This window comes from Varanus komodoensis, unplaced genomic scaffold (genome assembly GCF_004798865.1).
Source record: "Varanus komodoensis strain SLA01 unplaced genomic scaffold, ASM479886v1 scaffold11, whole genome shotgun sequence".
In the NCBI taxonomy this organism is placed as follows: Eukaryota; Metazoa; Chordata; class Lepidosauria; order Squamata; family Varanidae; genus Varanus; species Varanus komodoensis.
The window spans coordinates 17,236,408-17,380,586 of NW_025335317.1; the positions used below are offsets into that span (position 1 = coordinate 17,236,408).

At 41.7% G+C, this 144,179-nt stretch overlaps 5 protein-coding genes and 1 long non-coding RNA gene across 15 annotated transcripts in view; 4 read left to right on the plus strand and 2 right to left on the minus strand.

Annotated features, from left to right (window-relative positions):
* The first annotated feature begins 13,672 nt into the window (after window positions 1–13,672).
* COL13A1 (collagen type XIII alpha 1 chain) lies at window positions 13,673–63,045 on the plus strand. The gene is made up of 18 exons (XM_044420071.1): window positions 13,673–13,747; window positions 14,070–14,156; window positions 15,770–15,814; window positions 16,761–16,829; window positions 20,259–20,282; window positions 21,295–21,348; window positions 25,050–25,094; window positions 28,467–28,556; window positions 29,304–29,348; window positions 31,852–31,893; window positions 33,374–33,400; window positions 34,378–34,458; window positions 46,135–46,188; window positions 49,744–49,797; window positions 50,654–50,689; window positions 54,746–54,832; window positions 60,592–60,630; window positions 62,602–63,045. Exons 1-18 carry the CDS (start codon window positions 13,673–13,675, stop codon window positions 62,602–62,604), a joined length of 957 nt encoding a protein of 318 aa, XP_044276006.1. The 3' UTR covers window positions 62,605–63,045.
* Window positions 63,046–76,751: 13,706 nt separating this feature from the next.
* LOC123018414 (core histone macro-H2A.2) lies at window positions 76,752–96,477 on the plus strand. 5 transcript variants are annotated; one of them, XM_044420485.1, is made up of 9 exons: window positions 76,752–76,950; window positions 80,848–81,085; window positions 83,062–83,168; window positions 86,917–87,114; window positions 88,478–88,588; window positions 91,855–91,954; window positions 92,706–92,795; window positions 94,551–94,725; window positions 95,757–96,477. In XM_044420485.1, the coding sequence occupies exons 2-9, from the start codon at window positions 80,914–80,916 to the stop codon at window positions 95,920–95,922; spliced, it is 1,119 nt and encodes a 372-aa protein (XP_044276420.1). In that variant the 5' UTR covers window positions 76,752–76,950; window positions 80,848–80,913; the 3' UTR covers window positions 95,923–96,477. The 5 variants fall into 5 exon arrangements, with proteins under 5 accessions (XP_044276420.1, XP_044276418.1, XP_044276419.1 ...); XM_044420483.1 differs by having other exon boundaries at window positions 76,752–76,943; XM_044420484.1 differs by having other exon boundaries at window positions 76,752–76,887.
* A 1,432-nt stretch (window positions 96,478–97,909) lies between these two features.
* On the plus strand, window positions 97,910–99,285 carry LOC123018415. Its single transcript, XR_006413776.1, has 2 exons — window positions 97,910–98,038; window positions 99,064–99,285. It is a non-coding gene; the product is annotated as an uncharacterized LOC123018415 (long non-coding RNA).
* AIFM2 (apoptosis inducing factor mitochondria associated 2) lies at window positions 98,239–109,165 on the minus strand. 3 transcript variants are annotated; one of them, XM_044420479.1, is made up of 9 exons: window positions 108,871–109,165; window positions 108,232–108,424; window positions 104,538–104,653; window positions 104,336–104,455; window positions 102,632–102,724; window positions 101,792–101,900; window positions 100,086–100,238; window positions 99,274–99,474; window positions 98,239–98,677 (listed from the first exon to the last, which is right to left on the minus strand). In XM_044420479.1, the coding sequence occupies exons 2-9, from the start codon at window positions 108,404–108,406 to the stop codon at window positions 98,523–98,525; spliced, it is 1,122 nt and encodes a 373-aa protein (XP_044276414.1). In that variant the 5' UTR covers window positions 108,407–108,424; window positions 108,871–109,165; the 3' UTR covers window positions 98,239–98,522. The 3 variants fall into 3 exon arrangements, with proteins under 3 accessions (XP_044276414.1, XP_044276415.1, XP_044276416.1); XM_044420480.1 differs by lacking the exon at window positions 108,871–109,165 and adding an exon at window positions 108,723–108,741; XM_044420481.1 differs by lacking the exon at window positions 108,871–109,165 and having other exon boundaries at window positions 107,907–108,368.
* A 21,150-nt stretch (window positions 109,166–130,315) lies between these two features.
* Window positions 130,316–144,179, plus strand: part of LOC123018417 (prosaposin) — a 131,641-nt gene continuing 117,777 nt past the window's right edge. For both annotated transcript variants that reach the window (XM_044420492.1, XM_044420493.1), the window contains exon 1: window positions 130,316–130,577. The gene's annotated coding sequence lies outside the window, so the exon portion shown is untranslated. The remainder of the gene's footprint in view (window positions 130,578–144,179) is intronic.
* CHST3 (carbohydrate sulfotransferase 3) overlaps window positions 140,991–144,179 on the minus strand; it is a 46,269-nt gene continuing 43,080 nt past the window's right edge. For all 3 annotated transcript variants that reach the window (XM_044420496.1, XM_044420497.1, XM_044420494.1), the window contains one exon: window positions 140,991–143,333. In XM_044420496.1, the coding sequence (XP_044276431.1) occupies window positions 142,085–143,333 (1,249 nt within the window). In that variant the 3' untranslated portion in view covers window positions 140,991–142,084. The remainder of the gene's footprint in view (window positions 143,334–144,179) is intronic.

Below are 144,179 nucleotides of genomic sequence, written 5' to 3' on the forward strand. Positions count from 1 at the left end.
GTGGCATCCAGCTGGTGTAGTGGCAGGTAACCCGTCATGAGTTCTTGACTGAAGAGGTTCAAACTCCTATTGTCTACCTCATTATTGGAGTCAGATTAGAGGTTCCACCCTCCTACCCTATGGTTGCTTTGCCTCTTTCAGAACTTTTGGGGTAGTGTTGACTTTTGTCAATGCTTTTGACAGGCCAGGGAACTGATGTTCATTAGATGAGCCCCTGTGTACATCCTCGTTGAAAAGAAGCAAAAAGCTGCAGAAAAACAATAGCTTGAATTACCTGTCTCAGTCATGGCATACTGGTGGAGTAAGCAAGAGCCCAATAATGTCTATTCAACTAGCAGGGCTGTTTTGGGAAACTTGCTTCGTATTTTGAACTTTGTAGCTTTAGAATACTGGGAGAGAACCATTTTTCCTTATTCACTCATAACAACCAGTAAGATGTCATATTTGCTTAGTAGGGATGTGGGGGCAGCTTGTTCTTTCATTGCCAAGTTCAATTGAATTTACTAATTTTGAGCACAATCCACTTCTATTTGGTTTTAATATTTTGTTAGTGGAAGGGTGAATGTGGCCTGTGTAACCTGACTATTTTACATCACCTGGAATAATTTACACACATACGTTCTTGGTTTAATTAAATGAAGTGGAAACTAAAATTGCAGATGAGCGGTAAGGAAATGTAAGGTGGATGGAAAGAAAATTATTTCTGTCTTCAGGGACTGCCTGTTTCCTTGAATTGTATAAGTTTCTTCAGTTCACACTTTTCCCAAGCCAAAATCACACTCATACATACTACCTTGTGCCAGATCCTATTTTGAATTAATTCATAGGTGCTTAATCACTGGCAGAGCAAGATCACTGGCAGAGGAAGCCAAGTGGAAGAGAAGGGTAAGATTAGCAGAGCAGAAACTGCAGGCAAGAGGACGCCGCTCAGTGCTTCTCTGCCGTTTAGTTTCTGCCTGCAGCCCACCAGCTGAGTGTCCCCCAGGCAGAGTCCTGGATGGAATTGTGGTAGCTAGAGGGTGGAAAGGACTGCCAGGGATTCGGAGCAGGAAGCAGAAAGATGAAGTGCCAGCCGTTGCAGATGTCCACCACCATAGGCTGCTGAAGGGCAGAGTCATGCTACACCTTGCTGTGGGCTTCTGTCGCTGTCCCAAAGGGCAGTGCAGCTGCTCCGTGGCCAGAGGCAGGCAGCAAGGGCTGGTGGTGGCAGGAGGCGCCTTCCAAAGACCTTTTGGTATAAATTAGTTGCATCTATCTTCACCCAAAGACAACAGTTACTAAGGTGAAGATAGGCAATAATGGGCAAATAGTAGCCGTATTATATGGCCTATTTTAATGTCTTTTAACCACACTCACGTAGATGTTGCTCCTATTTTTCATGCCTTGTTCCATGCAGAGGAACAAAAGGCACCACATATTTATCAAGAGGAGCGAGGGACCGTTCGACAAGAGTTTCACACTCCAGAGGACAGCCAGCCTATTAAACTCTTATAGCTTCGTAATCCAAGGTTTTCCAGTTGGCCGGTGATCAGGAGGCAGCGTCAAATGTCGTGGATAAGAAAAATGAAAGCTCTGTAAAACTTGCAGTCTAAAGAGATTACCTGCAGGAGACTCTCACGGTGGGCAAAACTGAACTGCTGTATTGTCAGTGTGTTTTAGGAGCTTTGTACTAAGGTCCTGGACTGCCCTCTGGTGGTGCATTGGAAGAAGTCTGGTTTGCACAAACATTTTAAATGTCGAAATGCTAGAACTCCTTGTCTCGTTTTCATGCTTGCATCCATGTGCATCAACAATGGTCACTCTTTTCTGGTGGTTTTTTACATTTGTTGCATACACATTTGCCTTCTTTTGGCATGGTGCGTAGCCTGTGGCCATTTCTGCTAAGAAACGTTTCCCGTCACATCCTGTACCCTCCCTGGCTTTTGCCTTATTGCACTCATTACCACTGAATCCCAACAAACCCCATTCCTTTCATGGATGACGAATGAATCCTATAGTGGCAATGATGATGCCACAGTCATGGATTAACAAAATCATTTGGGCTGCCACAGCTGGTCGACCTTACAGAGAAGACAAAGATGATCAAAGATATTGCTGAGAAGCAGCCAGTGGGATGAACAGGGTACCAAAGGGTATTGAACTGAATGTGTCTTTATAAATAAAGAGTGAGGATTGTTTATTTGAGAACTGTTAATTTTCCTGTGTCACATATGTCAATTTCAGGACGAATCTTGAAAGCAGAAAATATTTGACATGACCAATTCCAAATCCATGTGTTCTGGCTAGTTTTCCTCAAAATTAACCCCCTCCCCAGCCTTGCAAAATAAGCATTTAGTTGTCACAAGAAACCAACCTGCCAATAGCGAGCTCACTGATACATCTGAAAGCAATTAGGTTTTGCTCTTGGGAAACCACTGTGGTAAATATTGAAACATTATTCATGTACAATGAATCAAATTATCTGTGTTCCCCACACCCTAAAGTGCAATTGTCTTCAGATGTCATAAATGCACCCCCATGATGCCCTGTGATTACCAAGTAGGTAGCTAACATAAGCCAGCTGAGTAACATCCAAAAAAAACCAAGAATTGATCCTAACCTTTATGGAACATTAGCACATGGCTGTGCACCACACAAACACCTCATCTTGTCCATGGCACCAAATGTTTAGCTACTGGCATAGCCAGTCTCCTGTCTGATTCCAATATTGATTTGAGTCATTTCGGAGAAGGATGCCCTATCCAAAAGGTGGAGAAAGTCATGTTGCCATCATGATGACTTTATCATGCCAGATGTTTACCAGTAGCATCAAGGTTTACGAATTAAGCTATAAGAAAATTTTCTCTTAAGAATACGCCCAGGGAGGGCTGCATTCTACAGAACTTCTTCAAATCTTATTTTCTCCTGTTTCAAGGATCTTCTATCAAGGTCATAGGAGGGGATTTACCTTAGCCCCCTCTTCCTTCTTCATCTTCTTTATTTTGTTTTCCTCTTCCAGGGGGAGAGGGGCATGCCAGGGCTACCAGGAAAACAAGGAGTCCAGGTATTCTGCAAGGAATGGAGTCTGACTTATCCAGCCACGCATATCCATACCTCTCAACTGTCGCTCTCTGAGTTCAGAGATGTTACCAGATTAGTGTCTCTTACGATTTTCTTTCACATTCTATGTATTTCCTGCTTTTAACATACAAAATCCAGTGCAGCAAAGGAAGAAGAACCAGGAAGAAAAATGTTTTGTTGAACAAGTGGCATGCCTGTTCCTGAATTGTTTTCCCACTGTGGGAAGAAAATTTGTGTCCTTAATAGTTGTGTATCCTTGGCATTACTGTACAACATGTGAAAGCTATCCATGCTTCACTTGTTGGGTAAATTAGAGAGAATCTATTTGACCAAGGATTGGCCTGAGATCAAGGTCCAAAGTGTTCCCCAACAGCAAGCAAATGTAGTGATGCACACTGCCTGATTGTCTCTGCTCCATTCCTCTTACAGGCAGAAAGCAGCAAAAACAACCAGAGCAGAAAAGCTGAGCATTATGTTGGTACCCAGACCATGGCTTGTTCCCTTACCTGGGCCCACATGCCAACTTCAAACCCTAGCTTCAAGCTGCAGTTTGTGAGAGAAGAGATGAGGAAGGAATCCGGGTTTGGACATAATACTAGGCTTTTCCAAACTGGGATGTTTCTGGTCACTTTGATCACTCCCACCTGCAGGAGAAGCCAAGCAGGAGCAGCTGGGCAGTGTAGGTGAGCTTGTTTCTGATACATCAGAATGTTCCGCATTCTGGCTTAGCATTTTATGGGGCTGTGGCTGTCTCAGAAATTAAGAGGTATTGCACTGAAGTGCATGCTTATATTTAAATTCATGGCTTTGCTTAACATTAAATTCACGCACATCTTGTGCACTTGCAGATGTGATCATTTTGGGACAAAATAAACACTGTTCAATGACTCAATTAAATTTATGCAGACGATAAAGGACAGGCATGCCATCTCTTCAATGAAATCTACCCTCCAATATATAATTTTCTGCATACAATCCTCTTCATGTCTCTAGCTAGTAGTTACTAAACATTACTCACATCGGATGCATTTCTGAATGTTCTTTCACCTGTTATTACATAGAATCCCTGATTTCCATCTTCTGTCCCTTGTGTTTTTTAGCTTTGTCCCTGATTTCTGTTTCAGAAAGTTGAGAGGTATGATCCTTCTCCCTCTTCTTCCATCCTCCTCTGCTTCACACCTCTCCTTGTTTGAAGTTGTTTGCAAGCCCTTCTTGGTTATGATCTGATTTGTATCTCCCATCAGTCTCTCTGTTGCTCATCAATTGCACTAAATTCTCAAAACACCTGGTATTCCATTTCTAACAACAAATTGTTCTATCTGTTCTCACTTCTTTCCCTAGGACCCTTTGCAAGCAGATATTCTCACTGAAGAGTCTAACAGATACTAAATTAGTTACTAACATGTAGACTATGCAGCTCTTTTGCCTATTTATGCACAGAGACACCCACCAACATTATACAACCAATAGGCACACGTCACAAGATTCATTTGGATATCACATGTTTTGCCTAAGAAATTGTTCCCACTTGGTGTATTTCTCAGAGGCTTTCTGTGTCTTTCACTGCACTGGGCAGATGGTACATTCTGCATGATGGGTGGTTCTATTAAACGTGTTCCCTACCAGCATCACCAACACTTATTAACAAAGAGTGGCCAAATAGGACTGCCTAGAATGGGCATGATGGTTACTGCGGAGGTGCTGGTGAAAATGGTCTCTCCGTGATGACTTGCCCACCACCCTGCTGCGGCATAGCTTTCTAGTAGACCCAGCCTTCATGATCTCAGTCTCCATAGCCTCCGTCTGGTCATTGAACGGGATGTGTGGAGACTTGCAACATGATGGCTCCAAGACAGGCAACGTGTGCTTGCCAGACATTGCCTGAGTTTGCATAGGACATTAAAGCAGGGTTAAGATTATGAGGACAAGTTGCAGTAAGTCTGAAGCTCATCCTTTTCCCTTCTCTTCTGGTGCAGCTATGAGAAGGAGTTGGGAAGCTTTCCACAGATGCAACTTGTTGTGACATCCAGATGGGGATAAACTGTGGTTAGTCTAAAGCAAGACAAATCATGGTTTATGAGACAGGCTTCTTTAAGAAACCACAGTGAGACCAACCATAGTTCAGCATTTGGATGTAATGGTAAATGAATGTTGATGAAAAATAGTGGCAGAGGCTTCTGTTATCCACAAAGTCACATTGGAGGCAAGCAGTGAAAAGGGTGCATATATTTCTGCAATAGCTAAACCATTTTGGGGTACTGTGCAAACCCAGCCATTGCAGTATCCTTGTGGCAATCATAGCACGTGCTTCAGCCCTCACAAAGAACCTCCAACAGATAATTCATATGAACAGCTGGAGTGGAGAAGTCACTGAAGTCACATGTATGGAATACACCACCGTGTCATTTAGCTAGCCATCTCCTGGGAAATTTATGAAATGAATGCTTTTTTTTTTTAAAGCAAAACAGGAGACATAGTTTGCCCGAATTTACTTTAAGTGTACAGCTATAAAGGAAAGTGATATGCAATTGGCAGAACTATGAAGGCAAAACCTTAGAAGATACTTTTGAGAGTTTCTTCTACTTTATTCAGATGTAACAGCCAAAACATTCTCAGTTGAGTCAGCATCAGCTGCTTTTCTCTCAGTTGTATGAAAATGCCTCAGAGGGGGTGGGGGGGGGAGATGCAGAGGAAAGACTATGAAAAGGAGAATAAAGATTCACATTTCCATGGGAAAAAAATTCCCCTGATTTTTCACATGTTACTGTACTGTGCAGATAAGCCAAAGAACCTACATATTTGAGGGAATGTTTTTCTGCTATGCAAACCTCGTGACAAGTCCCATTGTTGTCCAGCATTCTGGCTTCATTTCAATCCTTATTCCATTTTTGCTCTTAATTCCCCACTACTAATCTTTGTATTTTTCTCCAGTTGTAAAATAATGCTGAATATATATAATTATGAACTATGCAATCTTGATACCATAAACTCTTCTATAAAGTTGATGGCGGGGGGGAGGTGAAAAAAAGTATGATTTTGAAGTTTCTTAAATTTCTGTGAAATGCAGTTGGCAGATAACATGATCATGTAAATCGATACTGAAGCATATTAGCATAAATTATCTTAAACCCAGAAAAAAAGAATATATTGATAAGAAAATGGGAAGGAAAAGGACAACAACTGGCAGAATGAGCATTTAAACATTTTTGTCAGACACAAGGCTTTGCAGCACTTCTAGCTGTCAAGAATTTCTTTCCACATTCGTCTGCTGAGGAGCTCCTGTACTGGTACAGACAGAAGTCGAGAGTGTTTTGGGCCATTTCGGTTCATACAGTGCCCCAGCCAACTCTGCTTGGCTTTGCAATTAGCCCTCAAGCCCTGAGAATGTGCCCCACAGCTCACTCATTACGCCCCCTGCTGGAGGGGATCGGGTAATGGAAGGCAAACTGTGTTTCAGGGATGCTTGTTCGCCATTACTGGTCTTCTCACCAAGGAACACCTTAAGGCCAAACTAGATGTGACAGTAGCAGTCCTGTTCAGTAGGAATGGAGTCCAATTTTTAGAGCAAACAAGGCCCATGGTGGAGAGTGAGGAATTCTCATATCTGATTCTTTACTGGGGAAAACCTTTGCCATGTTCCCAGCTTGCTCTAAGAATCAAACAACCTAGTCTGCGTGCTATGCATGGTCAATGCAGAATCTGCGGCCATGATATCTCACTTAGACCTGCTACATTTCCAAATCTGCTGGCTTCCATTTTATATTGTCCTATGTGCTGTTTGGCAAGAGAATATATTTTTTCTGTGAAATTTTCTCTCTGTTAATAAGCATTTATTTTCTCTTCAGTCAAAGTATTCCTATCTTTCCTTTCTCTCTGCCAGGGAGTTCCTGGAATTGCAGTGGCAGGGATGAAGGTTAGTTTTTGACTCAAGTGCTACATCTCAGAGTGGGGAGAAGAGGTTACAGTTATAATGGGAGACAGAAACAGAAATATGTTTCTTATTTATTGAAAGCATTTTTACTCCACTATTCAGTTGGGGAAAAGGTTCTCAGAAGGATTCAGAGATTTGAAGTAACAAATAGAGAAACAGAATAAAAAATCAAGACAGTCCCTGTCTTCATTCAAAAAGACAAAAACAGGATGGGGATGGAAGAGGGAACAATGCCAAAAGCTGCAGAGTCTGCATAATGGCAAGCTAAGATGGAAACTGCGAGAGCCAAAGGCAGCTAATATCTCAGCAGAGCTGATAAGAATGGCTGTGCTTCGCCACGCTCCCTCTGCTGTGCTCAGCAGTGTTCCCAATCAAGTACTAAAATAATAGCCACCAATGGTCTTTGGAGCCATGCTGCGCACTATGCAGAGGCAGACTCTGTGGAGACTTGCAGCTAATCGTGATACCCTGATGAATGTCCTCATGAGGGTGCAGTAAAAATGTCCCAACTCAGGTCTGGTGTCCTCCAGAGGCCTTGGACCTCAACTGCAGTCGTTCCCTTCCATATTGCTCCAGTTGGTCACACTGGCCGGGAATGCTAAAGGTTGCATCCAATGCTGTTGGAGGGCACCGGCCTGTTCTGGTCAAATATAACCAGCAGAAAAATAATATGTAATGGGAAGAGGTGCTTGGCTATATTAGAGATAGATGAAGATACTGACAGGAGAGATTAGGCACGTTTCTTTCTTAAAACTTTCTGCGATAGCCTTCTCCAACCTAGATGGGTTGGATTGCAGCTTCTGATAGCTATGCTAAATTGGGATAATGGGCACTTCAGTCCAACCCATCTAGAGGGCACAAGGATGGTACATGAAGGCTGCTCCATGTACCATCTTGTTGGGGTTTTTTTTAGTATAAGCAAGACACACTCAAGGGTCAAGTATGGGTTGAGCTTCAAACTGTGAATTGTTGTTAATATATGGTTTATTGTGCTGCCAAGAGCAGCTGAGATAACAAATGATGGTGAACAACCTGCAGTTCAAAATAAAAACAACAAATCATGGGTTCTCTTCATGGGTTGTTCATGGTTAACAAGCTAGACAGGGTTCATGTTTCTACAACAGCCCATAGTTCAGTGACAACTCACACTCAATGCACACCCAATCCTTGATTCTATGTTCCTTCACAGAAAAGTTCATAACATTTAACAACTGTACAAACGTAAGGGGAAAGATATAATGTGCATCCACAAATGGCAGATTCCAATTACTTTGTTCATATAGTTGTTGCTGTTTTCTTTAATAGCAATCAAAAGCATCACTGGCAAGCCAACCAACAAATGTTACAATGTGGTATCATGATGCACAATCCCATATGATATACCTGAGTTAAAGAGACATTATAACCCTGTTATCGGCAGAGGGACAGGCTAAGAGTGCAAACATTGTCCTGTTCCACTTAACTTCTTTGTTCTATCTTAGTAAGAGATACGGGAAGTGGTGGGAAAACGCAGGCAGGTTGCAAATGGATGATAATGTCTGGACACCCTCTGTAAAATTCTGTGTCTAAGGCAGAGCAACAAAAGCCCAACTTGGAAGCATCCCATTTTTTTTTTAAGAATGATCATGGTGTCACTTATGGACCAGCTGTCTGCATTATTCAACTAGTATTAGATACTACTGACAAAATGGCTGTCCTTATGGCAGGTGGAGGTACAAGTGGTCTGCTACCTATGCTCTGTTCACAGAGACTGCTTCTCTCAGCCTCAGTCCAGGGGCAGGGACCGGTCAACCAGTGCCATTGCCATTACGTGCATCACAGTGTTTCATTTACTTATACGGGTCCTCACCGCTACTTCTGGTCCTGGGGACCCTTCCTATTACGAATCAGTTCTGTTCCTGTCGGCATCACACCTGCTCTCTTTCTTTAGCCATGACTAAAGAATCAGCAGGTGAGGAAAGAATTTGTACATCTTTCCACCCACAGATTCCCCCTAATAAATGTCCCAACCCACACTAGACTAGCATTACCAGGGAAATGTGGGAACCCCATGTTTTCCTCACCAGCCCCAGCCTAAAATCTGAATATTAAGTATGCTTGCCCATCTGTTCTTCTCTTTCTGAGCTTATTCTTTGCTGACCTTGAGGATGGTTGGTCCAATCCAAGCTGGATAGAATTTTGGCCTTAGTGAATTTCACACCAATCTCAGCTGTGTGATACCCATTCATATTTAAATTTAAGCAGATCTAAATGCAACTTTAAATAAAGCTGCTGAAACAGTGCTTTGTAGGCATGAAGCCTTCTTCAAGGAATGGTGAACCACTAGATGCAAGAGAAGCACACACCCCTCTTTCCTTCTCTCAACTTATTTTTCCATCTTTTCCTAATGCAGGGTGAGCCAGGGATTCCAGGAGCAAAGGTATTTACACCTCGGGAAACTGCTTTGTCTGTGTTTTAGTTTCAGTATATTAAGGAGATCTGATGGGATGATCCTACATGAATAACTTGTCGGTAAAGATGCTGAATTTTAGTGCCATATATTTTCCTTTCTTTTTCTTTTCCTTCGTTGTTTTCCCCTTTTTCATTGGTTATGCTCTGCTTGCTCCACAGAGAGAGGGAAAAAAGAGAGCTTGCACAGCTAATTATTTTCTTCATTATATCCTTGCTTGTAGTCCAGACTTTGTTTGCCTCCACACTTAATGCCTTCAGCACTGCTAGGGTATTGCATTTCCCCGGTTAGCTGAACAACAGAATTAAAATAGTGGCTCCATAGAAGTTGTAATGTAGTGCTATATTCCACTAAAATCTGGCACTAACTAAAATCCACTAATTTCATTAAAAAATCTGGCAGTGCTGATCACCATGAGTAAAGGCCTACTATTGTGCTGGGCTGAGGCCATATAACAAAGACATAATCTGGATTTTCCAGAAAAACCAAGTGAATGAAGGTTCCTTCCACTGGAAATACCTTGAATGGAAACAACCATAATTGGATTTAAAAACAATGCAAATCCCACATGGCTTTGTTCACTGGCTTAGAACTTGAATGCAAGGTAATAGTTACACTGAAGGTTGAGCAGGCCATCCTTTGAGTGAGTCAAAAAATGAGTTGAAGTGATTCAGATTGCTACGTTGCTTGTGCTGTGATGATTGCCCTAAGACTTCATTCTTAGGAAGAATTACTGTAGAATGGTGTAGAAGAGACTGATTTTTGAAGCAGTATGCCCCCAGTTCAAATGTTGCCTTGGTAGATGGCCTTGAACAAGCTACTAGTTTCCCTTCCAGGCCATTAGCAGGAGAATAACCTAACCAACAGGGTTGTTCAACTTACTGAAATAATCACTGTGAAAATTGTTATGATCAGCTCCACAGGAATACTGCTAATATTGTTGTGATTATGGTTATTAGTAGTCGTAGTAATAGTAGTATTAATACAACTACAGTTGGCACTCCACATTCGCGGTGATTAGGGGCACACAATCCCTGCAAAAGTGGAAAAACCGCAAATATATTTAGGCCTCCCTCAGACCTTAACTCTTGGCCACACATGTACTGGTCCAATTACCTCTTTTGCCATTTGAATAACCATTCGCTTACAAGACTGGCTATGGTGGTGACCAGAAAGGGGAGCATTCCCCATGCAGCTGTCTGTGGAGTAGCAGGCAGTGGGCCCAGAGAAGGAAATCCCATTGAATTACTGATGGCAGACTCATGAATAGTCAAATCCACGAAAGTTGAACCTGTGAAAGTCGACCGTTGATGGTATTGTGTGTCAAGTGTTGCTGCTTCTGTCGATATTGCCAGTGCAATATTGTGGCCAAGGTGCTGATGGAGACTTGGGTCCAAATTTCCAGCCTAATGAACCGTTTATGTTGTCCTCTTCAGACTGCAATGATTTTGGTTAGCCCCAGTTTAAAGCACTCAAGTCCCTCCATTTTCATTTCTTGTACAGGATCTATCCATGGCTCTGCTCTCTTCTCTTCTCTTCTCTTCTCTTCTCTTCTCTTCTCTTCTCTTCTCTTCTCTGTCCTGACCTCTGCAAATGAATTGCTCATTCAGCACCATCCGTAGCAATTAAGAAACATGTACTCGCAGTGTTGTTAAAGCTGGGACTCTGATGAGACATCACTTTAAGACATAATCAGTGGTAGACCCATTCAGCTTAATCAGGATGCTAACCATAATTAACTGCTATCTACTTTGCCTCGTGTCCTCTGGTTTTTGCATCTTACAGATGAAATGCCTGCTGTTGGGAGAGGGAGCTGGGATTTTCCACATTGGGATTCTGTTTCACATTTGGACTATGCGATGCTTGGCAGCGGCCAGTCCTGGTGTAACAAGCTATCCTGTCTCTTTTTTCTTACCAAACAAAAGGGAGAACATGGAGTTGCAGGGAAGATGGGGCCCCCAGGCTTGCCAGGGAAAAGGGGGCAGAGGGTAGGACATTGTAAAATGTTTGGGTTTGGTTTGCTGATCTGTGTTGCCCTTTCTAACAACCCCTTCCTTGACTGAAGTGCTTCGAATTTCATTTCTATGCTCGAGGAAGATTGTTTTTATCCCATTACTCACCTGAGTGCTGCATGTGGCCAAAACTTAACCAGAAGACCAGGCCAAAAATGTACTTTTTGGAAGGCATGAAATAAATGATGCTTGAGCTACATGATTTCAGCAATGAAGTCACCATGCCACTATTCGGAATATAAAAATATCACCAACCTTCTGAAACTGGGTCTTCACTCTGAATACCAAACAGGATGGGCAGGGTTTTTTGAGACTAAATCTTTAAGGTAGACTTTCCTGTAACTGGTGCTAGTTTACATGAGGGCTGGTTAACTCAAAGAAACTTAAATCATCTATTTAAATCATGATTTGAATCACAAAGAAAAATGGCCAGTTTAAATCAACTTTACTGTTTAGAAATTCTCGAGCATCCATGCATTCCAGCTTGTTCTAACGGCGTGAGCTGGAACTGCATTCCCCCAGTCGACTGTGTTGCAGTTCACAGTCTGTGATGCTATCACTGGAGGCCCAAAGCAACACCCATATCACCCTGTTTTCCATCATCCAGCGTGCCAACTGGAATCTCTGGCCACAGTGGCTCATGTCCTGTTAATACCTAGACTGAATTGCTGAAATGCACCATATGTAAGGTTGCTCTGGGAGCCCTAGAAACGTTGGTTAGTATAAAACACTGCCAGGGCAGTAACAGAGGCTGGCTATAGGGGCCTCATCTTCCCAGTTCTTAAACGAACTACACTTTGGTAGCTGGACATTTTCAAACTACCCTCCCCTGAGACGCTCGCCACTCTGATGTTGCTTTGATTCCAGGCAAGGAATAAAACTGAAACATTCTCTGGCACTTCAGCATGTTGAACAGTTGATTTTAACTGCTGTTTTCGCTTCCATCTAGTTTGTTGGATTAATGCTACTGTTCTTCTGTTTTATATTGATTTATTGTTGCTTTTTTAAAAAAAATTTGTTCTTCTAACTCTGTGCTACCCTGAGAGTATAGGCTGAAGATGGATCATAACATTTCTTACATAGATAACTAAATACTGATTTGTAGCTAATGCAGCATCTGCATAACTTTTGGGCATTTAGAAGACAGGTCTTTTGTACCATAGAATTATATCTTCATATAGGTACACCTGCAAAGATACTTATTTAGGTTGTAACAAGTGTCCCACATTTTCCAGAAGCAAGGAAAGATAGTTGCTGGTCAAAATAATGCATGAAGTTAAAAGTAAATAGATGGTTGGTTGGTTGGTAAAATCATAAATATCAATAAATTCAGACAGGGATAGCCCAAAATATTTTGCTTCCTGTGGATTAGTTAGTACATCACCCATTCAGACAACCAGTACCCCAAGCTGGCCAGGTTATTTTGGTACCTGAAGTAGGAAATCCCAGGAGTGCTTCTCCTTGCATTTAAAATGCAATAATAATAAGTACTTAGCAAAGCTTTCCCTGCCCTGCTGCATTCCAGATATGGACTACATCTCCAAACAACTGAAGCCAGCATGCTGGAGGTGATGGGTGCTATAGTCCAGCAAATCTGAATGGTGCCAGGTTAGGGAAGGCTGACCTAATGATTTACTGTCTTTTCTTGACACCCGAATCCAGCTGCCTAATACAGCCACCTAACTTTGCCTTATGGAAGATCAGTCTTGGTTTTCAGAATTTCACAACATTGGAGCATTAAGGTAGTTTTGCATAAAACAGGAATAAAAGATCATCCATATGGGTGTGGCAGCCAATAACTTGTGATGGCTAGAGTATTGGACTAGTTCTAGTCCCCATTTGACCATGAAGCTCACTGGGTGACTTTGGTCCAGTTACTCCCTCTTGGCCTCACCTACCTTGCAAGGTTGTTGTTGTGAGGACAAAATGGAATGGAGGAGGAAAAACAGGAAAGAAGAAGGAAAAGGGCAGAATGGAAACGCAATGTAACAATAACCTACAGGATGGCATCACCTCATGACCCTATAATGACTTGCTGCTCATCCCTGGCCCATAGTCATCATCCCTGGGTTGCACCAGGTTGAAAGTCTCTCTGTTCGTTAGACAGAGAAGCAGCAAGCAAAAAGAAGTAAGCAGGGGGCAGTTATTACACTGGGCATGCAGACAGCTTCAGCCAGCCCTGCTATGAAGGAAACACATCACTGCAGCCAGTATCTAACCATGTCTGTATTCCATCCGCAGGGGGAGAAAGGAAAACCTGGTGAACCAGGACCACCTGGAAAGCTGGGAGAAAAGGTTTGTTTTTTATCTACCTGGGTCATTGTTAGCGCAGAACCATGGATGTGGCCCTCTTGTACCAGGAAGCAGAAAGCCCTATTATTTATTTATTGCTTATTTAAAAAAATAATTATAGCCCACCTTTCAGGGCAGAAGCCTTCCTAGGATGGCTTTCAACATTGTTTCTAAATAAAAACAAGAAACAAAAATAAGCAGCAAACATTATCAATAAAACATGGATAACATCCTATAGCATAACTGTAGTGACAGAGCAGAACATTACAGAAAACTACAAAGCATATTAACCAAGTAACTGTAGTTCATCCTTTGGTGTATCTAGGGAGAAAAAGGCGATTCTGGCAATGCACTTGGAGGAGGCAAAGGGGAGCCTGGATCACCAGGATTACCTGGGCCTCCAGGACCAAAGGTGGGTAAATGTTGATATACATAGAGCCCTAATAAAGAATATGCATTTCTGTGCATTTGTGATTGCCCAGCATGTTTGTTTCATGTAAATAACATCCTCTGCTAGAGGATATTTACTTACTGTCTCAACCAGCAAATAGCAAGCAGGGAATAAAACCCACTCTTGAGTTTCTTTAAGGTGATCAGAATTTTCTATCTGCATGTAGAAAAGTGGATAAGAATGCTTTGCATACCAGATCTCTTCTTCCATAAGGAAACACACATCTATAGATCCAGCTCATTAATAATTTTAATGTAATTTAATAAAACATTTCTAACCCATCCTTTACAGCAGGGTCTCAGGACAGCTTATAGGCATGAGACACACTATGTCTATAAAAATATAAATTCATCACTTATCTTGGAGCAGGTAACTTGCAGTTCATGCTTCTATAGTTTTATTAAGGAATGTGCTCCTACAGGAAAGTTATACAGAGTCAGTCATTTGATGCAAGTCGAAATTCATTAAGGCTTTTTTTAAAAAAAGAAAAGACCCTATTGCTTAGTGGTTAGAGAATCAGAAGTCTCACAGACCCTTTTTTCTACCAGTTAAAAGCTATAATGCAAGATTAACTGTGTACTGTAGCATAAATTAAGCCCTCCCTCTGAAAAGTTTTTTTTTTTTTGCCACTTCTAGACTCAATAATGTAGAGCACAGAGATATTTTCAGCATGCTGAAAAGTTGCAAATCTCATGAGCAAAGCATGCACCTTCTCTACATGGCTTAGCACACTGTTTGCATCCAATGAATATTGTTGTCATGACAGAAGTATTGCTGTGATCAAAGCTAATATGGATTTTATTGCTACCAATATTTTACTATTCCTACTAATCCCATTAGTGATTGAGTTGTGTGGCCCAGAGAAACCAACGAACCTTTGGGTGTTTGATGTCTGCTTGAATTATATTATCTCTTCTTGAACTATTCACCACAGTGTGGATGACAGCAAGGGCCTAATTGCCTTCTGTTGGCCCCCCTGAAAATATATTTTTGTCTGGAAAAGTGCAAAGAAGTAAAATGCTTTTCATGGTCATTAAGGTGACAGGGTACAAATGGGTTTAGACTCTTTGCCATTAAGAACTGTGTAGACCAGAGAATTGTGGCAGCCTTGCAGTTTGACATGCAAGGGTGGGAAAGCCAAAATTCTCTTGCATGCAGCTCTTGGAGGCAAAGGAGTCCTGTTCTCCTCTGCTTCTGAACACCTCATCCTCACGATGAAAGGCATCCCACTGCTCACCTTGTGGTGGCACTGCTCTCTGCTTTCTCGTTGCTGAAACTGCAGTCTGACATGGAGATTTCAAATGGGTGCAGCAGAAGCACCTTGCATGGACCTTGCTTTGTCATAGATTCTTTCGGGGGGTTTGGACATTGTTGAATACTCTGAGCAATGTGTGCAGTTCAGCCTATGCAACCCATGGCAGATGCTTAAAAGGGAAAGCTGACTGGATGCATATTGTACATTCCATGCGAGAAACACAGATTCATGTGAATCCTCCATCAGCAGGAGGGTGTGAGGCCCTGTGGATGAAATAAGACAGTAATGCTTCCCTAACTCAGTGGTCTTCGTATTACAGGGAGAACCTGGAGCCCCTGGGGAGCAGGGGCCACTTGGCCCAAGGGTGAGTACTGCACTACTGTCCAATCTCCTCGCTCCCATAAAAGAGGAGGGACTTGCGCTTTTCCACTTCCCCAAGCCCTTAGAATCTGTGGAAATGGTGGTAAAGTGAGAGGATGTGCAGGTGAGCCAGGTCAAAACAAAAACCCTCGAGGATCTCACTTCAAAAGAGGTAACCCAGTGGTCACATCATTTTGGTGAGCAAAAAGCTGCTGCACCTTTGGTTTCCCTTGACAGCTCACTTTCGGCAGTGCAAAATACAAAAGTGAAACATAAAGCTCTTGGCAGCCTATTTGGGTCAAGGCCCATGAGGGACACCTGCTGCAGTTTGATAGCAGATACTCTCTGAACACTCCCAGGTGAAGCATGCCATTTCATACCTTTGAAAATGCAGAAGTGTGCAGTTATGAAAGTTTGACCAAAGAAACGGCCAATTTTTAAATTGTTATTATTTTAAAATTTAAAAATCGTGTGCATTTGCAATTATCATTTTGTGTGAGCCAGTGGCAACTCCTCCATTGTGACACCTGGTCGCTTTGAAGGGGCAGTCACTAGCAGTCAAATTAGAGATCATTCTTCTGGATCTCTGGAAAAAAAAAGCAATAAAATGGGAGAAAGAGGCAAAAAGCCATAATAATTCCACTGAATAATGTCTTGGGATTCCTGCAGAAGGACCAAGGGGCAAACAATGCATTGTGATCCAAGCATCTGTCCAGCACCCTGCAGGGTGGGGTCTTGTGATGTGAAAATGCATCCTGTATGTGCAAGCACTGATTTGTTATTAATTTTAATTAGAATTAGAAACAAGAATCTGAATATTACCCCAACAAAATTTTTAAATCCTGAAGTTTAACAGCTTTGTATTAGAATCAATATTGCTCTGGATGCTTCTATCTAATTTAGATGGAAATTCCAGTTTTTAATGACATGCATGACTGATTTTTGTACAGGGTCCCAAGGGTGAGCAAGGGAAGAATGAAATGGTAGATTACAATGGCAATATCAATGAAGCTTTACAGGTAAGATGGCATATACAAGATAGGCACCATGTGCAATGAAGATATTTCCGTGACCTTTTTGCTTATGGTTTCCTGCTGATACTCTATGGAGAATTACTGGCTGGTTTATGCTAATTGTGCTGGAGCGAATGATCAACATGCACGGTTATTTCTATTACTGCATGCATAGATATGGAGAATTAGGTGTCCTTCCTATGTGTAAAAATCACTGCTGCAATCAGTCACATTGAGGAATGGGAGAATGAACAAAGCTCGAATCATTGAGGTTCTCCAAGTTCTGTCCATCTCATTTCCTTTCCCAGTTGTGAGCTGCATTGTTGTCTGACTGGGAAAAGCATGTGAGTGGCTTTGTTGTCTGGGAAAAGCATGCATCTAGGTGGCCGCTTTTAAAAGCATGTTCCTAAATGTATCGTTTCCTTTTATTGAATGTGCATTGTTCCAAAGTGTACAGTTTTTGAACTAATACCACAACAAAATGTGCTTATATTTGCATGGGGGGGGGGAGTGGGTGAAGTTCTCACAGACATGCCATTTGGCCACAAAAGTACCTCTGAGAAGTACTTTCACAAGAAGTGCTTCTCCTGAGGATCATAGAAGCCAGGCAGGCTCATGTGGGAGAATGTGGTCTTTCAGGAAGGCTAATCCCAAGTTGTAAAGGGCTTTGCAGGTCATAACCTGCACTTTGGATTGTGCCTGGAAGCAGGGAAACAGGCCAGTAGCAGGCAAAGCTCCCTGTAACGCTGGCTTTGGTCAATTGTCTGGCCACTGCATTCTGGACAAGCTGAAGTTTCCAAACCATTTTCAAAAACAGCCCCACATTACAGTAGTCCAGATGGGATGTAACTCAGGCATAGGTGCTCGTGGCTAGATCAGGCATCTTTGAAATAAGGCCAAACATGGACTTCAAGCAGAAAATAACATTTAAATCAGCATTAGCCCATATCAGAAAGAGTTCCAGAGATTTCACAGGTGGGACCTTATCCCTCTCAGATTGTACCCTATTAAGGATGGAAACCTCCTCCTTTTGGCAGATGTTTGGGAGCCTCTGAGATTGGAGGTTTATGAACATCCAGTACAAGGTGTGGCAGCAGCACTTGCCTCCACTGTGCCTCTCAGCATGCATTTTATCTCGACAGCCATCTAGATGCAGGACCAGCAAGAGGGGAGGGAAGGAGTCTCGGTCACCAGGTGGAATTGGCGCATTTCCATGGCCCTCATTTTCCTGACCCTCAGCATGTCCCCACTTCCTCCTCTGAGGCCCAGTTTCAACTGTGGGGGCAGCTGGTATGGTTCTTTCCATGCTGGCTGCAAGGGCGCAGGGCAAGGACTTAGATTCTGAAAAAGCCACACAATGGGAAAGCCTTGGATTGCACCCTAATACAATGAAGGGTGTTGATGAGGCCATAAAGCAAACGACTTGATTAACAATGTGGGTTGGAAATGTGAACTGACAGAGGAATTCTGAAAGCCGATGCATGCTGAAAGGTCCACAGTTCACAGAGTGAAATATATCCTAGAATCACAAACTAGCATTTCTATATAATTTTGGATGGAACAAAAAACAGGAGTTGTTACTATAACAAAGATCTATTGTTACGGATTCACAGCCATACAAAATGGTGTTACATAAAAACTGAAGGTGTGCAGAGGCTGCAACCTAGTTCCAGTAGTGAGTAATAAGCCTTCACTAGAGGTCCCAGGAGTGGTGTGCATCTCCAACCTTATTAACAGGCATATCCTGGCAATTTAGGAGTTCCAAATGGCATTTCAATGCAATCCTACTTTCCAGTGGATCTCCTGATAAGGAAGGACATTTCCCTTTTCAGTTCTTTTAAACATGTTTCAGTTTTACTTGTCCAAAAACTCTAAGACATTTCAGGTTATGTGAACATTGTCCAACAGTAATTAAGAGAATGCAGAAAGATTATGTCCACTCAACTTCCAACATATCCCTCAGTTCTTAAACTTCTGCATACTAGCATCACTTTGATGTCCTATACTAGCAGGCTGCTGATTAGAACAAAGAGAACCTTAGTTCAGATAATATACAGGTGGTTGTATGTAATTGATATTACTCTGCTCTTTGAGCCAGAGGAGGTAGGTAATTTTTTGTGCTCCCTGGTGCAACACATGGACACATACACATGCTATTCCAAAGAGTCTGCCTGAAAGAGATTTTGGAGGAGCATAGGAGGCTACAGGAGGAGCAGAATCATGGAAAATCGCCTCCTTCCTTGGCTCCACTGCGTGAAGCCTCCACTGAATCAAAAGAGCATTCCATCCCTGGAGTGACACCCATGGGATACAATTCAGTATCTTTTTCTTTTTCAAATGCCGTATAGCCTCTGCCAGCAGATCACTCTCTGCAGAACTTCTAGACCCATAGCGTAATAAGAGCCTCTCCTGTTCAAATTAATACTGCAGATGTTTCAGGTTAGTTTATGGGGGTTACCTAGCGACAACAGATGTTAATAGACACATTAAGCAGGAGGAGTTAGTGTGATGAGAACTGCTTGGAACATAACTCCCTGCATTGAATTATTCTCCCTAACAAAAACTTAATGTTAGGGAAAAAAAGTCAAAACATCTTGGCCTTCCTGTCTACTTAATAAATTCCAATTTGTAGTTATTATTGAGCTATCCCTTTCTGAACATCATTTGCATGGAAGCTCGAGTTATTTCTGTGAGCCAGCTATCTTGCTATGCAAATAGATGGATGAATTTGATGCAACCTGATGGCTGATGGTGGTTTAGTGTACACCAGTCAGCAATTAGGCTGGCTCAAGCCAAATTGAAATGTACCCTGAGTTATATCAAATTGCAAGGCCTGAGTCTGGAGAGTGTTTAAGAAACATTGTTTAGCAATTGCCTCCAGATTTGCCTGGGGAAAGACAGACTTGGATGTCAAGGTGCTTGGAGCAAGACGTTCTGAACACTTGCTGTTATGCACTTATCATGTTTTAATGACCTGTGTAATGGCTTTTATAGTGGTTTTGATGGATTTTAGGGCTTCATATTTTATGGTGTTATGATTCTATTAACTGGTTGTGCACCACCTTGATGGCTCTTTAACAACAACAACCAGTATGTAAATGTTAATAGTAAATAGTAATAGCGTCTCAATCTGTATATTTAAAAAAAATTGGTAGGCAGGCAGGCAGAAAATTATAAAATGTTATAAATGATAATCCTGCATGGCTTGCTTTTCCAAAGAAGATATTCGCTATAGAAGTTACTTTGACATTCTAGCAAGGAAATAAAGGCTAATATTTCGCTGATTTTGATTATTTACGTAAGCATTGTGTTTTGTTTGAAAGAAAAGAGGGCCTCTAACAGACTCTTCTCTTCTCTTCTCTTCTCTTCTCTTCTCTTCTCTCCTCTCCTCTCCTCTCCTCTCCTCTCCTCTCCTCTCCTCTCCTCTTCTTCCAGGAGATACGAACTTTGGCCCTTATGGTGAGTCACCTGTTCCCCTCTATGTATTTAGCAATCATCAAATCAGTTATACAGACGGGGCAGGATCAGTAAGACCATCAGGCTTTGCAGGGGGTTTTTTGACTGCATGTCACACTAAGCTAAAGAAGCCAAAAATCATACACTAGAAATCACCCTTTTACATTTCAGTGGGCTAAAATACAGATATGTAACATCTCAAGTTCTGTGCTAGATAGTAGACATACACATAATAATCTGTAACTTCTTTCAAGGAATTCCTATGGCCATTGGCCACTCAGTGTCCTTCCTTTCAGCATGTTCCCCTGAGAGAACTTTATCAGTAGAAAATCATCTCATTTCAGTATTAGGCTGAAAGAAATAATAATATTGAGTGGGTATTTCTTTGATTTCACTCTTTTTTTCCTTGAAGGAAATCAAAGTGATATATGTGTTTCCAGTCTACATTTTATTCACATAACGGTCCTGTGAAGTAGGTTAGAACGAGAAAGAATGGCTGGCCCTTCATAGCAGAATAGGGATTTGAACACAGAGCTTCCTGGCCTAAGTCTATTGTATTTCTGCCTTACCCAGGATGGTGCCATCACTCCCTGCTGGGCTTGGAATGAGAGAGCTGCAGTTCAGTACATCTGGAGGATACCAGGTGTTTTGAGGAAGGCTGATCCAGGCACCATTCTGGCCTTCTGTTATTATTTTTCAGAATATAGTTGGCACTTAACTTGGACTGTCTAGTAACGAATTGTGGTGCCTCTCCTTACTTGACACAGAGCAGTTTGAAAGAAATCCGGAAAGCAGGAAAACTTTAAAATAAAGCCACTAAATTGCTTATCAGATTCCTTGTATGTGTGCTCCATATTTTTCACATCTGTCCTGTCTTTGAATGTTGCAACAGAAGATGATGACAAGAAGCACTCCTTACCTATTCCATAGAAAAGACATTGGATCTTTATTTATTTATTTTAGGGCAAAGGTTGTTTTCATATTATTTTAACTATGATTTTTTTTCTTTCCTCAGGGACCTCCTGGACTACCAGGTGTTGTAGGACCACCAGGGCCACCTGGACAGAAGGTAACAGTCAAGCATGGTGATTTAGAAACATCAGCATGGGCATAAGCCATCAAAATGAAAGCACTTTCACCCATTGATTGAAATCCAAACCATCTAGGAATATGTTCAGGAATATTTTTAAAGAACAGCCTACTTAAAACTAAGACTAATACATGACTATTGTAGAGTTATAGGCCCTGTATATTTTGTTTGCTCCATAATGAACATTTACTTATTCACTCACTCATTCCTAAGCTTAATATAATAAACTCCTAAAGCAGTTCACATATAAATAGTGAAATCACACTTAAACTACACTATTAAATGCAAATGTAGTAACAATTCAAGACGGCAGCAGAAGAAGCAGTAAGTCAGAGCAGCATATGACTAATTTCACTGAATCAGAAGTCAGAAAAAACCTGGATGAGCATGAGTGTTTTCAGGAAGCATTTGAAACATAGCACATTTTAGCTCTTGAACTTCATGGGGTCTTGCAGGGGGTATGCACCGTCACTGGGAAGGCCTGCCACTGAGCTATATTACATGGCAACCAAAAATCTGTCGGTCATGGAATAAACTCCTTTACAGGTCTTAAGATCTGTCGTGTGTAAACAGAGGGAAAGGTAGCCTGCCAAATACCCTTGTCACAAATTGTTCAGGGCTTTGTACGACAATAACATATCCTTGAACACGGCTCAGTATCTCATAGGCTGCCAGTGCAGATCTTTTAATGCAGATTTTCTTTGAAAATAAGTGCAGTCCCCCACCACAAACTCAAAGAGGCCTCAAAGGGCAAGAAGAATGTGGTAGGCCATATAGATGCAAGGTTCTTTTCTACATCCTCAGGTTTCAAAGGCTGAAACTCATACCCTAAAACAGGATAGTATAATGTCAACCAGTAACAACAATTGCACTGAACACCTCAGTGAGCACTGCATAATTAGCAGCACTCAAGTCACCATGAAAGGGCAATATTCTCCTCACATTGTCTTGCAAACTCATAGCAGTGGGCCTCCTGGGTCTCAGTACTGGGAACACAGGATTAGTTGAAAGCAACCCCTGTAGTTCTTGGAAAAGCTCAGCCAGATGGCTGCTCGACAATGTAATGGAAACAAGAAACTAAGCCTTCTTTGCCACTTTTTGCCACTATCCAGTAGCTTCAGTTATGAGCCCTTATGCATGCTTGATCATCTTCATGATGAGGCCGGTGCCTCCTATGCTCTAGCCATCTTCTGACCTGTTGTGTTGTCCAGAGCTCAGTGAGCCTTCTCAGCTCCCCAGTGCTGGAGGCCTGTTGTACCTCACCATTCCTTAGCACAGCAAATGCCTTGGGAGAGCCACCAGCTCTGGCTATTGAAAAGTCCCTGATTTCCTAAGTCTCCAGTGATGGACTGTCTTAGTGGGCCCCACCCCTTCAGGGACAGACTGGCATGAGCCCAAATTTCAGTAGGAAGGGCTCTGACAGATTGATTTCCACTGCCACCCCTATCCAAAGCACCCCCTCACAGAAACACAAAGGTCTTTTAACATTAAAAATGACTTGTGCATATAGAAAGTAAATAGATATCTACATGGCTACTGTTGCAAACTTTTCTTTCTATTCCTTAAAGCTCACATTTTAAAATTTCATAAAAATAAAGCCTGGTTTCATATATAATAATTTCTGCCTTGTCCACTGTTCTTCCTTTTGTTGGTTCCTGTTCACTCCTGTTCTTCCAGATAAACCTTTTTCTCAGCCCCAGAAGCTAAACTATGCAAGAAGTGTCAGCTCTCTATGTATCCCACTTCCATCCCTACCCTCATTTCCTGAAGGCAGGGAATGCTGCCCTTGTGCCTTCTTTGATTAGGTGTTACATATTTTGTTATTGGAAAAAATTCCATAAGCAGCAAATTAATACTATTAGAAGATGGTACTGATGGTCCCTCCATTCTTTCTTAGACAGCTGCATTCTAAAGGCCTTTGTTTGTGCATGTTATACTTTTTAATCACGGGTTGCTCCACATGAAATATTTACTGTAGGCACAGGGAAAGATGGCAATTGTACCTTATCATAACATTAAGGGTGCAGCCCTGTCAATTGCATCCTACATGATCAGAACCCCCACACTTGGAGGCTTCCACTTATTCAGTGCAGGGCAGGGGCAGTAGATGTGACCTCGGGCTCTCTTTCCTCCTGCCCTACAGAGTTTTCTAGATGGGCTTTTCAATCCATCTAATGAGGGCCCTTTGGAGGGGGAAGGAAGAAAGCTCAGAATAATTCATATTCTGATCTCTCTGCTGTCCTCCTCCCCTTACCCACCAGAACTCCCTCTTTCTTCCTCCTCCTCTGAGGTTGCTTTCCGTGCCAGCTGTGGGGGAGGGGAAGTGGGTAGGATCCCCAGCACTCCTCTCGGGTCAGGATGCTGTCTCCTACCTTGGAGGAGAGAATCCAAGCCATCCTATGGTCCCTAGAATCCAGTCCAGGCACTGTTGGATTTCTCTCTATCTTAGGAAAATGACTTCAAAACATTACATATGCACAAGCCTACACCCAAGGTGCGTTTAAAGTAATGGTTTGATATCTGAAGGTTGCAGCATCATGAGCAACTGCTTCATCCACATGAAGGAAACATACCACAAAACTTAAGTGTTGAACTTTAATTACCCCTTTTGGATATATACTGTTAGCATGTGGTAGACACTAAAACACAGCTGGAGAAATGGGCTACATTTCCTCCCTCTTATTCTTTCCTGGAGAAGTTAAGTCCAAAATTTAAATAATCGGGAGTCCAGCAGCACCATTATCATGATGCAGATAAATTTGCCAGATTGCTACCTAGAGATTTCACATAGTAGCAAGAGAGAAGTCAGCCTCTATAGTCTTGGTCTTGGACTAACAATCCACCTGTTCTGTCTGCCACATACTGTAACAAGCAGACTCCAGGTATGTCACAGAACAGATGACAGAATGAGCAAGTGCGATCATGGCTGCTTCATCTCTTTCTCTGCCAGGCAATTAATAAGGTAGATTTGCAGATTGCAGCCTGCCAAACATACATGTAAATTAGCTAATAAGAACAACAGGCACTATCCAGTGTGGTCATTCTGCATACATGAGGACCTCTGTTGGCCTCTAGCCGGTAACAAATGCTGATACCACAGGTGCCCCTAGAAAGAACCTACATATGCTGTGGGAGTTACAGTGCAGGTCACTATGTTCATGCACAACTATGTTCAATTGCACAACTGGAGTGGTAGTACTGGACAATGCCTACTGTGATGTTACATGAAGAATTGTTAAAAGAACTACTAGACGAAGCAATACGTGGAAATGCTTTTCATTGGTTCCTATGTATAAAAATCACTGCTAGCATTACTTACAGCTGTTTATTAACCATTTAAGCACTTAGCTGACATATGATACCAATCTCTTCTTTAACCCACCAAGCTTCAAGGTCATCCCTTCTCAGGTGCATCTCTATCAATAGAACAGTCTTCCCCCAACCTGGTGCCCTCCAGATGCTTCAGACTACAGCATTCCTGACCACTGATCATGCTAACCAGAACTAATAGAAACGGAAATCTAATGCATCTGGAAGGCCTCTAGTTGGGGTTGGCTGCAATAGAGCATCCCTTCTGTCTCCCACATTTTGCCAGTCCTCAAGCTTTGTATACAAATAGGTGAAATAGCCCATTTCATGTTTCCCCCCCTCTCTATTTTCCATTGGTTTTTGCTTCTTAGGGTGAAGTTGGCCTCCCCGGTCCTCCTGGACATGATGGAGAAAGGGTAAGAGCTGAGGAATGACAGATATATAGAGTATATTATATATCTCTGGATAGTCCATAGGGAATAAAAAATGATGATTCACAGTTTTATATTATTGAAGAAGTGATTCTCTGCTGTGTGAAACTGTAGTTACAATTGAAAGGGCTTGATGAGATTCTTGATAGAAAGTGTTTTCACAAAACAAGTTTGCTTTCAACAGCTCTGTTTTGCAAAGTGCTTTGTCCTCTTTGCTTGATTTTGGCAGCTGTTGCGTATGTGCCTATTATTAGTCCTTATGATATCAGGACTTTCAGTGTAGTGTTTTACTGAACCTGAGAAGAACTTACCGACTTGCTAAACTGTCACAGAGCAAAAATCCTGCTTTATCTGCATTTCTCACACTTCCCTGTCTTTACAAGTCAGCTTACACAAATGTTCTGAACACAAGGTGATTTTTGCCTGCAGAAATCATACATACTTTTATTCAGAAGTAAGGCTTGGAAGACCTCTCTGTTTAAGCTTGCTTTCATCAAGGCAGGACTGAGACAGAAGACGCTAAGGGCTTTGTAGTGCAATCCTATCTATTTCTACTCAGAAGTAAGCGCCATTGAATTTATTTATTTATTTATTTAAAACATTTCTATGCCGCCCCCATCGCAACAAAGCCTCTGGGCGGCTCACAAATGGGAGATACTCCCAGGTAAGTGGGTTAAAGTGTGCAGCCTTCAGGCACATTGTTTAGAGAAAATTGGGTCCCATTTCTTTCACCCAGTCCAACCAGCACAAGTTTTCTGTGGCTAAACCTGCAAAGGATTGTGTCTGACAATAGTCCCGATAAAAACATTTTAAAATAAGGAAATACAGTCCTTTGCCCTCCAACCACAGATGCGTATACGTTGGAAGCATAAATTTTATTTGTTAGAAGGATGGCATAGATGTGTTTCACTTTTTTCCATTTTCAGTTTCAGAGTTGGCGTGCCCATCCCACCCTTCCCAAGCGTCATGGCCACTGGCCATGCCTTTGTTTTCTTTGATCAGTGCATACATAAACACGGACAATATGAATCGTCATGCACATACACACAACTCCGACCACATTCTTTTTTAATTCAGTGTTGCTGTTGTTATTCCCCACAACTGTCTGCTTCAATTTATTGTTTATAGTACATAGCAGGGGCAGGCAACACATTAAACCTCTACAAATTTTTGATTGCAATGCCTATAATCCACAACTATTGGCCATGGGGGTTGAAGATGATGGGAGTTACAGTTAAAATTTTTGGAGAGCATCAGGCTGCTGACTTTTGATTTAATGCATGTTGTTTTAAAATTAACCAATGCTGTTGTTAGCTGCTTAAAAGATCATTTTATGCAGAGGGTTCGGCATTACACAATAAAACGGTATAACATTTGTGTATACATGCACAGAGACAAAAGCCACTACTCTCCATCTTCCCATGGTCACTTCCTTTCTTGCCCACTTTCTGCTGTCCTTCTGTTTAGCAGGAGAGTGCAGCATTTCTACACTTCCCACCTTGCCTTTACCCAGCAAGGACTGCTTCCCAGTGTTAGAATAACTTATTTTCAGGAGTTTGCATCAGTTTCTTTGCTACAGTGCAAAATTCAAAGTCAAGGAAAATCCAGCATTTCACTGACCGCCAGAGGAATTCCAAGCACAAGCCTATGCGAGTTTGAACAGAAAAAAGTCCTGCAGTCCTAGCATTCCACAGCCCATGCAATGGGAATTTTAAGTCCTTTCCCAGTCTCAAACATGGAGAGTATTGAAGTTGGATAATATCCAGAGAAATAAGACACTGCCTGGAAAGTATATTTCGCTGAAATGAATGGTTCCATCTTCAAAATATGTGACTGGGGTTGAGATACTAAGTGCTTAGCACTGCGCTCGTGTCTCAGGGTGCTTCCAGATGAGATCAAGCACCTGCCTGGCCTCATTCACAGGATTTTATGGAGGATTCATACATGCTCCTATTCCATTGACAGCCCTCCCATGTTGTCTTACCATTTCTACTCCTTTTTTCTAACCACAGATAATCCATTAAGGAGGAAAAGACAGAATAGGTGCACAGTGTGTTTTGATTGCCAGTGCTAGGAGCCCTCCACCATCTGAAAGCACCCTTATTGGCTATAATGTGATTTAACTACACCTACCTTTCTCTGTATTGTTTTCACTGATACTAGTAAGGCTACTCCAGAATCTATGGCATCGAGACTTCTGATTTTATCGTAGAAACGAAGGCAGTCCCTTGGACACTGTAAACTGGTCTAGAAAAACGATGTTCGGAATAACTTTTGTAGGGGCCGCGAGGCAAACCAGGAGAGATGGGGCCTCCCGGTCCCAACGGGCCTCCTGGAAATGATGGACATTCAGGGATGAAGGGAGAATTGGCTCCATGGGAACTGCAGGAGCAAAAGGAGAAAAGGGGGAGACTGGACAGGCTGGTTCACCAGTGAGTAAACACAGCATTTGTGGTACCTGTGAACTATCTGTTTGCAAGCCAGTTTCAGAATCACGGTGAATGATAAGGACATTCCCCCTCTTCCCCTTTAGGCTACAAATCTATCTAGACATCTGACCTGCACTGGTCATTTCCAAGTTGGCAACCTTGCTTATGGCTTAAATGAGGCATCCTGTTTTTTTCTGAAGAAAAAGATGGAAAATCCATAATGCGCTATAAGAAATTCTATCTTAGCTGCCGTCCTCAGGTCGCCGTGTTTCACTGTATGAGGCATATAACACAGTGCTTTATGGAGACTTCTGTTTTCTTTGCAAGATTAGTGCAGTCTTCACACAGCATCCCCCCCCCCCCCGCCAAGGGGAGGAGTTCCTCCTGCTTTCATGTTCCTATATGTTCCACTACACAATGCAAGGTCGTCCCATGACTTAAACTGCAAAAACAGAGCCAGTTTCTGTAGCAAATAATGGTGCCATCTAGGAAAATTCCAGATGGTCTTCATTCTACAAAATCCATGAGCATGGCTGGGAAACCTGGGAGAGGCACTAAAGGATGATGATGTCATGCAAAGGGCCTACAAACGTCTGTGAGAGGTGGCTCATGAGTGCATAATAAATGCCTAGTGTAGAGAAGCCATTAGAATCACAGCCATTCCCTTTTTATATGTCTCAAGGTTGCTAATAATGTTATCAGTGACAATATTGTCTTCTGAAGAAAAGGCATTAACTTTCCTAGACAGGTGGACAAAGCTCAGTTCCTGAAATAAACCCCAGTGCTTCAGCCTTAAGCAAGACACGTGCAGGCCTCCACTGTGTCCTTTACAATGGCAAGTCTGATTCGATCTGATAAAGCAAGCCATTAACCCATTGTTCTCACTGTGTGGTTTTAAATTTAAAAATAAATATTTCTTCCTGTGTAGGGTCTTGATGGCCTAACTGGAGAAAAAGGTGATCAAGGGATGCCAGGACCTCCAGGCCTCATAGGTCCAATTGGACTTCCAGGTTTCACAGTAAGCAATTAAAAAAAACCCCACCCATCAGCACAGAGCTGGTCAACCACAGCAAAACGCTGCATCCTGTTGTCTTGTCTTGAGCTTTTTCGTGGCCGAATTCTGTACACACTTACCTGGGAATAAGTCCTACTCAGTGCAGCTTTCCTCTGAGTAGAGATGGACAGGACTGCACTGTTAATGAGCCTGCTGCAGAGGTGGGGCTTGAACCGGGAGCTGCCAGTTGTACCACTTTGCCACTGCCATGCTGCACAACCTCAGTGCTGCTCCCTTGATTTACAGGAAGGGTGTCAATGCTATCACCCTTTGAGATCTCAATTATGTTTAGGCTAAGAATACAAAAAATGACTTGAGGTGAACAACAAATTGGATGTGTTTCTGTAAGCTTTTGCCTGGGATAAAGTGGGATCCGATCAGCTGTGAGCACTGGAGATGCACAATTTGGGGTGGAGGGGATTCTATAGAGTTCAGCTATTGTGACTGCTTTCTGTATGCTGTTTACAGATATTTTGCATTATCCAAATGTGGTCGGATGCTGATCAGCTATTCTGACAAAACCAAGACAGCAGGCATTGCTAATTTAGGCAGTGGTTTTTGGTTTGGAGGAGTGGGGAGTCCAAGCATGACTGCAATTCTGCTTATTCCTTAATGTATGTCTTCATCTGAACTTTCAGCCCCCTGCTGTCAAGATGTGAAAAATTCCTTGTGGTAGTGCTGGGGTTTGTATTGTGTTTGTTGCATTTGCAGGGAGAAAAGGGAGAACCTGGGAAAAAAGGAGACGCTGGGGACTCAGTAAGTTACCATTCTGCAATTTATCCTTTTGAAAACCGCAGGCAAGGGTGGGGAGGGAAATACTTTGTCACAGGCATAGCTGTAAGCATCCCTCGGGTTCTTCATGGGTTGTGAACATCAAACTGCTTACTCCTCCTGAAGCAAGCTAGTCGTGATTGCAGCAGACTTGTGTGTTTAGACCAAGAGCTGCCCCACTACATGGAAAGAGCAGGATCATGCCTACGTGTTCATTATCGAAACTATGCTGTGGCGGTGAGGGTGGCGAAGAAGAAATTCTTCTCCACTTCCATTGCCTCCTCACAGTGCCATCCAGCAGAGCTCTTTTGAGTGGTACATGGGCGCTAATACTCCAGCCCTAATCAAGATCCTGTACCACCATCGATGGCCCACTGTGATGACTTTGCCCAGCACTTTAAGGAGAAAATCGCTCAGATTCGTCACGAGCTGGACTCCACAAGTGATTCAGATCCTTTAGGGAGATGCCAGTGACTCCGTCTGGTCAGGTATTAATGGATCAATTTCAGTTACTGTGGCCCAATGATGTGGACAAGGTGCTTGGACAAGTACGTCCTACCACCTGCTTACTTGACGCTTGCCCTTCGTGGCTGCTGACCAAAGCCAAACACGGGATTGGTTCCTGGATCCTGGAGGTTATTAACGCCTCTCTGAGGGAGGGCCGGGCGCCTGCTCCTTTAAAGGAGGCGGTAGTCTGGCCAGTCCGAAAGAAGGCATCTCTGGATCCAGAGATGGCCACCAATTATACACCGGTGGTCAACATCCTGTTTTTGGGCAAGGTGTTGAAACGGGTGGTGGCAGGACAACTCCAAGCACTCTTGGATGAAACTGATTATCTGGACCCATTTCAGTCTGACTTCAGACCCGGGTATGGTACTGAATCAGCCTTGGTCGCCCTGTATGATGACCTGTGCAGGGAGGGAGACAGGGGAAGTGCGTTCCTGTTGGTTCTCCTGGACATCTCAGTGGCTTTCGATACCATCGACCACAGTATCCTCCTGGATAGGCTGGGGGGACTGGGAGTAGGAGGCACTGCTTGGCAGTGGTTCTTCTCCTACCTTGACGACCGATTCCAGAAGGTGGTGCTGGGGGACTTTACCTCTACGCCATGGCAGCTATGCCATGGAGTACTGCAGGGGTCTATTTTGTCCCCCTTGCTATTCAACATCTACATGAAACCAACTGGGAGAGGCCATCAGGAGGTTTGGGCTGTGGAGTCATCAGTATGCTGATGACACCCAACTCTACCTCTCTTTTTCAACTAAGCCAGGTGAGGCAGTGGCTGTACTGAACCGGTGCCTGGCCGAGGTGATGGGCTGGATGAGGGCCAATAAACTGAAGCTGAGTCCAGATAAGATGGAGGTTTTGTTGGTGGGTGATTTGAGCTCCTGGGTAGGTGACTTGGGCCTTGCCCTGGATGGGGTTGCACTCCCTCTAAAGGACAGGGTCCGCAGCTTGGGAGTGCTCCTCGACCCGGAGCTGTGCTTGGAAGCTCAGGTGACAGCAGTGGCAAGGAGCGCTTTCCTTCAGCTTCGGCTAATCCATCAGCTGTGTCCCTACCTGGAGGAAAATTGCCTAGCAACAGTAACACATGCATTGGTTGCTTCCCGGTTGGATTTCTGTAACGCACTGTACATGGGGCTGCCCTTGAAGACACTCCGGATACTTCAGATGGTGCAAAAATGTTTTAATAAATAAATAAATAAATAAATAAAACAGAGCTGCCAGGATGCTGTCGGGGACTGGGCATTATTCTCCTATAACCCCAGTCCTCTATCAGCTCCACTGGCTTCCCATCGAAGTCTGGGCTCAATTCAAGGTGTTGGTAATCACCTATAAAGCCCTAAATGGCTTGGGACCTGGATACCTAAAGGAATGCCTTCTTCCCTATTTGCCCTCCCACCCCCTGAGATCGGTAGCAGAAGCCCTCCTTCGGGAACCCTCTGTGAAAGATATTAGGAGACAGAGTACCCGGAGGAGGGCCTTCTCTGTGGTGGTGCCCCACTTATGGAATGCGCTCCCCAGAGAGGTCCACCTGGCGCCGTCATTATATGTTTTTCGGTGCCAGGTTAAGACCTTTTTATTTAATCAATATTTTAATAAGTTTTAATGTTGAATTTTATCATCATATTTTAATTGCAGCCAGAGTGGGTCATTAATTTATGTTATGTTAGATATTTGTATTTTATTTGTTTAAGCCGTCCTGAGGCTCTTGCAAAGTACAGCATACAAATATCCTAAATAAATAAATAAAACAAATAAGTGGCATATGGGTGAGTCATCTACCCAAGGCTTACTCTTCCTTTTATCCTAGCCACCTGCATTTCTCCTGCGGTATTTAGCTGAAGGCACCCCCTCATCCTGGAGCCCTTTTGTGATTAAGGGCTGTTTCTATATATTAGGGACAAAGCAGTACTTAATTCACAGACAGGCTTCTTACAGTTATTTACCAGGGCAATGACTTTTGTTTTTCTGTTCGGGGTTTTAGATAACTGGGCCACCAGGGCCTCAAGGCCCACCAGGAACACCGGTAAGTCCTGTCGGTATGCTACGAAGGTGAGTTTCTCCCCTATCGTAGCTCCTTATCTCGGAGAAGTCATCTGTATGAGTACACACCCTCCTTGCAGATGATCTTGAAAGGCCCTCTCAAAGGCCCACCTGCGAGGCAGAAGAGACAAGGCCTTATCCATAGTGGTGGCCAGTACCCAGTGGAATTTATCCCAAGGAATGTGCAGCTGGTCCCATCAGATACAGCTTTTAAAAGGGCTTTTAAAATGAATTTGTTTTGGCTGCCTTTCTGGCTGTTTATGTGTTAGATTATATTTCTACTCATAATTTTGAGTTTTCTGGGCTCTAGTTGACATATTCACGTGGTTGTTTTTAGTGCTAATTGTGGTTCTAATACTGTATTAGATTGGAATTAGTATGCTTGCTGTATTATTGTACACCATCTTAGAAATAAATGAAATTAATAAATGTAAAAATGAAGAAGAACCTCTAGAGTTTGACATCCATACGGGATCATTTCAGTGAAAACTTATGCACTTCTTTACCATTTATGCTAACTGAAGTGTGCACTTAGGAGTACAGAAAATCTTAGAAAGGCATGTAAGTTCTCCTCCACCCCATCTCCCAAATCCATGAACACTTATGTTTCCTATGAGTTACTAATTACAATTTATTTTATTTGTTTAAAACATTTTATCCTGTCTTTACCACTGCTTGAGGTGACTTACAGTCACATCTGACATCAAACTAAGGTGTCTGTCACACAACCATAGCAGCCATAAAATGAATATAATTGAATACAACATTTAAACACAGCAATAAGGAGCAGATTAAATCTACAAAACTGCAGTGCAGACAGCACAGCATATGGACTGTTTCTGCTGTATCCCTCCCTATGGGCAATAAGGCCTGGACCAGGGCACCCTACATCTGCTGGCACTGCCTAGGGAAAAGTAATCTGTGTCTGCTGTGATTTTGAGGGAGATGTTCAGAACTGATCCCCAAAAAACCCTGGTTCCCTGCATATACACTGTATATTATACAGGGTTTTAGATGTATAGATGAAAAAATGTTATATTTAAAGGAAAAGTCCTTCCAGGAGCAAAACGTTGTGCAATACAAACATCCACATTGCTGAACCAATCAATACTACCCTTGTAAAATCTTCCTAGAAAAAAATCCTCATTTTATTTTATATATACTCGTGAATGAAAGCATTTTAGAAGGACTTTATGCACAGTGTCTATCAAGTTGATACATTACTACTGGATATTTTTCTATGGATAGCAAACATTGGGAATAAAAGCAAACCACATGGTGATATTTGTTATAACTTTATTGGTTATTATACTTCAACCTGTTAACTAGTAAGTGAAGTATTACAATAATGTAGGAGCTGTCTGCATTTTATGGGACTGGGATCCAGAAAGTTAAGCAACAGTCTTAACTTTTAAAGTTTAGAATGGTCTGACATCTTTTCTTGTTGTTACTTTAAAATCCAGGGTCCCCAAGGCCTTCCAGGACCTAAGGTAAGAATGAAGGGCAATCACATTGAATCAAATTTAACACTTTTATAGATATCTGGTAGGATGCTGGGTTTTGATGGGTTAGACTTTTGATGGGTTAGACGCTCCAAACATGTCAGTTGTAACATACCCCAGACCTCTGTGTTTACATAGTTAGGATATGAACAAAATGAAATAAAATGGTATTGCAATCCAGTGATGTGCCAATGTGTACATTAGGGCCCAAATGTTGTTTAGGTGTGCAGTTTGGAAAAGGGAAACAACACTCATAAGAAAAGGATTATATTCTTCCTCCCTACACTTCTTAGCTCAAAATCGCCCTCTATGAAGCTCCTTTCCTTTCCTATCCAATCCAATCCAATCCAATCCAATCCAATATGTAGTCGTGTCTCTAAAAATATGTTTCTCCATGTTTGCACATTATGACAACCCACTGGTTTAAGAATCCATTATCTGCTGTTGAATTCACCACTAGGTTGTTTAGCCCCTAAACAAACCAGTGGTCTCAGTTCACATGTCATACTCCAGTATCTAGGAAGGAGCTAACTGCAGGTTGTACAGTGAAATGGAAGAGGTAGATGCACTACATGCGGAACACCTGCTTGCACATGACAACCCATCAGTGTTTAAATGCACAGGTTGTTGTTACATGAGAACCAGCTCAGTGTATAAGACATGTCTACAAATCAGGTTACCTGAAAAAAAATCATCTTCATCTAATAGAACTCAGGATTTCTCTATTGTCATGAAGTCTGGTATCTACCACAGAGGCTGATTCTCCTATCATTCTCACCATGATACACTATCAATATCTTCTGTGAAATCAGTGGAGCGGCTTGGCTTTGTCTAGTGTGAAATTGGCTGTAAAATGTCATTTGGTCATTGCTATGTTATTCTGGATGCCTTTGCTACGTAATTCCTGTTTCTTTAGAAGCTTTGCAAGGAATGTTGGGCTTTTTCCTGATACATCTTTCCTTTAGGGGGAAGCAGGCATTGATGGAAAGGAAGGTGAAAAAGGTTCCCAGGGAGAAAAAGGAGACCGAGGTCCTCTGGGATTGCCCGTAAGTATTCAGAAAGCAAGGGGAACTTAAGAAGCCATTCTTAATCCAAGAGTTGACAAAATCTCAGACGAACACAATTTGGCACAATTACACACAAAATCTCAAACTTCAAACTACAATGCAGCAAAGTATGTGGAGCTGCAAAGATGTCTTGAATCTGAATAGTCTGGTTATTAGAGCACCTTCTCCTGTGTTCTGATTGCTTTGGGCAATAAAGGGTAATTTACATCAGGGCTTTTAACACAGTTTTTTTTTTTTAAAAAAAATCATGTTCAAATGCCAGGTTAAATGCTGAGATGTGCAAGAAAAAAGGGAAGCATAGAAGTTTTTCTTCATCTACAAACATGGGGCACTGGGGAGAAAGGAGTTGGCTGGAGTATAAATTGGCAATCCTTCCCAACAAAGCCACTGAGCCCCAAAACATTTTGTATCTCCTTTCTAGGTCATACCATGCCTAGCCAGATGGCCCATTTCCTGCTTGATTCACATGTTCACTGAGCTCTTTTTTGTTTGCCTAGATTATAGTTTGCCCATGACACACAGGTTCTTTGTGCATTCCGTTGCAAGCCAGATTGCCATTGGGTGTGCCACTGCTCGGTCTCTCCATCAGGCATTAGTGCAGAACATTCTACCATAATGATCAAGTGAACAGCATTACGGACACTTGGAGCAGGAAGTTCCTTGCTTCATCATTGTGGGCAATACAAGAGGAAGCTTGGAAGGGAAGACAGATAATTGGAAGATCCTTAGGAGTGATGAAGGAGCAGGAGCCTAGGCCACAACCTCCAGCAGGTTGTTTGGTAGCAGCAGAAGGCAAGTGAAGCTAGAGCAGCATGGGGACGAATGCAGCCACAGCTACCATGAAGCGGTACCCAATGGGGTCAAGTTTACAGTTGTTTAGCTATTACACTATATGAGGAATGCCAAAACACTGTGGTGGTGGTGGAGGCAAGGTGCTGAATTGCTCCTTGCCAGGCCTTTTGTGGCTGGCTGGACTCAATGAATACAGTCGCACCCTCTAGTGTCATTGACCCCCTTGGACTCCCTGGCTTCTGGTGGCATGCAAAGCAAAGCTATTTGGTCAGCACTGGGAGGAGGGTCTGCTCCAGGTGGTGCTGAGAGGAGTGGTTGAGTCCCCTGCTACCCACATTCAGGGAGGATTCCTGCATGAGGTGAGGCCTGGCCTCTGAGCTCTGCCTCCTGCATGAACCCAAGATGGCTCCACAGGATGCATGTAGAACCTCCATGGGCCAGATTAGGCCTGTGGAAGAGAGGTCTCACATCCTGTCACTATACCATACTGCAGGAGATAACATCATCATGGACCACACAGAGGATATTTTATGGTGAGTGGCAAGGCAACCAACCTAAAAAATCCCCAACTTAGTAATTTCCACTTCTTGTGGCAGTTATACTACAGATACACTTGGCTAACAATCTGCATTGTTTTGTTAATTAACATGTTATGGTTTTTAAAGAAGAAATTATGTGGTTTTAAAATGCTTTTAAAAGCAAGGCATACACACAAATGACTTAAAAAATTAAGAGAGAATTCAAGAGATATCAGGCATGTTGTCAGGTACTAATATGCTAACATGGCATTTTTTGCAGGGCCCATATAAATGGAAATACCAAAAAAAGTGCCCAATATTTGAGTTTCAGAAATGACTGAGACCTTAAACAGGTTTGGACTGGAAAAAGAAACTTAAATTTTAAGATTGTTTTTGCTAATACATGTACTCTAACAGGACATTGTTCCTAATAAACATATCTTCCAAGGGCCAATTCTGACATATAACATTATATTCATTCCTTTCCTTTATATGATTTCTGTACCCTTGTCCTGAGCAGGTCAGCTAGTGTTCCTGGATAGGGCTATGCCTTGCCCTCTGTATCCAGGGAGTTCAGTGGAGTTCAGGTGGAAACCATGATGTGGATACGAAGTTAGATCTGCATTAGCTGAAGCCTGCAACTTCCTACATGTGATGTCTATTGTTTGATTCAGGCACTATGTACATTCATGGAGATTTGTATGTTCTAATGTGAATGCATCAGCAGATTAATCTAGGACTCACTTTTCAAGATGTACTGTGCAAGTTATCTAGTCAGGGATATTTGTGATTCAAAGTAGATTTAGCAGTGTCTGTTCACGCATGAAAATTCAGCACTGCTGCATGAGCAAATACTTGTCACAAATATGACCACATACACATACATGCATGTGGAAAGGGATGATGTCAAAGGCATTGTGCAGCCACCTTGCAAACAGATGTAAGGACATGATGTTATAAGCAGCTTCTCCAATCTAGTACTCTCGAAATGTTTTGGACTTCTTCAGTCCCACTAGCCCCTGCCAGAAAGGTCCGTGTCAGGAATGCTGACAGTCATTGTCAAAAACATACGAGTGTACCAAGTTGGGGAAAGCTATTACATAATAGCTAGCAAGAATTTCTTGTTAGAGTGTTGTAATCCTGCTGGAAATCTCTCTTTCAAGGAAAATTCATATTGTGGATTTTAGGATACATATGCTTCATACACACTAAAAATGCAAACACTTAAAAATATATTAGTACAGAAGGGGCAAATGAGTATTTTAAAAAACCCCTTCTCTAAAATTCACCAGGAAGTTGATTTACAGTTGGTTCTGGGAAGACTAAAGGAAATACTTCACAAACCACGTAATTAATTTAGGGAATTTACTTGCATACACAGCTTTTTTAAAAGTTCAGGCAAACTGGGGTGGGGACATCTCTAGAGCTCTTTTGCAGTGTGCATCTCATTGTATTCAGTCCATACAAGGTGCACAACATAGCCAAGGCAGTGCTAATGCCTCCCCTTCCCAACCCTACCTAGTCAACACACCTTTCTCCTATCATTTTGAAGCAGGTTCTTCTCAGCATTTTAGCACCCCCTTTTGTCTATACATGCGTGTTTGCATTTTTTTTTTTTCTTTTAAAGAGGAGCTGCAGCACTGGGCAAGTAAATGAAAGCTTTACTTGGAATAAACTTGATCATACAATGGGGATAAATCCTGATAAACCGGCTCCTTGTCCTTCACTTCAAACTCACACCTTGATTTTCTCTTCAATTTCATGACCAGCCTAGAAAACTGCAGGATTTTGTTACATCCTCAAATTCTGCCCCCCCCCCCCACCACCACACACTTCTCCCAACATTCTTTCCAAATTCCACTTCTTCAGTAGTTGAAATTGACAAGTTGTTTATTGCTGTTGCTGTTAGTCACAACGTCGTGTCCGACCCATTGTGACCCCATGGACAACATTCCTCCAGACCTTCCTGTCCTCCACCATCCCCCGGAGTCCACTCAAGCTCACACCAACTGTTTTAGTGATTCCATCCGGCCACCTCATTCTCTGCCGTCCCCTTCTTCTTTTGCCGTCAATTGTTCCCAGCATTAGGCTCTTCTCCAGGGAGTCCTTCCTTCTCATTAGGTGGCCAAAGTATTCGAGTTTCATCTTCAGTATCTGGCCTTCTAAAGAGCAGTCAGTGTTGATCTCCTCTAGGACTGACCGGTTTGATCACCTTGCTGTCCAAGGGACTCGCAGGAGTCTCCGCAGTTTATTAGCTTGAGTCATTTCAGAGAGCTCCAGTTCCAGCATAGTGATATTTATTTATTTATTTATTAAGATCGAGAACAAAACGGTCAATCACCAGTAAAAGATTCCCAAAACTGCTGTAAAAATACTTAGGCTCTGCATCTATGTATACGCAGAAGTTCTGCTGTTTTCAGTGACACCTCTCCCTGCTTTGGAAGCTTTTTAAGAAAAGAAAAGGGCTCTGGAACCAGAAAAGCAATGGAGAAAGGGACACTGTCCTCAATGCATCAGCCCTGCTTTTCCAGGAACAACTCTTCCCACCCTGCCTTAGTTTTCCACTTTCTTGTCAACACTCTGCCAAAGAATTGCATTCCTGCTGTTTTCCTCATCTGATTATTTTGCAGTTGGAAAATACTGGCTGAGTAAAAATGGATCATGATGCTATCCAGATCCTCTGTGAAAATCTAAGAACTAGGCAGGTCAATTGCACAATTAGGAAGCACCCATGGTGAGAAGAAAATTACACCAAGGGTCATAAGAGTCTTTAAGGAACTCCTGTCCATAAAATCCACACTGAACTGGAGGCATGTGATATTCTGAATATGAACCTTCTTGTTATTGTTACTTAAACTTCAAAGGTAGACTTTTTCAATGTGAAAATGTCACTGTGACCATATAATTATACAAGGCTTGCATTTCTTACTTTGATCCAACTTCCTATATTTTCAAGCCATTTTATGCCTATATATTTTTAAGCCATTTTGCACCAAAGATGGATCTGTCTTTTGTCCTGGTTTTCAGATTTGATATCAAATCAGTTCCTTTTCTCCTAGCAACCATTGATGCTTGACAATTTAACTATAATCTCTCCTATAAGAAACAATCATGTAATGCAGGATTATTGAACTACAGAGTGACACAACTGTTAACAGGGTACTTACTGAAAGAATGATCAGTCTTCCTGACCATTCATTGCAAAAGCCAATTATTCTGGATGTACAAACTTATGGCCATTCTCCAAAACTTCCTTTTCCATTTTCAAGCCCCATTTATTTCAATAGAGTTTTGCCTATGAAGCACTTTGAGGCTGGCTTATAAATATGACTTGAAATATTTATATAATTAAGGTTGCAATTATTAGTAAGTTCATTAGAAAGGATACTTTCCATTCCATTTCTACTTCTATTAGCAGCACAAACCCACAGCATTTAATGAAGAGTAGTAAATACAATTACATAGCCAATGAGGATCCATACAGGAATAAGCATCTGTATCACCGTTTCCCTGGACTCTATTCAACTGACTGGTTGAAAATGGCCTGGTGTGTAGAACATATGAAACCGTGTATTTAAATATACCTGAAATGCTAAATTCGACATGACAAGAAAAGTGAAGAAGATGCAGCATTTAAAATACGGCGCACCAGTCTTCTTTTGTCGTACCCATTTCCTTAATATCTATTTACCAAAATACTGTTTTGCTCTGTAACCAAGAAAAGCTTCTGCAGCATCATCTTTTTGCTTGAACATTCCATCAAGTCATCTTAATATTTAACTAACAAAAGTTCTGCTTCAATGGATTTTCAAAGAAGAGAGCAATTGATAAAATATAAATTAAGAATTTGTTATTCCACTGAAACAGAAGTTATGGGCTTCTCTAGCTGAGGCACTTCACTCTTTCCTCCTCATGGCAGTTTGTAAATGTTTTACTCAATGTTATCATCCTCCAGTGGCTGTTCCATGCTTTGTAACCATGCCCTCAACTTTTCTGAGATAAGGGAAATTCTGGTATTATCTAGAAATCACACTATGAAAAGCTTAGGAATTTCCACAGTTCCACTGTTTGATTTTGCCACCTTGGCCTTGTGTAATGAAACTTAGGAAAAAGCAGAGAAAGAAAAAGAAACTTCTAAAGGAACCAATCCTAATCCTGCTAAATTTTCAAAAAAATGGTAAAATAGTGGGTTAACAGCCTCATGCTGAGAAGCCTTAAAGTTGTTGCATGTTTGATTTCAACTGGGATTGCCAATTGCCAATTTTAAATGCATCCATATGGCTTTGGTAGTTACATGGCAGGAAAAAGATAAGGAAAATTCATAAGGCAAGGGAAAGTACAGGTTCTCAGGTCCAGTGCCATGCTTATTAAATGTTTCCCTGCCATATTCCCATTAAAGGCACACAGGCGTTAAAAGTATATCCAACAAAACATTGGTGATGGCAAAATCCTCTTGAGATCTTGGATGGGATTGAAATTTGTCAAACCCCTTGTGTTAATGGGAACATGTTGGGGCACCAGCAGCTTGTGACAGAGCCTGCTTGGAGACATCAGGTATATGAACTGGTGTATCCATGTGGGAGCTATCAATTGTACAAGCCCTACATGGCTTGGGACTGCAATACCTGTTGGACCGACACTCCCAACCCCAATCTACCCAGACACTACACTCAACCTCTGGAGCCTTCCTCCAAGTGCCAACCCCTCAAGAGGCTCAGAGGGTGGAAACTAGGGTGGGGGGGGTCTCTTCTGTGGTCTTTTCTGTGGTGGAATATCTTTGGAATATTCTTCCTGTTGAGGCCCACCTGGTGCCAAATTTGCCATCTTTTCAGCACCAGGTTGAGAGTCTTCTTTGCAAAGGCTTTTAAAGATCTACCTGGTCATTCAGGGCCTGACACAATTAGCCAGGTGTCTTTCCTTTATTCTTGGCTGGATCTTTTTATTGTCTTTTAATTTAAAATGTTTTTATACTGTTTTAAATTAATTTTAATTTTGTTAATGTTTTTGTCTATTATATTTTATTGTTTGTACACTTCGTTGTAAACTGTTCAGAGAATTTCGGCTATGGTCAGTATTGAAATGAAATTGTTAGCAGTAATAATACAGTTGTGGGGGGGGGGTCAAAGGAGCTGCCACAATCATGCAAAATGCACCAGCCATGCCTCCCAGCCCCTTCCCAACAAAGAGAATAGGGAAAGGGACAGAATTATAAAATAGGAGGGCATATGATCAGACAACTGAGAGGTCCATGAAGTCAGCATCCCTAAATCCCATTCCTTGTTTTCAGGAGGAAATACGACTAAGGCTGCGATCTGGTACCCACTTTCCTGGAAGTAAGTTCCATTGAATTCAGTGGGACTTATCTCTTGGTAGACATACACACACTGCAATATAACCTTTGCTTGATTTTTTCAGAAAGGCTTTAAATGTTAAATATAAACTGTTTTAACCATTTCCCATCCTTTAACTTCTGGAGCATTGCTATAACGTTACTAGGTATATGGCTTTTGTACAAGAAGCATGTAATATGCTTTCATTATTATTTATTTATTTATTTATTAAAACATTTTTATGCCGCCCCATTCGCCGAAGCCTCGGGGCGGCTTACAACAATAAATTGAAAATAATTATAATATTAAATTACAATTTAATATTAAATTATCCTTTACTGTTGGTACTTTCTGGGTCCCTACATACCTTTACCATCCTTCAACGCCTCTCCTAGGTTTAGCAGCCATTTTAACAGCAAGGATAATAAGCTAATATTCCCTTATCTCATAACAAAAGCCAGAAAATGCCGGTATAGATTTTCAGTTCAACCATATCAAAGTTACCCTTGTGCTTGTGGGACAGAATGGATACAAAGGCAGAGAAAGAAAAACCTGGATGAAAAGAACCATATCAGGGAAGCAGCCTTACTCCTGCAAAAAATGGAATGTAGAAAAGCCCAAAGGGGTTGAAGGAAAATATAACTGTCCTTCCCCAGGCGATGGTTCTATGTGAGAAATTTTTGTATTAGCTTCTCAGAGTCAACAGCAATGCTACTGCATTTCTAAGCAACCGTTATTACTTCCCCTCAAAATTCATTTCCTAATATGCTTATTGCTGGCCAGTTCACATGCTATCACCAGAAAGGTTTTATTTCTCTCAGCTGCATAGGATGAGGAATCAGCAATGCTCTCCAAAATCCAGAGGGAGGTGTTCTTTGTTCTGGGAGAGTGTGCTGGACTGCTGCATTCTCACAGGCATCCTAAAGCAACCAGCCTATGTTGCATTTAGTGTTTGTTTTTTGTTAGTTTCCTTGTGAGTGCCATCACCTGTCTTTGAGATTTGAGTTTTGTTTTTTATCGTTGGCACATGTTTGTCTCCAGTCACTGCTTCACTCACCTCTCCTTTCCCCTCCTCACCCCCTTCCTCTTTGCCTTTTGTTTTGTTAACCCTTCCTTGTCTGTCCAGGGTGCTTCAGGTTTAGACGGCAGACCTGGCCCACCGGTGAGTTCCAGTTCTCCATTGCCCTCTATTCCTATCCCCTAATGCTGTGATTTGCTGTCTTTGTCGTGCCATAACCACATCTGTATCATTGTCTTCCCAAAAGGATAGGCTAGGACAAGTGAAACCACTCCATTTTGATTCTGAACAGCCAACATGTTGTTCATTACAGTCTTGTGGATTGAGGATAGTCTGCCTCTTTATTTATAATATTCTGTAAATTATGTCAGTGAATCATTTGCATGTTACCATTCTGATGTTATGTGCCTCTGTCCTCATATTGTCAGCTGTCCATTGTCCTCTTTTATTCTCGCTGTGAAACGTTTGTATAAAGCACCTCTTCACACTTGTCTCAACAATAGTAATGCTCTAAAAATCAGTAGCATGAGCAAAAGGCACTCTGTCACATTTTTATTTCAAATACTGTCAATGTATTGCAGCCAATTCCATGTCCTGAGCTCACTGTGGAAGAGGTGGTCAACCAGCAATCCTAGGCCTAACTTCCTGTGGGTGCAGTCAAGTTCAGACTGCTGGAAAAAGCAATCTGTCTCTTCCCTGGCACTCTACTGCAGGGGGAAGAAGAACCTTGTGGGGGAAAGGGAATAACAAAAAGGGGTGCAAGAGAAAGAGAAGAGGGCTGATCCACCCACCACCACCATGTGCCAGCCCTCCCAACAGCTTATACATAAAGGAACATGACCCTCGAAAGAAAAATATATATTGTTGACCGCTGTACTATAACCTGGAATGTTCTTCACACCAAGGAGACCTGGCCATAAAGCTTTCTGGCATCTTCTGAACATGGTTTTGCTACATGTAAAAAAACTGGCTTTCATGTCAGTTTAAATTATCTTCTCAGTTCCATGATTCCACCCACTACAGTGGGAAATGATTTTAAGCTTCACTCTGTTAAACCCATAAGGAATTACTGGTTAACTCCTTAATAGTCTTCTGGGGTCTGTTCCTGTTTTAGCCAGTTTGCTTAGCCAGTTATCCTTGGAGGACAAATACTGATTCATTTGCAGACAGCCTATCCAGTGCGGCTGCCTGGTACCCTCCAAAGTCAGAGGATTATGAGCATCCTCTGACTTTGGGGAGTGAGGAGGCAAGGAATGCCTCCATGCTTTCCTAACTATCCAAAACACTAAGTGTTTTACCCTGCTTATGAGGAGGAAATGCTGAGGCACAACCAGGATTCCTCATATTCCAGCAGATGCTTGATATTCTCCTTTCTGCCATCTCCCTCCCTGCCGAAATAGCATCTCTGTTGTCATACTTGCAACCTTGGAGTCACAGCCAGCATGGAAGGAGCTGTGGGGGTAGAGAGGGGCCCTAGTTCTTAACCTCAGGGTCGAGCTTTAAATTTTTATTTAAATTTTCCTATAGCTGTCTAAAGAATATCTAGCAATCATAAGACTGTATCCTTGTATTCATATAGTCCATCCAGAAGTGCTGAGTTGAAGAAGAGTCAACAGCAGCTAGAAAAACCTTGCATCCTTAATGAGAGAAATTATAATGAAAACAATTATCAGAGTTGTTATTTTGGTTATACAACAGTTATTGAAATTTACATGACTCTTGAGGAATTATAAGTTATGTCTACATTGACATGGTTTTTTTGTCTCAGAGCATTATCCTGGAGTTAGCAGCCTCTGAATTCTGTTAGTCAAGTTTTCATTCCAGAAGAAGAATATTAACCCATTTTACAAAGCAGTCTAAATTTTTTGGATGAAATATGGACAACTATTTCTATTAAGGTCTTGATACTGTGTCATACAGTGTTTGAGAAATCCTGGTGGAACTTCTTCTTCTAGATTACTGCATTTTTCTCTCTTTTAAAAATATAGAATTGTTCCTTTGTACTTGCATAATTGGATTTGCAGAACCTCACTGGGTAGAGGTGATATGTGGAGCTTCCTTTATCACTGTGCAGCCCTAAGGGAGTAAGGAAGTACATTTCCTCTTCATGCTCAGGGATAGGCTATAGACATTCTCAGAAAATTAGTAATCTAGCTTAAACATGTGAAATTTAGATCCTGGTTCCATCCAAAGAACTTAGAAATGGTAGGGTTCTGAACCACCAGTTTGGCTGAGGCCTACAGAACAACTGATTAAACACCTGAGACATTGAAGTAGGACACATGTGAAAGTAGTTGAAAGTAGTGGTGAGCAGATAGCAAGTGACAAGTGTCTTCAGGATCTAGAACAGGTAGTACAGGTAGACAAGAACCTACTCAAGCACCTCTGTGAATAAACATGGTTCTCACTTTCCTTTTCAAAGTAGAGTGTCATCCTGTTAACCTGGGCAGATGTCCCATGCCTTAGTATAATGATTAGATCTGACTTCAGGTTATAAATGTAACTGAATGGATAAGCTTTGTTTCAGTGGTTACTCTTGCTAATTAGAAAGCACTCAGACTGCAAAATGTGGAGAAAAGCATGCCATGACTAGAGCATTGGACAGTATTGTTCAACATACAGCAGGGATGGGGAATGTGTGGCCTCCAGATATTGCTGGACTGCCACCCCATCATCCTTCACCATTGGCTTTGCTGCCTAGGACTGATATGAGTTGAGATCCAATAACATCTGGAGCACTGTATATCTTCCACCTGTATGATAGAGCATAAATGTGACTGAAGTTTTATTGGCATACCAGATTAATTCCCTTTCCTTGCCAGAATGCTGTTGCTCATTCATTAGTATCATTGGCAAAAAGTAAAGACCCTTTTCAGTGGGAGAGATTTATGGGAATGCTTAGCATTCCTACTGAAATCGGTGGATCCAACCAGTCCTTAATAAGGGCCAGTTTTACAATCATCAGAATCCTGGACTGTACTACTTCATTGGTGGGTTGGTAGCATGTAATCTGAAGACTCACATGTTTGTTTCTCAGGAATAAAAACACCATTAATTAAATAATTTTAAACTAGCAGTTCAGGGCAAAACTTAAACTGAACTTTTCTTCCTAACATCATGCTTTCTCATGTGCTAAAAACGTCCAATTTAGTGCAGATCATTTAGATATTCTGCATTCCCCAACTGTAGCCTGAAATGATACAGTTCAAGTTGATTGTCCTTGATTTTATAAACTGGCCCAGAAGCTGGATCATGCCCTTGTTAGTTTAATTAGTTAATATGGCAAGGTCTGTAATTTTAGTAGGACTTGAACATAAAAGAGAAAATACTCCTAAGCCAAAAACAAGCACTTCATTGGATTTCCCCCTTTCTTAGCACTAATAAATTGGTGTATAATACATGGTGGGCAGACAAACAGAAAGCCTGAACTTACTTACTTACTTTATTTATTTATCTGAGTATTTCTATCCCGTCCATTACAGTTTGTCTCTGGATGGCTTACAATTACAACATGAATGAGTTCTTCTCACACTGTCTCCTGTATTACTGTATATTTACATTATTTCCTGGGGCATGGTTATCTTTCAGCCTGCATGATGAGCTGCTTACCTGAACAGTGATGCAGAGTTTACTTATCTCTATCCAAACTCTTTTGAAAGGCTTAAAAATATGATCTTGCCTTCATTTTGCTGCAGCTTCTAGCTTTGCTGATGATAGAAGCCTGGGAGAACATATTTCAATTTTTTAAGGCACATGTGCTTTTCTTTCTTTCTTTTTACCATCATATCAACTTCACTTATTCAGATAAAGTTCTGGTTTTAAAGTTGACTAAAAGTCAAAGATCTTCATCAATTCAAAATGCTTTTGGGGTTTAAGTAAAAATCCTGAATAACCAAATATTCCCAGTTCTTTTTGTCATGAAGAACTATGCTCTTAAGTCATTTGGAATATGGTTGAGTAAATGCCTTCATTAATTTTTTTCCCCATAAACTTGCAGGGTACTCCAGGACCAATTGGAGTTCCAGGACCAGCAGGACCAAAAGGAGAGAGGGTAAGCAGAGCCTTTGACAAGCTATCAGCAACCCATATACAATCACCACTATATCTTAAATGCAGCTGTTTCCCCTTGTGCTACAGTGGTACCTTGGCTCACGAACTTAATTCATTCCAGGACTCTGTGCATGACCCTAATTGGTTGTGAGCCAAGTTAAATTTCCCCATAAGGTTCAGTGTAAATAAGGTTAATCTGTTCTGTAACTATTTTTTTTTAAATCAGAAAAATGTGAAGCAAAGTGACAAAGAACAACAAAGATCACGGCCATCTCCCACCCCCACCCCGAGCATGAGTGCAGCCATCTCCCCCCGCCCCCCAGCATGACCGTGATCACACCCATCATCTCTGCACACGCCCGTCATCCCGGCACACTCGAGGGGGGAGATGGGCGCAATCGCGGGTGCGCCGGGGGGGGGGGGGGATGGGCGGGAACTCAAAAGTGGGGGGGGGGGGGGAGGGGGGGGGGGGGGGAAGGGGGGGGGGCGGGCTGGCGGGGGGGTGGGGGGGGGGAGACAGGCGCAAACGCAGGTGCGCTGGGGGAGAGAGACAGGCACGAACACGGGCGCGCTGGGGGGAGGGATGGGTGCGAACATGGGCGCTCGTGCAGGAAAGATAGGCACGATCTTGGCCATCTCCCCCCACCCCCAGCATGAGTGGGGAGATGGCTGCAATCACAGTTGCCACTCTATGCGGAGTTCGTGACCTGAGTCAAAATTTTTATGAAATGTTTGTTCATGACCCGATTTGGTCGTGAACTGGGGCGTTCGTGAGCCGAGGTACCACTGTATATTCTTCTGCAGCAGTGGGCAATATGATGCCCACAAGCATCAGTACACACTTGGCCTCCTTTGTGTGTGTGTGTGTGCTGATGAAGAGGCTCAGCTTCCCCCACTTCATTTCTTTATTAGCATGTTTTCTTCCCTGTAACTGGGATCGCTTCAGAGCAAAGTGGGGGCCTCCTGACACTGCCATCTTCATTTCTTGTGTGTGCTTTTTGACCACATGTGGGGCTGAGCAGCATTTTGGGAAAATGAAGATGGCAAGTAGCTGCAAACGAGAGGCTTCCTCTGCAGTGCACCAAGCCAAGAAAAAGCGGGGAAAGAAGAGGAGCTTCTGTTTGGTTTGCTGGGGACAGGGCTCAAGGAAGCAGCAGGGGGCCCAGGAGAACAATGGCAATGCTCTTGGAAGGGCAGGGAAGCCGCCAGGGAGGGGCATCACAAGGAAGCTGGCAGGTGCTGGGGGAGCCAACTTAGAGCAACCTCATTAGGGGAAAGTTTTTACCTTTTATGTCTGAATGGACAGGGGTTGCATGTGTGTGCGAAAGAGAAAGGGTTGTTCGGGAGATTTTTGGGGGATTTTGTTGTGGTGAGGTGCAGAAGGATGTTTGTGCATCCGTGTATAAATGGGGTACGGAATGATAGTGAGAGAGAGCATGTATGAGTGAGCACATGCATTTATGGTCCAGTGTGAGAGAGAAAAATTGATTTAGGAAATGAGTTAGCTGGCAGAGGAGGAGGAAAGGGAGCACCTTCTGTGAAATAGGGTTGTCTTGTAGTCAGCCCCTGTGTTGTTTTATTTGTGAATAGCATGCCTCCTGCGGCAGCTGTTTTGCAGTGGGACCAAGACAGTGTATCCCATTCTAGGATGAGACACCTTTTCAGAGATGACCAGGATAAAGAATGTTAGCACCATTCTGTTGCCACTTAGGAAATCACATGTATTCTGCCCTGTGGGGAGCCTTTTTGGGGGAAAAGAATGAAACTTCCTTTCTTCAACGTCACGTTCGTATGAGGAATGGTTACGTGAATGCTTATAGTAAATCTCTAGGAAAGTCATACAGAGATTTGGAGTTCCATTCTACTGATATGTGAATTACTCCCAGAAGTCTCTCCTTAGCATTACATACCAGGGAATTTGTGGAAGTTCTCAGCCTACATATAAAGTCAGTAGCGGGCTGGGTGAGGGCTCACAAGTTAAAAATTAAACCAGACAAGACAGAAATGCTGTTAGTAGAGGTGGGGCAGCAGTCTCTCTGAAAACATAGATCTATATTTGGGAGTTCTTTAGGACCATGATTTGATCTAGAAGTCCAGGTGACAGCTACAGCTAGAGGTTTTGCTTTGTTCATGGACTACTGCAAAATGTTTTACATGGAACTGCCTTTGAAAGTGTCTGGAACCTTCATCTTATTGAAAATGCAGCAGCCACATTATTTAATGGATATTCTGATTGAGAGAATGTCACCTTACTGGACACTGGCTTCATCCAGGTTTCTAGTGTCAGGAGTAAAATCCAAGTAGTGACGATATGGAGGCAAAGTAGCAAGCAGTATAGTTTAATACGTTCTTGCAAGAGCGGATGCCCACCACACAGGTAGCGCGCTGTTGACACACAAGACATTGCTTTTTATTCCCTTTTCCCGGCTCGCAGACCCTTCCTCTTTTCCCCCATTGGCTGGGCTACTCAGAAGGTAGTCTTCTCCGTCCGCCTACATCATACGACCCCTTGATATGCTCCCCCTCCCGCACATACATCCCATGTTCATGCTAATGAGCCCATTACCTATGAGAGGGGTGTCAGTTACTATTCATGCGCCTATGAAGCGTGCGCAGTTCCTTTTAAAAGTTCAACAGGGCAGCTTGGCCTTGGAGCCTCTCACGTGATGCCAACTTGTTTCCTAAATCTTGTGGGAGGATGAGATAAGAGAACAGCCCTTCCTCCAGGCTCATTACGGCCAGTTGTAAAAGGCAATCTATTTCCTACTCTCTTCCACTGAAGGTGACAGTTTTACTACTGTCCCCCACTTTTACCTTCTCTGGCAATTTTCAGGACTTTGATGTAAGAAACACTATTACTATTAGTACAGCTATTTACAAGATTTGATTCTCAGGCCTTTTGGCCTTAAGAGACTTCAGTGATCCTGTCCTAACCCTGTTTTTCACCCTTAACACTTAGTAACAGTAACATTTCATTTCTCACACTAGATACAATTCAAAGCACTGCTTATAACTTTTACAGTCATAAGATACTTCCATTACCCTGTTATATTAATAGAATTTAATAGAATACCCTACTTATTTTCCCACCACTTCTTCTGACTTGTCCCTTACTGCGTAAAATCTGTTTAAGGTTAAAAATCCGTTTAACCATAAGAAGAGGTTAGGGTTAGGGACCACCTTCTCCAATATGAACCTGCTCACTTGTTGAAATCATCTGTGGAAGCCTTCCTGTCAGTTCCAAACCTATGTCATATTGGAAGAAGGAAGAGGGCCTTACCTGTTGCCCCACTCAGACTTTGGAGTTCCCTGTCTAGTGCAGTTCATCTTACCTCCTCCTTGTTGTCTGTCCCCTGCAACTGCTAACACCTTTCTATTTAGGAAAGCATTTGGCCTTCAGCAGTTGATTTTTAATTGGTGCCTACCATAATAATATATAATCATTATTTTATCTTTTATTGCATGGTCAGCTACAATAGACACAGAACGGACCTACTAACACAATATAGTACTATTCCAAAATCAGAAAATATTTGTCTTCCTACTTCCATTTTAGGGCAATAAAGGAGATCCTGGAACTACAGGACCAATAGGACTGGCAGGGCTTCCTGTAAGTACACAGCCTTTTAAAAAAATATTTCTATTCACACCAATCCCCAATTCACTGTTTTTCACAAACAATTCACAAATCCATCTAACAATTTAGCACAACGGTATAAATATTGTCTGCTTCCATTACTTCCTTGAGAAAAAGTAAAGGCTTTATCAATACTATCTTCTCCACATGCATGGAACAGATAACAAAGGTATTGTTTAGTGAAATACTGCAAGGCTGGTGGGCAAGCCTCGGACAAGCATGAACATGCAGATCTGGTCTGACTTGTGCCTAGCAAGGGAGGAAGTGATCGAATAGACCCAGTTCCCCAATATAGCAAAAGAAAACTATTGCTTGCCCGTTGAACCATGAAACCTGGTGTAAAAAGTAAATCACCACTTGTCCAGCCTGCCACACAGAGGGGCTGTGAGAAGAACATTCCACTATGTGTTCCTGTGGGGAAGGTCAAAAGAATGCTTCCTTTGTTATTTAACATTTTAGCTTTTACTAGATTTCTTTTTTAAAAGCAAATTTTTCTTTGTTAGGTTAATTTAGCCTTCTCCAATTTGATGCCCTCCAAATGTTTTGGATTGCAATTTCCATCATCCCCCAGGCAACTGCCCAAACTGTTGCAAATTACCCAGAAATGAAAATACACATAATTATAACAACAGCACATCTGGAGGGCACTGGGTTAGAGAAGGTTGATACCATTTCTGCTAGGAAATTTTATTATAGCTTTATGATAGCATAAAATGTTGGTCTCTGAAGTGCCACAAAATTTTGTTGTTTTTGGTGTAATTTCAAAGCATCAGAGAAGTTCTGTGTTGCTACGAGACATATAGAAATTTTAAAAACTTGCATATTGCAGGGTTTACAAGGTTCACCAGGTGAAAAAGGAAACCGGGTAAGACTTAAATTAAGCTTCTTTAGCTATCAACATTTTACAGAAATGGTGGAATGATTAATTACTTGATGGCATAGAAAAGGATAAAATACAATCCTACAGCCTAACAAACAATATAACACAAAGACTTATAGGCATATTTGAGCTCAAGAACAGGAGGAGGCCGCAGGAGTCACTTTATGATTCCTGGCAGCAATATTAGCTTGTAGCAATGATAGATCGAGGGTTTAGAATAATTTTCATGAACAGCTTCATAAATCTTGAAGTAAACTTGTGATATAATACTAGCTGAAATAATGAGATAAGTCTTTGCTGCTGATCAGATGATGAGTGTTACCTCTCCATTCATAACTGTGCCAAGGTTAATGTCACATAGTTAATCATTCTACCTCTGGTTTTGCTCCATTTCCTCTTGATTAATTCAAAGACATAGATATTATTCAGTGACCTAGCAAAATCCTGAAACTTTTTCAGTTGGTTTCAAATTTGAACAAAATTTAGACAGAAGAAAACTGTCTGTTAACTAAAACAGGAATGGCAGTGGCTGGGATTTTGTGACATTAAGTTAGACGGAACTGTTTTGTAATGAGATAACCTTCTGTATATCTAACATCATCAGAAAGCAACAGATTTGTTTGTGAGTTAACTGTAATAAAGCACTGGGAAATGACAGACCTGTCCGAATTCTCCTCAAAATACAATCTCCTTTTAATGAGAATAAAGATCCAAAGGTCTAGACCAGGGGTCAGCAACCTTAAACACTCAAAGAGCCATTTGGATCCATTTCCCACAGAAAAGAAAACACCAGGAGCCACAAAACCCTTTTGACATCTAAAATGAAGATAACACTGCAAACATTGTTTTTTACCTAAAAAAAAAACCAGACTGGTAAACCAGTCTGGTTAGCAGTGAAAGCAAATGAATCTGCCCACGTACCATTAAACGTTCTGTTTTCTTCTGAAACTTTTATTTTCTTGGATTTATCCATGGTTGGCCTACTGGGGGTCAAAAAGCTCAATAAACCGTGTGCCGACGGGTGTTGCACGTTGGCGATTGTGACGCATATTTTGAGTGACAGGGAGCCGCAGCAGAGGGATGAAAGAGCCACATGCGGCTCCGGAGCCGTGGGTTGCTGACCCTGGTCTAGACAAAGAGTTGGGGAAGTGATTTGTTTTCCTTTCTCAGAATAATGACTAATACTTTGAAATAAAAATATTAGAAAAAATGAACTAGAGAGAACTAACCTACACTGACCAAATCCTGAAAAAGTATCCTTTTAGCTACTAACAATGTATGGTTATCCATTCTTTTTCACTTATCATTAGCATGCAATTTATTGGTATTTTATTGCATGATTGACTGTTGCTTTGGGAAGGTTTTTTTTTGTTTTGTTTTGGTTTTTTTTACAAAAGCACTTATGCATTATGGTGCTCCTGGTGTAAGAGAAATGCACCTACTGTAACTTGAAGAAACTGTTTAATTTTCAACATGATTTGGCAACAGAATGTTCTCTGCAATCTTTTACAGAAATTGTCTTTCCAAACTAATCTGGCCCTTCTCTTCCACTTATCAGTCTCAATGGTTCTAGTGTCACTGCAGAGATAAAATATAGCTCCCTAAAACTAGTGTTGTCAAGAAAGTTCAGAACATACTATTATAACAATTAATGGAAAGAATATTCTTTTGAGCAAACCAACTGAAACAGTATCAATGCTTAATCTGTGCATTCAAGTGGAACTTGTTATTTCAACTGCTATTTTTTTTCTCCTGTCTATGTGTGTTTGCGCGTGTATGTGTGTTCCTTGCCTCCACAGGTCTACCTTTGTCCCCCTTATCCCTTCCTGCTCTTCTGCCTTTTTTCCTGGGTCCTTCCTCCTCTTCCTGCAGCAACCCATTCTGCATTTTCTCCTGGATTATCCTTCCTCTATGCCAGCATTTGATCCTGGGTGACCTATCCTTTCCCATCCATTTTTCCTACCAGTTTGATGTTGTTGTTTTTAAAAAATTATTTATTTAAAAAAAAAAACCAGAGAAAGAGAAACAATACCTACTCTGCCTGATTTCTATGTTGTCATCTAATCCTTATACCAATTACTAAATGAAATACCTCTCCAGCAATCCCACTTACATTTTATACGCAAAAGCACTTATCAAAATGTTTCCCTCTTTGTATGTTGCTGACTTTTCTAAATTGGTTCAGAAAGTTTTGATCATTTTGTTTTCACATTGAATAGTGGTTGTTGGCTTGATCTTGGCTTTATTCAAAACAGAATTGACCTCAGTGAAGCATTCAAGATGACTTTTAATGTGGCAGAAGTAGCATGAAGCCTACAATCCCCATTTTCATCCTAATGAAGTTCTGTTTTAATAGCCTAAGCAGGACAGAACAGCTTTACCATATTTTTGCCAATTTTACCTCTCCTATAAAATAAAATTTACAGCAAGACTCAGCTAATTATTGGTCAAATTAGCTTATTTTAAAACAGAAGCATTCCTTCCATGGTTTTAGTTTTAAAAATGATACAGCATTGAACTAGTTTGTGTTGTTTTTCCAGAGGGGAAAATCATAAAGCAGACTTTATATTAATGAAAAATTCCTTTTTAGACTGAATATATTCAAAAAATTATAGAGCAAAATGTTCCATGGTCTACCCATGCCACTAAATAACATCCAAAATTAGATAGTAACAACAGTGTCATCTGATCATTGTGTATTGTGAAATAATCCTACAAACTCCAGAAATTGAATTGTAGTTCATGGGATTTCACAGACTTGGTCAAAGTGCCATGGGACCTAGGTTGTGCTTAGTCGCTTCACTGACCCTGGTGGAAAGGGCAGAAACCTCCAGATCCTCCAGAAGAACATAAGACATGGTACTAGGGTCCTGCAGAGGGAAGAGTGAATCTGAGAAAACTGTCACTCCAGCCCTCTCCATCAGTGCAAAGCCTCTGATGGATCCCAGTTCCATCTCTTTGAGCAGGGCAAGTCTGGATTTATTCCTAAGGGGTTCACTCAGTGCTATTACTAATAGCTAATTGTTGATCACTCTAAAAGAATGAACAAATTAGTTGTGTGTGACAGCAGCAGCAAATCTGTGAAAGCTGATAAACATTATCTTAAGACACATTTGAACAATACAGTATTTTTCTTGGAAAAGAAACATGCTATTCATCTTTGGTCCTCAGTTGCACTTTGTGACAGAATTGCTTGTGGACTGAGCACTCGGTCCTGCCATTTGAAGATAAAATTTGGGGCATTTAGACATGGTGCTGGCTCCATCCTGCTCCTTGAAACAAGCCATTCCTAGCATAGTCAGCAAATCTGCTACTGATTAAAAATAGCAACTGATTACTAGCAGGCATTTGAAGAGGAGGCTAGCGCCCTCCCCATCAGCAGATCAGTTCATGAATAAGTGCTGTAGCTTGCCGGTGGGTGCTTCACATAAGGAAAGTCAATGTTCCTGACACCTGCAGGCACCGTGCATTGTGAAGATGCAAGGACTTGCTTAGCCATAGACACTTAGAAGTAATTTCTTCCAGGATTTATTGCAAACTATTTGGCCTTTCCCAAGAGCAGGTGGGAACCCTTCTGCAAATATATATTTTAGGGTCAGTGATCACTGGAGGTCAGAAATGTTAGCCACTGAAAAAGAATGACTCCCATCAGACATTTTGTAATTATAAACCCAGTTGTTCTCCTTTTGGGTCAGAATTCTCCACTGAGCTCATTGGGAATTAATTTTGAACAAGTATGAATGTTCCCAGTGCCAATTTATCTATAATATGTTGGCATTGCTGAGATCATATCATTAATAAAAATGGGAGAGTAGAATCTTGTTATTCTTCTAATTTGAGATCATAATCATGGCTAAACTATACCTACATTGACATGTAAAATGCAAAATCTGGCCAGATTCAAGGCAAACCTTAAATGGAAAAAAATCAAGCCTATAAGGTTACTATTTCAGATTGCAATATTTTGTCTTTGTTTATCACACAGCCTTAAAATGGATGATCCTAAAGTTTTTATGTATTTTAATGAACTATTATTCACAGGGGGAAAGGGGCAAGAAAGGCTCTAGAGGGCCTAAAGGGGATAAGGGAGACCAAGGAGCACCTGGATTAGATGCACCCTGTCCACTGGTATGTTGTGTTTTATAAAATGTATTGTTTTCATTTAAAGCAATGGGGAAGAAAGAAGGACAAAAGACAATAGCACCACATTATAGTAATAGACTGAAGTTGACTCTGTATCTATCAAAGCAGAAAATTATTAAGCCCTAGAAGCAATTGGTATTGTAGAAAAGACATGAAAAAGCAATGCCTTAACACTTTTAGACTCATTATTAGAGCTTCTCCATTAGTTTCTTAAATCCAATTCATACATGCCTGAAATTCATTTGATTAGTCACTTGATGACTCGCTGCTGAATGTGTTAACTATCTAAAATAAAGTATACTGAATTAAAGTTTTATGAGGCAATATGAAAGCTCTTTCTTTGGATTCTGAGATGTAGTGGCTCATTTCTATATACAAGTCATCCTTTAACATTGTAGTCATCAGGTGCGCATGCCTATGGAATCAAAGTGCCTTCTTTCCCCCTCCCCTGCCCCATGATGATCATATGTGTTCAAGATAAGTTTAAGCTGATCATGATCAAGGGTACCCAGTTTATGACATCCAGTGGTATCTGCTACAGAAAAAAGAAGAATGTTCTTGACATGGAACTATTTTACATCTACAAATTAGAATGTCTTTCTAGCAAAGCCCAACAAAAACTTTTTTAAAATACCTAAAAAATTGTTTGAAAAATGTACAGTCCTGTGAAAGGCTTTAGAAATCCTTGCCTGGAAAGGAAATATTTAAGAAATGGCTCTAGTCGTATCTATGTAAGCTGGCTGGATTTATCTTGGTATACTTTACCTTTGTGGTGTTATCTCAGTCTCTGGCCAGAGAACAGAGCAATTTTTAATATTTTTTTCAGAAAGCACAAATCAAATTAACACATAATGCATACAGCAATAATATTTTTAATTCCAGTCAAGCCGATTAAAATGTTCCAAGAAACTGAAGTATTACTGGGAATTTTAGTTAGCTCCTTCATTCTGTTATTTCTTGCAATAAGCCATACATCCAGTTAATGTGTACCTGTCCTCAAATTGTTTTTAATTTAAATATTAGCTACTTGAAATTAGCTACTTTCCAAAATCTTGAAAATCTTGAGAATCTTGTTCTCACTCTTCTACCTCTGTAGAATCCTTTTACCATATCAAAGTAAGAGAAAATACATTTCAAACATTTCAGAAAACAAAAAGAGAAGACTTCCCATTCTCTGCTTGCCATTATATACAAATACACTGGATATGTAACCTGAGTGCCCTTGTCTCCATCACTGTTGTGCTGAGTTTCTACACCCACAAAATGGAGATGATTTGCACTGACTAAAGTAATTCTAGTGGTTGATTTCATGAACAGGGACTCCGAGGTTTTAAAGGCGAGAAGGGTGAACCGGGGTTACCAGGGCTGGACGGGCTGGATGCCCCTTGCCCATTGGTATGGTGTTACCTTCCCTTTCCTGCATGTTTGATTGCTTTTCCAACCTTGCTATTGCAACCCTTTCCAGATCTGCAGCTTCCTTCAAAATGCTTGATGTACAGTACCACCTATAACAGCTTTTGGAGTGAAACTGATTGCTACTGCCATTTTGCTTGCAATATATGAAGTAGATCATAAATATACTGGATTAAAGAATGTGAAGGTGCTTGCACATACCTGATTTAGTTCTTCTTTAACCTTTCTTTCATACCTCTTATTCAGGTACTTCAGATATCTGAACGCATACAAATTCACACATGGTGACTTGCGGTTGCTATCTGAAAACTCTCCACCTGAAGTACATACTGTCTTTATTTTTTATAAGACTTTAAAACACAGTAACCATCATATAATACTAAGAAAGATAAAGCAACTCATCAAATAGCTAAAAACCATAAAAACAACATTAAGCTGAAATAAATTAAAATGCCTGGGCAGATGAAAGCATTTTAACCTGCTGCCTAAAATAATACTACTGTCAAATCTCTCTCCCAGAGGAATTATAAAGTTGGGGCACAACCTCAGAAAAGCCCTCCCCTTCATAACATTACATTGTACTTTTTATTAAAAACACTCCGAGCAGGACCTCATCTGATGACTGTAATACACAGAAACACTTATATAAGAAGGGGGAAAGTGGGTTTTTCTTAAGGTATTTGAATCATAAGGTGTTTAAGGCTAAAATGTTCAGCACTAACATCTTGAATTGGTTTTGGAAGCAAACAGGCAGCCAATGTAACTAACTCATTTAAGACTGATGTGATGTGACTCTATTTGTATAGTCAAAATTCTAGCTGCCAAATTCTGCATCAGTTGAAGCTTCCATATAGTTCATGGACACCCTATGTATTACAGTAATGAAACCTGAAGGTTACCAGAGTGTGGGTCTCTCAGGAAAGGCTGCAACTGGCAAATCAGCCAAAGGTGGTAAAAGGTACTCTAGGTCATCAGAGCTTCTGATTAATGGATTGAATCCAAAAGTAGCTCCAAGCTGTATGCTTACTCTTTCAGGAGGAATGCAACATCATGCACACCAGATTCTATACCAACTTTCAGTACCCAGGAACCACAGTACAAATTTCACTTGGTTCTATTAATGCTCATCCAGTTCATTACTGATTCCAACATGATTTAGCACCTTTGATGACTGAGATGACTTTGAGAAATATTGCTGAGGGTTATACTAATTACACTTCTGTCCAAAACCAAGGGTGATCTCTCCCAGTGGTTTCATATAGATGCACAGGAGTATGAGGGATAAGATGGAAACCTGCAAATGCTATTAAGTCAAGCAGAAATCTGCAATACTCCCACCACAGAATCATCTAACAGGATACCATGGGAACAGCATGAAAAGCTCCCGACATTCATCACAACAGTAGTCATCCACCTGTTGATCCAGGGCTTATCTACATGAGGCATTTATTGTGTGCTTGTAATTTTTAACTCATGATTGTTTATGGGCTCTTTAGACAATGTCATGATCATCTAGTTTCACTTCTGGGGTTTTTGTTTTTTTAGAGCACCCCTCTTTTTTGGTTTAGAAGGGGGAAATGAACTGTTAATATACAATGGGAGAAATGGCACTCTGTCCCCTCATGCAATTCCTTTTTTTTAAAGCACTGCTGCACCTAAAGGCTGTGTACCAGAAAATCAAGAATGGGACATGTGTAGAACATGAATTTTAATGCTGTAACAAAATCAGCAATTAACAGCATAAAAATATCTCATGTAGAAAAGTTCCAAGGCTGTTCCAGCACAAACCCTGACTGAAATGGGTTTACACAATCCTTTTCATCCAACAGTATCTGGAACTTGACTGCTACCACCCTCTTGAGCCCCTTACCTAAAAGAGTTTATTCATGACTGGGCAATAGTTGTTTCAGATTTCAGAGTCCTGTGAGGGTTTCTTAAGGAGAGGTCTCACAATTTCTTCTTTGAAGGTGGCTGGGGCTATTCCCACTCATAAGGAAGCATTAATCACATCTAGGATCCTTTTAATATCCTAAGTGGAAATACGTGATTTTATTTCGAAATGACTCCAGTTTTAACAGAAAAAATGTTATTGCTATTACATTCCCAAAACAGTTTAACACAGAAACGATTGGAGTACATTCAGCTTCACAATGCTGACCAAAAAAAGCAAAACAGAAACCACAGAATGCTCAGGGCTTGGAGTAAATAATGGAAATTTACCACAGTGTTAACCTATAGCTACTAGACATCTAAATGGCCAAAGGATATTTGGACACTTCACTAGAAGACTGGAAAAGTGCTTTGACCTCACAGGCTCACTCTTCCCCACCTTGCAGCCAACACCGAAAGAACCACACCGACTGCATCACCAAGGCCACCGTGGAGCCTAGGGATTGTTCCAACAGGCAGGGTGGGAAAGACACCAGGGCCACCATGATGCAACATATTGTGGTGGTTCCTCAGCCTCCTCTCCTCATGCTCCAGGGCACAACACTTAGACAGTGGAAACCCAGACCTCCCTGCCCCAAGACCAACACTCTAACCACTATACCACACTGGCTAATATATGCCAATTGGTTAACTTTGTGTGTATTTTAATTTGTAAATTCTATTCAAAACATAGGCAATGGGTTCAATCTAAAGAAAGTCAGGCACATCTAATTTCAGTATGAAGAAAGTTTGAGATTCTCCAGGATTTTGTTCTAATTGTCACTTTCTGTCAAATCGCACACAGAATGTTCTACATTCATTATTGTTACTTACAAACACCCATCTTTATGTACACAGACTTATAGTAAACACAAACACATCCAAACCTGAGAAAAGCATTTGCCATGCCATGTCATTCTTTTCTTACAACAAAGCAAGCCTACATTCTTTATATGGTCATGATGAAAATAATATGATTTCTAACTCAAGCATGCCAAAAGCTTACCTTTTGCCTGCCACTCCTCTGCTGTATATTCTAAATACATGTGTGGGCTCCTGCTTTTCAGGTGTGATATATACTTAATTTCTCCTTATGAATGAGTATGTTTCTACCTCCAGCTTTTGCAAACACTGCTGTGACCTTGTCCTTTTGTTGATCCCTCAAATGTAACTGCTCCTATCACACAATCCTTAACACCAGGTTTTACATGTGATGCATTATATGATTCATTCCTATCAATGGGACCATTGTACCAATGGGAACATTTTCATTTCCTGTTAATAGATCCTCCATTATTGAATTTTACAGCTGTACTGTCAAGAGTATGTTATCATTAAGAGAAATGGGTTTAGAAAGCATATGGTTATGTCAGTGCCGAATAAGTATTAATTAACCATGCTATTTACCACTGTATTTTAAAACAGTCATCATCAAAATGTGTTATGGGAATCTCCAGATTGCCTTGTTTAGTAATAAGAAAATATATTAGATTGCCCCATGTAAACCACCGAAAAAATCACAATTATACCCAGTAAGTACAACAACAGATGTCAAAATAAATAACAAATTTCAAGACAGTTCTTGGAAGTATTCAGAGTAAAGAAATGTCTTTGCGTGGTGCCAAAATGAAGACAGGTTGGTGCCAGGGAAATTTCTTTCGACAGTCTGTTCCATAGTCGAGGGACAGCCACCAAGAAGGCCTTTCTTCTATTTACCATCTCCTTTATCTCCTTAAGCGTCAGCTCTTTAGAAAGACCTCCTGCTCAGATCTTAATGGGCAGGTGGGTATATATAGGAACAGATGGTCCTTTAGGTAGCCATGTTCTAAGCTATTTAGGGCTTTATATGTCAAAACAAACACTTTAAATTAGGCCCAGGCTACCCCACAAAAAGAAATAAGACTTTAAGGAAAGACTTCTTGATCCTCCTCAACCAATGAGTAATGACGGCACATTCAGAGTGTAATCCACACACCACTAAAATCAGAGGCAAAATTTTTATAGATTTAAATGAATCTGGACTTCATATTTATTGCACATTAATCTAAACACAGGGAGATCTAGATCATAAGATCCTGAAAGGTGAGTTTGGCTCATGTTTCCTGCAAATGTATACACAGCCCTCTTACACCAATCTATGTGCAGTATATGCAGATAGCAATCCAATACATGTAGTCTTTGTACAATATATGCAAGGTGTCTTGCATTGAAGTGTTTCATTTCAGCTGATATGAAATTGTTAATATTTTCTGCAGCTGTGTTATTAATTACTTACATGAATGTAATGCCCATGGAATTCAACGAGACTTACTTTTGAGTGGGCAAGTATAGGAGTATACTGTGAGTCTCTTTCCCTCGCCCTCTCTCGACATCAAAGCTTTTTGTCTTATCCTCTTTTGTAGGGGGAAGATGGTTTGCCAATTCAGGGATGCTGGAATAAGGTAAAATAATCTTAAAATATTGAATAATTCTGATAAAGGTGTTGTGGCATGTTGTGATTATAACAAAGAAGGTAAATTATGCATGAAAGAATTGCAGTGATATTTCTTTCCTATTAGTAACCAGTATGTGATAGATACATTAACACAAATACATCACTTACACAAAAATGGAATTAATACATGAATAATATAGTTTATAAAACCAGACAAACTAAACTAATTAGAAATGCATCATATCAATATCCTAAGCTTATATGCATATACTTTCTTTTAAGAGTCTGTAATGTGCTAAATTAGACATGAGCTAAGATCAGGATTTAGGCTTATCCCTTCATAAATAGCACAGATTCTTCCATTCACGGAGGAAACCAGCAGAATTCCCACCAGACGAACAGGATTGAACAGATTTTTTAAATTTCTCTTTCCTCCTGCAGAATTTCTTTCCTCTTCATTAGCAACCATGTCTGTGGTGGTGGTGTTTGTTTTTGTTTGGTTGGTTTTTTTTTAAATTGCCACAGAGACAGATGAGTTTTGCCAGGACTGTAGAGCATAGCAAGGCTCGGAGACACATCCTTTCCTCCCATGCTGACCTAAGCTGCTTTTAGCCACAATCCTTTCTCTTGGATGAGGGTCAGGACAGCGGTTGAGGAACTGAACCTGCACTCCTGCAAGTCTCCTCTTCATTTTTTTAAAAACTACAGGTATGATTGCTAATGAAGTGTTTCACTTCAGGTTTAGTTTGGTCCTTGGAAGTAAAATTTTGAGATTCTGCTCTTCAAACAGAAGCTTTTGTAATTACGTTTCAACAGTTCTAAAATAGAACTTTAAACTACTTGGCATCAGAGTTTGCTAGTTGCACAGGGATTCCATATCTATGAACTGTGAGCTCTACCAATTCTGGTCTGTGATGCAAAAAGCCTTCTTTGCAATTTGGGAACACTTACGCCTACAAAGCTTTTCTATATGACTGGGTCTTGTATGCAACCATCTTAATAGTGCCTGTACAGTTCACACTGAGCTTGACTATGCACAGGATTTGTGTTAATCATAAAGGAGCCATTTATTGAGATAATGACCCAGTTCACACAAATGACCAAGCATAGGTTAAAAAAGGTGGGTCCATGAGGGTGCAAGTGAGCATGCTGCCTTTCAGCCACTCATCAATTCTACGTTGCCTCCTTTTTGATCATGATATGTGAACCCAGAACACTGGGTTGTTGAGAGAGAAACAACTTGAATTGTAATCCACAGTTTGTTGTTGTTGGGTTAAAACTCTGGGTTGTTTTTCCCCCAATCACAAAGCTCTGGGTTCATGCAGCACAAGGAACAACCCAGGAACAACTGTTTGCAAAAGCAGGTGCAAAGTTGAAATGATAAGCAAGTGGAAAAGCAGCCCCAACTAAGTGTCTTAACACAAAGCTATCCATTACATGTGAACCAGGTAATTATCACAGCTCTTAATGAACTTCCCAAGTAGAAGCAATATAAAAGTAATTCTACATTTTAGTATGCTATTAAAGAAGGGAGAAAGCACAAAATAAAAAATTTCTAAGATAGAGACAGAAATTAGGGGAAGATGAGCTAAATGAGTTACTGATTTATTCTATTTAAGTAGTACGGAATAAATTTAGAATGAAATGTTAACAGATAAAAAACCTAAGCAGCAAGAGCAAATCCCTAAGAGAAATTATTGCTGAGAATAGATATGGCTAGACACTTTTACATCCTGTCGATTTCAGTGACTTGTTTCTGTCAATTTTTTTGTCAATTCTGTACACTAGTTTCTGTCAATTTAATTAATGGGACCTTAAAATAATTCATTTGAGCTGAACATACAAATCCTAATATGTTCCATACAGTATGAAGCATGTTCACATAACAGTGTAACTTCACACTACTTCTTAGCAGAAAATCCACTTTGAAAAACTTAATATGTGAGACTAACAATAATTTCGTACTTCTCTTTTGCAGTGAAAATTCTAACCATGGACTGGCCTGTATGTGTGTTTGTGCATAAAATATTTATTTTTATAAAGTGTTCTTTTTGGAAAGTGCCAAAAGATATGCATTTGGGAAGTGCCAAAAGATAAAATTTTGCAAATTTTAAAAAGCTGCATATTTTTGTACAGAAAATGCTACATTTCTTTTTTCCTGATTGTCAATCACATCTATATGTATATTGATACTATGCTACTTGCACTGTGGAGTACAGCTGCAATATTTGCATAATATTTGTGCACTCAGTAAGTATTACAGCTTAATAAGTTATTGCATTAAGGTGCCAGAAAGAACAACTCTATGTACATATGAAGTTCAAAGTCATTTGCCAGTGAATGCAAGAACAGCTTAAAATACTATGGATTTTCATTATTAAAATGAAATGAAATTTAGCATTTGTAAATAAATCATATACTTGTGTTTTTAATTGTCAGACTTAATAAGGTGAGAGATGTCAAAGATTACCTATTTTCAACTTTACTGCCAACAGAGGGCACCACTGATGCAATAATATTTGTAAGGTACAATTTCTGCATAACAACAAACATGAACATAAGGCATGTCCACTTAAGATTTAGAAAGCTTAACCTCTTCCAGGAGGTTGTTATTGGTGGGAATAGCAAGCATCCAGTACATGAATAAAGAGATTTAAACAGGAGCTCTCCTCAAATAGACAACAATGGAAACTTCTCGCATTCATACTATTCTTTTCAGTATATGGAAGTTGCTAACAGTGAACTTACTTTCAACTCCATTCATTAACTGTACACAGTTCTCAAACAGTTAAACAAGTTTTCTGTCTGCTTTTTTCTCACTCCTTCTCCACGCATTGCTGTAATTGCATTCTAAGGAACATTAAATAGATTTACTAAATTGAATGGCTTTAAAGGGGGATTAGTCAGATTTATCAGGGAGAAGGCTATCAGTGGCTGTGTACTACCTCCTTTGGCAGAGGTGAAAGGCCTGTATACACCATTGCTTGGAAGGCTGGACAGGTGAAGGTCTTGCACCCATCCTACCTAAGCAATCCTGTGTACCGTTGCTTTGCCACTGTGCATACAGAGTGTTGGACTAGATGAACCTTCGGTCTGATCCAACATGGCTTTTCTTATGTACCTATTATAGCAAGACTTTTCAACCTTTTCATTAGTTCCCTTGAAAGAACCTTTTTTTGTTGTTGTTCCATAGCAGAACTGCTCTTTTACTTAGGATATTTAAATTAATACTTCACTTACATATATTTCCTCTAGTTTTAACATAGATTGCTTCTTGTCCTAACCACAGCTCCAAGCTAAATTATGATGGAGGAGATAATACTGAATGGTTTCATACACAGAGAGGATTGTATACCACATGATTAGAATTTCTAATGTGCTGTTTGGTTTAGTTGTTTTTTAATAGTCACAACTGCAAAGGATCAAATCAAATCAACTCAGGCCCACAACTCTAGAAGAAGGAAAGTAACTTTTCTGTGTCCCATTTCCTCTTCAAATTCTTCTTCTAAAACTGCTATATGACCTACAGGGGAAACTTGTAGGTGTCATATATACATACCAATGTGTGTTCTACTCTGGGACAATTAGCAACTGCAGGAGAGGGTTAAAAGGGCATAATAAAAAGGTTTAACCCATTTCACTCAAAGAGTAGTACTACTGATTTCATCTAGAGGAAGGATGGGACAGACCTTTTAATTAAAATTAACTGCCCAGAAAACCATTTTTGGCTAAGGGACAAAAGATAAATAAACAAATTTAAAAGTATATCCATGATCAGATCTGCACTGAGCAGGGGGTTGGGCCCAATGGGCCTCTGACCTTTTCCAACTCTACTATTCTATGATTCTATCATCTCTCATAGAAACAGAACAAGTCAGAAGGGGTCTCTTGGGCCATATAGTCTGACCCCCGGCTGTAGCCAGCTCCACTCATGACATGCCTACTCCGCTCATGACATGTCCAGCCCATCATCTACTTGTATCCCCAGTTATTAGAAGGAACAATTATTTATTGGTACAATATGCTAAAATATGTTGACCATTTCTGTAGTCAGGACAAGAAGCCAAAATAGAATGCCTTTTTAGCTTGGTGGGTCATGAGTGGTGCAACCCTGGGCTGACATTTTCCTATTCTTTTTACATTTCCTCAAATTACCTGTAATTCTTCTCCTCCTTAACTCCCTCTAAATCTCTTCCAATTTCTCACAACTGTCCTGAACTCTAGTACCTAAAACTGAACATAATACAGGTATACATTCAACAGTGATCACTGCTGTGCATTTTTCTTGCCTTAGAAGCAATGCTAGAAGTGTATACAAGATATGTTTTAGCACATTGAGTAGTATTAAAAAGACATAGATTAGGTGATGCACACTGCATGTTTTCATCCACCACTAATATCCACAATAATTTTGCAGCTAACAGCTTTACAGAAGTTAATGTGTGTGCATATCTCCCAGGATGTATCACAAATGGTAGTTAGTAAGCATGACTTGGTTTGAGTTCACTGCCTAGGCACAGCATGGAGCTAGACTGTACTTATGCAATGCTGCTTTTCTGATGGGAGTTAACCATAAAATAGCTATAAACATACTGGTTACAATCCACTCATGTTAACTGAGTGTGATGGGATTTTCTCACATCATTTTCATAAGAGGGATGGCACAAGTACACCACCAAAAACTGCCAAATCAGAATTATTTGCTGCTGGTGTAATCCAAAGGTTTTAATTCAGCTAGAAAAATGTACACACTGTAAAATATATCACAGTAGCACAGGTAACATTCAATTCCAGTTGAGATTTTGTGAGCAGGAACAGAGGTTTTATTAACATCTGAAAGGACATTTCTATATGAAATAATTTATCTGTCACTTAAAGGGTCAAACTCCTTGGCTGGTAGCCAAATAATGAAACAAGTAAGAGGGTGGAGATACTTGTGGAAGGCCTACAGTGGTGACAGAAGAACAGCCTGCCTGAAGGTTTGCTGAAGATATTGAATGAGTTGCCTCCAGGGAGCACAGAAGTATCCTTGAGCCATGCTCACCAAAGTTTTGTTCCTAAATAGTGAGCCTGGTGGGGCTACAGAAGATGGACACACCAGTGGGTTTTGTTCTCTCCTTCCAGTGCCAATCATGGAAGAAATTGGCTTCCTTTCCTTTTTTTTTCCTTTTCATTCACTCTGTTCTGTTGGAAGCCTTTTGTGCAAAGATACTGGCACGGTGTCTAGCCGGTGGTGTGAAGAACATGAAGACATAGACAACAGTTCTGTTGTTGCTTTTCTTCCCCCAAAAGGAGCTCTTTTCTCATCTAACTCAAAAGAATAAACTTGAACATGGATTTTGGAAAGCAGGTCAGTGAAGATATAATAAAATATTTACCATCTTAACTGACAATCAAGAAATGAACATTTGTTTATTCAAATTGATGATTCCATCTTTAACACTTTTCATAGCTTTCCTTCAAAGTTACCTTTTATTTTCTGCAAGAAAGGAAATGATCTTTTTTGGTATAGTAGAGTATCATTTTAAATCTGATAAATGTTTGCTTTTAAGACACACTTTTGGCATCATTTTAATTCTATCCTGTTAAAGATATTTTCATACCAGGAACACTTTACTGTAAAGTTATCTTAAAATATTTTGTTGTTTGATAAAATATTTAATAGGTTGTTTTCAACACAACAGCCCCATTGCTAAACACTTACAAATGGAATGCAGCTTTTAATGGACTGCACAGATATATACAGCAATGGGGGGAAAGTGCATAACTTGGCCACCTTCCTGTAATTTGTTATCAATGATTTTGATTGAAATTTTTGTTGCTAATAGTTCTGCAATATCGTCTGAAGTATTTGTAGTGTAGCCCCAATAACTAGGTTTGTCAGGTCTAAATCTTCTACTGATTCCTGTAGTTTAAATGCATATTTTTACAAATGGTTCAGTTGTAGGTACCCTTGAGATATCTTTTGCTGTGAAAACATGTGCCAAGAATTGATTCTCATTTTTCTGCAGCTTCCTTGATTTCTCTGAATGTTCCTTTCTTTGCCATTTAATAGACCAGGTGCTATAACAGACTTAAACTTCAATCCAGTCACTCTTCGCCTACAAGAGTGTTTCAGTAAATACACAGTACTCACACATACAGAGCTGTCTTTCAGTATTGTTAGGAATTAATTCATACAGTAACTCCATATGCATACTGGAGCGTCCACAAAGCTCTGCCTGAGAACTGCCACCCCTTAAGTGAATGGAAGAGAACTCAGGATATAATCCTATGCGTGGTTAGATAGAAAAAAGCCTTATAGCTCATTAGTGTTCCTCGGTCAGCATGGCTACCTATATAAAATGATGGAAGCTGTAAGAATTTCTTCTGTCTAAATATGCATGGGATTGCACTTAAAAATCAAAGCTCTCATGTTCTGCTCGCCTATTTATAAATTACATGCTGTATAGAAAGCAGAGCCTGAGCTTTTTGGAGAAACTACACAAGAATTTCATTACACAAAGAGCAAATAATATGGACTGGTCATTGGAAACCATATTTGCCAATGGATATCACCTCCTCTCTAAATGCTTTCAGCTGAAGTTTTATCTTTGGTAAAAACAAAAACGGTCAAGCCAAAAGTGATGTAGCATAATTACTTATGAGGCTACCTATTCTCATGTCCTTTACATTTATAGACCCGTAATATTAAAACTACACACTAGCCACAATTCAGTGCAGCTTATGAATCCCAATGCCACTGAAATCTGTGCTGCACTGTGGCTGCATTCAGAGGTCCTCTTGATTTCAAGTATTTTTCACATTATTAACCTAGATCTGAAACTCCAGGAGACCCCAAAATTTCAATAACAGTCCCAGCAAGGAGTGGCATTCATTGCAAAGTTAAAAATAGCACCATATGGATAATTGGGACAAGATATGCGATTATAGCTTACACTAAAATAAGGGAGAAGAACTTTGCACGTATGAGTGCTCCATGTGAACTCCTGAGCTTTTGACTGTCTTTGCAGAAAGTTGAATTTTGGGAGAATAATTTTAGGATCATAGAGACTTCTCATAAAGGAACAGCAAGGAAAATCATTTTTTATTATTTTAAAATATGTGATACAGGATTTAGATCATTCTATATAAGTAGTAAAAGGTTTTGCATTTTACCTATTGGGTTTGCTGCAGATATTTTCTCTTTTTTGTTTTGTTTTATAGGGGTAAGAATGTGGCCAGAACTGCAGGGCAGTGTGCCTTTTTTATTATGAAAATGTTATATATATTGGTTTACTAGCTTTAATTTAATTACAATGTGTCATACCATTCATATTTCATTTTTTTAAAATGTTACATTTTCCTTTGCTATATTTAAATATGGTCTTTTGAAAGCACTTACATTGTAATGGCTCCTAGCCCTTGATCTTAGCAATATTCTTTTCTTGCCTCTTGAACAGGATATCTAACTGGTGCTTTTTTGCTGACAGACTGAAGTTCAGCTCAGATGCTTTTTTTTCCACAGACTATCTTGGGGACCAAACCATTGTGGACTCCCTAAATACAGGGAACCCAATCAAGCTCTAGCAAAGCGTTGCTATGTCTGGATAGTATCACCAGTCATGTAATATAAATAGACTATACCAGTATATGAATGCACGTCCAAATGCAGATGCCATCTATTTGTGTGGCATCCATTTCCATTGAATGTGCATCCGACTTTGTAGGTCCATCCACATTCTGATTCTACCAGTCGTGCATAATTGTGCAGAACTAAAGCTGGATCTGGGGATCAAAATGGTCTCTCTAAAAAGTGGTAGCAATTTATACAAGTAAAAAAATCTTTAGGGACCAGGAAGGGAAAATATAGTGCTTCCATTGATGACAGGTAGTATCTCTGAAAAAAACTAAGTCTAGACATTTAGGTTAGTTCTGCTTCAAAAAGTAATAGTCTAATGAAACTTTTGAAGTGGCTGTCGAAAAACTTTCATAATGCCATTTTTCCCTATCTGACAAATCACTGTTCTGTGCCATCCTAAGCATGTCTACTCAGAAGTAAGTCCCACTGAGTTAAACGGGACTTACTCCCAGTTAAGTGTGTACAGGATCACAGCCAGAGTGTTAGAATTCATAATGTGTGTTTCAAGAAAATAACTCCTTGTTCAGAGATGGTATACTTCTGAACCAGATGCTGAGGGACAAACATGAGGATTGTCATCACTTTCATACCCGGCTTCCTGAGGCACCTGTTTGATTTCCTTTAGAAATACAATGCTAGACTTGATGGATCTTGGTATGATACTCCATGCCAATCATTATGAACTGCCACGGCCACTCACATGCTAAAGTCATCATGCATTATTGAAACTATTCCTTAAAAATCATACATCCAAGATTTTTGCATCATCTTTGGGCATTTTGGTCATTTGCATTTAAGTTAGCTTCCAGTATTTAAAATCAAGATTATGAAAGACCAGCTTAGTTTTATAAATGACTTATGACTTGGAATTGGACAAGAAGTTATAGCTTTTACATGTATTAATGTTTTATTGTTGTTATTTTTCTTTTCAGTTATTTAGTGTTGGTAATTTAGAAATTTATTAATGAGAAGTATAATGGATAGAACCTTACCCTATAATTACCTTTTTCCCCATAATACAATGTTCCTATAAGAGGACATTCTAGAGAGTGTGAAATTTCTTTTTAAAATATTTTCATTTTTTCAGAGATACCTCTCAATACCTTGCTTCAACATTGCTTACCAATTCCTGATTAAAGTGTCATTACTTTTAGTGTGACTGTTGCAATTAAACTGTATTTCTTTTGGATGCACCAAACAGATTCTTACAAAATATATTTAACCACTTACTGAGATTTATCTACTGAAACTTCTTCTATAGGTAACAATAATTTTCTAGCCTGCATTCAACATTTTATTTCCAAAATTGGAAATTATATTTATGGGCTGTATCCAATAGAGCCACTGCACCTTTGCTAGTTCTGTTGCACTCATAGGAGTGACTACTTGTACTACAGAGCTTTTGAGTTTCTACAAGTAACCCTGAAAATGAGTAGAAACATGCTATTATAGCACATTAAGCATTTTTGGAACAGCACAAGAAATTACTTTTCTTCCCCTTATGGATCTGCCCCCATAAGGACACATGTATTCTAAAAGTATGTTCTGCATGCAGAAAATAATACCCAACATTCTTCTGGCTTTAGATACATGAAAATATTTTGAAGGTTCCCTGTGATACACTGAAAGCTGATGACAGACTCTCGAATAGTGGTTTATGGAATTATTTAATGCAAGGCATTCTAGCCAAATTTTCCCCTTTTCCTGTGCTTTTGCCCACAAATAATATTCTAGGAGTCATAAATGTGAAGTGTTAATTTGAAGTTAATCCTACAGAAATCATTACAGAGTCTCACAAAGTTAGGTCAATTAAAAATATATGGCTCTTTATAATTAGCAGGTAGAGATGCTATAGGCAAGAAAGATAGAAATCTACATTTTAAGATCTTTTTGTGGTATCCTATCTAACATTAACCATTGATGGTTTGCCATGACTTCAAAGGATCAACATTTCATTCTAAGTATTTAAAATGTTAGCCAGAAACTTGAAAAATTATGAGTAGCCAATTCTTTGAAATATTGATAATTTGGTTTTTCAAATACTTTGGTAGACATTAGTTATATAATCAGTTTCTGCAGGGTGATTTATAGAAGCAATTTGTGCTTTTTCTGATTTTGTTGCCTTTATTTGGTAGTATTTGATATACAAATCTTTAAACAACTTTTATGGATGAGTGTTGATGGGGCATTGTTTCTTCATTTTGTTATATGGGTTACTCAGATAATCTGAGACTTAAATCTGTATTTGGATGTATGTTGTGCTTAAGTTTTCAGTTTGCTAAATGATTGCTTGATCATAAATACTCTAGAATTTTTAATAAGCTTTTTGAGAAAGCAAGGTTGATTCTTTTTGCTCACAGCAGGCAGTAATTTATCTGTTTCAATCAGATTATCCATGTAAACAGTTACTGGTATCCTGTTATTGTGCTTTTTTCCCTGTTTCTTCAGGCAAGCCAGTTTTTATTTACAAAACCAGCAAATTATATAATAGCTTTAAGCTAAATAATTTGGACTGTATACTTTAATAATATTATACCTGCACAAGCTGCTATTTTAAAATGAACTGTAGAAAAGGTTTACTGTCCATCTTTTTTGGAAAAAAAAACCCTTATGTACTTGTTTCGAATACAAATTTGTACTTTTAAAGTCAGCTATAGTTTTAATTCTGACATCCCATAAACACTTTGCATGGGGGGATGTTTCAAATATTCATCACTCTCCTGCTCTACAGCAACATATAAACAAGGAGTGATGCACAGCTCTTAAAGCTGCAACAAAAGCTATTGTTCAGTATTTGTACAGGAATATACTAATTTAAGAATAAGAATTGTTTTCTTAGCAAAGTAGACTTATGACGAAATTGGGACTGTGTGGTCCAATATAATAGATTCTGACAAGTTTTCCATTTTATGGGGCAAGAATTTGGCTCCATTCCAAGAAAACTACCACTGTTTACTGTGCTAAACATTTATTCTCTGTATTCTGCGGTGAGATTAACATTTGTACTATGCTGTATGCATTTCTGTACCATTTGTCTTTATCATATATGATGTAAATATTTCCCTTTTCAAAATGGTAAAATGTTTACTTTTTATTATTTCTCCAGCCATTTAAACATAGCTAATTTAAAATAAAGCATGGATCCTCTTACAAAACCTGTTTCTGTTTAAGATGCATTTCAATGCTTTTAAGCTGTAAATGAACATGTTTCCCATTCTGTGCTTTAGTTTTCAACTGATACTTCAAAACTAGTATCTTCTACATAATGCTTGGATTCTAGGCATAATCCACCTAATTCACAATCCATGCTTCAAAGAGCTTACTGAATGCACAAAAAGTGCACTCAAACACCTTTTTCACCTAACCAATATAAAGTTCTCTCTACTGCCCTATGCAGTCATAATAATATGGTTTACCATCAAACTTATTTTATTTTTGTCTGAGATAACAGCATATTAAAGGAATGATGTAGAAATAGACCTTATTCTGGAATCAACCTCTCTCTACTTAAGATGTGGTCTTATGCACACTTATTTGCAGCTAAGCCCAAATGAATTCAGTAAACGTTGCATTCAAGTCCACACAGGATAACTTGTAATTTTACTGTAACCCAGCCCTCAACCTGTACACATTACCTCAACTGCCTTCTTGTTTGCTATCTGCTCAAAAGATATATGTGTGTATTCTTGTTGATGGTTTCCACATAGACTTTAATAATGCCTGCTAGTTAATGATGAACAATATTAATTTTATTTATATACTACCGTATTTTTCACTCTATAAGACGCACCTGACCATAAGACGCACCTAGTTTTTAGACGAGGAAAACAAGAAAAAAAATATTCTGAATCAAATGGTTTACTAAACTATTTAATAAACTGTAACAGAATACAGTAATACTGTATTTCAACCTTGTAAAGTGAACAGCAGTCAACAGTGGCATTAAGAACCATCATCACTGTCATTAACAAAAGAGACACTTTAAAGTTCGAGTACTCTTCTAGTTTTCGTTGAAACCATAGAACTCATCATCACTAGAGTCAGAATTTATGAAGCTCTGTTGCTCACAATCACTGACATCACTTTCTTAGTCAGTAGTGGAATTATTGAAGGAATCCACAATCTACACCAGTTATACAAGAGCTGCTGCAGACAATTCAATAACAAATCTAAAAAAGCCAGTAATGTCCACGCTGTCCTACTAGTAAATAATAGAAAAAAACTTCTGACAAAAAATGAGATATTGTACGGTAAATCAAACACACAGCGGACTAAGTAGCCTTTGAAGAATAAACTTCATACATGAAGGTAATGCTGTTCAAATATCCACTGATCCTAAAAAAAAATGTGTCTGATCAACTAACAGATAACTGATCCATGGAAAGCTTCCTGATAATCACAGACACATTCTCCATCACTTCCCCATGGGCTTCATTAAAAGACGGATTGCCATTTGAAAACACACACTGACCTGTGATTAACAGCTCTCACCTGCGCCAGGGGGGGTGCAGAGCAGGGCACGCCGAGCGCGTGCCGGCCAGGTGGTGCCACGTGGTGGAGGCAGCTGGCAGCGTGCCGGCGGTGGTCTTCCATGCGGCGTGGCAGTGGTGGCAGGTCTTCCCAGGTGGTGGGGGTGAGCAGTCCGTCTCTCCGTGCGGCCGGCAGGTTAAAGCCCGCGGCTCCTCCTCCTCTGCACGCCTCCCCGAGCGGCACAGCTCTCACCTGCGCCGGGGGGGTGGGGGGGCAGAGCAGGGCACACCAAGTGCGTGCCGGGCAGGTGGTGCCACGTGGTGCAGGCGGCCGGCAGCGTGCGGTCTTCCAGGCAGCGTGGCAGCAGCAGGTCTTCCCAGGTGGTGGGGGTGAGCAGTTCCTGGGCGGTGGGGGTGAGCAGTCCGTCTCTCCGTGCGGCCGGCGGGTTAAAGCCCATGGCTCCTCCTCCTCCGCACCGCTCCCCCTGAGCGGCACAGCTCTCACCTGCAGGCGTGGTGCAGGCGGCCGGCAGCGTGCCAGCGATGGTCTTCCAGGCGGCACAGCAGCAGCAGCAGCAGTGGCAGGTCTTCCCGGGCGGTGGGGGTGAGCAGGCCGTCTCTTTGTGCTCTCTGTGCAGCCGTGGCTCCTCCTCCTCCGCATGCCTCCCCCTGAGCGGCACAGCTCTCACCTGCACCGGAGGGGGGGGCAGAGCAGGGCGCACCGAGCGCATGCTGGCCAGGTGGTGCCACGTGGTGCAGGCAGCCGGCAGCGTCCCGGGCGTCGGGCACACACACATTCGCTCTATAAGACACACAGACATTTCCCCTTACTTTTGAGGGGGGGAAAGTGCGTCTTATAGAGCGAAAAATTTATAACCTCCATTTAGGTCACAACACCTACGGTCATTTATATTCTATAATGGCTGACAATCAGAGGTATGATACAAAAGCGGGGGAAAGGAAAATGAGACCCATGCTTTCACATACTTATATAATGATATTACACAATAACCAGGAGATAATTCTGGGAAGGGGTAACCAAATGGAAATTGGTTCAAGACAAGCAAATTGAGGAGACATTGTCACATCTCTATCTGCTGTACATAAAGAGAAATTAAGCATTTATGTTGTAGAGCTGACTTAAGATTGTTGAAAGGTCTCTGAATTTGGAGTGCTAGTCTGATGATCCTTTGAAATTAGCAATCCCTGCTCAATAAAGGAAGGATTACGTTACCTAATACTTTCTCTTTGCAAGGGAATTGATCCTGTAAATCTGCCCTAGAGTTCCTGCCACTTGAAGAGGAGAGCACAAAACACTATCCTGGATTTTGACTATGTCCACATCTAAATAAATGTTCTTATCAAGCAGCTCCTTATTGCTTTGCTTGAATGTACATAACTAAAGAATTAAAAGAATGCTTGATAGTGTTCCTAACTGGCATTTATTACCCAGATAAGATTCTTCATACAGTTTACTTTATAAATGTTGGGCATGCCTACAGGGATGCTTATTTCATTGCATGTTCTCTATATTGCTGAAGAGACACCACCAAGATACTTTTACTATAAAACTGGGTGGCTATTCAGCCTCACCCCACTAGCTGGCTTTATACAAGTAGACCTTGGACATTTTAAACTTGCACTGACAAATGATCAGGCATAGCAGTGCTGTGTTCCTCCTCTTCCCCCCCTCAGTCTTCCTGCAGTAATACTGCAGGAGCACCAAGATATCCAGAGCTATGACAAGCCATTTAGCACTGGTAATGGCTTGACTCTAAAAAAGGTGCCTCCACGTTAGATGTATTTGGAAAATGAAGGCAGCCCAAGGCCATGCAAGCAAACACCCCCAAAACCCAGAGGAGACGAAAGCTAAGTGGGCTACAAAGTTGCAATCTGACTTCGGAAGGGGTGTGGCAGATGCTAGCTAGTGTACATAGTACCAATGGGTACCTCACCAACTTAAGGCAAATGCAGGGCAGGGAAGCACATTCAGCCTGGCCACCTCCCTGCCACCCTAATTCCTACTAGTGAGACCAGCTGGAAAGGGGCATGAATCTGTCAGTTGGACCCAGGCCCTCCCTCAGCAGCAGGGCATGGCAACTGAGCAGTGGGAAATGGGCACATGTGAGACACCACTGATCAACAGATCACCTTGCATTGAACTTCCAAGCCCAACCCAGGATGGCCCTTCCCTTCTTGTTCCTCACTCCAAGCTCCCCAATTCACATTCCTGCTAGTGCCAACTTTTGATTGCTTTCATCCTGCTTTCCTCAGTGTTCAGTTCTCTTGCATTGTCCCATGGAATACTACTGCAGGATGACCAGGGAGAGGAGAGGAAAGGAGGAACACAATCCCCTCCACACACGCACGCACACAGTCCATGATGGTCTGTCAAGCACAAGGAAATTTTATCTGCAGTGTGTGGGTAAAATTCTCAGGAAGGTTAACGTCATCAGGGAACTCATTCCTTTGGACTATAGTTCTCATCTCTGACCACTGGCCATGCTGCTGATGGGAGCTGGCCCACCATCTGAAGGCTCACACATTCTCTTGTGTTTATAAATTCAAGAACAGAATGTTATCAGCTTGATCAACTTGTTTTCAGAACAGTGGTAAAAGTGAGCTATTCCTAATTTGATCTCATTTGTTGAATTAATTGGAGTACCTCAAAAAAAGAGGTCATTGCTGAGATGTCATGCGGGGAAGTCTGTTTCACTAAAAGTAATTTGTTGTTTTGCATTAATAAAGATCATTAGCATGGAAGATGGGAAACTGCCTAATTTATGAACTAAAAAGACATATGGTGAGAAAGGTGAGTTTTTGATCTTAAATGAAAGATAATCTATTATGCAAGAACCCTCAAAAGGAAGCATGATTTAGTGGTCTCTCTCTCTAAACAGCACATGCTGGAGAAATAACTCAGCCATAAGACTTCAGACGAAAATGCCAGAAGTGCTTTTTCAAGGTTTTTAATGTAAAGCAAGAATTGTTATCTAAGCTGGTTGATCACCATTTCATACTCAGGTATAGCCAAGTCACAATCCTCTTCTAAACAGTTAAGATTCTTCCTTATCTCACAATTATGTTCTTGCTGGAGAAATATAGCTACATTTCCAACAGCAAGATTTACACGTATAAGCTGATGAAATGTAATTTATATCAGTGATTCATTCATTACTATTGCCTTCCAAATGTTTTATATGACGATGTGGAAGTTATACAATCATTGCTTGAAGTGTTTCTACTACAAGTCTCATGGAACAAAGTGGAATTTACTTGTTTCCAGGATGACTGCATATTTTACTCCTTAACACACAAGTGCCGTGTTAAGCCAGCTGTGTGGCTGAAGAGTGGTAAAATATTTCTCCAGCCTTTGTAATATATAATTATCTGTTATTCTAATCTGACTGGTAGCTGTGAACACACAGTTGGAGCAGTACTGATTCTGGATTAAGATAAAGGATGTGATTTTGTATGACATCACTGTAGAAATTCAGACAATTCACAAACGCAAATGATGCATCCTTGAATCTAAGGTGTAACATTCCGTAATACAGAAAGCTCAAGCAGCTTACCAAAAGAATTTTGCAACATGCTGCATTTGGAGCAGAAAACGCTACACTATCTTGCACAAAAGCCCCACCCCTTTTTATTTGGGAAGCAATTCAGCGGCAGACCTTACTTTTAGTTCATTGATACCTTTTTTAAGGCACGTATTCGCTGTGAAGCAACAATTGCAGAATGCCCGAAACATTCACGAAGAAAATGCACTAGAAATCTAACACAAGGAGGTGGGAGCAGTATTTATGGGCTATTTTGAGATGGATGCAAGCAACCCAGCCCGGAGTTCAAACGAAGGGCAAAAAATGGGCTTCTTTTTGCTATTAGCACCTTTGCTTATTTTCCGCAACCTGGCGTTCTTCCTTCACGGCACTGCCGAGAGGCGTAAGGAAAGCTGGTCTATGCCGGGGCTGGCGGCGGGGGCGGTCGGAGGACCGCGCTCCCGTGACTCCTCCTAGAGGTGGTATGTGGAGAAGGAACCCCCCCTCCGCTTCCTACCACCGGCCTCCAGAGCTGCCGCCATTGAAACCATACAATACAAGCGACGAAAGGGAAGGAGGGAGCGCGACACAGGCATTGCGGCACTGAAGCTGAGGCGGCAGCAGACGGGCAGGTGACCGGGAGCGGGAAGGCGGTTCGATTACAGCACCTCAGGCAGACAACCGGCTGGTACGCGGTGGGTGGTGCAGGAGGCCTTTCGCCGTAACCCACCCCCGCCACCCTCCGAAGCGACGGAGGCGGACCGCAGCAAAGGGGAGCGGCCCCCCGAGCCAGCTACAGCCACCGCTCCGCTCCTCCGCGCGCAACGTCCTGGGGAGAGGCGCGCTGTCCCCCGGAGGAACGGGCTCCACGGGGGTGGGGGCTGCAGTGGAGAGAAAAGGTGGCCGAGTGCGTCGTTTGAAAGGCAGGGGCCGCCGAGGTGGGAGTGGGATGCGGCGGCGCCTCCTCGGCGAGTGCGCCGGCAGTCGCCACCGCGGAGGTTAGGGCGCTGGGGGTGGGGCGGGGGAGGTCCTCCTCCATGGCACCGCAGAGGTCAAAAGATGCCGCTGAAGGGACCGCCGCTCGCCGCTTGCTTCCTTTCTCTCTCTCTCTCTGGGGGTGTGTTCCCTCCCCACCCACCGTGCACCTCTCCCAAGGGGGAGTGAGGTGAGGAGAGGTCACTTCCCCGGCTCTTCCCTTTCCGGGGCGCTCTTTCGGCTAGGACCGGTTAACGGCACTCTCCCTCAACCACTCCCCCGTCCCTCATCTAGGGCTAGAGTGAAGTGAGTGTGGGGAGAACGTGTCGCGGGAGCCAGCAGGGGGGCACTTTGCTTCCCTCGACAGAGGCCGAAAGAGAATGGGAATTGCGCGGGAAAGGAACGATGTCAACCTCCCACAATTCCCCGCGCCCGTCACTTGCTCGTGCACAAGCGTCTGCTTTCCCTCATACCTATCCAACCCCCGCCCCCCAAATGCCACCCCCCCTTTTTAAAGCTCCGGCGCGCGCTTTTCAACCGTCCGGCCTATGACCGCATAAAAAGCGGGCGAGAGTGTGTGTGTGGGGGGGGTCTTTTTTCCGTTTGGCCCCTCTCTGGTGGCTATTTTCCTTCATGACCGTGAGGCAAATAAGTTTAACGCTTTGGCGGTTTGTATTTGAAAAATGAAGAATTACTGCTTGAAGTAAAGACCAGCCCCTTTAAAGGGATAGTGGGCTGGAAATACCATTCCCTCTTTGGAGCGAGATTGTGATGGACGGTCGACGAAAGAGTCGTAAAGCTGCGCCGTCCCGCGTGCGAGATACAGCGCGCTTCATTCTTTCTCCTCAGAGTCGCCCTTCAGCTGAGTCAGCGATCAAATGCCCATGCCCCTTTTTGACACTTTACAGCGCTTTATCAGTCACCAGTTTTTCTTTCCCGTTGAGTTTACTGATTGTTCGCTTTTCACTTGCCATTAGGCACTTTGTAGGCCTGCCTCTTGTTGGACAGAAAGGCAGGATATAAAATACTTTAGATAAATAAACTATACATTACCTCTTGCTTCAAATGCCAGTGGACTCAGAGGAGTAAATAAAGTAAATGCATGATCTGTGAGCCTGACCGGGATACTTAAAACATGTTTCCAGTAAAGTGATACAGCCAGCTGCACCACTTCCAGCTGCAGGTGAGAGCTCGACAGAAGTAGCACGCTACTCCGAAATAAAACTAGGTTAGAAGGTTTTCTAGAGCATTTCTCACGTGAAAAGGGTGTTTTTCCTTGTACAAGGAAATATTCAGTCATATTAACCCCCCCCCCATCAGAAGTGGTACATCCCACCTGCTCTCAAAGCAAAAAAGACACTTGGGTGTGCAGTACCAGTGTTCCTGTTGGCCATAACTGCCGTTGCAGGGTCTGAACAAGGAGCCTACACTTGGACCGCTGTACATAAGTAGCCTCCTCTGCATGACTGGGAGACCTCAGCTCCCCATTCAGACCCTCTAAGTGCATGGTGGTCAGAGATAAAGAACTAACAAGCTCATTGGCATGGGGTGTAGGCAGTGGGTTCATGTTCCTCCTCAGATTCCCTGAACATGGAGGGTACTTTTGTATAGGCTCACCCCACCTAGACAACAATATGATACAGATCACCCAGTCTCACAATTGTAGATAGATGCACACTTTTGTCACAGGTTCAGATATACACATGCTAGCAACAACATACCCTCAGGGTTGTGATTTCTTTTCTCATCTTCTGTAAGTCCATAAATCCAAGCCTGACAAGAATAAATCCATTAGGTACAGCCAGGGGGAAGGGAGTTTCTGTCACTGCTTCCCCACTCTCAGAATGCTAAACTTGTTTGAATTTCAGTTTATCATTTGGTGTAAAAGGCAGAGCCTTTGCCATGAAAAAGTGTGACTGTCCTGTTTCCATCCATGCACACAAAAATGACACAGCAGAATAGCAACAACAAATGAGTCTTGATAACCTCTCTATTTGCCCATGCTGGCATTTCTTTCTCCTTCCTCTGTTGTCTCCTCTGTGGTGTATTTTTTAAGTCCTGTGGGGCTTTTGCCCTCTTATATTTGTAAAGTGCCTATGCACAGAGATGGTGCTATATACATAATCATATTTATAAGAGGATTCGATTACCAGTTAGCAATTTCGTCAGATGAAAGTCAGTCAGATACATTTCCATAGCCAGATCACAACTCTAAGATCCACTTAGCTCCTTCCCAGGAAAAGCTTCACCTGATGAATTCCCACAGTTAAAAGCTCAGGAGGAGGCTCAGGAAAGGAAAAAAATGTGGCAATCTTAAATACATAACCATTTCACCCCCAACAAGCAATCAGCATTCTGTGGCTACTGATTAAGTTTGGTCCTCCTTTGTTGGTTTTTGCAGACGCCCCTTATGTATTTTCCTTAAGATTTTATATATAGCGGTAGTCCCTGACTTACAGACAAGTTCTGTTCTTGAAAACATCCTTAAGTCAAATTTGTATAAGTCTGATCATATCTATAAAAAGTATATAAAACACTTAAACACTTCCATATACACTAAAACACCTTAAACACAGTGCATTATTTTACTAATGACAATGCTACAGTAATAATAAAGTAGCTGCAGCTACTAGAGAGAACCTGTATGTGTGTGTAGGTATAAAGTACAGTTCTAAACTTAAAACAGTTTAGATAGAAAAAACAGTAAAAAGATTATTAAGGGTTAACACTTCTTGAGCTAACATTAAGCCTAACATTAACTGGATTATGATGGAGATGGGACTGGTATTGGAGAGGATGGATCTGGTGCTGAGGAGTCAGGATGCTGCTGTTGGGGGGGGGCAAGGGTTACCGGACTTGCTTTCTAGTTCTGAATTTGCTGCTTGCTGGCTTTTTCCCTCCTCCTTTATCTGCCCTTCCCTCCCCTTCCCTCCCTCTCTTCCTATTCTTCCCTCCCTCCCTCTCCTTGCTGCCCAGTGCTTGCCTGGCGCCCACAGGCACCCACTTAAGGATGAGGTGGGACTTCTGGGTGTGCTTGTTCATAAGTATGAATTGTTCGTAACTCAAAAGTTCATAACTTGGGTATAAACTGTGTACACACTTTCTCTCTGTCTCTCATACAAATCTTCAAGTTTTCTGAAGCCTTCTGATAGGTCTCTTTTGTGCAAACCTCCCTATACAATATTTACGTAAGCATGCCAAACAACCAATAATTTGTTAACTATGTTTGTGAATGTACCCAAGTAAGTGCATTGATCCTTGCACACTTCCAGTTAACAACCCAGAAACAAGTCAGACAACCCAGATATATCGCATAGTTTGTTGCTTGGTTAACTCTGGGTTGTTCCGTGTTCACATACAGAATAATCCAAAAATGGCATTTTAAGGTTGTCAATGGACATGGTATTTTTAATTGTACATAATTTCTACATAATAAATATAGTAAATAATAATTTTCCTGCATGCTTCTGCAATTTCCTCAGTTAAACAATTGGCCATGATATACAAACCATGCCTTCCTCTCAGATCTATTGTTCTCAATATAGTCCAGTTGATCTGTAAGTTCTAGTGAAATCAGTTATATTTTGCACCTAATATCAATTCCTCACTTTCTGTAGGTTTTGTATAAGGGCAAGCAAACTAAGGACCAACTGTGAGAAGACTGAAAAACACAGTGTGCCAACATGTCGGCCAGAGGTGGAAAGAAAAAAATGACCAAGATGTCACGGTCCAGCAGAGCAGGTGTTATTTTTCCAGTGGGGAGAATGATGCGATACTTGAAGAAAGGAACATACAAGTTTCGGATAGGAGTGGGAGCTCCAGTCTACATGGCAGCTGTCATAGAATACCTAGCAGGTAAGAGCATGTTTTGATTGAGATGAAGTGGCAAGTACAAGAACTTGCACAGCACTTTGGAAAACTAGGCTGTACAATGGTACACTAAAATTATCTGTTGGCTATTGTAGAATTTAAGTTTTTAACGAAGTAGTGCAAACAGTGGAGATCAACTCTAATCATGGAAAGCTTTTCCTTTTGTAAGCAGTTTTATATAATCAAAAGACACAATATGAACTCTCAGGTAAATAAAGACAAAAGTGTGGGTGTATTTTAATGGTGATCATATCCATCCTTTTTACCCAGAAGAAAAGCCTAGACATTTGTAAATTGTACACATGGCAAGTCACAGAAGCAAGCATGTGTCATATAAGAACCAAGGCACAGTACATAGAAGAACTAAGAACTTAGGAAAATAGCAGTCAATTCAGCTTTTGTTCAGCACAGAAGTGGACTCCAAGCAGAGAAAGACTCTTTCCTCCATGCACCACATAGAAATGCAGCAGACTGCTGCTTAGGAGAATGATTTTTCTGTCCTTGTTCTGCCAGCCTCCAGGAGCCCAGTAAGTATGTGGGCTTATTAACAAGGCTGGTATAGTTCAGTTATTCAGATAAAGCTAAAAAATTCCATTGTGATGGTGGCGCATAAACATTTGGGCATTTATTTGTGCTCAGGGATGACATCTTAAAATTTTATGATCCCTCATGAAAAGTTGATTGTAATACATAGGAATTTGAGGAAAAGGGGTGGTTTCCAATCCTGATTTATGTTATTAATAGTGCAATCCTGTATATGTCTATTCAGAAGTAAATCTCATTGTTTCCAACAAGGCATACTCCAAGGAAGAGTGTATAAGAAAGTAGTGGTAATGAGCTATTCTGATTTTCTTTATTATGAAGTAATACTACAATTGTTTTCTTGGTTGAATATTAACCTGCCAATTTATATTCAGTTTAGAGTTGAATTTTTAGTGGCATATTAACATGAATGAGTTTGAAAATTTTAAAGTATAGCATAGTTTTAGCAGCTGGGTAGCTTTGGAATAAAACTATTAATGCAGATTTGGTATTTATTTATGGTTAGATCAATTTATTGTGCATTATCTACAAAAAAGAGAGTGTTTTCACAAAGTTGGTTAACCTAAGATATCCAAAAACATTTAATCTGAATGTTTGTATGTTTACTCAGAAGATCTTTTGATTCTAGTTGGGATTGTTCTTAAATAACTTTGCACGGAATAGCAGCCCAAGTCTCTCAGCCCCATTTCACTTAAGTGAACTGTTACAAAACAGGTTGCTTGAGGATTATACTCAAAAGACACAGTTCAAAGAATGTTGGGCATGTTCAAATTCCATTGAAATCCATTCCACTGAGTTCAACTTTCTATAGACTGCAGTCCAATGAATTAACAGGAGGCTTTATTTATTACATATTTCAATTTGAAACCTGTGGTATCTTTACCTTTTGTATACTTTGTATCAGCATAGTACAGCTGATACAGTTTTTCAGCCTTTGAAAGCAAGGCCTTTTTAGTGCTGGCCCCAGCTCTGTTATTTTAGTAAAAAGCCTTGCCAGGTCCAGTTGCTCATAGTTTTTTAAAAGCTTGCTAACATCTTTCAGATGGTGCATGCTTTTTCTGCTTGTTCGTACCTCCTCTATTTGCTACTGCTGCTGTAAAATTGTACTATTTGCTCTTTTAAGTGAGGAATTTTTAAAATGATTTTGATTGTAAGCTGCATTAAGAACCAGAAGGGTGAGATATAAATTTAAAAGACACCTATAAATAAAAAGGTAGAACCAGTTCAACAAGATCAACAAAGGGAATGTCACTATTTTCACATAGTTTCACAAACAAATAAAACTTAAACTTTCATCCAAACTATGTTACAGAAATATCTTTGCTAGTAGCCTGAATAGCCCTATGAGATTGCTGATCAAATTTAGGGATAGATTTGATCAGATTTATAACATTTCTTGTATCAAACTATATTTGTAGCAGAAATATTGGAATTAGCTGGTAATGCTGCAAGAGACAACAAAAAGGGAAGAATTGCTCCGCGCCACATCCTTCTGGCAGTTGCAAATGATGAGGAACTGAATCAGGTATGCTTTCCAGATGATTTTCGAAAGATGCATTTATTGGATTATCTGCTTCCTTCTGTGGCCCAATAGAAGATGATGCATCTAAGTTGCTCATATCCCCAGACCTCACCACCCCCAAGTCACTACCCTACCAGAAATGGTAAGCCTATTGCTTGGCATTAGTATGCACAGTGTTCCCACTAGAAAAAAAACTTAAATAGAGAGTTCTAGTTGTACTTTGCTGGCAATGTAGAAGTGGATTCAGTGCTTAACTGGAAAAATGAGGTGCAGGGGCTTTAATCAGTGAGAAAGTGGACTGCTTCTGGCTTAAGAATTCTGGCCAGAAATAGAGAGTCTGCACAGTCCTAAGGCTGCTAGACAGAGTCCCAGCTACAAAGTCAAAAAAATGCTCTAATAGGAGATATCCCTCAGATATTCCTTCCCCACCCTTTACAGTTTGTGGTAAGAACTGTAGCAGAAGCTTCTCTGAGGATACAAGATTGACCTCAGAGAAAGGCTTTTGGTGAGGCGGCTGAAATGGGAGGAGACTTGTGCTGCCAAGATATTATATGTACCGTGGCTCAGCCTGCTTCCCTCATACTTCACATTTAGATGGCCAAAATCTCATAGGCAACCTTTCCCCTCACATTTCTCCTACCCTCCACAGAATATTTATAATCCTGTAAGTTCAGAGGCTTCCCATGTCAGGGTCCATGGCCCAGAATGTTGGCGGCTGGAGACAAGACAAAAGCAACAGAGGCAACCAAAACCAGGGCAACAGAACTTCAGGCAAGACAAAGTCCAAAAGCAAGGTTTAATGCCAAGTCCAAAACATAGTCATGATACAGGCTGAGGTCAGAAACCAGAAAAATGTATAAGGGCAGAACAAGGTCAGGAACAAACCAAGGGTCTAGGACCAGGAGAACACACATAGGTACAGGTACCTCGGACAGGATAACATGGCAGGAGACATGGCATGTCAGGATATACAAGACAACAGGAACCAGATGCAGCAAGGGTCAGGCAAGATGCAGGATCTGAACCACAGTTTGTGGGAAGCCCTATATTACTGAGGCAGCATGGCAAAGCAAAATATAGGTCAGGCAAGAGGCAGGCACAACAGCAAGACAACATGGAAAGGCAGGAAACATGGCAGGAACCAGGATCAGGAACAGTCAAGCAAGTTGCAGGCACAGCAGCAAACAGGCAAACCTGTGATGCTGAGGCAATATGGCAAGGCAGGAGACACAGGAAAATACAGGAGCAGGCACCACAATAAACAGGAGAACCTGTGTTTCTGCAGCTAGTTTTGGAGGAAAGAGCTTGCTCTTCTTCCAGGACTCCCAGCTGCTCATTAGTAGACTGAAAGCTCCAGCAGGACCTAGAATTGATCCTGCAAATATGCTGGTTGATTGCTCTGGTTCTGGCCATTAGAGCAGCCCAGATCCTGGTATCACTTAACTGATTTTATGATTATTTATTTTATTTGGAATTTTTGTATGCTGTCCCATTCGCATAAGCCTCGGGACGGCTTCCAACATATAAATAAATACTCATACAAATCAATACATATAAAATCTGGATACATCCTGGTTAAATATTTTTAAAACAATAAATAGTATCAACAATTATTAAAATATTGTTTAAATAAAAAGGTCTTGGCCTGGCACCGAAAAACAAATAACGATGGTGCCTGGCGGACCTCTCTGGGGAGAGCATTCCATAAGTGGGGCGCCACCACAGAGAAAGCCCTCCTGTGCGTGCTCACCCTCCTAATGTCTTTCACGGAGGGTTCCCGGAGGAGGGCCTCTGCCACCGATCTCAAGGGGTGGGAGGGCAAATATGGAAGTAGGCGTTCCTTTAGATACCCAGGTCCCAAGCTGTTAAGGGCTTTGTAGGTGATAACCAGTACCTTGAATTGGGCCCGGACTTCAGTGGGAAGCCAGTGAAGCTGGTAGAGGACTGGGGTTACGTGAGAATTACGCCCAGTCCCCGTCAGCAACCTGGCTGCTCTATTTTGCACCATCTGAAGTATCTGGACTGTCTTCAAGGACAGCCCTACATAGAGCGCGTTACAGAAGTCCAATCAGGAAGTAACCAATGCATGTGTCACTGTCACCAAGCAATTGTTCTCCAGGTAGGGACGCAGCTGATGGATCAACCGAAGCTGAATGAAAGCACTCCTCGCCACCACAGTCACTTGAGCTTCCAAAGACAGCTCTGGGTCGAAGAGCACTCCCAAGCTGCAGACTCTATCCTTTAAAGGGAGTGAAACCCCATTCAGGACAAAGGCCAAGTCACCTACCCCGGAGCCCAAACCACCCACCAACAGGACCTCCGTCTTGTCTGGCTTGAGCTTCAGTTTATTGGCCCTCATCCAGCCCATTACCTTGGCCAGGCACCGGTTCAGTACAGCCTCTGCCTCACCTGGATTGGTTGAGAAAGAGAGGTAGACCTGGGTATCATCAGTGCACTGATGATTCCGCATTCCACACCTCCTAATGACCTCTCCCAGCGGTTTCATGTAGATGTTAAATAGCAAGGGGGACAAAATGGATCCCTGAGGAACTCCATGGCATAGCTGCCATGGCGCAGATACATAGTCCCCCAGCACCACCTTCTGGAATCAGCATTGAGATAGGAGCAGAACCACTGCAAAGCAGTGCGCCCAACTCCCAATCCTGCTAGCCTATCCAGAAGGATACCATGGTCGATGGTATCGAAAGCTGCTGAGAGGTCCAGGAGAACCAACAGGGAGGCACTTCCCCTTTCTCTCTCCATGCACAGGTCATCATGCAGGGCAACCAAGGCAGATTCAGTACCATACCCGGGTCTGAAGCTGGACTGAAATGGGTCCAGATAATCAGTCTCATCCAAGAGTGCTTGGAGTTGTCCCGCCACCACTCCCTCCAGCATCTTGCCCAAAAACGGGATGTTGGCCACCTGTCTATAATTGGTGGCCAGCTCTGGATCTAGGGATGCCTTCTTTAGGACTGGCTGGACTACTGCCTCCTTTAACGGGCTCTAGTGACTCTGTCCCTCCAGATACTAAACTATAGCTCCCATCAGCCCTAGCCAGGATAACCAGTGGTGAGGTATCATAGCAGTTTTAGGTTAAAACATTGGAAGACAGTATCTTCCCCATCCCTGCTGTAGTGTATGACTTGTACTATCTGAAGCTTTCTGCTTCCATATATTTATATTTTACACTTTCTGTTTGTTGCCTCTTTGAATCTGGATTGTGTTGGCCTTAATATTCTGAAGCAGACCCTGGTGCTGGGCTGCCAGGCTCCACATACACACAAGACCATCCCTATTAGGAAATGTTGGAGCATATGTCATAAAATGATAGTACCATGAGCAACTACTCTGGTACAAATGCATAGTGCTTCAGTATCAATAATATGACCCACAAAGTGTGGCTTTCTTTCAATATTAGATGGAGCAGATTTTACTGTGAATGTAATTCTTTGTCACGCTATGTAAGGTCTCTGAAAACACCTTATTCACAATACTTTGTTTGCTTTTTAATATTAATTTCAGATGCTTTAAAATTGTTTCCCTGAAAAAACATATTTTTATTTTACTTGTTTAATTATATTCTTAGTCCATTCTTTTTTCCAAGAAGCTTGAGGAAGGGTTCTACCCCATTTTGTACAGTGAATTGTTTGTAAAGGCAACACACACTAGACAAGCTAAGTGTCTAGATGTGCTCAAGAAAAGCTGTATTCAGATATGTTCTGTCTCTATACACTGCCTCTTTCTGCAGTTGCTAAAAGGAGTGACCATTGCAAGTGGAGGTGTTCTACCCAGAATTCACCCAGAACTTCTTGCCAAAAAACGAGGCACCAAAAGTAAATCTGATACTATCCTTTCACCTTCTCCAGAGAAGAGAGGAAGGAAATCTTTGGGGACCAAGAAAACTGGAAAGAAAGCAAAGGCTGCCAAAGCCAGGACACCCAAAAAGGTAAGCAGAACTAAGTGGCTCTACCTATAAAGGAAAATAGACTGTCCTTTTAAGTTTGGTCTCACTCCCCCCAGTTGTTTGCTTTCCTATGGTCAGGCGATTTTTGATGTTGTTAAGTATCCATTTCTTTACTGAAGCATCCTTGATAGTATTACCCATGATTAATAGCTCCAAAGGAAATGCTGCAAAAGCAAACCTGAATTCTTGCAAAAGATCTGTTCCTTTGCAAGTACATAAACAACAAGCTTTTTGAAAATTCACCTGCTAGCGCTGGAATTCATGAGGGGGAAAACCCCCTTGCTTCTAATGCAAGGGTGGGGAAACTTTCCTACTAAGGATTGTAGATCATGGCAAAAGCCAGAAACACGGCTAAAAGAGGATGGAGCCTGAGCCAGAAGTGGACAGCATCTTACTCTTCAGCTATAAAACAACAACCCACATTATTTGCAAATTAGTCTCTTTCATTCCCTGCCCAAGATTCCCTATCTCCAGAGAAACTCCTTCCATCAGAGGAAGAGAGTCTTTGAATAAAAGTCACTGACTTCAGCAGAGGTTACTTTCAAATAGTTATGCTTAGGATCACTTCCATGATGAAAATGAAGTGATCTCCTTGCATGAAAAGAGACCAATGGGTCTTGCACGGGTAGTGTCAATTCAGTTCTAATTTTCTCAGTACACCTTTAGCAAACTCACAAACAGACACTGGTAAAAGGTATTGTTGATATGTACTTTAGTATAGAGGACAGAAATGACCACATGCACTTGTATCCAAGCTGGTCAAACACTGACATGGGTTTTATGAAAATTAGAAATAAAATCAAAACATTATAGTAATAAGATAAGAGGTGTTTGTTTAATACTAGCCTTGAGAAGCCATTTGAGAGGCAAGTTGTACATTTGCTTGCAATGTAGTCCAGTCCTCACACAGTGACATCACTACCCTGTTTTTCACACAGTGAAGCATTTATGTGAAAAAAAATCCCTCATGTGGAAAGCCAAAAAGTGATCATAATAGAGAAAACACTATTTTTGAAGATGTTTTTCCCCTTTGACTTGATAATGATTCAATTTTTCACACACAGACTATTTCACACAAAATGAATTCCTAAGATGAAAATTAGGTGAAGTACACTCACTGCATGAGAAAATTCCCACCTTAAAAATAAATGTGTGAATTGTTCTTGAATGTAGTACCCTTGTGGTGTTTACAAAACACATAGAGCAAGCATGGTCGCCTGGTAAAGCACCCAGTATGGTAACGCACCATTTGTGTGCACCTTTGAATGGCCTTATAAAACATATTGGATCTTCTGAAAGACTCCTTTTACCTTTTTTCCTGAATGCTCCTATTCTTTCCCAACAGAACAAACAGAAGGAAAATGAAAAAGAAGGAGCATCAAATTCAGCATCTGATGATGGCCCTGGAGATGGATTCACCATACTGTCTTCTAAGAGCCTTGTCCCAGGGCAGAAGGTACCAAGTCAGAATAGAAGAGCATTCAAAAATTGTCCATATTATCCTGCAAAAGTCAGGATTCCATCAAGACTCAAGAAGCATTTTTATATTTATTCATTTTTTCTTATGAGAATTAATTTGATCAGCATTTGATTTGATCACTTATTTGGATCGTCACTCTAGAAACTACATGTTCATGATTCCATATTCTACCCCAAGAGTTTTGAACTTGCTTAATATGACGTGTGCTACTGATCACATTTTTACTTGAATGCTTTCCAATGTGATGCAAGAGTAACAAGGCTTATTGCGTCCTTTGTTACTCCCTCACATCCACAGCAATCCATCGTTACAGCTGTTAAAGACCCCTAACCCTTTTACCACCCCATTTAGTTACTTAGGGTTGTATCCAACAGTTGCACAAACAATGAACCAATTTCAATTTCAAGTAATGCCTCCCTCCAACTGTAATTCTGAACAACAGATCCCACTGTTCAGAAGGGTTGAAGAAGGGTTTCAGGGGATATAGGAAGCAACAGTGGATGAAGAGGAAGAGAAAGAATAGTTGCCAGATGGGTGAAGCAGGAAGGCATGCTTTGGAGGTCTCCCTCTTTTCCCTTTTGCATCCTCTCTTTCTCCATGGTAATGCTTTGGGGACCCTCCCTCGCTCTCTGATGACAATTTTCTGCAGCAATTTTTAAAAAATTAATAGTTTTTTTATAGCAGTTCATTCATAAGTATGTGTTGTCCATAACTCAGACATTCATAATTCAGGGACTGCCTGTAAATTCAGAAATCAATAGGATAGTAAATAGAAAAATCCCATAGGAAAAAGCTTCTGTGCAAGTTCCCATTGCTGAATAAGAAATTGCACATATAATTTTCTTTCCCCGGTCCAGGTGCTGGGGCTGTACAAGTATAATCATAGTCAGAAAATTGACGATAGATCAGCAAGAAGGGGTTTAAAAAACCATTTCCTCCACCTGTTACATTTTTCCTGAATGGTTGATCAGTGCTATTGCCAATGCCAAGCTATGGCAACATAGCCCCAGGCATTACTATGCAATATGTAGCTGGATTGAGACCAGAAGAGATTATTGATTATACACAAGTATTTACAAGACAGTTCATTAATAGGTGTTAGTATGTTAAAAGCAGGCACCCACACCAGAATAGGGTGACAAAGTATGGATGGATGACAGCTTCAAAAATGATATTAAAGATCATTTTCGATGTCATATAAGACCCTGCAGTGTAGATTAGGCTCCTTTTGAAGAAATTCTCCCATATTATAAATAAAAATGAAATCAACTGCTGCTAAACCATTTGTCCTGCCAGGCTACAGTTGGTTACTAAGACCAAGAGGAAGCAGCACATGCTAGTTCCTTCAGAAGTTGGAAATCGTATGTTGACCACAATGTTGCATGGGCTAATTATCAGGCAGACATCTGGCTAGAAGCAGAACAAAATCTTTGAAACATTGTTAGTCCCCCACCTATCTCAGCCTGAAAGGAGACTGGTGTTTTATCAGTGGACTGGACAGGGTTATTCCTGTGTCTACTGCCTGAACTAGTAACATGTGAATGTTACTTTCAGAGCTACTATAGTCTCCCAAAGGTAGCCTAGCCCAGGCTGTACAGTAACATACAACCTTGATCTTCAGGATCATTTTTAAGGGTGGCATGCACCCACATCTTCTTATGTACAATTGATCTGGCTTGGATCCTTTCTTTTATCATGCCAGTGCCTATAACTCTTTTTCTAAGAGCATGTTCCTATTGATTGCATCCTTGATGATCAGAAATCCCCAAGCACAGAGATTTCCTGTCATTGAAAGTAAAGTGGTGGACATTGTCTTCCCCCAGTCTGCATTTTTCACATGATAGTTTTTTTTCTGCAGTGGTGCTTTGTAGGGGGAAGGAAGAGGCTTAAGAAAGCTTGTATCCTGGCCTCTCCATTCTCTTCCTTATGGCATGAAATACTAGCCAGCTCAGGTTTTTTGCCATTCAGCTGCAATGAGGCAGGAAACCAGGGCAGGAGGGGGGGTCAGAGCTCCCAACACCCCAGTCTGAGTCTGGAGCACTGTCTCTGACTTCAGTGGGGGTGAGGAATCTAGTATCTTACGGTCTCTCAGAAAATATCTAGGGACTATAAGATTGCTCCCTAAAACACTTTCTGGATCATGGCTTGCCCACTATAAAGAGTTTATTTTGCTACTACTTTGAAGAATAAATGAGACAGGAGAAAAGAGTGCGTGAACAACATATGTGTAAAGGCTGTTTGAAAATTGAGCTCCTGCTGCTCCTAATTTCAAAGTGGTATCATAGTAATCTGATAGCAACTTTACAATTAAAGAGAGGAAGCAAAATCTCTCTAGTCATTTGGCACAAAATGATGCCACAATGTTACTGAGCAAGAAAGTGCATTGCAGCAAACATATTTAACATATTTAACTTTACTGATGGCATCAGGCCTGGCTGTGACTAAAGGGGAAAGTGATTTCGGAGTCATGATTAACAATTCACGGAACTCATCAAACATGTGTAGTAATAAAGGCAAACTCCAGGGTTAGAAAAAGGACTAAAATAAAGCTTTAGTGTTAGAGTTCCTTTATCTGTAGTACAATCTGTATATGCCTGATTGCCCCATCTCTTCCTGTGTCATGGCACTGGAAAGGCTGCACAAAAAGGAAAGATTTCCACCTAAAAGGAAAGATTAACGTGTTTGATGCTTTTTAGTTTATGGATTAGGGGATGATTACAGATCAGTATGCAGATAATTTTTATCTCTTTCCCATAACACTGTATTATATTTGAGAGACTTTTATCCTGCTGTTGTAATATCATAGATCAGCTAACAAATTTAGGACTTTTATGCATTACATAATAAAATTCAACAGGAGTTCAGAATAGAAAAAGTTATTATTCATGCGGTTAATAACTATAAGGAGTTCCCCACCAGAGCATATGATGATACAGACTAGATAGATGGCTTTAAAAAGGGTTTTAGTTTTAAAAGGGTTAGACAGGTTCATGGGATGGTTAGGTATATCAAAGATATTAGCCATGGTAGGAATCTCCATTTTCAGTGGCATTCTATCTCTGGTTATCAGTTTCTGGGAATATATAGTCAGCAAGGAATGCTGACTTCATGTCCTGATAATAGGCAGAAACATTGGTTTAAAGCAGGATTCTGGATTATGTAGTTCATTAGTCTGTTCCAGTCAGGCTCTCTTTATATTCTTACACATTTTTTTCTCCTACTACTGCACTGGAATCTTTCAGCTATCTCTGACACAGAGTGACATCAGCCATATTGGTTCTATGAAAGTAGAAGGCATTGTGCACCCAACTACTGGTGAAATAGACCTCAAGGAGGAAGTAGGTAAGTCTCAGACCCTTTTAAACAGGGGAGATAGTTGAACATCTGCATAATAACACTTTCCCAGGAGGACTGTTGAAATCTAATAAACTGAGTCTTTGATCAGAAATCAAAACTAGATTTGAATTGCTCTGGAAAGCTGTACATGTTACAGATAATGATTTTCCAATGATGGTCAACGTAGGACTTGTTTATCATGTATCCACGGTTGTGCTGATTTTGTGACTACTGTTCTCTTTTTCAGGTCAAGGCTGTAACCCTTGTACTCTTTCTAGGGAGTAAGTCTCACTGAAATCAGCTGGCTTTACTTCTGAGTAAACATGCATAAAAGCCCTTCCTTGGACAGTATTTTCCAACTTTACTATTAGCAATCATTCTCTTTTTTAACTTAGTCCCCTTCAATATTTCAAATGCACTTGTAATTTTAAGAAAACAAAACAAGTTAATTTAGAGGTACCAAACCCTTTCACTAGACTGTAATAAATAGATTGCTCTTGCATTACACTTAGGCTTGTACCAGTGTTTTAAGAAAAAATCGTATTTGTATTCATCTTTCAAATGGAAATTTGAGGCACAGGGAAATAAAATGCTGTTCTTTTGTAGTAAAGGATTCTCTGGCCACAGGACACTAAATTCAAAACTGGTTGTATTTGTATCTGTACAAACCTGTATCTGTATTTTTATAAGAAAGCTCCACACAGCATTGAAATATTTAGTAACAGAGACATTTATTACTTTTATTTCTCTTTTCCAGGAAAAGCACTGGAAAAGGCTGGAGGGAAAGAGTTCTTAGAAACAGTAAAGGAACTACGTAAATCTCAAGGACCCCTGGAAGTCACAGAAGGTAACATCTTTGTTATTTACAATATTGCTATTCACATCACATTTCCTCTTTTCAAAAATTCAGATCTTTCATCTCCCATTCTTTGTCCCTGAATTAATGCTCTGTATTAGAATTTTAAAGAATAAAACTACCTTTATTATTTCCTTTGCTATGGCTAAGGAATATCTGGCTGGTAAAGCAGGGGTTATTTTTTATTTTAAAACACTGCTACAAATCAAATCTCAATTCATCTAACAATCAGGCTCCACTCACTAAGAGTGCAATAGTACACATATCTACAAAAGTATGTGTACTCCCAATGGGAGTATGGGTTGAATTATGATTACTCTTAGATGTCCTCACAGAACTGCAGATTTTTTAAGAATCCACTTATATTTTTCCATACAAATACAAAACAATGAAATGTTTGATCTCATTTGTATGGATTGTATCTTTGTTACAAAATTAACAGTGTAATCCTATATTGCTCTACTTAGAAATAAACCTCACTGAGTTCCATGGGACTTACTCCCAGGTAAGTGTGTATAGGATTATACTCAAACTATACTATTAGTGGGAAAGACAGCTATATTGAAAGTACTCTGATGATACTGCTTTTAAAACAATTTCTTTTCAAATTTGAAAAAGTAATTCAGTAATTATATTGTATTATAAACATCCATAATTCACCTTGAGCTTCCACATGAATAAATGAGATCAAACATGTACAAGTAGAAATTTTTGGTCCTTAGTAGCTTTTGACAAACCTTTAGGATGTTTTCATTCATAAAATTATTGTCTATAGGTAAAGAACATTGTGACATTTTTATAGAATTAGAAATACTTCAGATAATCTACATAAATAAATATAACACTGTTATCTGTTCATGCAGATATAAGATGCTACAGCCGCAGTCTTACACACATTTAGCTTTTGGTTTGGAAACAAGCTTAGTCAATTCCACCTGACATGCTTATCAGAGCAAGTGCAGAGCTATCCTTTGAGAGTTGTGAAAACCAGCTTCTCACTCAAAAGCTGCAGAACGGGATGGGAATCATCTTGGCCATTGTGTGGCTGTTCCAGAGTTGGCAAAAAGGTTGGACTAAACCAGTGATGGCAAACCTTTTAGAGACCGAGTGCCCAAATTGCAACTCAGAACCCACTTATTTTTCGCAAAGTGCCAACACTGCAATAAAACCTGAATTTGCTGGCCACCAGCACAAGGGGGCAACGTTCTACTGACCACCAGCTTTTGGCCTGCCCTGAAAAAGGCATCTGAGTGTATTTCCTACCTCAATGTATTTCCTACCTTTCCTACCTTTCCTACCTAAATCCCTGGCAGCTCACTGACCAGCCATGGGAAAACTCAGCAAGTCAGGTAGTTGAGTAATCATTGCCTGGCACCCTTAATCTTTCTGAATATGCGCATGGCTGCTGGGGTGATTGCGTGTAGACAGAGAGGGCTCCCTGTGTCCCTTCAGGCACAAGTGCCATAGGTTCGCCATCACTGCACTAAACCATTATAGGAAAGATCAGTGCTTATTGGGAAGTTTGCTTGAGCACCACTGTTTTTAAAAGCCCCCTGAGTGTCTGTAAGCAGGGACATCAAAGCCAGTTAACTGCTGCACTAGTCTTTTCTTAGGGAAAGTTCAGTGCAGGATTGCTGGTGAGAGTAGGCAGTGGTGGCAGGTGACACTTCTTTCTAAGCCAGCAAAACATAGTAGGCTGTACCTAAAGCAGAGTCTAACTTTTTGCTTCTTTCTTCATTGCTTCAGCTGCTCTCAGCCAGTCCACTGGCCTAGCAGCAAAATTTGTCATTCACTGTCACATCCCTCAGTGGGGTTCAGACAAGTGTGAAGAACAATTGGAAGAGACTATAAAGAACTGTTTAACTGCTGCAGAAGACAAGAAGCTGAAGTCTGTGGCTTTCCCACCTTTCCCCAGTGGCAGGTATGTGTGTTTTCAGGTAACTCCTGCAATTTAAGTCATTCATGAAAAGTTTATACAAGATAGGAGGTAAATTTGTTTGAGGACCCACTTAAGAGTCATTTGTAGGGTTGCTGACGCATTCTTTTTCTGGAAGGGCTCCTTTATCTAACAGGTGCATGTTACGAAGCAATTCAGCACGTGACATTTTCCCAGTGGCATCACCTGCTGAATTTCCTTGGCTGTATTCCAATTTAGGTGCTTCCAGTTGGGCTGGCAGGAACAGAATTCGCCTTCACACAGCAGCCCCTTGAGCCCCCTGAAAATGCTACACAGAGGACCAAGGAACACTGCTATGTGGTGGGCTGTGCTACAAGGGCTGGGGCTGGGGCTGGGGCTGGGGCAGAGGCATTGCTAGAGCTAACTTTATATTCTGATGGCTATGAAGCTTTCAGTCAGGGTGAAACATTAAGATACTTTGCTTTTGGACCCAATAGCAATTTGGCACTTATGTTGCCTGAACTGAACCTCTTCTTGAACCTTCTTACTTTGATTGTCACTGCATTTCCAAAGCAATACCAGCCAGCCATGCTACCTTGGTCTTTGAACCATCCATTTATTTCCATGCTTCTTAGTCTAATCAGATTTCAGTGTCTCACAACTCTCATGTCTAACCTCTGATTCACCCACACCTCATACTGGTTTGATCCACTGAGTTATTTTCCTCCTTCCTTTCCTTATGACCCTTTCTCTCTTACCAGTCATTCCTCGCAACCCAGACAAAGTAGGTTCTCCTTCCTTCAGGTGCTGCTATTCCTGGACAGAAGCACTTGTTCTAAATTCACTTCATGAAGGGGAGAATCCCTTTTATCTGTGGTGCAACAAAACCACTGGGATCAGTTAATTCTTGTCACTGCTGTAGCAAAGCATAGTGACAATTCAGTTACAGAATAGATGGCTTAAGCATAATCAGATACAACATTAGTTCAGAACCTGTCAAGCTAGCATTGTGCTTTCAAGCTTTAACCTTGATCTCTTCCCCCCACCCCATCTAGAAATTGCTTTCCAAAACAGACTGCAGCCCAGGTGACTCTCAAAGCCATTTCTTCCCATTTTGATGACTCCAGCCCTTCTTCCTTGAAGAACATTTACTTCCTGCTTTTTGACAGCGAGAGCATTGGCATCTACGTGCAAGAGATGGCAAAGCTAGATGCAAAGTAGCAACAGAAGCCAAATGAAATTTTATTTTTCAACATGAATATGAGTAGGAACGAGAATTAGAAGTGGGTTTTATTTTTAAAATATTGTGAGGACGGAGTATGTGAGTAGCTTTGAAGTTTTGTGATGGGTGGAGGGCTTTTGTTATGGAAAACAGGGGAAAGTGTTTGGGAGAGTTTGATTTGCAATTATATCATGCTTTAGACACCCTCTACCATTTTGTATCATCCCCAAGAAATTACGTTGTCAACTCTTTCTACATTTTAATATGTCTCAAGTTATTTTAGTTTAGATTTCTTTAATCTCATTTTAGAGTAGCAAACAATTCAACACACAAAATGAATGGGGAAATGTGAATTGTTTGCTGCCCTTTCTTTTCCCACTGGTAGTTAGAAAACTTTATGTTGTGTCTACATTCCATGTTGAAGAAAGTAATTTCAAAGAAAACTCACTTGGTGCTTTACTGTTTTACCCCCGAAAGATCTGTAATTGCTGAGAATATTTCATCTTATTTGTTTTTATAAAAAAAATGGCATCATGCTTTTTTAAAACTTTAAACTTGATATTTTCAATTATTCTTAAAAAAGGGGGAAATGACTTCAAAAATATATTTTAGAGGGGGGAAAGTCTCATGTCTTTCATGAAAGATCAACAGGATGGTTCTCTCTTAGGTGTGTTAAATTCAGTGCTGATATTGGCATTTGCCAAAGGGGGAGATTTAAATTAACAAAACTGATTGTATTGACATTGCAGGTCATAGACACCAGATAATTTGGTCTTTAATAACAAATTACAAGAGAGAAAATATGGATACACCAAAAAAAACTGTTATTCAAAGTGATAGTTACAATTCTTTTTGCTAACAGTCGTTATCTAGGCCCCTTAATTTCAACTCAAGGGGTTTAAGAGAGTATTTAACTGTGTAGTGTTTAGAATGTTTAGTAGTCTACTTTGAAGTAAATGTAAGTTCCTTTTCTTCTTCATCAGATATAGACAACTTTAGGTCTGCAACTCCCTCTGTAGGGCACCAAGTTGCCTACCTCTGTTCTGTGTGAATATTTTCATTCAGCTTATTTCGACCACCCCAAGCAAGTGTGTGTAGCAAATTGTTGGAGCAGGAGTGGGGTGACTTTAGCCTTCCATGAACCACTTTAATTTTTTTAACAAACATTAATGTATTTGGTATCTCTTCACATTTGTGTTAAGTGATCATAAGTTTCTACTCTTACTGAATTGGACACAAGGTCCATCTAACCCAATATTATTTGCAGGAATTCTGGCAACCAAAAGCACTAGTTGGCCTGCTGATACATCATAGGCTACCCCTGGTCTAAAGCATAGACTAAAGGTGGCTTTCACAGTGTAGGCCTCCTTTCATACCTGAAAAGGGAAGTCATATGATTATATGCCAAAAGGGCATTTTTTCAATTTCTATTTAAGATGAGCTGCTGTATGATGGCTCAGGGTGACCAATACTTGAGTAGGAGCCACTGATTTTTACACAACCTTCAAAAATGCTATTTGGACAACTATCATTAGTTTATACAAGAAAGTTATGTCCCATTGTTGACCTATGTGCAAGTTAAGATGAAATGGAGGCACAAGTTTAGCTTAAGTTCATCAAAGTAAACTTACTTGAATACTTTGCTTCCTATTTTCTTAAAGAAAAAAAGGAATCTTTAGCTTCCAAATTTAAGAGTGTTCCAGGGAAAACCAAAACAAACATTCAAACCTCCATGAAAATGTTAAATGGTTGCCAGTGAGTGTTTACAGGCTTTAGGCCACAGGACCTACAAATTCATTTATTACAGTCTTTGTGTACCACATATAAGGAATTCTCTGCCTGTGCAAAGCCTTATTTAGCATGTTCTAGAATTGAGAAATGTTGACAGAAACCTGCCTGCATATTCAAGGAGAGCAATTCCCACTTAGCTCTTTTTCAACTGCTGCACATATTTTGCCAAGAAATTAAGCTGAGTTTTTCTTCATTTCCATTGATGCTTCTTTTCCTCCTCTTTATAGAAATTAGTATAGTTTTGGGAGCTGCAGTGACCCAGGACCAATTGCCCTAAACGCTTGAGATTGGACCAGCTAGACATCAATATAAATGTATTTTAAGGTAAGGGTGGACAACCTGTAGGCCAAAACATGTAGAGCGCCAGTACTCTCCTCACCATTGGCTATGCTGACTAAGGCCAACAGGAATTACATTCAACAACATCGGGAGAGCCACAGGTTGCTGACCCTCCAGGGCAACCATCTGAAGAGGTAGATTCAGACCAACATAGAACAACAACAAAAATAGACAACAATGCTATATGGTGACTTCCTTGCTAAATAAGTATTGTTTCCATAGATCATATTTAATCCAACATCTTTTGATCCAGTTTTACAAAATTCATGTTAGCTCATGAACTAGATAATGAAAACAATACCCAACACCCGATGTGAAATACAAAGTTCTAATGAACATACAATTTAAGATTATTTTAGATAATTAGTGGCCATCTTTAACTCCCTCAATGTACTATTAATTCAAAGATATAATCTGCCTGGCACTGGTGCTGACACACTTCTGTCTTGCAAATTCCCCTCCTTTCCGGTTAGCAAGGCATACACTGATGCATCTTCCTCCAGCTTTTGGAGACAAAAAGGTCCTTGCTTTTGACAAGGGTCACTAAGAGATGTCCCACATAGTATCCACTGATCTGACCCACACCATCATTTCTTCCCATTGAAAGCAAGAAGGTAAGTGATCCTGAAAAGGAGACAAAAATTATTTACAAAAGCACCTGAAACCATTATTTGACAGGTAAACACTTTACCTCTCTCCTAACTATCAGGAGAAACACAATTTATGTTAAGGGTGCTTCAGGACAGACAGCTCTAAGCACTAGTCATCGAAAGACATTGTGCTTCTATTAGGCTTTCCCTCTTTCATGGATTTTCTATAGTAACTACAAAGGAATAATTAGTACTGGGAAAATACTGGTCTTTGGCAAATGAAAGACAATGTTGTCTGGACCTTCTAAACTCTGAATGTGGCAGAACATATTGCTCAATATAAGTCCCTTCTGTCAGAACCATCACATGAGCACCCTAAGGCTTGTTTACAAATTTAAGTCTTGATTATTCTTTCTCCAGGTGAACAATCCCAAAATGGAACTGTTAAGTCCATATGCACCAGCAATACTAATGGGTAATCAATGATTGTAGGCAACCTCCTGCAATAACAGTTCCAAAACAGTGATGTAGTAATGGAAGTTGCTGTGAAACATACCCCTGTAATGCTCACTCATACAGTACATTCGTTTACAAATGCACATTTATGAATGATCAAATAAATAACCATACCTGGCCTGTAAATTTTCAGAGGCTTGTTTGTCAGGCTGTTGACTATGTTGGTTGCTGCAACATCTGCATGAAGCCCAGCATGGTAAGCCATCTTTGGCTCCTTCACATCAGCACAGTCACCAATGGCATAGATGTTATCATATCCTTCGATCTGAAGGTGCTCATTCACTTTCAAAGCACCATTACTTGCCAGCTTGTCACCTAAGAGGGGCCAGAGAAAGGAAAGAAGTTACTATGCAGTCTGATAAACTAACTTTCAGTGAATAATAAATGCAAGAAAAACAGTTCAAGAAAAAAGTATCGATGTTCTATTTTTCATTGCCCATTTCATTTGTAGTAAAGGGGACTGTTCTTATTACTATGTCCAACAAAGGCCAAATGATAGTGTAAGAGAGGCACATAAAATAGTTACCTGAACATGAGCTTCAGATATAGAACGCTTAGTCAAATACACAGTATTTAGAGAAACAGTTTAAAGTAGAGGTGCATCCTATAGGTAATGTGCCCCCCACCCCATGATAGTCACAGGCTACATTACCATTTTGCTACTATTCCTGCCAAGGACTATAGGAACCAGTACTCAAGAGGGCCAGCGTGCCAGGGACACCAGGAATCAGCATTCAGGGAGCCCACTTTGAAGAAGACGCACAGAAACTAGCACTCATGAGGGCCTGCTTATCAGTTTTGAAGGAAAGTGTGTCTGAGCACTAATGTTTTAAGTCTGCATTTCTATGCATACACTTGATTAAATTCAAGTCTCTTTCTTCAAGTAAAAGGCCAGAGTAAGTAAAATAAGACAGAAAATAACTTACTGAAAGCACTGCTATATGCTGATGAATTGACATTTATTCCAGTACAGAGAATCACCATGTCAGTAACAATCTCTGTGCCTTTATCTGTCTCCACGGTCATGTTTGCCTTGAACTGATGTAAAGTCAATGAATGCAGGTTGGCAACTTTTTGACCTGTTGACAGTAGTGGAAAAAAGCAAAAACACCACAACTCATTAAACCTCTTGAGAAAATATATTCCTACCCTATTGTGCTTCAAGGGACAACACAAAGGATGTCAATTGAGTTTAATTTTTTAGAGGTACTAAGACTGACTCTTAGTTCTGAATTTCCAATTTCCAATTCTGTTTTGTTAAAAGAAGAGGTGCAATTACTATTCCACCGGGTTGCAGGAAACAGCTTTGGAATTCTACTAAGCTTCTGGCTCAAACCAAAGAAACTACACTGCAGTCTGCTTTCTGTGAGGAAGAGGAAGTTTTTATGCCCTGCACAGATCTTCAGAAAACTTTCAGTCAAAACAACTTGCAACCTTGAACTCTTACAGGTAGGGTAATCCTACAGGGGCAGAAGAGGGAGAATGCAAAGCAGAGGAGCCATCAAATCCTGGCAGGTTCATGCCAGCCAGGCAAGAGGGGGGTATGCAGCTGGAAAGAAAGGCATCCCTTGTGAGAAGTGCATCAGGAGGGTTTGTCCTGTTAATGCTGTTACCAGTGGCAGAGCACTGAAGTCAGCCGAGTCTTCTATGCCATGGGTCCTCAAACTATGGCCCACAGGCCAGGTTTGGCCCACCATGCCCATTTATCCAGCCCACCTCACAGGTTTTGGACTCACTGCACCTGCCACTGCCCGCCTCGCCGCGCACGTGTGGTGAGGTGGCAGCTTGCTCGCACGGATATGGTTTTGGACTGGCTCGGAGAAAATGATCTCTGAGCAAGCAAGCCGCTGCCTCGCCGCAAGCGCCTGCCTCGGCTCGCACCCACCACCAGCACCTTTCAACTGGCCCCCTGTTGGAAAAGTTTGAGGACCCCTGTTCTATGTCTTCAGTGGAAGGTTTTGCTGAGAAACATGAAGGCCTAGAAAATATACCAGAAAAATGGGGGTGGGGAAGTAAGAGAGAAATCTAAAACTCTATGCAGGAGGGGAGATGTTTTTCCTCAGGGATCTCTGAGAGGTGTGGAGAGGGCAGGACACACAGTTATTTTCCTGAATCTTTTCTGGGGATCTTCCAGAAGCCTTCACATGCAAGACCTCATTTTCCACTTGTGTACCTCCCTTCCCATAGAGTGAGCAAGAAATCTCTGTCCTGTGGCCCCTGGGAAGCCCTCCAAAGGGACCACAGGATTGCAACTTTGGCAACCTGAAATAAAGATAAGATGACTAAATGAAGTTATGCAACTTCTATTCCTAGAACACATTTTAAATATATAATCAAGTAGGATCTTCATATATGGAAGGCACTTTTTAAACTATTTGTCCCAGTAAAAAATACAAGAACAAGGACCTGTTCTTTTGTCAACTGCTGCTCAAAGTCTGTTTTTTTTAAAGCCAAGCAACTAAAGAAACTGCCTGCACAATTCATTTGAGATACATATTACTTTGCACTTGGTGATCATACCTAAGTGCAAAAAGTCTCACCTGAAGCAGACTGCTTTAGGCCTCTCTAATTAGAGAAGATCTAATTCCTGGGGAAACATCATACACAATCAAAAAATCAACTGTGTACCCACCCAACACAAGATGTACCCCTTCTTGTAGCAATGTCTCCTTCACCTCCTGTCGAACCCTGGGAAGGATTTCTGCATCTGCCAATGCAATTCTGGAGTGAATCAGAGTGACCTGGAGATCACAAACACTGATGTTAGCCGGAAGTTATCGGAAAGGACCTGTTCGTTACTATAGTGCAATAACAATTTAACCACCTGTATAACAACTCCCAACAGCCTATAAATCATTTAACTTCCCAGATTACATGTTTGTTGCACTAGCTTCAAATGCAAGCACTCAGACAACAGTGATGAGAATCTGACTGAACTTGCACAGGATTCTAAACTTAATATTGCAGACTGTAATTGCCTATATGCACTGACAGAATGACATTCCTAGGTTATCATTTGCTGCATGAGACAAGTTATGATACAAACTGCACTCCTGTGCACTCTTGCCTGTTTAGAAAGTGCCACTGAACCCAGTGTAACTTACTTCCAAGCAAGTTTGCAAAGGACTGCAATTACCAATTAAATAATGCATATCTAGATGTGGGAAAGAGGAGGATATAGGAATGTACAGGTATACTACACAAAGGTAGTTTAATGGTCACTCTAGTGTAGTTCTGTTAGGGGGTCTAAGTATCTCTTAATAAAATTCCATCATCAAATTACCATTCCCAGAACTAGCTTGGGGAAGCCACAATGACTAACCAGTACAACACATCCTTTGTGGCCCTGTAATGCTTTGGTGTTCTCGCTCCTTGTAATCCTTGCCTGTTCTGGCCCTGCAGAACCAGCAGGAAATGGAACAGTAAAGTGGTAGGCAGCTGGACTGATCACGGTGTCACTGGTGCTTCATACCTCTTTGTCAGGATACTTGGTCTTTACCTCTGCAGCCATTTCAACGCCAGCAGAACCACCACCCACAATTACTATGCGAGGAGCTTTTTCAACCTTTCACAACCAAAAGGAGAAACAAGATGTGAGTCGTTATGTCATCTCCGCTATATCACTTTCTTAAACTACAGTAGTTTCAAGAGGGTCCATCCTATCAAATCTAACATTCATCAGCCTAGCATTTACATGACTCTTCACAATCTCTCCCCTATATTAGAAGTGCTGGCAATGCTGGACTCCTTTTAAGAGAGGATTTATATCTAGACAGAAAAAATCTTAGGCAGTTTGGGAAATCCTGTAACTTCTGTGCTTCATTTAGGATACATGGGCTACATGATGTCCCACTGTGGGCAAATAATTATCCATTTAAAACCACTACCATTTAAAACCTGTGTGGTAGGTTAGGCTGCAAAAGAACAACTAGCTCAAACTCAGAGCACAGTTTTATGCATATTTACTCAGAAGTATGTTCAGTGGGGTCTACTTGGAGTCCTTGAGTACAGAACTGCAGCATGAGTAGGAATCTGAACTTTGGTATCCCCGGTTTAAGCCCACACTCCAGGGGCCACATTGCACTTAAATTATTTGGTAATTAACCACAAACAATTTTCTGCTGCAATTCTGAAGGTGCTTACTACAGAATAAGCCAAAAATTGTGCTCAGTAAGCATACACAGGATTATGCTATTAATATTTCTCGTCTTTGTTATCAGAGGTCAAGCAAGATTAAAACACTTATTACTTTCTTTCCTGGGTTGGTTCTGGTTAGGTTTTGTTGCCTTCATTTCAAATCAGCTATGCTACAAATCCAAATATAAACATATTTATAGCTGCCAAAGAAAGGCTATTTTTGCAGGATGTACAAGGGGACTCAAGAAAGGCCATTACCAGTATTGTGTAAACTCAAAGTAAATCCCAGAGTGTCATGGGGTAGCGATAAAGTAGTTCCTTTAATTAATAATGAGAGTGCCACTGTGGTGCAGTGGTCAAGAGTGCAGGACTAAGGAGATCGAGAGTATTCCCTGCTTGGCCAGGGAGCCAACTGAATGACTTTGGGCCAGTCACAGACTCTCAGCCAAACCTACCTCACAGGGTGGTTGTTGTGGGGATGAGGAGGATGAAAATGAGGTAAACCTTGTTACATTCAGATAGGATATAAATCTAATTATATAATGGCAATACTTTATTAGCTGTTACAACACGCTGTAAGAGAGTCAGTGTGATGCAGTGATTAGTGGTGCAGTGAAACTGGCGAGATCAACTTAGCCATGAAGCTCACTGGATAATTTTGGGCCAGTCACAGACTCTAGCCTAACCTACCTCACAAGATTGTTGTGAGGATAAAATGGAAAGGAGGCTCTTTCAAGCTGCCTTGATATCCATGGAGGAAAAGGCAGCATATAAATGTAGCAAAAAAGTAAGAAGAAATAAAAGCTCCAAATTATTTTCTGGGATAGTGGGTAGACTATGCCTGAGAGAAGCACTTCCTTATAGCCACCCAGTAAAACTTATTTTTACCAGACTTCCCACTTCCACAACATGCACACCACATCAGAACAAAAACTTGGAATCATCCAACCACCATCTTGCCACAACCAAACTTAGGTTGCTCCATTGGGTCACATGAGCCAAAGAACACCCTTTCCCACAAAAAGGAATTTATGCTCACCTCTTTAACCATGTCCTCATACGTCTGGATAGCAGACTGCATATCAATGATTTCATTAAATTTCCCAGGAAAAGGCCCATCACTTCCTGTGGCAAGGATCAAGTGAGAAAAGAAGAGCTCCTAAGAAGAAATAGAAAAGGAATGGGTCAGATGCTTTCCTGACACCAGCACCTGGAAACCATTTTAAAGAGGATGTTCTCACTTCATTATCATTTAACAGGATGCATTGCTTCTTCAAGTCAATTCCAACCACTTTGCCCTGCCGGAAACTGTCTTTAAAGGTCACTGCAAAGGAGATGAAGGTTTTCTTGGCAAAGCCTAAAAGTTAGAGACAAAATATTAAGCAATGAATGGTGTTTAGAAGAGCAGGAGTTCAGGGAAGTGCCAGTAAAGATTTTAATAAACCTGGTCTACCAGTGCAGCAGAACAAGGAGGTAGAAATCTGAGGTAGCACAGCACTTAGTACTGTTTCAAGGTGTATGGGTTCAGGTCATCATTGGAGTGCTCTCCTATGACAGCTAAACCCAGTAGTAAGCAGAAATGTTCTGGTTTAACCCACTCTGTAGACAATGGGCAAGTGTCTACTGGTCTTCTGCACAGGGAAGCATTAAAAAGGATTTCCCCTCTCTTTGGATCTGAGTGCAAAATGTTATATGAATAGTTTGAAGGGATGGGGAAATGTAGTCCACACCTACAATTTGAAGTGGTACAGTCCCTTTTAACACTACAGGGCTGAATCATGTCATTCTAGTGTGAACATAGACCAGGCCTCAGTCAGAGTTTCATCCCACCAAGCAAACATAACAGTTCACAAAATTTAAAACCACATATGCATTTGTGAATATCCTGGTCCTACCAGAACTACCCAAAGCAGTGTACAACATCATAACATAAGCGATATAAAGTATAAAAAGCAAAGAACCAACCCCTTTAAAAAGCAAAGAACATAATACAACCAGTACTTTAAACAGTGAAACAAAAGTGGGGCAGAAGAGAAGCGAGGGATGGTACAGTTTACATGTCCCTCTAGCCTTCTCAGATGGTTAAAGGTTGTGACAATCTAGCAAGTATTAACCAAGTTAAGTTTGGGCCATAATGCTATACATAAGAGTTGCAGGACTTTTTCTGTCCAAACACATAAAGGTCTGTACTTAGTTTTTTATAAAGCTCTGAAGACATTGTACATACCATCACAACAGATGTCCTATGATCCACTAAACCAATATATCCCACTAGAGGCTCAATAAACCTCCCAAGTTTAGCTGCCTAACAGACTGCAAGAAGGGATAGAAAAGAATTTGGCATAGGGGTTGCAGCAAAGTGTCCAACTTCACAGGTGACAATCCTCTATTTGAAAATATCCTTTATTTGGAGGCTTATCCAAATCCAGTTTTAAAAGGATTTTGTGAAGAACAAAAAGCAGCCAGGACCTTGAAGTTCGCCATCAAAGTTAGCACCTGGGCCTGCAGATGGAGCAGGCCCAAACATCACCTGCTCACAGCCTTCATCGCTAGCAAAAGATGCATTTCTATTTAAATTGGATACAGTTTTCTATACCTATATATTAACATATATACATTTCTGAATGTTATTCTCTACCTACACATTAGAATGTGCATATTTTTTCGCATTTTGTATCCTCTTTTTATTTTTTTGCAGTGGGTAAGCGCACACTTACCCTGGCCAACAGAAAGAGAATCAAACCAGAACCTTACCTAGAAGGAAAAATGATGAAGCTGAGGCTGTCAGACTTTGGCACATTGTGAGAAATCAAAACTTTTTGGAGAAGATAATCATGCCATGGCAAGTCAAGCACAGAATAAGAAAAGGAAGACTAAATATGAGATGGATTGACTCCATAAAGGAAGCCACAGTCTTGACTTTACAAGACCTGAGCAGGGCTATCATGGATAGGTCATTTTGGAGGGCTTTTATTCATAGAGTCACCATTGTGCAGAGGGGCACAAAATGCACCCTTAATTTTGGGATGCAGACGTCACTGAGCCTGGCTGTTCATACAGAAGGGGGTGGTTTGTCACACATTTAGCTAAACCACCAAGACAGTACAACAATTCCTCAGGACAGGGCCCTGCAGGGGAGAGATGGGCATGTAAAGAATTGAGGATACAATTGCTACACCCTCAGTATTTAATGTTTAAGATCAAGGCAAGGGTTCAATCATTATGGAATCTAATCACACTCTCTTCATATCAGTGCAACTAATAAAAGGAAATGTGCGAAGAACAGGTTAGCCAGCACACCCATAACCCCCTCATCATGGCATTTCTTCTGTTCCAAAAATTCTAATTGATATAAGAATGCATATTTTATTTATTCCCTTCAATTTATAACAAATCATAGAAGCACAGAAAGTTGTCTCAGACTGAGTCAGACCACTGTATTGTTGAGTGGCAGCAGCTCTCCAGGCTTTCAAGAACAAATCTTTCCAGCCCTACCTTATGGAAGCAAGGCACCCTGCACTGTGGGAGCTGAGCAGTGGAACCTGGAAACTTCTGTCTTTCAGAATGGAGAGGAAAATGCACAAAAGCCAGGAAGCCACCAGAGAGTTGGTGGCTGAGGGAAAGGGGGGGCATGGAAGGTCTGTATTTTTGCATTGGCCAACCCTGTTCAAGACCTCAGCTTTTATTTTGCCCTTGTCTAAGAAACAGTAAGTCTTTCTTATTACACATGACAGCACAGACCAAAAGCCCCTCTGAAAAGGTGGAACAGGATCTTCATTTAATAGAAGATGCCTAGCCCAGCTATGCCTATGCAAGAGAGAAGCAGTGTTTTCAAAAGACCCCCCCCCCCCACCACCACAAACTGAACATTTCCCAATTCCATTCAGTCCACATCTATATTTGTTGCCAAGATTCAGTGCTAGGGCAAATACAGTTTCACAACCTTGGTGCACAAATCAATAGGTAGAACTTTCATTAGTTAAATCATGCAGTCACTGACACATACCCAGGCCTGAGAAAAACCCTTTTTTTCTGGAATCTGCATGTGTACATCCTTGAAATGTAGCTGTCACTGACCAAGCAGCAGTCCAGAGAAAATGAGCTGGTATTTGACAGATAACAGCACAAATAAAGGGCAATTCACACCAGCCCACTCTATCCTCACCCTCTTCTATGTAATAGTACCCTGTCCCCCCCCCCCCCCGCTTTCAAAGCATCTTCTTTTTAATTTTTTACTTCTATGCCTTGTTTTACTTCTATAACCTATTGGAAAGTGTTGACTGCATTACGTGTAACCCTCTAACGGTCAATATATAAAAGGGCCAACTGAGGACTGCTCAGGTGCACCTGTCTGGAACGATATGCTGGTGGCCGGTTATTCTCGAGAATAAATCCTTTAAAAGAAAACCTTCCCCTGTTGTATATTTTGGGCATGTGCACACTAGGACACGAACATTTTGGTCAACAACCTGGAACAAATCCAGGCTATAGGATGGCATTAACTGGCTGCCCACCCAAATGAGTTTACATGAAAACTCCCCCCACCGGCCCCTTAAGCAGTTCTGCACTGTTAAGAAAAATTTTCTTTAAAGCAATAAAAGTGAGCAAACCCGTAAACATTTACGAACGGAGGAAGAGCCAAGGTTGCTGCCTGAGCCACCATTTAATTCACTGGACTACGCGTCCGTTGCTTCAGCCGCAAAGCCGGGCCTGCGCAGCAGGAGAATTTCAACTTTCCCTCTTTGGCAGAGCTGGGGTGCTCTGCGAATCTCCGTGCGAATCTCCGAGCTTAACAGGCAGACACAGGGAACAAACAGCTGGGCCGAGTCTAAAGCAGCCTTCCCTAGCCAGACGCCCTCCAACCGCGTTGGCACTACAGATCCCATCATCCTCGGCCAGCAAAGAAATGAAGCAAAGTCCCAAAGGGGAAGATACCGCTCTGTACGGAGGCGCGCAGGGCAGCCACGTTGTGGTGGAAAGCATCTCTCATGTCCACGAGTACAAAAGGGATCCCACAACGCTGGAGCTGGAGGGCAGCTTCAATCCCTCCGAAGCCTCCTCCGACGATTACCACACGCACCGAGTCATCCACAGAGACGTTGGAGCCCATCGCGAGTGGCAGACAAGCCTAAGGAGAAAAGCAGGCGGAGGGAGGGGTCGGAGTGTCAATAAGGTGATGGTCTAAGGTCTAAACTTTACACCCTGCATTGCACATTACAGAGGGCGTCTTGTTCCGAGCAGGTGTTCCTGGGCACAATCCGAGCATGTCCTATTTGCTAACTTTCTCTAGATTCCGCCTCCCCCCCACGCGCTATAAAGCACCCTGGAGGGTTTGGTTAAGGGCGACAATACAGAAATATTTAAGAAAACGCCATTTTTAAAAAAAGATGCTGCTAGAAATTCTGTAAACACAGTCTGAAGCTAACCGCGAAGCTTTGCTGCGGAAGCGTAAATATCTGGACAGAGCGCTCTTTCACTTCTTCAAAAAGAAACCGCTGAAATTCTCTCCTTTCCCTTCCTTTCCCCCACTGCTTTTTAAAGGATACACACAAGCACACGCCGTACTTAACATACCTGCTACAGACTCGGCGCTAACGACTACTCAGCGATCGCACAGCGACGAAAATGCAGGAAATCCTTATTTATTTCCATGGGGATGAATCATCACCAACCCACACTGGTGTTGGAAGCAACTGCAGGAATGACTCAGCAAGCCTGTCCCTCGGGCATTACTTCCCGGAAGATGCTAAATCAAGATTAGTTGAGTCCGAGGAATTTCTCTGCCCGGCCGCTCCTCCGCCACTTAGCAGGGAGGGCGATTGCAGAAAGTTTGCGTGGCGGCAGGCCGAGAAATGCAACTGATCTGTTTGGAACTGAGCGCGCCTGCTTTCTTTGCATCTCTGCTCAGAAATAAGTCCCGTGAAGTCCAATGAAGGTTACTTCCAAGTAAGCGTACCCAAGCTCGTGCTAGAAGGTCTTGCTCACAGTCGGAGCTCATGCATATTTATTCGGACGTAGGTTCCTCTTATTTATTTGACGTATTTTTATCCCGCTCTTCACCCAAAAAGGGTCTCGAAAAGGCTTGCAAACACGCGGATAAATAAGACAGCCTCTGACCGTAGGTTTACATTCTGAATAGGCACCACACACAAGGAAAAAGGGTATGGAAGAGGGAAAAACGAAGTACAGTACTTCCTGCAGAATTGCTAGATCAGCCCTGCTTCCCCTCTTATTTGCCTATGGGAGGGGCTGCGGGAATAGCCACTTTCCCGTGCATGCGCGGAGAGCTGGTGGCTGGCGAGTGACTCCGTAGGGCTGGACCCCGAATTTCTGCGAGGCCCTCTGCCCCACCACCCTGCTGTCCAAGGGCAATTGCGGAAAAGAGGTATGGGGGTCCCCCTATCTGATGCCCCTATGCTGACAGGCGTTTTGTCCGCAGGTGTTTCACCTCTTGCTGATCCCCCTTGAGTTTTTCTGCTCGAGGTTTTTGTTCTGAAATCAAATGCCCTCTTCTCCTCTTTTTTGTTAGAAGTGTGCTTAGGAATTAGGGTCTTTTAAAAAGCACACGCAGAGACTTCAAAGCATATGCAAATTAGCATATGAATATCTATTCCCCACTCATCTTTTTATATGAGTGGGGAATAGATCCCCCCCCAACACACAGTTCCCAACCTTACAGGCTAGAGTACACTTTTCGTGGATCAAGCTATTCTGGAAAAGCTTATAGCCATTGCACCAGTGTTTATGAATGTCAATATGTTGGTTCTTCAGAAACCTTATTGCAGAGGTGGATAACTCAGTGTTCTCATGCGCCTGCCATACTGCAGGCCTTGTGTCTGTCCCGCCTCTGCAGCAGTGAGGGTTGCAAAAATTGCATCAGTTTAGCAGGGCGGAAGGCATGGAGTTTTGCAGCTTGGAAAAAAGAGAAATCACTCCCTGTGCACCAAATTGCCCCCGCAAATTGCCAGTTTTTGCTGCAGAAGCAAGTTTGGCAGTGATGATGACTAAGTGTTGCTGGAAACCTTTGGTTCTTGAGTGAACTACAAACTAAATTGCAATTTCAGACACACTTAAACCTGCCCCCTGCTTAGATAGTGATAAACCCTTTGGACAGACCCTACTGTGGCCAATTCATCTTTTCCTACCCAGTGGGTGCCTTTAAAAACTGAGCCTACCCCCTGCCTGTGTAGCCTTGTTTTGCCTAATTGCCTGCCCTATTTCCTTTGCTTAATTCCGTGTCTTGAAAGGTGGTTCCTACTCCCTGACCCACTTGGTTTTTGTTTGTGCGTGACTTTTGCATGTGAGGAACTTTTTGCATGAACACCCAAGTCTCGTGAAGCTTTGCTTGTCATCTACAGAAATGTAGTCCAAAAATGCTCCTCGTGTTTGCTTGTTCTGCATGTTCGAGTCAGCCATGTCTCATGAGATGTTTATGCTACTGCATCTAATTACGTGAGAGTAATCAGTGCTGCTCTTAATAAGGCTTGGCCACCCAGGATTCTTGCTTATGAGCTGTGATTTTATAGGCAAAGGCACACAATGTTACTGAGAAACATTTAGCTTCCACGGGGTGTTATGATGCCATAACATTATTTAAGCGCAGAAGTGAAAACTCTGGTCTCCTCCATTATCCAGAGAATTGAGAACCTCCACTTCTGCCTAGAATAAACATCATGCCAAGGTAGAGACCAATTTAGCCCCATACATCAGCCAGAGAAAAAAACAGGTGCAGGGAGCTTGTGTTTTGCTATGTCAAAGGAACTCCTGTAAGAAATTTGATAAGAACTGGTGGTATTTTTCCCTTTACTCCCCCAATCCTATTTCCTTTTGTCTTTTTGATTGTAACCATGAGGGCAGAGACATTCATATTATTTATTTTTGTAAGTCACTCTTGAGAGCTTTTTTAGTTGAAAAGCACAATAACAAAGTTAATAATAGTGTTAAAGTGGGCAGAACAAAGGCGTGACTTGCATGTGGATGTGTTCTAGCTTTTGTTTGGACTCTGAGGGTAGAAGTAGTTCCCTGAGCTTAGCACATAGCCTAAGGCTGGACAATTAGACCCAAGAAGGCTTGGCTAGGAGCAGTTTTGCCCGCTGTCTGAAGTTGTTCACTACTAAATAATATTATAAGTGTCTGAGTCCTGCCTTTGAGAAAATAGCTCTCTTTATTCATGGTGAACAGGATGCAGGTGGCACAGTGGTTTATACCGCTGTGTTGCTGGGCTGGTTGATCGAAAAGTTGCCGGTTCGAATCTGCATAATGGGGTGAGTTCCCATTGCTCCGTCCCAGCTCCTGCCAACCTTGCAGTTCGAAAGCATGCAAATGCAGGTAGATAAAAAGGTACCACTTAGGTGGGAAGGTAAACAGCGTTCCGTGCACTTCAGGGTTCAGTCATGCCGGCCACATGACCATGGACACTGTCTGCGGACAAACGCTGGCTGCCTTGGCTAGGAAACAGAGAAGAGCACCACCCCCTAGAGTCAGGCATGACTGGACTTAATATCAAGGGGAAACCTTTACCTTTACCTTATTCATGGTGAGGTTTCCTACATTCCTCCCCATTCTAGTGCTTGTAGAAGGCAATTGTGTCTGTAGTCAAATTCCACTTAGCAAACCAGAAACAACAACAGCAAAGGGTAGGGGGAAATTACCAATTTATATAAAATCCAATAAATTAAGACTGAAATCCCTCCTCAGAAGTAAGTTGCACTGAATCAGGTTGCAAGGTTGCCAGGAACTAAGAGTCAGATTATTATGACCACCAGGAGGCGCAACGGATCCATTCTATGGCCTCCAAAAACAAACCGTTTTGAGCAGAAGTAAACCCTGAACTTGAGGGGAACTATCATCTCCATCTAGAGCATCTAGAAATTAAGCCAAACCCAAAATTCTGAGTATGATTGTGTAACTCTTTTGCAGTGCAGTTGTCTGGAGGAGGATCTGCAAAACACAAGAATGCATGTGAACACTATAATGCAGGACTTCTACTAAAATGTGTGCCTGCTTGAAAATAATGAGATAGGATTTCTCAACACTTTATCTCCAAAGTTCTGGGGTTCTCCTCTCACTGTATCCTCATCACAGCCATGTGAGCTTAGGATAAACTCAAATTACTGCTTTGTGGCTGAAGGAGGTTTGAACTTGTTCTTCAGCACTCATAGCCATTTCACCACACTGGTTATTAGGCTGGAATTTATACATTAACCTTGTGTGATAGTAGTTAGTATTGAGCTTGGGAAATCCAGGTTCTAGTTTCCACTCTGCCTTTAAGCTTACTATGAGCCAGTCAATGGATCTCAGCTTAACCTACCTCACAGGGTTATTGCAAGCATCAAATGGAGAATTATTTGAGCAACCGCAGGTCCCTTGCAAGAGGGAAAAATGTGGGAAATAGATATAACAAATGAGTAAATAAATAAAAATATGCAGCAGAATAGGGTATCCATAGGGTATCCATATCCATAAGGTATGGGTTCCAAGTTCCCCAGCAGATGCCTGAAACTGCAAATAGTAGCAAACACTACCTTTGCAGGGGTTTAGGGTGCAGGACTCCCACAAAAATGGAAAAACCACAGATAACTCCAGGGAAAAATCTGTAAATACTGTATCTCTAGAGCCTTCGTACCCAAAGTGAGAAAATGTGTGAGTGAGGCTGGCTAGTACTGAGACAAAGAGCATGGCACCCCAAACCGTGCATAGTTTCCTACAGATATTTGTGGTTTTTCTACTTTTATGGGGGTGCTGCACCCCTAAATCCTGTGAATGAGGAGGGTCAATGGTCAGCCTTGGTTAAGTGAAACTCCATTCACTGAGACATTGGATACGAGGCTCCTGCTTGTACGTAGCTAGTTAGAAACGAGCCCTATTAATTTCACCCTGACATTCCCACATGAGTGAGTTCAGGATTGTAGCCTAAATCTACCTTATTTGGGCTATCCTTCCTTGCATTGTTACTTTTATCAAATATTGAGAAATAATCATCCTGTGCTCATTTATCAAGAGAATTAAACTTGACAACTAGGTGCCTGGACTGATGCAGGATGTTATACTCCAAAAGCTAGTTTGACTAAGAGGCCACTCAGAAGATGCAGGTGGTTGGCAGAAAATTTAGCCTGTTTTTTTTAAACCCACATGATGGTCCCTTCCCATGCACTGGTAGCATGAAAGCAAACTATAGCCTAGATTGGGGGTGGACAGAGAGTAGCTTGGGATCTATTGGGAGATTTTTTTTTTTTTTTTTTTTTTTTTTTGCTGATCTGAAATCAACTGAGAGGGATTTCTGACTCCTAATCCTTTAAGCACAGCAACAAATAATTAAAAGTATAGTCTTAAATGGCTTTTTGTTTCTAAATTAGGCCATTCTATCAAAGGAAGCTTGTGCAAGGGAAACCCCCAGGAATGGGTTTATGTGTGCAATGGAATGATGCTGGGCTCAATTCTGTCTCCAAGAGCAAATTCCTGCATTAGCATGTGCACAGAGGCCCGGCGGTCCTTAATTTTAAGTGTACAGAAGCTGTCCTGAACCTCTGCTGCTCACCTGTCCCCGGTTACTGGGATACTGGGGTTTGAGTAAAAAAGCAAAGTCACCCCTGGAGGCCAGGAGTGGCCTCTGGCCTAAGGGTGTGCTGGCGTACTGATGGTGCATGCAGAGAGACTTTAAACATTTTACAGGAAACACCTGGCCATATAAAACCCAGCCTGGGCAAATCTTACACCCACACACCTTGCATTTTGCTTTCCTGAAGAGATCTGATATGGCTGGCTAGCCTTGATGCAGGAAGAGGAGAGAAATTTGGGGGGCATTGTGAAAACCTGGGTAACTTGGAGGTGCCAGTCAGCATCGCACTCCGTGACATTAAGACTCTGCAGTCCCCTGCCCAAGATTTGCTTTGTAAAGGGGAAGATAGAAGCATCCTAGGATAAATTAACTTAAGGAAAGAAAGTTTCCTGATTCCTTCTTCTGCTTTGATTCTCTAGATTGTGGGCAGTCCTCCAGAAGCACATGGGGGTGCAGGGAAGGGGACAGGAAACATTTTGTGGAACTTTTCTTGGTTGTTTTTGAAGCCAAACCATTTGAAGAGCTTCCTCCCACCCTCAGCAGCTTCTGGGTAACCATTTCCTGATTGTTCAGAGCCCTGCAAACATCTAGAAAGGCTTTCCATGCAGTGTGGAGGTAGTTGGGGAGTGGAAGGGATGGGAAAATGGCCTTCCATGAACAACTTTATGTCACCTTAGCATTGTAACCTAAACCAAGGTGCATACATTCATCCATTCCCAGGATTCTCGGTGCTTCTGGAGGAAGCTTTTATTGTGCAACACAGTGCAGGGTGAGTTGATGTCCTTTTGAATGTGTAACTTTCCTCCTTTGTCTGCAGGAGAGTTTTTCCCCCCTCAGCTCTAAAAATAACCATATAATGATTTGAGTGTGAAGCCCTCCCTCTGGAAGCACTTTCTTTCTCAGCCTTCCCCAACTTGATACTTCCAGATGTGTTGGACTACAACTTGCAGCACTCCCTTGCCAGCCATGAGGGCCAAGGAATGCTGGGAGTTGTAGTCTAAACACCTGCAAGCCAGCAGCGTTGACAGTTCTAGCAGAGATGTCATGAAGTTTCACATTCATCTCTGGAACCTTTCATAAATGACAACCTCACTCCTAAGCAAGTTTACTTGGGAGCATGTCCCATTTCATTCAGCCATGTTTACTTCCCAGGGTGTGGAGGAACCTGTCCTTATATTTAGGCTGAGGTGCGAGTAAAGTTTATCTAAACTAAACTGAGTTAAAAGGGCTTATTACCTGTTTTTTAGTGTCATCTCTATTTAAATATCAATTTATTTCTTGCCTCCAGTATATTAATAAGCCATCAAATTAAGATTGTAGTAGCACATTAACAATAATTTTAGTTTTGCACTGCTTCATCTCAGTGTTAGGCCACCCATCTATATCACAGAAGTGAAAAGACCACACACATAAACACGCGTCCACACAAAAAGGGCTGAGGCATGTTAAGGGCAAGAAACCAATTATTCCTATGGAAGAGTTTCCTACCAGAACCAGCCCAAGAGAACTTGCTACCAGAGACCAGATTAGCTTATATGGCAGTGCCCCACATGCAAGAGCGAGGCAATTTAGGGGTGCAGGAGAGGCCATTTAGCACAACCAGCTCAGTCCTCCAGGAGTGACCATGGGGCTGCACCATCAGTATTTGCTGCCAGAGGCAGTTGCCTCCCTCTCCCTCATGGTAGGACCAGTCCTGTGCCCCACATTTGATTCGATTTATTCTCCTAAGTGTGCATAGGATTGTAGTCAAACTCACTGATTGAGCCTCAACTTTGAAAACATGCCCCAAGATCCCTTTCAGAACTTTGGCAAAGATGAGATCCTGTTACCTTAAAGTAAATGTTAAAAGCCAGTTAATTTCAGGTCTGGACCCATATCAACAGGGATGCTCTGTATGCGCATTCTCATATACATGAATGCAACAGGAGTGCCAGAGAGAGCAAATAAAACAGCTGAACTAAAAGTAAAGAGGAAACAAATTGCCAGCAAGTGGAAAGTAATTCAGAATGTAGAAGCCAGTATGGTCAAATTAGATTTTTTTTTCTGAGCTCACTACAGGTATGTTTTTTTATATTTCACAAATATTTGTTGCATACCTCCTTGTTTTGATTCTCTCCCCCTCCCCAGTAGTTGGCAAACAGGTTTCCTCAGTAAAAGCCAGTCTTCTTGAGAGCTCTGCTTGTTTTCTGTGAATGGGCTCTTGCAAAGATACAGGCTTTTCCTCTGGAGGAAGGAAGCAGCTCAGAATGGCTGCCACCCATCCTGAAGTTGTATTTGTACTGGATTCATATTTGTTTATAAGTTCCTGAATTGCCCAGTCCTTCTAGTGAGTTAAACCCAAGCCCCCTTTCTACAGCTCTGCCAGTTATCAGCAGAAAAGGTGTAAGAAGAGCCCACCAAACACTAGTCCATTCACATGCTAAGGTTCCTGCATTGTTTCTGCTGGGTACAGAAATGCAGCATGGAGGGTATTTAGCCTGGGGCCAGTGAAGAAGCATGTTTCCCTTCAGCCAATTCCCCCTTCTTGTGTGATCCCAGTTTCTTCCTGCCAAGTTCTCGCTGCTTTTAAATATAGAAACAGCATTTCAAAGCAACTAACTACAAATTGTATTTAAAACATAGCAACAGATTTTTAAATATTTTACACAGGCAGGAATAATAAGAGCAGCAGTAGCAATAATAATCAGAAAAGCATGAGACAATCAAGGCAGTCTGCAAAAGTTCTCTGTGGTTACAAGTTTTTTTATTATACTCCACTCCTGCAAGGGGGCTTACTTATCTCCACAACAACAACCCTGTGAGGTAGGCAAGGCTGAGAGGGAGTAGCTGGGCCTAACTCAGTCAGTGAGCTGCATAGCCAAATGGGGACTAGAACCCAGATTTCCCAGGTCCCCAATCTAATGCTCTAACCACCATCCCACACTGCCTTTGGTCCACTTGGTTCATTAACCAAACCGCTAAGGTTGGTTTCCCACAAAAATAGTGTTTGGTTTCTTAAACTATCAGACTGAAGCTTTGGGATTAACACCAAAATGAAGGAGCTCAATGGGGGAAAAGATTTCCTACCTAGACAGATGAGCCCTCTTTCTGGAGGAAAGGTACAATTCTCTTTATTCCTGCTGTAAATGCCACATCTGTACTCTCCACAGTGCCACAGTAGCACAAGGATCTGTGATTGCTCTTGACAGAATCTCTGTTTTCAATTTCCAAGGAATGAACACTTGGATTCAGGGGAAGATCAAAAATTTGAACCTCAGTGGCTTTATTGATCAGTGGCCCAGTACATGCAGTAACTAATGATAATGCATTACCAGGTAGAGGCAAACGCAACTACAAAATCACAACCCATGTACAGACACATTTACAACCTGCTAGTCACATCACTCTGCCGACAAAAGTTCGTATAGTCAAAGCTATGGTTTTCCAGTTGCAGTGTATGGCTGTGGAAGTTGGACTGCGAGGAAGGATGAGCTCTGAAGAATTGAGGCCTTTGAATTGTGGTGCTGGAGGAGACTCCTGCGAGTCCCTTGGACTGCAAAGAGATCAAACCAGTCAATCAAATGTGTCTGATTGAGGAACCACTCAGGAAAATGGTTTGACAACTGCACTGGGGCACTTGCTTCAGTTGAGCTAAATGATTAAATGGGTTTATTCAGAAACAAATGAATGTCTTTCTCAGAGGTGTGAACACTGGTATTTCACTACTGATGGTGTTAGCCTACAGCAGCTTCTCAGTCCAGCTAAGAATTCCATCTTCTTAAGGGACCAGCAATGCTAAACAGTAACCTGACTTGGGATTCTGCTGCTTTCTGAGAAAGAGGCACAGGTACCGGGTACAGTTACTTTCTATCATAAGTGGTGGACCTGTGATAAGGCAAAAAAATATTGGGCTAAATTACATAAATGGCTTGAGGAAATGTTACAAAAATCTTTAGTATTTAAACCTGAAGTCTTCTTACTAGGCATTGTGCCTGATGATGTTGATAAGCTATGTGGCAAGGATTGTATTTGCCCAACATTGGAGAAGTGAAGAACCACCCACGGATGAACTGATTTTAAAAAAGATTCTGGAATGTGCTGAAATAGGCAGGCTGACTTTGAAGGAGAAAGACGATACATACTTCTGTCAAACTTGGAACTCTTTTTATTATTGGCTAGAGAAACAGGATTATGCATAGATTTGAATATGTCTCCAGATTGCTATTAAAAAAGGGGGGGTGCTGACCTAGTAGGTCTGATGTTGATGATTGATTTTTTTAGTTTCTTTTTTTTAGCTTGTAGAAAATAATAACAACATTTACTTTAAAAAAAGAGGCACAGGTTTGATTTTATAATACAAAGGCACATATAAGCAACCTTTTTCTCCCAGGATGTATCTGAATTTTCCCAGCACTCTCAGAGGTGCTGGAAACCAGGACTGGAATTTGGGGCAGCAGTCTGAAGCCTTGCATCCCAGCCCTTCCCCAGCAGATGACAGGAACACTGGCAATTAGGCTGGGCATTAACCCCTGAGCTGCCACAGACAAGCCATGGCCCAATGGATCTCATGCTGGTTGCTGCAGAATCCTTTCTTTGTGTTTCGAAAAGCTTTGCTTGGTTGGAGGTGGACAGCTGGGCATGTACATGGCTACAGGTCCCTTTTCTATGAATTACTTTAAAAATATATTATTCTTTGTTACAGCAAGATGGTGCTTACTTCCAAGTGAATGTTTTTAAACTCGGGAACAGATGCAACTGTTTCATTCTTGTAGTCATTGTGTTAAGCAATTTTAAAACATACAATTATGCACATGCTCAGAAACCCTTTTTATCAGATAGGGATAACTGGAAGGGGGGAGAGCACTGTCTAAAGGGCTTTTCCCAACACATTTTCTCTGGTTTCCTGGACTATCCTAGCTACAGCACTGTAAATCTGGCAAATGCAGCACCTTTTGAACTTTCAGAATTAGTCATTTTAACCAGCCCTGTGATACTTCTGGATATATTGGATGCTGGCCTCACAAGGTGAAAAGTTATCAGGGGTTGTCTGTCTTATTCCACCCTGCAAATCTTAGTCTGCTATCCTTCTATAACTGGAAATCATGTTCAGGAAGATCAAATAAAAAAGCCATGGAGATCTCTGAAGGGCAAAAGAAATCCATGCCATTTCCTGATTTTTCTCTCAAAACCAACACTGCCTTTTTTCACTTTTTGCAATCCACTCTTCAAAGCAGGCTTTTAACATCACCGGTTTGTTTATTATTTGCCCTCAGCCATCCATGCTGGTGATCCTCTGGTCAAAGCACATTATTTCCACTTGTCACACCTAGACCTGTCCCTGTGTATTAATGTGACCATCCATTAATTGCCTATGTGATCTGAAGGAGTGAGTCAACAACCTGACTGGTCTTACATCCACAGGAAGGGTAATGGAAATGCAAAGAAGAAGAAGAAGAAGAAGAAGAAGAAGAAGAAGAAGAAGAAGAAGAAGAAGAAGAAGAAGAAGAAGAAGAAGAAGAAGAAGAAGAAGAAGAAGAAGAAGAAGAAGAAGAAAAATGTTCATGCTACCGCCTGACTTGTCTTTGAGATAGCAGCCTGGCAGAGAGAAAATGATTGGCAAGATTAAATAATCGAAATTAAAGTATGTGAAGAAGCTGCCTTTACAATCTTGCTTTAATTATGCTTTTATTATTCCAATGAGGATCATCCAGGTAAAAGAGTAGCTGGCAGTTCCTTCTAACCCCACCCAACTCAAGTGACTGCAGCCTTCTGTGGCAAATTCATCTGGGCCCACACAGCTTGCAAATTAAAAGAGGCGCTTTGAGGAAGGCAAACAGAGGGTAAAGCAGGACATGTTGGTTGGTCGCAAGTCAATGTCAACTGTGGCTAAGAACAGTAGATGTGTGTATGTGGTGGCAAGTGGAGGGAGAATTGGAAATATGCTTTGGATGGAACTGGAGTATACCTGATCTCGGCTAATTTGGAGTGGTTAGCTAAAATGGGACAGGCTAATGGGACAGGCTAAAAATAATACATTAATAATATGCATGAGCTACAGTCTTCATTAGAGGCCCTTTGGATATTCAGCAGGTGGCAACAGTAGAGAGAGCCAACCCTACGTGGGGCATAGTGAATTATTTACCTGGGTCAGGAGATCCAGGCAGGCAGCAGCCAGGTGTTGGAGGAGACAGCTGTATGCCACACAGCCTGTTCTGCACTTTCTACATTAGCCTTCTGGAGGCAGTGGAGGATGCTGTCCCATCATCAGGGCCTTTCCCCACTGTCCAAGAAATGCCAGAGGGTTTGGCACAGCAGTGGGGAGCAGGGATCAGCTGGGAGCTGAAGCATGCTCTGCTCCCCAGCTATCTGCCACAAGCCTTTGGGGGCTTTTTGTGGCAGTGAGGAGGGGGACGATTCACCCTTCCAGTGGTGTCCCTGCAACAGCCACAGGAGAACTGAGGGAGAAAGAAGTGGGTATAATGCCATGATGAGCCCAATCATCTGTTAGGCAAATCATGGGGCCAGAGGCCATTCACCCACATTACATGGCTTCTGCTGCCCTGTGGGGTAACAGGTCATCACTGTTTTTAGCATTTCTGAAGCAGCCAAGAAAACACACAGCTTTGCTGACCACAAAAACATCTTTGCAAACTGCCTCATACTTTCGGAGACCTGATTTTAATAAACACGCAGCACTGATAAGTATCAGGGAGAACATGGTAGAGAAATTCAGTGGGAAGAGTTCAAAAAGTGTGTGGGGGTGGAATTCTCCAATCACATTTGCAGATGGCACAAAATAGAGTAGGATTGCTAATACCTTAGAAGACAGAAAATTCAGAATGTTCTTGAGAGATCAGAAGTCTGGGCAGAAAATAGCAGAATGAAATTTAACAGAGACAGGTGTAAAGTTCTTTAACAATAGTTCTTGTAAAATGGATCTTGGGAGTTGTAGTCAGTCACAGGAGTCAGTGGTGTGATGTGCCTGCAAAAAAAGGCAAGTGCAGATGCAATTTTAGGTTGCATCCTCAGAAGCATCATTTGGAAATCACAGAAAGTCCACTCAGACATCACCTTAAATATTGTGTCTGGTTCAGAATACTGTACTTTAAGGAGGAGTCAGATAAATTAAAACAAGCTCAGAGAACTGCAGCAAAGATGGCCAGGTTTCTAGAACCATCTACCAAGAAAAAATATGAAGCAACTGCATGTGTGCTACAAGGAAGGTCCAACAAGGAAAGATTTGATGAACTGGGGATGTTTAGCCTTGAAAAGAAAAAGACTGAGTGAGGACATGACAGCACTTTGCGAGTCCAAACAAGTTTGTCACAAAGAAGAGGGTCACAATCTGATCTCTGTCATCCCAGAAGGTGGGACACAAAATAACAGACTCAAGTTACAGGAAAGCAGACTTTGGCAGACCACCAGGAAAAACTTCCTAATAGTCAGAGCAGTAAGACAATGGAAGGTCATCCATAGGAAGATGGTGGGCTCCCCATGGCTGGAGGCATTCAAACAAAGACCAGTTAGCCATCTTGTCAGGAATGCTTTAAATTAGATTCTTGGACTGATGAGCCTCAATGGCCCCCACTACCTTTTAAACAAAAAGTAAAACCTATACCAGTCAGTGCTTTTTAGGGAGAAAACTGTGAAATGTGAAAGAGCAATGGGTGTGATATTGAGAAGGGGACAAGTCCACTTTGGAGCTTGGGGAGACAGGAGATGATGATGATGATTAGATTTATTATTTTTATTAGATTTATATCCCATTTTTTTCTTACAATGAACTCATATTGACTTAGAACATTCTCTTCCTGCTGCTTTCAATCTTATCCTCACAACAACCCTGTGAGGTAGATTGAGCTGAGAGCCTGTGGCTGGCCCAAAGTTACCCAGTTGGCTTCATGGCTGAGTGAGGAACAGAACCCAGATCAGCTGAGTTCTGGTCCAGCAATCTAACCACGAAGCCACATTGGCTCTCAGTTAGACTGCCAGGCAACCCTGCCAAGAAATGAAGTGGCACTGGCGGCCATGCGTTCTTCCAACATGGTGTGGCACTTCAAATGCCAAACTAGAACTAGAAAGACTCAAGTTGCAGTTGCTGGTAAACCCACTGGGGGGCCCTTGACCTGTCATGTACTCTCTGGGCCTAAACCTGCTTCATAGGATTGTTGTTTTAGAATAAGCTTGAGGAGCCAAATGAAGTGATACAAACATAAATAAATAAACACATACTTGATTAAAGTTGTACTTTATTAGGTTGGTTGCAAGCTGCTTCATACATTGTTCTGAAATCAAAATGTAGGATGTAAGTGCTTAGTGCATAAATAAATTAAATCTGACAGAATTCCTTCCCCCTCGTGCTTTGATCATGCAGTCACAGTGCTTTTAGCATGCCTATACAGTCCACATTCGGTGAAACAGAAGTGTATTTATCTCCCACATTCTCTAAAGAACCTCATCAGCAATATGTGAGGTTTGCCCCCCCCCCCCCACTCCTTCTGTCAGAGCCAGTCAAGTGGGAAGAGAGCCAGGTTACATGAAGGGACATTGTCAGCTCCCACAAGAAATGGGCCCCACTGCTTTAGATGGGGAATATTTATTCTGAATATTTATTCACCTTATTTATTCAGTGTTGGGCACACATGGCAATACTATTTTACAGGTGTAAGGCGGAATGCCTTAGAACTGTAAAAATCCCTAATGAGAACCAAGTTTTTGTAGTTTACCTCATCCTCTGACAGCTTCTTCATTCCCCCCCCCCCCTCCAGAGGCTGGGCATTTTCCTCTCTCATACCTTAAGGATAAAATAAGGTACTTTTCAAGGTACAGCTCAAACACTCCTCCTTGGCCTGGTTACTTCCTGTTCTCATTTAGGAGCAGTTCTAGAGCTGCATACACACACGTTTTCTCTTTAAACTCTGTATTTCTCAGAGCATAGGAGACACCATCTCCTCGAACACCAGTTGTTAAGCCGAAACATTAATTGCCACAAATGGAGGAACTGAGAACACCTAGAGGCTGAGGCAAAAGTGCTTCATGCAGCCCATCTGGCTGCTAGAAGGACCTTAAATCATCCCTTCCAAGCACAGCAACTACTTGAGGGTTTCCTAGAAGAGTCCGGTAGAGCTAATTTATGTCAGGTCCTGGAATGAAGAGTAAGAACTCAAACCTTTTGGCAAGGAAGGAAGGATGGATGGACTGACAGATGGAGAAAATGAGTATGTACCACTGGGCCTATAGCACACATGCAAACCTGACTTGGATTTGCTGATAAGGTAGCTTGGCTTTCAAAAGAAAGAGACTTTTGAAATGTTCTTGACAGACATTTTGATTAATCCAAAAGCTGGCCCGTCTGCACTGCTCTCCAAAATAAAACTGAGTTTTCTAATTTGCTTTGCTGTGTTACAGACAGAAGGGCCTTCTTCCCATCGAAACTTTGCAACAGAATGTACCTTTCCTCAGAACCCCACAACATCTACAAGGAAAGAACTCTTGCTGGCTCTAAAAACTTGTTACAAGCCATAAATCTTTCAAACAATTAAAAGACCTTTTCCAAGACTTGCAGAAAAGATCCCTCTTGTACCTTAATTTTGGCTGAAGAAAATTATTGTACTTGTTTTAAATGTGTCTTGGATCATAAATATCTGAGGTTTTCTTCATGGTTTCTTTGCTTCCCAGTTGACCCCAAAGACAAAGCTGGTATCATACATACTTTGCTTCATTAACAAAATTTTATTGGGACCCGAGCATTTTCATCTTACACTAGTAATTTCCTCATATTTTCCCACTGCCTCTTTTATCACTTTGCTTAACACAAAAAATCTGTGACACCAAATTTTATCATTCTGCTTAACACAAAAAGCAAGAGAAAAGCGGGATTTCTGTGCAAGGCCTTCACCTCAGTTGCTCTAGAAGCCCTCTGTCTGAAAGCAGCCCCTGCTTTGTCACTGTTTCTCCTCTGGCAGGGTCCCTCTGTATGTAAAAACTGTGCAGCAACAGGTAGAAATTCAACAGATGAAGTTTCCTCTGACTGTTACCTGTGCCAGGAAAAGGTGCACACTTTTCTCATATGATATGCAGCACAGTTTTGCCATTTCTGTTGACTTTGAAGAGTCGTGGCCTACTAGGAAGTTTAGGTGTAATCGATGCTGGAGAAGGATAAGAATTTTACTGTAAATAGATAGCAAAAAGAAGCAAAAATGTACTGGAGCACATAAGTATAAATTCATTTATATTCTCTGAAATGTAGAAAATCACAATGAAATGAATAGGAATGTGTAACCAGTACATACAGTATGCTTGGATAGTTGTGGTTGGTGGTTGCATCAAATTGGCTTAGGCAGTCTCTAAGCTGCTTACCTAGAAATAAGCCATACTGAGTTCATTGAGTGCAATGAGATATCCACTTGAATAGTTTCTCCTTGCGTAATTTCAACACTGCAACTACAGTATTACCACGCTACTGCTTAACAACAAGAAAATATTTATTTTAAGTGGGCCGAGGCAAAATGTCACAGATACATTTAAACATGGAAGGAAAACGTTTTGCATCTGTAAGTTGCTTCATAAATGCTTGATTAGAGCCAGTGTGGTGTGGCAGAGCAAATGTGTAGTGATTTGAGAGCAGGACTTGGGAGATCTGGGTTCTAAGTCAGCCCTGAAGCTCACTGAGTGACTTTGGGCCGGTCACTGATTCTCATCCCAACCTACCTCACAGGGCTGTTGTTCTGAGGATAAAGTGAAGCTATGTAAGTATCCCTGGGTACCACATTGAAGGAAAAAAGACAGGTTATAAATGCAATGTAATCATAAAAATAGAGAAGTGGTGTATGTCTAATATTTCAAAGTATGTAGCATATATTTCTTGCAATGTATGGCTGTGAAAGCTGGACCACAAGGAAGGCTGAGTGCTGAAGAATTGAAGTGCTGAAGTGCTGAAGAATTGTGAGTCCCTCGGACCGCAAGGTGATCAAACCGGTCAGTCCTAGAGGAGATCAGCCCTGACTGCTCTTTAGGAGGCCAAATCCTGAAGATGAAACTCAAATACTTTGGCCACCTAATGAGAAGGAAGGACTCCTGGAGGGAACAATTGTTCCTGCTGGGAACAATTGACGGCAAAAGAAGGGGATGGCAGAGGATGAGGTGGCTGGATGGAGTCACTGAAGCAGTTGGTGTGAGCTTGAGTGGACTCCGGGGGATGGTGGAGGACAGGGAGGCCTGGAGGAATGTTGTCCATGGGGTCGCGATGGGTTGGACTTCGCAACTAACAACCAACCAGCATATAACGTATATTGCAATATGTTAATATTTTCTATGCAGCTACATACTACAGGTGCCGTGATCAACTGTTGTTACTCCTACATAGGGTTGCCACCTGTTCTTTGCTAAGTGTTAGATGTTAGCATTCCTGTACTGCATAGGGAACCAATCCCTGGAAAAAAAGTACTATAGGCTGTCACACACACACCCCCTACCCTGCACACCTTATTCTATTCTACACCATATTCCTTATTCTACAAATCTGCCCTCCCACGCACACACACTGCAGTTTAAAGTAATTTAGGCCAGCAACAGATTTACTGATTTACACCTGCTGTTTATAAGAAATAAAGGGAATTTCCCCATAGTTCAAGAGAAATTTCACATTTCATATTCAGATATGAATTCACAGTATGTAGATTCTGCAGGGAAGGGAAATGGCATTACCACACCTTGATTTAGTGTGGTGGCTGTCATGTGGGTCTTCCAAACATATTGAGAAAAAAGTGTACCCTATGCCAAAGTACATCAGAAACGTGACTTGTGACTTGGCCACGGAGGTGGGGTTCCTTCACTTGCTGCTTTTCTCCAGAGTGGACAGTAGAGGCCGCTGTTTTGTAATTCTTCCCGGGTAGCTTTGGGCCAGCGAGGACACAGACCTTCCTTCATCTTTATCATCATGCCATCATTTCCCGCTCTCCCTGCTGGCTTGGACGCTTTCAGACTGGGCACAGTAGCCTATTTATTCCTTTGATCTTGGCAGCTATCGAGCAACCTGTCAGCGTTGCCACAGGGCTGATTTTTTCTTCTTCTTTTTAACTGATCTGAATAAGGTTCCTTGTTAGTGGTTTCCAGGATGCTGGCGATTTGCTCTTTTAAATATGTGGGTACCAAAGAAACTGATGCAGGCAGGTAGTTTCAGCAAACATATTGCTGGACTGTACCACTTCAGACTGCAAGGAAGAAGACTCACGTGACCAAATGCTTTTCAGCATAATAAGCAAACAGATAATACACAGTGAAAACTAGATATCAGTGAAAAAAGAACTAGGGAGCAATATTAGAAGTGATACATGTTATTTTCACAGTGGGGATACTATTATTGCAGCTGAAGCATGTGCTGCAGCTGATGAAGTAGGCTCTAATCCACAAAAGAGTTTGCTGTAAGAAAACTGTTCAGTCTTTAAGGTTTCAACAGGCTATGGGATTTGCTGCGATGCCTTGATGCAGCTATCCCCCTGGAAATGGTTACCAAGAATGGTTCCTCTTCGAATAAATTTCACAGACCCTAGTTATGATATTTAAAGTTCAACCCTGTGCACATCTAGGAAGTGATTTCCAGGGTATTCAAAAGGATTTATTCTTGGGTAAGTATATATAGGATTGCAGTCATAAAGTGATTTGCTATGAACCATGAGATTCAGTTTTCATCCCCAACAGTATCCTCTAGAAAAGTCCATTAGGGATATTAAAGTCTCAGTGTTTTGGTGGGAAGCTGCTCTAAACATGGCCAGTGGTGCCACTGAGACTGGAACTTGGGTTAAAAATCCAGGATCCCACAGCCCAGGATATTCCCAAATGACCACCCCAAGATCGGCAGATGATGGAGGCAATGGCAAACAGGCTGGGTGTTAATTTGGGCCCAGTGGAGTTCATCCTGGGTACCAAAATGTCCTTTCTTCTTGTTTCATTTTTAAAAACATTTTTAGTTAGGTTGCAGCCAGCTGGGCTTGTATGTGGATATAGACCAAGGATGTGGCCCTCCAGATTTTGAAAAGCTGCTTCCATCAGCCCCTGTATAGCCAATGGTGAGGGGTGATGGATCTTGAAGTATCTGGAGGTCACTCATCCCACATACCTGTTACAGCTTCTCATTTTGCATATTATTGCAATATGCATATTATTGCCTTTGACAACAAAACAGTGCTTACTTCCAAGGGAACATTTTTGGCATCAGGGCAACAGAAGTGAGCACAGCTTTATTTCTTTAGTAATGATGGTGCTGTGAAAGGCTAAGTGAGTTCAGAACATGAAAATCGGCGGGAGAGGCCCTTCTCCGGGAGCCCTCCATGGAAGAAGTTAGGAGGGTGGTTACTCGGAGGAGGGCTTTCTCAGCGGTGGCGCCTAAGTTATGGAATGCGCTCCCCAGAGAGGTCCGCCTGGCGCCGTCGTTATTTGTTTTTCGGCGCCAGGCGAAGACCTTTTTATTTAAGCAGTATTTTAAATGTTAATATTATTGAATTTTATTTGGCCAGGGCGGCTTGTTTTATAGTGTATATTTGTATTTTATTGTATATATTTTAAAATGTTATTTTAAATTTTTTGTTGTAAGCCGCCCCGAGGCTTCGGCGAATGGGGCGGCATAAAAATGTTTTAATAAATAAATAAATAAATAAATAAATAAAATGTGCACATGCTCTTTTTTAAAAGGTGTACAAATCTGGGTTGATCCTCCTCCAACAACCTTCAATTCCAGGTCTGAACATCACAGACAGTGACCCAGTGACAGCCCAACACCAGGTTTAACATGGTAGGAGCAGGCAGGTGGCCATGAACCAGCACAGTCCCACTGCATTCACAACAACCCATGGTTTAACACACTTCGGGTTACTGTGGCATGCAAACCAGGTCACTGGATTAGCCAATGAAACCATAGTACAGGTGAGATGAATACAGATTTTTGAGCTCTTTGATTCTTTGTCTACTGGTCCTATTTGGATCAATTGTCAACAAAAACAGTCCATGTCCACTGCTGTTTCAGCAACCTGTTCCAAGATTATTGAAACCATGTAAGGTATGCTCCTTTTTTAGTTCATGCAGCCCTTGGAATGCCTAAATGGAGCTATATCTCAGTTAAGATTTGTTTCCAGGCTATCCACCATTAGTAAATTAATTTAACACAAAATAAATATTTTGTTAACATTCATTCCCTTGCTGAATATTAGGTTCTGTTAATGCACAGATTGGGTTGGGTCTTAGTTTAAGTTCTGTTGTTTTCAGTGGGTCTTCTGTTATGTATGCCTAGAATTAGATTGAGTTTCTGATTCTTAACTGAAGGTGTTTCCAATGTCCAAGCAATTTATATGGGGAAAGAATGGGAACGTGGAAAATACTCATTTCAATCTGTGCTCAGGAACATATCGTCTGGTGGAGGGGCGGGCAGGCAGTCTGGAAAAGAGTAAGAACAGCGGCACAGGGGAAAAAAGGCCTATTTATGTTAGTGCTTATATTTCCACTGGAAATCAGAGTGACATTAAAGGTAAAAGCATTTCCTAAACAAGAGTCAGTTGCCAGTTCTGCTCACTCGTCTGGCTTCTCTCAAATAGAGCTATTTGTCCCTAGTTTCAGTTGCACATGCCGGCTAATGTCTAGAAGAGCTGGAGCCATGGGGCATGGCTGGCTTTTCCTGAGAGGCTGCGATTTCAAGGCCCCATTGAGAACACCCACAGGATCAGCTCGCAATTGGAAGAGCGTCACGCTCAAGCATTCTCTAAATTTGACATTCTCAGGAATCTAACATAAATAGCATGTGAATCCCACTGGATATATTTGTTACTTTGCAATGGATATACTGATGTACTCCATTGTCTGAGGCCCTCTTCCATATGCCCTTCTGAACAAGGCAGAGTGAATTGCTATTTTTCAGAGGGCCTCTTTCATGTTGACACCCCATGTGTGGAATCCTCTCCTCAGAGAGGCTTGGCTTGCGCCTCTGTTGTCATCTTTTCAGAGGCTTGCAAAGCCCTTTTTGCTCTTCCATGTATTTTAAAAATTGTGTTATAGTGCTTTTGAATTGTTGCATTTTTATTTCACTGCTGGTTTTATTTGTATGTACTGTTTTTATTCCTCAGTTCTGTCTTTATCTTGCACTTCTTACGTGCTGTTCTAATTATTCTTTTATTGCTTGATTTTAAGTTTTGAATGTATTGTACACCACCCAGACACCTTATTTGGCAGTTTGCAGGTACAGGTGACAGTATCAACAAAAGAGTGTTTTGCATCATGCCCAGAGAATCTCCAATACTGTTGGAGAATGTGAAGAGTTCAGAGAGCTTTTTTACATTGCCTGGTTAGCATGCACAGCCTTAATTTCCACACCCACTCAGTGAATATGCACACGGGATGCTGTTTTAATCCTGGGGTCCAACCAAGTCATCTTATATAAGGTGGCTGGGAAGAAATGAAACCATGTGGGTCAAAGTTTACTGAATACATTGATGAAATATGGTTGCAGAATACAAACAAGTGGAAGAAACCTTACCATTTTCTTATCTGTGCCTGCCCTGGTTCCCTGAATAGGTCAGAGAATGTTCAGTGGACCTCCAAAGATACCTGGAGAAGTGACACATCAATTCCTCTCCTCAAACTGAGAATGAAAGATAACACCCCTTTCTAGGGATCCTGTAAAGTCCCCCTCTCTCTGTTTCATATGCTTTCCATACACACAGGCTCCAATGTCTCTTTTCTGGGAGGTGAGGGTGGGGGAGAAGCTGCTTTAGCAAGGCAAACACTTTTTCTCACAGCAAAAGCAGCCCTTATGTACAAGAATATCTGGGGAAGGCAACTCCAAGGCAATGGTCTCTGGTGTTCTTCCTGTTGACAGCCATGGGGCTTTGGCATGGCCTCAAGAAACTATTGGCTTTTGGAGACTGGGAACATTCACTGCACTACCTGCTGAACCTCAATAACCGTCTCACCCTTCTTTTGGTAGAGCCCATCCAATACAGATGGCTGATGTAAACACTACCTGTCATTATCCATCTGCATCTGTTTTTTAACATCTATGTGTATTGATGAGGTAATGCGCACATTCCCATACGTATTTATGTATCCTTTACCCTACTTTTTCTTCATGCAGCTCAAGGATTGCACTTAGGGTTGCCAGGAAATCTGTCAGGCTTTCTCCAGATGCAGATCTGCTTAGCTTCAGCAAGATTGCTACATGGTGTGCCTCCAAGCCATGTTTCCATGTGGACCAGTCCAGTCACATTCTCTTCATGTGAATGTTGTCAGTCACCAGGGGCTTTATATATAGATTTTCACATCTACTCATACTGGCCACCACATGCACGCACTTTTATTAATACACATGCACATAGATGGCTATTAAAGCACCGGTTTGACATCCTTTACTTTTTCTGGCTTACCTACAGAGTGCCTCATGTGAGTGGTCTTCTCACATCAGCCATGTAGCATCAGAAGGGAGAACTGGAAGTTACAGAATGGACATTCACTGCTGCTAAAGCCAACCTGTTGTCTAAACTTCTGCATTCTGGATACAGATTTATTTCTTCATGAAGGCACTGCTAGAAATGAATGTTTAAGCCCCTGATCATCAACCTGTTCTGTGAGGGGCTATTTTAAGGAAAAGATGAAAATGAAGGAGCCCTTCTCACTTTCATTCTTACATCTTGGAGGCTATTCCCAGGCTCTGGAAATCTTCTCTAATCTCTTTCCACCAGCTGGAAAAGACATTGCCATTCAGGTAAGTCTTTTGGCATATTAACTAGTTTTCCTGAAAGGGTTTTAAATTGGTTGGACAATGTTCATTTTTAATGCTGTGTTTTTAATTTGTATATTTATTTGTATGTTGTAAATGAGGAATATTTATTTAGAGCATACAAATAAACCTTTGAATTATGGCTATAAATTACAAGGTAATTTATAATCTTTTAATTAAGGTTTTGATTTTCATCTCTAGTTAGCCTCTCTGAGCACCATTTTTGGCAGGAAAGTAGGAAATAAATGAAATAATTCTGTGAAGAGTGGATGCGGAGAGACAATGTGGACATTCCCCAGTGTTCTGTTAGGAGGTAACCTTGCTACATCCAACATTTCCTACCAATGTCTCTCCTGCATTTGAGTTTCCAGATAGCTTCCATATAGCCTGAAGTGTCTGATCTTGCCTAATTTTGGAAGCTAAGCAGGGTTGGGTTGAGTTGAAATTGGGATGGGTGACTTGAGGACCCTAAGGGTATGGAATGGGCTTCCATGGGAGGTTGTTGAGGCCCCATCGGTGCGGGTGTTCAAGGATAGGCTGGACATGTGTATGGTGGGCATGTCGTGAGCGGAGCCGGCTGGAGCTGGGGGTCAGACTAGATGGCCCAGGAGACCCCTTCTGACTCGCTCAGTTTCTATGTTCTATGTTTCTATGAGTCCTGCACTGACCAGGCAGTTTAACCCAATTGCCTGTTAGGCCCCTTCCAACTGTATAATTCTATGACAGGAAGCCAGCTGACATGCCAGGACATGGCCCCAGGGTCACCAGCTGCTGATCTCTAATGCAAGTGGTCTTCTGTTTATTTTCATGATTTATACACTGCTTTTCAATTGAATGATTCCCAAGATGACTTCCAAGCAATACATAATAAAACTCTCAAAATGTGCATTTAGAAACACACATGCACATGCAACCCAGCTACCATCTTTATTCCTCCTCTTAGATGGATGGGACAAAAGCCTCAGGTTGGGGAAATCACCCCACAGTGGCAATGAACAGGAAGACCAGTTTCACTCCCTTCTCCTCCCTCCACCCCTATCCCTGGCACTCCACCTTCTCCCGCTTGGCACTTCACTGGGCTATTCTTGCCACACTGTCATTTGACAACATGTTTGTTCTTGCAGCAAATTACTGGCTTGAATGGAAAATCTATTAATAGGGTGGAACGGCATGGGGAAAGGGATGGAGAGCAAACTGGTTGCTATTTCTAGCTAGCATCCAGCTAATTTTGAATGTGGCTCCAAAGGGCAGCTTGTTGGAGAGGATATTAATAGAGCTGAATGAAATCCTCAGCTATTGTTGCATGTGGTAGGAATTACAGCTTTTTGGAGATGCTGAATCCCCTTTTCAAATGTGGGACAGAAAAAGTGTAGTGTATTTTCCATGGAAAGTATTGTCCATTACACCCTCAAAAAAAAAAAAAAAAAAAAAAAGTATCTAAGGCTGGAATCCTTCCCACACTTACCTGGGAATCAGTCCCATTGCTTTTAGTGGGGCTTATGTCTGAGTTATGCTATATATCTGTAAAATCATTCACACACAAAGGATTTCAGTCTTTGTCTTCTACATGGATAGCAGCAAAACATGGACAGTTTCACAAAATGTCTGATAAAATAAGTAAATTACAAATATTTTAAATTACACATTGGAATATTTTATTCCAAACAAATCATGGGGGTTCTCAATTTTCCTTTGGACATAACATAGAAGAACTTGTGTGCTTTAGAATTACTACTACTGGCAAACATGTAATCACCACCAAACAAGTTCCAGGTTGATCCCTAGTATCTCTCATATTATAGAGCTGGGAAAAACGTCTGTGTTAGATCTTGGAATGCCTGCTGAGCTAGATATAAATGGCTTCACACCTCCTGAAAGATGGAAAGGTTCCCTAGAAAGCAGGTGTGCCCCCAGCCCCACTGAAGGATTCTTGTGAAAGAACAAACTTCCTGTCCTTTGCTGTCACCACAGCTAAAGGAGAACCTGATTAGCCAGGGGAAGGGAACAGAGTATGTCCTTTATTGTCCATGCTTTTATAGTTCTCTCTCGTCACTTATGTAGAAGGACCTAAGTCTGTGTCGGGCTTATCTACAGTGACCATATGACAGCTTTACAGGGAACAGTCCTGTGTCTGAAGGGCTTTCAGAGAATAGTCTTCTATTTGAAGGCATCCTCTCTTTGGCCCTGTCCATGGCCATGAAATTGTCCATCGAGAGTTAGCATTTGGGCAATTGACAGACCAGACATCTAGTCATAGATTTCCTCTCTGGGGTGAGGTGCATTGCGTTTTCACTTCCATTATACTATTTTTTTTTTTATTGCACCCCATGCATCTAAATGAGCACATTCAAATAGCATGCAAGTCCGCATCTCCTTTTGGGTGATTCACTCTTAGGCTCAAACTGGAATCCAGGGCCCCAGAAACAGGGCATTAGGAGCAGAGTTGTGAGCTTCGGGTTTGGACCAGAGTGGGTTAATGGAACCAGTAGCGCTGCTGGAGAATTCTTTAATAGCACTGGCAAATATTTGCAAGGCAGACTACAGGCTGAGTAGGAAATAATTAGAAACGGGGAGGCTGAGAGCCTTTTTGGCAAAAGGGCATGCCTTCCTTCCCCTCCCCATAGCTAGGGAGGATGTGACCTAAGTGCTTGGGTGAAGAAAGGCTGCTGTTTGGAGTGCAAGACTGACAGCGACACAGAAAGCTCCGTCTGGGCTCTAAGGAAGTGTTTAGGGAGCTGGAAGTCTCCCAGAGCTCTGATGTGGGTGCAGTGCTTTTGGCGTATCCACTTATATATATTTGTAAACAACTGGAAATATTTCAGCATGCTTGTAAGCCTCCAATGATGGCCTTCCAAAGGAAGCCAGACCGGGTTAAGTGCTGTGCTGTGCTATGCCCCTGGCTACTAGTCCTCATAGATAAATGAGAGGCAGGACGAGGACTTCAGGATGAGAGGAGCATGCCCCTGAATACCAGCAGGAGAGGGCTCATGTCCTGCTTGTCGATTTCCCAGGGGTTATCTGGTTGGCCACTGTGAAAACAAGGCACTGCACTGGGTGGCCTCTATCTGATTCAGCAGAGATGTTATTAGGCTGTTAACATTTCATCACTTGCAGAAGTCAAGGGCATATACCAATCCAGCACATACACAGTACTGTAAATAATTATTTGCTTACCAAATGGAGATTAGAATGCCTCTGGTCATATGCAGAGTGTCACTATTACTGCATCCGGGTCTTGAAGAGTCACAAAAAAAATAAGGAACTAGTAACCCATTGTTGTAAACCACCCAGAGGGTTTTGGCTACGGGGACAGTATAGAAATGAAATAAGGAATAAATATTAATAAATCCTATTTATTTGGGGAAAGCAGTGCCTGTTTATATGCTTGGCACCTGCCCAAATAATTCACTTGTAAAGGAGCAGGTAATTACAAACATACCTTAAATCCCTAGTGTTTTCTTTTTCACAGAAACATTTCCTCTTATGGCTGGCCCGAGTTTCCCACACCTGCATGAAGGGGGCCCGTGAAACAAATTCCCAGTGGAATTCTATACACAACCCATCTCTATAGCAGAGTATCCACTTGCCATGAGGGACTAGGACCAAAAGCAATCTTGAAATACTTTTGTTCTAGGACTAGGCAAACCCTCCAGGTCAAAATCTCTATCTCAGCACATCGGGCCAGTAAGAAAATATTACACCAGTTTAGTTCTTCAATTATTTTTGAGAGAGCTCCTTGCTAGTAATACAGACATCTCTACATAAAGCTAAACAAATAAGCGGGTGTTCACTCTCTTTCCTTCCTTGCTGCCCAAGCACATTCTGTCTCCTGATGTATAACATGACTGTTTTTCTGATCTCTTCTCCCCATGGATTTTTCCCCAGTGCAATTCTACACTGCAATTTAAAGAATTTGCCCCCAATCCTATATGCCTCTTTTATTCAGAACAAACTAAAGCAGCTGTTCCTGGAAGAATATCCCCCTTTTAAAGATAGGATTTTGAAAGGGGAAGTGACAGAGAATTCCTTTATTTGAGTGATACCAAGAAAAAGAAGACAGATAAATGTGAGACTGGAAGGAATCTAGACAAAAGTAGAAGAAACAGCTCTCTTCTTTATAGCTGGAAAGTTGACAGCAGCTGAAGACGTTTTTCCTCTAGTTAGCTGCATATGTGCAATGTTTTTGCTATGTCCTGCCCTGAAGGAACATCTGCACAGAGCGTTTTGGATGGGACAAACTAGCTGTGGTGGAGAATGCTAGCTGGCAAATAACAACACTGACTTTAATTGACTCAGGGCAGTCTGTTTGTGCAAGGATAGGACTCCACATCCAACCACCGAACATTCTGTCCTCATACACTGAAGCAGGTAGAGTGCCGCAGCCTTTACAGTGAGCACAATGTCTTTGCAGGTTGCTCTCCACAATATTTAAATCTTCTGTTTTTTAAATGGGTTACAGTACTCCATTTTACAGCATAAAATGATAGATGTAGGACTCCAATATGGTTACGTTCTGATTTTTCTAAGGGAAACTGAGGTTCAGGGGAGTCAGGAACTGGTTTCATTTATCATTCTCTTGGTTCAACTCCATCCCTCATGAGCACAGATGGAAATGTGGTAAACATGCCGATTGACAGAAAGCATGAGGGGGCGAGATGCTGTGTTGTTGGAAAACTGTTTTTTCTATAATCTAGCAAGTCAAATACCCAGGCTTTTATTTAGAAAGGTCAATGCCTGTCTCACTCTCTCCTAGACTGAAGATGTGTTCGTCAAGTTTCTAAAAAAAATCCTTGCTTGAATAAATATACTTCCACTGAATGACTCCCTTGTGCTCAGGAAGGTCAAGTGATTGGCTTAGCAGAAAACTGGCTCTCTGTTTATCCCCAGGCAAAGTACAGAGTCGGGAGCCAATCTCTGGGACCCCCAAGAACAGTCAATGAATCCCCCCTCCTTCATGAGTCTGTTGGTCTGTTCCTGCCGCGAGAGTGAAATTCCAGTGCTGTATCCACAACCCCACTGGATAGAGCAAAACTACCATGGAACCTATCTGGTCAAAACAAAATGTTCTCTACAGCAAGCTTTAAAAAGAAATTTATGTGCAGTAGTACAAAACTGGAACTGCTCCTCTGGAGAAATTAACCCCATCCACTTCATTGCCAACAGGAAAGGTGGCATTCCAGAGCTATCTTGACCACCAAAAGAGGTTGCTGGTTCCACATCGGACTTCCCAGAGCTTACTAGGTCCTCTTGTTCACCCTCAACTTCTGTGGGGCAAAAATAATACCCTGCCTGCACTACCACACATTGATGAGAGCCAGTGTGGTGTGGTGGTGAAGACTGAGACTCAGGAGATGTGGGTTCCAGTTCCTGCTCAGCTCACTGGGTGACTTTGGGCCAGTCACAGGCTTTTGGCACAACCTACCTCACAGGGTTGTTGTGTTGGGTTATACATATATTAAATAAGTTTCAGAACAGGATCCAGAAGGGGACACAAAGACAAGAGCAACCTTCAGTGCTGTATTATGGCAGTTTCAGGAAGGTCTTTCTCTGCCGTACAGCCTGGAAACCTTTGCCAACCACTGACCTATTGCAAAGCAAGAAAACTTGATTCCAGACCCTTTTGTAAAATGTATGAAAATAGCTTCTGAACACAAACCAGCATAGATGCAGGAAGTTTCAATGGGGCTCAAGGGTACAGAAGCAGGCAGTGAAATATAGCTCCTCTGTAATTGTAGTGTTGTGAAATCGTACACAATACCTTCCTTCTCTCTGCAATGTCACTGGGCATTAACAAATTTAAGATTTTTTGTAAGTACATACCATACCTCAAATCTTCTTCCTAAAGTTAAGTGCAATTGCCTCTGCATTTTTTTCTTTTTAGCAGAAAATGTAAATAAACATTTTCTTTCTTAACAGAAAGGATAAAGTTGAGCTGAAGCTACAGGAAATATTGTTATTAGAACAAATAGCTCTCCTTATCAGTTTCCAAGATAGTTTCTCCTATTTGTAGCTCCAAGATTACAGAGGTAGAATGAAATGTAATTGCTTCCTGCTGCGTTCTTTCCCTTAAATCAAACCATTCTCTGCTCTGAAAGATTTGTACAAAAAAGTAAAGGGAAAAGCATCATTTTTATTTTAACCAGAGCCACTCTTAATTTCTCCATTCCTTGGGAAACATTTCTGACTCTGTTTTCATTTATTTGTGCAGTTTTGATTCCTCCTATTATTTTCATCATTTTCCATACAATAAATAAATCCACTGCACATTTTATATTTTCTAAAAAAGGAAGATAGAAACCTCCAAACAGAGAACAGTGTAGCATGTCGAAAGCTGCTGCTTTTTTTCCTTACAAAGCCACAGCTTCTGTACATAATTTAAAAAAAAATAAAGCTAAAATTTGATACAACATAAAGGACAACATAAAATAAAGAGGCACAAACAAAATTAATCAACAGTAAAAGCAACACTTTTTTACATAGTAAACACAGTGCTGGTTGAAACTTTTGAGAAATAAATTGTCAGTTGTAGAAGCTGCTAAAGCATCTTGCCTGTTTAAGAGCTGGAGGACTAGTCTGCTGTTCAACTGTAACCTGATGGAAAAGCAATGCCTATGCCAAAGGTTTTTCATGGACAGAATATCCCTCATTGAGTATTTGTACCATTGCCCTGTCCTTTAGAATGGGCAATGGTTGACTGAAGTTCCCTTGCTGTGATACACAACAAACGGAGCTAATCTGTATCTGGCACTCTTTTTCATACTGCTGTTCCTATGGAGCATTCTTATTTGACTTATGCTCCCACCTTTTTCCTTTTCCAAAGAACTCACAATGCCTTATATAATTCGGCTCCTCCTGCTCTCAGTCTTAATCCTACAACAACCCTGTGAGGTGCGTTGGGCTGAGAGTCTGTGACTGGCCAAGTCACCCAATTGGCCCCACGGCTGAGTGGGACTAGAATCCAAGTTGCCGGAGTCCCAGCCCTGCACTCTTCGCCACTACGCCACACTGGCTTTCCATCTCTTGCTTTATGAAGATGTTCGATATGTAGTGAAAACAACATACAGTGTCAAGTAAAAGCCTGTACACCTATGTTTTGCAAATAGACATAGGCTGCAACTTGATTTCTACCAAGAATCAGTGTGTATAGGAGAAAACGACTACAATCTTCTGGTCCCTGGGATGGCATTCTAAGGGGCGCCTAATTAAGTCTAACCTAATGAGCCTCCTTTGTGAATTGATGGAAAGGTAGTCAACCGGTGTTTTTTTGATGTTGGAGAGGGCAAAAAGGAGGCATGCTGGGAACATGCTAGGAAAAAACACAGGAATCCAAAGCCTGTTTCCCCAACTTGCCTCCAGAACAGTGGGACAAGGATGAAGTATTTATTTCATTATTCCAAAGGGAAGAAAACTTGTCTTTCCAAGTTCCTTTAAGAGGAAAAAAAGAAAGGACCCCCCCACACACACGCCCCTCTGTATCTTCTGCGCTGCTGGCAGAAGCCTATCAGATCATTGGAGGAAAGATGGTTCCACCATAGGACTGTTCAGTCCAATGCTGTGTGTATCTGCCTAGAAATGCTATTGCTACTCCCACACTGCTTCTGGTAATGTCACTGACCTCTGGCTATATGATCCAGGCAGACTGCGTGGATGCATAGCATGCTGGTGAGGAGCAATGGGGCCTCCTCTAGTAACCGAGAAGAGTTTTCAATATACATGCACCCCTCAAGCAGGCTCAAAACTTAGGAAAGCAAGACAAATGGCGCATGAACTAAGGTGAACTCCAAAAGGAATTCTGATGGTATCTAACCTTCAAATCTGTGTCGGGAGTGAAAAAGATGACTGCTTTGAGTGCACTTTCTTCAGGCTAATTTCCAGAAGAATCAGAATCAGGAGAGAAATGCAGGAGGGGGCCTGGGAATGTGGGCCAACCCAAGACATTGAGATGAGAGAAGCAAAGATCCTTATCTCAAGACCAGACTCCTCAGGAGGGCCGGCAGTCTCTGGGAATCACCAGGATGTACAGTTGGCAGGAGAGGACTTGGAGCAGGGGAGTTTCTCAGCCACAGACAAGGAGGCCTCGACTCTTGACCTTCTGATATGGCATAAGTGGAGAAAGGTAGCCTAATCAGAGGATCAGCTTGCAGAGGAGGCATGCCCATTTTCAGAAGGCCCCTCCCAAAGGGATGGGGACCAGGCATGCTCATACAGAGAGTTCTTGGAGGTGAATATGAGGTTCGGTTCAAGAAACCATTCTGTGCGTGCTCAGAGATTCATTCCAGTGTTTGTACAACAAGAAAATGCTGTATTTTTTATTTGCCAACCTCCCCACCCCACAAAAAAAACATTCTTTATTGACCAAACCCACATTCCCAGGACCCCTCCTGTGCCTCTCCTCCTTCTCCTGGAGAGCAGCCAGCAGCCCTGGAGAATGTGTGCCCAACGCAGCCCTCTTTCTCACTCCCAGCACTCTACCCCTTCCTTCAATTCAGAGGTCACCCTCACTATCGTTTCAACTTGCCCTTATGAAGGCTGGGGGAGCCCAACCACAAACCTTCCATGAATTATTCCAGAATCAAAGCTCACTGGGAATTACTGCCAGCTCAATCTATGGCAGCAGCACAGCCTGGACACCTGCAATTCCCCCATTAGGAGGTGGAGGTTGCAGTGGCTGAATCCCAGAAGAGGATCCAGTTCAAGATCCTTGTCAACTGGGTAGACAGGGCCTATTTCAGTCTCCTTGGCCCATCACGCTGTCCTGGTCAAGAATGGGCTCACACACTTATTTAAAAGCTTTCTGGAATTATAACCAAAAACAAGGTCACGCATTATACGAATTGAATGGTAAATGCTCTAATTAGCTGATAATTTGAATGTACAAATCAGTTGGTTTGGTTGCCCTTTACCATTTAACCAGATATCCTTCCTTTGCCATGTTGGAAGTAGTAAGAGAGGACATCATTTGTGCAGTGTCACCATACAGGCAACTGATGCTAGTTATATGAATGTGTGGAATCATTCATGTTGTTAACTACTGGGTGACTATTAACTCATGTAAACATAAAGCGTCTCCCTGATGCCTTCTGTGGAAAGTCAAACTTGTATCACAATCCTACAGATGCCTACTTAGAATTAAGTTCTGCTGACTTTAATGGAATTGTGTTATAGCCAATTAAGTGGATATAGGATTGTTTACTTCTGAGTAGAAATGAATAGGGTTGCTCTGTTAGGGTACCATCCTATTCATAATGAGATGTAAAAAGTCCTATAACTCACAGCATCCCCTAGCCAGCCATGCTAGCAGGAGATGGTGAGAACTGCAGTGCTTTTGGGGGGACAATGGGCAACCATGCATTAGAATGCACCCTTGTTTAACTTTGGCAGACAGTTTAGAAAAAGTTAAAGGTGTCCCAGAAACATTTTTAAACATCTTTTATTCAGAGAAATGCTTTTTAAACTATGTCTTAATACGAATTTCTTTTTTAGAACCAGGTGCTTTTGCTTGAGATGGAGGACGACCTGATGTGGGGGGTGGTAACACATAATTATACATTTCTGCCACAGGTGTCCAAAGCCTGTTTTTAATTCCTGATTATACGCTGCATATCAGGAAACAGAACCATGATGCATGCCAATCTCCAGTATTCTGAGCAGAAACAAAAACAGATGACGTTTTGGTGTGTCTCTTAAAATAAAATGATTCTACTTAAACAGTGCAGCCAGTCATTACCAAGTCAAATAGTTTATTTTGGGGCACTGCATTAACCCTGCAAGAAGAATGGCAGCATCGCCAGTGGCAGTTCTGTACAGAAATGTGACAGACCTTAGTGGCCTGTTTACAAACTTTCCCATCTCTGTATCCATACTGATCTGTCTAATGAATTGTGTGCATCTGACAAAGTGGGCTGTAATCCATGAAAAACTGTGTTTGCATCTAAGGTACTACAAGACCCTTAATTGTTTTTGCTACTACTTCCCTCTAGCATATTACCATCTGGTATGCAATTCCAGATTTCTGTCCAGGGCACCCATTCCAGGCATTGTGTTTATGGATGCTTCAGATTATTTGCACATCCTAAGCTGTCTAAAGATCCATTAAGATGTTGGCATCTGGCTTGCAGGTGCTGGAAGCACAAAATGGAACCCTGAACCAGAAGAAATAAGAGGAATTCCCTGGATATGATGGTTGCTTCTTGCTATTGCAGAAACCATTTCCACTGCGGGATTACTAGACCAGCTCTGCTTATTGTATCAAATAACCTTTCACTTCTTCCTTGCTGTGCTTCAACAGCTTGGTCTATCCAAAACAATTCCCTCCTGAAATTGCGGAGAAGAATTATTGGCAGTTTCCAACCAGCACTTTAAAAGACACAAAAACAATGATTGGGGTTGTGGGGGGGGGGGGGGGATACAATTAAACTCACAGCCTCCTAGCACCAGACTACAAGCAGCCATTGTCACTTAACCATCTGGAGACACTGGATGAGAATCAGTAACAATTGATTCGGAGGCAAGTCAGAAAACCAGACAGCGGACGTAAAAAAATAGACTTCTGAAGAGCAAAAACAATGGATGGCACTGAGGAATGTTGATCCCCAGGGATGTAGGAAGAATACTGTTCCATTCTCTCCCTCTTTGAATCGTGTTTTCTTAGCCTGCTTTTAAAAATCTCTCATCCAAGGGGCCTCGGTGCAAGGCAAGATAAAACATAGCAAGTGCATGAAACCTTCTTGTGCTGTGTCTCAAAGTCCCCTTTATTATCGTGGATAGGGCCAGCTTATGCTCCACTGCATGTCTTTTTCCCCCACTTCCCCCCACCCTGGGGATTTGTGTGATCCAGTCACATCTCCTCAAGTTTAACAAGGCACCTGAGAGTCTCAGGTAGAACAGGTATGGGACATTCTCGGTCTAAATGATGAAGCAGTCAGATTCCTTTCCGACAGTTCCGTCAAACACATTTCCTTCCTCCCTCTTCCTCCCCCGCGCCACACCTTTCCTACCATCCACAACTATCAACTCAACGTGTCCTTTAAGGCTGCCTTAGGCATGATCAGTGCAATACTCTTGCTTTTCTCACATCTCAGCAGGATGAAAAACCATCTTTCAAAGTGTAAATGTATTTTCAAAAATAGAATATCTCTCTCTTTGGATGTTTAGTGATGAATGAACAGTGTTCCCAGTGAAAAGAAGGCAGACATGAGGTAGGGAAAATGGTGCCCAGCATTCATGCTCCCCACCGTGCCAGCTTCTGGACTCCTCTTCAATCAGACTTTGGCCGCCTTTATAATCCATCAAGAAGCCTCGAGCACGCCAGCAGGTAATGTCTGCTCCCAGGCAAAGCAGAAAGCACCTTGTGCAGACAGAGCACACAAACCAAGCAGGAACACGAGGCAAGGACTGCTTCCCCCTCCATCCTTTCTGACAATTCTCATCTTCTGTCTTTTTCAATCCCACAAAAACCAGTGATACAGGAGACCTCCTGGCAAAAGCCAGCTTTACGTAACCCAGAAGGTCCTCCTCTCCTCTAGCAGGCTGATAGATCTGTTTGTAAGGGTCTCAGCACTGCTGGCCAGCTTGTAGCCGAACAGGCTCATGGCAGGACTGCAGACATTCTGTACCACCTGGGCAAGCTTGAAAGGGATGCTGAACCGCCACTTCTCAAACTGTTCTGAGGAGTTTTTCTGGGTGGAGTAGATGCCATTGCTAGCCTGAGGTGCCTGTGTGTTCTTCCGGATCCACTCTTCCACTTGTGGAGTGATGGTGATGCCGGTAAATTTGTACATCTCCTTGGCCTTTTGGAGGGGTGACCTGGCAATGTCCTCATAGCGGACCAGCATGTAGCGACCCCGGAGCCAGGCTGGCTGCCTCAAACCAAGCTCAGCCGAGAGCCGGATGTTCTCACAGTTCCCCCGCAGCCTCTGCACTTCCTCCTCATTGAGAGTCGCTGCCCCTTCATTGGCCCATTTCTTCCAGGTTTCATACTTACCTGAAAAAGCAACCATACGAGAAGCCAACACAGCCCGAGGATCCCGTACCAACTGGATGATCTTCATATCCAGACGAGGGTCTTCAACGAGAGGACGCAAGAACTCCAGCTGCCGGATGCGCACAGCCTTAAGTGCCATATGTTCCTTGCGCAGGCAGGCCTCTGTGGCCAGAGTTATATTTAGGGGACCACAGCGGCGGTTCTTGCAGTGATATTTCTCAAAGACCTTCTTGACAAAAGGCGTGCAAACGGGCTCCTCGCACAGGGAGCGGCTCGAACCACGCCGGAACATAAACTGAGTCAGGTGGTCCTCTGGGAATGGGATGATGAAGTTCTCCAAGGTGTAGAGGTCACAGAGGAAGAGCTGCTTCAACACATCTCTGTAGACAAGGGCTGATCCCACTGCATTAGCACCGCCAGGCTCAAATGACACTGTCCTTTCAATGTGCCAGAGTGGCTCAAAGAGGTAGAAAATATTGCCCTGTTGATTAAAGAATTCCCCTACAAAGGAGGAACCGGTGCGAGTGGTAGCCATTAAGAGTACATGTTTCCGAGTCCCCTTGGCTGGTGTGGGCAACAGTTCCTTAGTACCCCCAAGCTGCAAAGTGACATTCTGGAGTCGGCTCTTGAGCTGGGAGAAGGCCAAATCCAGCTCACTGAGGGACTGGAGGGAACCATTTTCCGGCAGCACCAGGCCAGGGTCTGTGCTGTTAGCTTCTAGTGGGGGTGGTGGAGACTGCTTCAGTTTGTCTGACACCCTGTAAAGAAAGAGGATGGCAATCATCAAGGCTGATAATGGCAGTGATATTTAATGGGAGTGAGTGTGAGAACATGCCCACTGTTTTGGGACTCTGCCCGCTCTGAGGAGTGTGGGGCTATTCCTTTGGGAACAGAAGATAGTGCTTTTCCTTCCTCCACCCACTCCTCCTCAGGACAGATTTATAGAGCATTTTCATCAATACTTTAACTACTGACGGACTCCAAAGAACCTTCCGCAGAATCCTTATGAAGTGACAGCGTATTTCAGGCAGGTATGGGAACTGTTTTTGGCTTGAGGGGCACTGGGGGTTACATGCCACAGACTCATTGACCATGACCACCCTTCCACTGATCCACAGAGAACACAAGAAGAGATTAATCCTCCTTACCCAGGTTGTCATGATGGGAACAATGACAAGGACCTGCCCACAGCTAACCCGAGCTATGGGGAGGTCCCAGTCCTTATCTCTGTGGAAGCACACCTGGAATGAAGATCGGGAATTCTCTGTAACGCAGCTGAAAATGAGAAAGGTCTGAATCATCATTTCTCTGTTGGCCTCATTAGACTCATGGGAGAGATTCCTCATTTAGGAAACTTGTTCACCTTATGAACTGCACAGTGGCTAAGCATGTATGGCCTCACTACGGAGTGAAGTGAAGAACAGAACACAGCAAACTCTCCTTCATCTGCACATTGCAAGGGACAACAGGCAGCCTGGACTCTGTTCCTCATGGAAATCTGTCTACCAATTCTGATCATTCAATTGAAACTCTGCTAAATTTCAAAGGAAGCATTCCTTTAGAACACAGCTTGGAAACCAAGCTGCAAGGTAGACCTGTGCCCC

Bases quoted from the DNA above. Each gene is read 5' to 3' on its own strand.
- AIFM2 (XM_044420479.1), bottom strand. From the start codon at position 108,406: ATGGGCTCCAACGTCTCTGTGGATGACTCGGTGCGTGTGGTAATCGTC. The intron at 101,901-102,631 runs GTATGAAGCACC...TGTGATCTCCAG, and splicing joins CCAAGTATCCTGACAAAGAG to GTCACTCTGATTCACTCCAG. The intron at 99,475-100,085 runs GTAAGTTATTTT...GGCCCCTCTTAG, and splicing joins AGCATATAGCAGTGCTTTCA to GTGACAAGCTGGCAAGTAAT.
- COL13A1 (XM_044420071.1), top strand. From the start codon at position 13,673: ATGTCTGTATTCCATCCGCAGGGGGAGAAAGGAAAACCTGGTGAACCA. The intron at 31,894-33,373 runs GTAAGTCCTGTC...TTTAAAATCCAG, and splicing joins AAGGCCCACCAGGAACACCG to GGTCCCCAAGGCCTTCCAGG. The intron at 34,459-46,134 runs GTAAGTATTCAG...ATAAACTTGCAG, and splicing joins GAGGTCCTCTGGGATTGCCC to GGTACTCCAGGACCAATTGG.
- LOC123018414 (XM_044420485.1), top strand. From the start codon at position 80,914: ATGTCGGCCAGAGGTGGAAAGAAAAAAATGACCAAGATGTCACGGTCC. The intron at 81,086-83,061 runs GTAAGAGCATGT...CTATATTTGTAG, and splicing joins TGTCATAGAATACCTAGCAG to CAGAAATATTGGAATTAGCT. The intron at 91,955-92,705 runs GTAAGTCTCAGA...TCTCTTTTCCAG, and splicing joins AGACCTCAAGGAGGAAGTAG to GAAAAGCACTGGAAAAGGCT.